The 139,374-nt window shown below is 36.8% G+C and overlaps 11 protein-coding genes across 18 annotated transcripts; 6 read left to right on the top strand and 5 right to left on the bottom strand.

Moving 5' to 3' along the window:
* The first annotated feature begins 10,654 nt into the window (after window positions 1-10,654).
* Window positions 10,655-14,833, top strand: LOC140887196 (BTB/POZ domain-containing protein At1g30440). 2 transcript variants are annotated; one of them, XM_073294286.1, is made up of 5 exons: window positions 10,655-11,310; window positions 11,575-11,642; window positions 12,347-12,416; window positions 12,735-13,958; window positions 14,057-14,833. In XM_073294286.1, the coding sequence occupies exons 2-5, from the start codon at window positions 11,584-11,586 to the stop codon at window positions 14,633-14,635; spliced, it is 1,932 nt and encodes a 643-aa protein (XP_073150387.1). In that variant the 5' UTR covers window positions 10,655-11,310; window positions 11,575-11,583; the 3' UTR covers window positions 14,636-14,833. The 2 variants fall into 2 exon arrangements, with proteins under 2 accessions (XP_073150387.1, XP_073150386.1); XM_073294285.1 differs by having other exon boundaries at window positions 10,656-11,310; window positions 11,416-11,642.
* A 2,217-nt stretch (window positions 14,834-17,050) lies between these two features.
* Window positions 17,051-20,895, top strand: LOC140890706 (cationic amino acid transporter 1-like). Of its 2 annotated transcripts, XM_073298699.1 has the most exons (3): window positions 17,051-17,238; window positions 17,342-17,768; window positions 19,330-20,895. In XM_073298699.1, exons 2-3 carry the CDS (start codon window positions 17,342-17,344, stop codon window positions 20,718-20,720), a joined length of 1,818 nt encoding a protein of 605 aa, XP_073154800.1. In that variant the 5' UTR covers window positions 17,051-17,238; the 3' UTR covers window positions 20,721-20,895. The 2 variants fall into 2 exon arrangements, with proteins under 2 accessions (XP_073154800.1, XP_073154801.1); XM_073298700.1 differs by lacking the exon at window positions 17,051-17,238 and having other exon boundaries at window positions 17,321-17,768.
* A 983-nt stretch (window positions 20,896-21,878) lies between these two features.
* On the top strand, window positions 21,879-28,595 carry LOC140891046 (30-kDa cleavage and polyadenylation specificity factor 30). Its single transcript, XM_073299284.1, has 7 exons — window positions 21,879-22,399; window positions 22,900-23,283; window positions 24,918-25,080; window positions 25,222-25,335; window positions 26,082-26,150; window positions 26,863-26,949; window positions 27,495-28,595. The coding sequence occupies exons 1-7, from the start codon at window positions 22,008-22,010 to the stop codon at window positions 28,308-28,310; spliced, it is 2,025 nt and encodes a 674-aa protein (XP_073155385.1). The 5' UTR covers window positions 21,879-22,007; the 3' UTR covers window positions 28,311-28,595.
* Window positions 28,596-28,753: 158 nt separating this feature from the next.
* On the bottom strand, window positions 28,754-38,832 carry LOC140892515 (uncharacterized). The gene is made up of 19 exons (XM_073301438.1): window positions 38,365-38,832; window positions 37,328-37,431; window positions 36,123-36,209; window positions 35,961-36,036; window positions 35,777-35,851; window positions 35,202-35,255; window positions 34,646-34,705; window positions 34,451-34,567; window positions 33,876-33,970; window positions 33,593-33,795; window positions 32,909-33,006; window positions 32,493-32,596; window positions 32,240-32,405; window positions 31,978-32,100; window positions 31,713-31,795; window positions 31,355-31,496; window positions 30,653-30,682; window positions 30,046-30,116; window positions 28,754-29,567 (listed from the first exon to the last, which is right to left on the bottom strand). The coding sequence occupies exons 1-19, from the start codon at window positions 38,401-38,403 to the stop codon at window positions 29,027-29,029; spliced, it is 2,268 nt and encodes a 755-aa protein (XP_073157539.1). The 5' UTR covers window positions 38,404-38,832; the 3' UTR covers window positions 28,754-29,026.
* Window positions 38,833-39,852: 1,020 nt separating this feature from the next.
* Window positions 39,853-44,886, bottom strand: LOC140891049 (U3 snoRNP-associated protein-like EMB2271). 2 transcript variants are annotated; one of them, XM_073299288.1, is made up of 7 exons: window positions 44,317-44,886; window positions 43,003-43,345; window positions 42,043-42,267; window positions 41,426-41,642; window positions 41,133-41,308; window positions 40,541-40,606; window positions 39,853-40,390 (listed from the first exon to the last, which is right to left on the bottom strand). In XM_073299288.1, exons 1-7 carry the CDS (start codon window positions 44,751-44,753, stop codon window positions 40,313-40,315), a joined length of 1,542 nt encoding a protein of 513 aa, XP_073155389.1. In that variant the 5' UTR covers window positions 44,754-44,886; the 3' UTR covers window positions 39,853-40,312. The 2 variants fall into 2 exon arrangements, 1 of the variants encoding a protein (XP_073155389.1); XR_012152409.1 differs by lacking the exon at window positions 39,853-40,390 and having other exon boundaries at window positions 40,540-40,606; window positions 41,133-41,235.
* A 9,794-nt stretch (window positions 44,887-54,680) lies between these two features.
* LOC140893047 (uncharacterized) lies at window positions 54,681-56,184 on the top strand. The gene is made up of 2 exons (XM_073302120.1): window positions 54,681-54,950; window positions 55,743-56,184. The coding sequence occupies exons 1-2, from the start codon at window positions 54,765-54,767 to the stop codon at window positions 55,929-55,931; spliced, it is 375 nt and encodes a 124-aa protein (XP_073158221.1). The 5' UTR covers window positions 54,681-54,764; the 3' UTR covers window positions 55,932-56,184.
* A 3,928-nt stretch (window positions 56,185-60,112) lies between these two features.
* Window positions 60,113-62,942, bottom strand: LOC140892356 (nuclear transcription factor Y subunit A-7). 2 transcript variants are annotated; one of them, XM_073301209.1, is made up of 6 exons: window positions 62,799-62,942; window positions 62,377-62,425; window positions 61,395-61,525; window positions 61,030-61,131; window positions 60,782-60,946; window positions 60,113-60,526 (listed from the first exon to the last, which is right to left on the bottom strand). In XM_073301209.1, exons 2-6 carry the CDS (start codon window positions 62,402-62,404, stop codon window positions 60,350-60,352), a joined length of 603 nt encoding a protein of 200 aa, XP_073157310.1. In that variant the 5' UTR covers window positions 62,405-62,425; window positions 62,799-62,942; the 3' UTR covers window positions 60,113-60,349. The 2 variants fall into 2 exon arrangements, with proteins under 2 accessions (XP_073157310.1, XP_073157309.1); XM_073301208.1 differs by having other exon boundaries at window positions 61,389-61,525.
* A 4,652-nt stretch (window positions 62,943-67,594) lies between these two features.
* On the top strand, window positions 67,595-82,109 carry LOC140892436 (ferredoxin--NADP reductase, root-type isozyme, chloroplastic). Its single transcript, XM_073301313.1, is given in 10 exon segments — window positions 67,595-67,699; window positions 67,953-67,969; window positions 67,971-68,007; window positions 68,604-68,863; window positions 70,097-70,100; window positions 76,298-76,372; window positions 76,784-76,888; window positions 76,890-76,998; window positions 81,609-82,018; window positions 82,020-82,109. Coding segments are annotated over 10 exon segments (1,131 nt in total). The 5' UTR covers window positions 67,595-67,675.
* A 2,565-nt stretch (window positions 82,110-84,674) lies between these two features.
* On the top strand, window positions 84,675-88,320 carry LOC140886655 (ADP-ribosylation factor GTPase-activating protein AGD12-like). Of its 3 annotated transcripts, none has more exons than XM_073293367.1 (9): window positions 84,675-84,809; window positions 85,410-85,491; window positions 85,875-85,956; window positions 86,288-86,363; window positions 86,476-86,639; window positions 86,811-86,949; window positions 87,065-87,181; window positions 87,289-87,384; window positions 87,906-88,320. In XM_073293367.1, the coding sequence occupies exons 2-9, from the start codon at window positions 85,452-85,454 to the stop codon at window positions 88,185-88,187; spliced, it is 996 nt and encodes a 331-aa protein (XP_073149468.1). In that variant the 5' UTR covers window positions 84,675-84,809; window positions 85,410-85,451; the 3' UTR covers window positions 88,188-88,320. The 3 variants fall into 3 exon arrangements, with proteins under 3 accessions (XP_073149468.1, XP_073149469.1, XP_073149467.1); XM_073293368.1 differs by having other exon boundaries at window positions 84,680-84,809; window positions 85,434-85,491; XM_073293366.1 differs by lacking the exon at window positions 84,675-84,809 and having other exon boundaries at window positions 84,827-85,491.
* Window positions 88,321-88,748: 428 nt separating this feature from the next.
* Window positions 88,749-89,801, bottom strand: LOC140890340 (caffeoylshikimate esterase-like). Its single transcript, XM_073298095.1, has 2 exons — window positions 88,866-89,801; window positions 88,749-88,766 (listed from the first exon to the last, which is right to left on the bottom strand). Exons 1-2 carry the CDS (start codon window positions 89,799-89,801, stop codon window positions 88,749-88,751), a joined length of 954 nt encoding a protein of 317 aa, XP_073154196.1.
* Window positions 89,802-92,506: 2,705 nt separating this feature from the next.
* LOC140887319 (uncharacterized) lies at window positions 92,507-97,800 on the bottom strand. Of its 2 annotated transcripts, none has more exons than XM_073294497.1 (7): window positions 97,503-97,800; window positions 96,665-96,812; window positions 95,864-96,055; window positions 95,287-95,415; window positions 94,502-94,671; window positions 93,800-93,930; window positions 92,507-92,826 (listed from the first exon to the last, which is right to left on the bottom strand). In XM_073294497.1, the coding sequence occupies exons 1-7, from the start codon at window positions 97,687-97,689 to the stop codon at window positions 92,695-92,697; spliced, it is 1,089 nt and encodes a 362-aa protein (XP_073150598.1). In that variant the 5' UTR covers window positions 97,690-97,800; the 3' UTR covers window positions 92,507-92,694. The 2 variants fall into 2 exon arrangements, with proteins under 2 accessions (XP_073150598.1, XP_073150599.1); XM_073294498.1 differs by lacking the exon at window positions 92,507-92,826 and adding an exon at window positions 92,942-93,416 and having other exon boundaries at window positions 97,503-97,793.
* Window positions 97,801-139,374: the final 41,574 nt, after the last annotated feature.

Consider the following 139,374-nt stretch of genomic DNA (forward strand, 5'->3'; position numbering starts at 1 on the left):
CTTTTTTTATTTTCACTTCCTAGTGGTCCCCATATTTGAATTAAAATATAATTAAAACTAATCCTTTGTACGTGGCTTTGTTATACATATCGAACCAATCTCGGTCATGCAAGAATATTAGTTACGCAAGGTTTCCAGCCGATATACTCCAGATTAGGGTCCAACATGCTTCCGTAAGATGAATTGAATTTAAATACCTCTTTGACCATAATGTCGTCGGGTCATACCTGCCGAGTTTTACGAAGTGCTCCTCACACTTTAACCACGCAGTAGCAACATATGGTTTTTGCACAAGTTCCTTCAACGACACCCAGCACAGCCTTAATTCGTTTTCTACCTTAAGGCGTATGGTATATAAATATAATTATAATATATGAGCATGAAAGAACGAGAGATTTAGAAAATTTATTCAGACATAATATTATTACATAAATCAACTCCTTTGAAGAGGAGAAGACAACTTGTTTAGCTACTCATAGTAGCCTTGTTCTTGAAATAAATAAGAAAACTTAATACAATAGAAAGAGAAATATTACAACAATTTATTTGTAAGAAAACTGAAGGGAATGATCGATGTCTTCAGCTTCCTCAAATGCCTGTATTTATAGCTGTAGTTCCACTCGTTTCACCGAAAAACTTCAGGGAATCTCATAGTTGTCTTGTATTTCTTTATGTCATTATTGATGGCATCTTTTACTAGTGGAGGACACAGCTGTCTTGTATTTTTTATGTCATTATTGATGGCATCTTTTACTAGTGGAAGAATCACATGTCTGCCACTTTCTTTTGGCTTTATTCTCCTCGCATGTCTGCTTTGTTGTTGTCGGGGCATCTTTTGCTTTTGAACTAGGCCCCTGTGAAAACGCATCTTCAGTGGTCCTTGTCCACCTTTGCTTGTCTCGAAAAAATCTTTTCGATCCGTTCGGGGTCTAAAAGTTTTTTCAAATTCTGGCTCCTTTTGATTTGGGCATTTTGGGCAGATATTCTCTGACCATCGTCCAATATGAGCCATGTTACAAAATTTTCGGCGAGTTTCTTTACTCCCCGGCAGCTTGTTGTTCCACAAAAGATTTCTCTTCTTTTCGAAGAGTTCTTCCGCAAAGGTTGTAATTTTCCCTGTATTTAACAGGAACGATCCATTCACAGAATTCTGATAAAATTTGAATGAAAACTTGACTTTGTCCATCTTCGTAAGACAGACCCAAATACCCTATGCCCTTCTGGTTGAGATTTCATTTTTCCCGAAAGTGGACATCAAGGGTATTTTTTCAGTTTTAGGATCCTTGATAAATTTATGACTATTTATATCAGGTCTCCTTAGCTTGATGAAATGAAAAGGTTCGTGTGATCCTTTCACTGTTGGTTCTGGAGCTGCACTGAAAAAGTATAACTCAAGCACATCCCCTCTGGACAAATGATCATTATTTGCCCATGTTTCCTGGAATGCTTCCTGGATCCATTTTGGTAACTGTGATATCTCCGAGAAGCTTGGTGGCGTTGTATAAATTGAAGTCAAAGCCCCAAATTCATACCAGAGTTTTACAACTTTAGGATTGACATTGTTTTTTTAGCCAAATCCTTGGATATATTCCTGCAACATCAACCCTGCAAGTCTTCGGGTAGATTTCACTTCTTGTATTCAATTTCTCCCACCTCTGTTGATAAACCTGGAATGGATAAATAATAGATGGATTAATATCAATCTTAGATTTGCCCTTGTCAGTGTTGGGCCTAAGATTGATCTCTTTCTCTTTTACCCCAGAGGCGGAGGGTTGACTTGATGAGTTTTTTTCATCAATTGTTGCTTCATCCAATTCATCAAAAAATGATGGTAGATTAGCACTTGTGTTTAGGGTATTAGAATTTCCAACATCTTGTTCTACAACCAGTGGCTGTATTTCTTCTTGTAAAACCAATGGTTTTATCATTTCTTGTTTATGAGAAACCAATGGCTTCTCTATAGCCCTCACAATTGGCCCTTGAATAGCAGCCCATAGTTGAGTTTGAGCTTGCAAACATCCTGTAATCCGATTGGATACTTTGATCCGATCAGCTTGTTGTAACCTGCCAGCCATTTCAGCATTAATGACTAACTGGTTGAACTCGGTTTGAAGTAACCCAAGGTGTTCTCTGAGGTGCCTCTGCATTTTCATGATGGAATCCACGTCACTACCTTCCATCTCTTGTTAAAAAATCTGCAAGAATATTTTCATGAGATTTAATAATAACAATATCAAAAATACAGTTCTGACATAAAGCTTGCCATCTTAATAATCTAGCCTTATCTGGTTTAGATTCAATTTTATTCTTTAAGAAAGCTTTAACCTGAGTATTATCAAATTTTAAGGTAAATTTTTTAGCAAGTAAAAATAATGGTCATTTTTCGAAAGCCCTTTTAACTGCATAAAATTCCTTCTCGTTGATATGCCATCTGATGGCCTTTGATTCTGAAAAAAGACCGCTACAGTATCTGCATGGTATTTCTCCATCCGGGGTGATTTTGGTAAGGACTGCTGCCCACCATTCGTCACTGGCATCCGTAAACAAAACCAGATCATCTTGATCTACGGGTATAGCCATTTTTGGGTTACATATCTCCTTTAATTGGTTTACTTCTTTAGTATGATCATCAGTCCATATAAACCTAGCATCATTTTTTAACAAAGGACTGAACAACTTTCTGTATATTGCTAGGTTGTTTATGAACATCCCTGCAAAATTAACTACTCCTCTGGAGTTGTTTTACATCTTTGAGTTTATCTGGAAAATTCTTTACCTTTCCTACAATATGGTGTTGTAGAATTATTCCAGTTCCATCAATCTCAATACCAAGAAATTCAATTTTCCTTGTTGCTATGACTGCTTTCTTTTCAGATAAAACCAGTCCTTCTTGTTCACAAATTTTAGAAAAAATCTCTAAGTGTTTAATGTGTTCGTCTATGTTTTTTGATGCTATAAGAATATCATCAATATAAACAAACATAAAGTTGAAATAATACTTTGGTAGTTAATAACTAACCTGAGTTTTCCTCTTTTTATTTCACCATGATTTCTGACCAGAAAACCTGGGCTGCTATATGGTGAAACTCCTTCTTTGATTAGACCAAGGTCCAAATGTTCCTTGATAATTATTCTCATATCCCTTTGATCTGTTATATTCATCGGGGTAAGCTTATATCGGACGAATTCATACTCTTTGCCTTCCTTTAGAGTAAGACTGGCTTTGAGTTGATTTCTATCCCACCATGCCAAAGGATGCTCGTTGTAACTTTCTTTGAGCCTCTTTTTGACATCTTCAAGGGATACATTATTTTCTAACTCTATATCTCTGTGATTTAGAGTTACCTTGAGAAGCTTCACATCTTCTGTTTGGAGTTCTTGTTCTGTTGTTATTTTTAACATGGTTTCTCCAAACCTTCTTGAATCTTTCATTTTTGGGTGAAAATATTGTCCTTTATCACCACGCTGGCTGCGAAATATTATCGGCAATTGTCAATAAAAAACAACCTTGAATCTTTGAACGATAATTTTATGATCACAAATTGTAGTTAACATAAGTCGTCTTAACTCATTGCCTTGTGTGTACTTCTTAAACATTTGTAAGAAGTTATTTCCTAACAGGACATCAGCTCCTGTATCATGGAAATAGATTGGTGGTGTCTTTACCTTATACCAAGGTGTTTGACCTGCTCCTCCCATAAGGATCTCTGCTTGTTTTATTCCTTTGCAAAGAATTAAAATTCTTCGAGAGAAATCTCATCCAGCAATTTTTGGCAATTCTTCTTCACATTCTTCAGGAAAGACTCCTTTTTTTGCTGTACAAATTCCTGCTCCCGAGTCAATATAAGCTGCAAAGTATTTAGCCTTATATTATTCATATAACATCCCTATCGAAATGTATATGGAGAAAGGACTTGTTGTCATTTTTTAAAGGGATTACTAAATGGCCCCGCCATTTTTAACAAACTGTGTTGTAACCCAGTAATCCGATTAAGACTATTCACCTTTAGCTTTCATAAGGCCTCAGAAGGTAGAGTATGGTTACTCCTTTCTACTTCTTCAATGCGTTCTAGTAAATCATGTTCATGACTTACTAATTTCAACAGTTGCTTCTTCCTCTGTTTGTAAACAGAGTTTTCGAATTTCATTAAGGGATTGTCCCTTATCCAATTCTCTTGGTTTTCCATCTCGTAGAATTCTTATCGAATCCTCCAAGTCTTTTCTTTTGCCATGAACTCTATTCCTTTTTCAAGGCGTTTTCATGGTTTATGGTCCTCCAGAAACTCTAGACCAAGAATGAGCTGATCCACTTATTTTCCTGGAATTCCACCGATTTGAACTTCCAATTCTCCAATATTTATTACTCATTGGTAAGTTCCTTTTTCCTGTTGTTCCAAATAGTTATCGAGTTACAAGGAAACTGGTTCCGATGACTTGTAATTTCGAATACTATTTTTACTTCTTTTCATCCTTCTGGAGATCTAAGTTTTCCTATTATAGAAAACTCCTTTTCTTCTGGTGGAATTTCTTGAATATGAGATTTGTCCCATCTCCTACTTGTCATTCGGTCTCCTTAGAAAGATAACCTTCAGGGTTTTTCATTTTAAGATCTCTGTATAGAACCGGTTTGTCTTGAATTTGAATGTTTGTTTTCTGAATTATTAAAGGAAACTCGATCCTTTCTGGGTATATTGCTTGAGCAACTTTCCCAAAGATCTCTGGAATTTCAATGAACTCATTTCTAATAAATAATTCAAAATGATTAGTATTAAAAAGAGCATATGAAATTTGATATGTAATAGAATATGACCTATTACCTTCCTTCATTAGTCTTTTTTTTTTGAAGTTTTGATGCAACGTCAAGGCTCGACTAAAATCTCTATCAGCTAAATTGTAGGTTATTCTTGAATAAATAACTCCCACAATTTTTCCTGCACACAAATTTCCCGAGATAGTTCCTAGAACCGCATCTTGTATATTCCCCATTCTTTTATCGCATACTCCGATATCTATGGGTGAATCTATTCCCTCTTTAAAAGTAGCTTTGATCATAATCTGGATTGCTCCAATATGAATCCAAGACATTGTCTTTGCTACTTCTGCTTTTAATTTTTGTAATTCCTCTCGAATTTATTCAAAGGGAATTAACTGCATCTCAATTTGATTACTGGTTAATTCCATAGGGATCTCCATTTCCCTTCTGGATACCTTATAAATCAAATTATGTCTTCTTGGTTTTAGCCCTAGGTTTCCTAAGACTCTTTCAACTTGTCCTGCCGAAAATCCTTGGTACTTCTGTAATGTTGGATTTTCTCTCATAATCCTTTGGACCATATTATGAGATATCGTGGTTTGACTAAAGAATCCAGCCAAACTTTCATGTGTTTCATGCCGAAACACTTCCTCTTTACTCTGATTCTGATTCTGATTCATCCTCAGAAACTTCTTGACTAAACAATATCTCTTATTCGTATATGTTTTCATCTGAGGGGATATCCTCAAATTGATATACTTGGACTAGATCTTGAAAGAAGACCGCATCATCCATACCTGGTGTTGCTTCAAAGAGTTTAACTCATTTTTTCTCGTTTTCTGGACAATTTGTAGATATATGTCCTCTAGCTCCACATGTCCAGCAGTTGCAATACTTGAAACTCACTTGCTCTTGTATGAGTTCTTCTGAAAGTTCTTCTTGATGGTGTTCTTCCCCTGCTTTGTGATGAGCCTGTTGTTGGGGATGTACTTGTTGGTCCACTTCTTCTACCCGATCTATAGGATCTGGCCTTTTGTTTGGACCAAAATGTTCTTGGTTTCCAATAACTTTTTATTCTTTTATTATAGGGATTATTTCTGAATTTTTTCCTTTTAAATCTCTGTGATCTGTTTTCAATTATCGTTGGAAGATCATTTTCTTTACAACATAAAGGTGTACGTTTATCTATACCCCTTATTTTTTTTGTAGTTCTTTTGTAATACTGCCATATGGAACCATTCTGCCAATTTTCCTTTCAAAAAGGAGGCGCGTCTTGCCAATGTATCAAGATTACCTGGAACATATTCTTTAATCAGCATTTCTCTCCAGGGACTTGGCATTTTTGCGAAAAATAGCTGAATAACTACATTTTTCTCGACTCCCGAATTCCATCTGTATTTAGTGAATCACATAATGTATTCATCAACTAAACATATATCATGTAACTCGAGGCTAAACAGAGCTTGAATATATCTTTTCTTTTTCTATGTATCTTGATTGTTGAAATAGTCTACCCCTATGAATTGTGCTTTAAATAGGGTGACCATTCTTCCTCCAATCTCACTGAGGGATTCTCCTGCTAAGATTGATTCCTTAGTTTCTGGCATAGTCATCTCTCAGGCGATCTTGACAGATCACATTAAAATCATTTCTAAAAGTTTAATGAATCTTTCTTTATTGAGATCTAATGTTCCTGCTGCTATTCTCATAGCTGATGTCCAATCATCTATGAGATCTTCTCTGTTTTTGAAGTCCAGAACATCAAGGTTTAACATAACCCCATAAGGATGTATTGGATCTAAAATAGTTTTTCCGTAAGAAGTTTGATGGAGTGGGATTTTACTCCTTCTTGATCTGGTTCCTGCTGGATGTGAATTTTCTCCAACCTGGAACTCACTATGTGGTTCTTCTGTTTTAACCACATATCTGGGGGGGATTCCCTATGGGTAGTTCACCCTCAGGAGAATTCATTTTTAGATCTACTACTTTGAGATTCACAAAGGAATCCGCAAGATCTTGTAGATCCTCGAGATTTAATCTTTCTAAAGTAGTCATCAGATAATGTTTTTCTTTGATACTGCTTTTATAAGATTAATCATCATTTCATCATCAGTTAAAGGTTTTTGAACCATTTTGATTTTACCTTTCTGATATAACAAAGGTTCGATACCAAATGAGAGTGGTAACCTTCCTCCTGTATTTCCTTTTCTAGAACTGGCAGTGGATTTATGATTTTATTTTGAAGATCCTTTAGAGTTCTAAGAATTTTTTCTTGTTTCTTAAGGATTTCTTCAATTTGCCGAGGTATTTCATACAGCTGTTTGCTGTAATATTGTACCGTCTTTTGAATTTCTCTAAGATCTCTGGAGAGTTTAGAGGAATCTGGGGTAATCTCTAAAAATTGAGAGTTAGAAATCATCTTTCTTTATCTCTTTAAAATTGAGAGCATCAATCACAACCTGTTGTAAGTAATCTATTGCAAATAGATTAACTTGTTTATATGATTTCATATGAATAACATCCTCTTGATTCAAACCTTCGTTTGAAGTCATTCTTTTGTAAAAATCTTCTTCTCAACAAAGAAAAATATGAATTAACGAATAATATTATGTCTGAATAATTAACCTAAAGCTCTGATACCATTTTTGTAGATAATTCTTTGTACTATGATTAAGCACAAAATCTTCAGATTTTAGCATAAAGTCTTTAGATTTTAAGCATAAAAAAGCATAAATCCAGTACAAGAATTAAACAATTAATTATTCAAGTTTGGTGGTCCTAGGGAGCTATTGCAAAGAATCTTATGGGTAGGGAGCTAGGGCAATGTCAAGTTTGGGGTTGGGAGCTATGACAACTACGTTATTTTCAATTTTTTTTTGACAGTATTTTAATCATTATTTCTTGTTTTATAAATTATTTTTTTGGAGTTGGCAATTAATATTTCTTCACAAAATAAGAGTGTAACAATTGAAATTTACTTATTTAAACTCTATATGCAATTATGCATCCATAAGTCCGATGATGACATTATTAATTGTTGTTGTTTTATTTAAGTTATTTATTGCATTATTTAAATTTTAAACAGACATTAATTTTTTTTTTTTCTTGTTTCGTTTGTCTCTTCCCTCGACAAAAATATAATCACGCAGTCATACTATTAATTATAATGTTTTTCATTAAACTTAGATTTATTTTATTGCTGTATTAAAGCAATAATATATTTTTGACTTAGGTAGATATATTAATGATTGTAAGCAAGGTCTTGCCAAAAAAATCATTCCTAGTATACATGTACACCATTTGTTTTTATTATTAATTTTAAAAATATAATTTAAATAAATCATGGATATATTCAGCCATGCATTATGGAGTACTTTTATTTTATATACAAAAAGTGACCCTAGCAATCATTCTGACCCAAAAATATGGAAGACAAATCATTTCATGCTAAATTAGGATTTCTTGTGTCATCTACATTACTTTAATCAAAATTAATTGCGTTTTTATGTCCAAGACGGATCCTTTAAGGAGAATAAATAACCTAAGACAAAAATAGTTCATTTGCTCCAATTATATAGACTTGTTTTTTTTAACTCACAAATTAAGAAAAATCATGGAAAAATAAATTTACATACAAAATTCATATTTTATCCCTACTTGATTCATTCAAAAAATGAAAATGGTTACATATTTTTTAAAACTTATTTAATAGTAGTATATTAGTAAAAGAGTTTTTTTAAAAAAATTACTATATATATATTATATAAGTTTAAATATTTGAGAAAAACAAAAAAAACGTACATATATAATCGAGTCACAAACAAACAAAAAAATATATCATTTTCAATACATGTAATTGAACTATCATTCAGATATTCATCTCTCATTGGATTACAAAAACGATTTTTAAATGACACACAAAGTGATAAACTTTGACTTCTAGATCATTGGTTTAATTTTATGAATATAATTTTAATTTTAAAATCTAAAAACATATTATAATACTTTTATATCAAAACTCAAGAGAACATCTGTCTATTGGGTCATTTGACCTGCAGAGGGGGTAATACCCCTCTGCAAATGAATGACCCGAATTGACAAAAACATAATTTCCATCCGGGCCCCACATGAAAATTGTGGGGCCCATATGAAAATTGGCCAATTCGGGCCATTCAAATACAGAGGGGTAATACCCCTCTGTAGGGTCGAAGGACCCCTGTCATTCATAGGGGTGGATTTTCGATATATTATAACACAAATATTGACATGAAAAAAATTCATACCGATATCGATATTAAATTTTTTGAAATTTTGGTATGGAAAAAATCTATACTAATACCGTATAAATATCAAAACAAAAATTCGATGTATCAAAAAAATGTATATATATCGAAAAAATTTCGGTACGATATCCCGAAAATTCGGTATTTTGGTTCAGTATCCCAACCCTAGTCATTCATTCCTTGCCCATTAATAGATCCGCCCCTATTATTTCTTTCTTTCAATATTTCTTATGTACAAAGGAGATATTTGTTACAATTAAGTTCGCAATTTAAGATTTTGTTTTGGTCTCGATATCTGCTTAATTGTAGAAACGATTGGTTTTTTTATTTAATTTTTTTGTCACGAATGTGAAAAAATTATACGGCACATGTGGTTTAATAGGGTTGATTCAATCCTAACCTCGCGGTCTATATCCAATGACAAAAAAATGTCTCATTAGAATCTAATTTATATCTACAAGGAATATTAATATTTTTGGTAGAAACATATTATTTTTTTATGGATCGGGTCAAATAAGAATACAAATAACAAAATCGACTTTAAAACTGTTTAATTAGAGTTTTTGAATTATATAATGCATCTATTGATACACATGAAAAGGGAAAAGTTACATTGCTTGTCCTGCGTATTGCAATTTTTTAATTGTGGATCATGTTAAAAATAAATTTGTATTTTAATCTTGACGATTGCATTTATTTTGCATTTTTTATCTTGTTAATGTGAATTTCTATTTTTAGTATAGTAACTTTTTTTTTTTTTCACTTTTATTCATTTTTTGACGGAAGCGTGTTGTGTGTCTAAGTGTAGGGGGGAAAAACCATAAGAAAACTCATCAAGCATGACCAAGATATCCAACCCGATACCCGATTATATATATATATATATATATATATACATATACATACATACACATATTAATTTATATTAAATAAATGCTAATTTAATTTTTTTTGTTGGATTATGTTAGTTGGATGAAATAATGAAAATTATTAATATAAAACTAATGCTATTTTTTAGAAGTTTTATTTTTTATATAAGTATTTGGTTGTAAATTTTTTTCGGTGTTTTATTTTTTTATTATCTTAAAAATTTTGATATAAAAATCTAGTAAATAAGTATAGTTTTATCAAATAATTAAAATTTTAAAAAAATTATTTTTATGGAGTATATACAATAAATGGGTCTATGGGTAGGGTATGGATATCCGATCATCCGATGGGTATGGGGATGGAGATGAAATTAAATATCCGATGGGTATGAGTATGAGTATGATGATTGATTTAATAAATGAGTATGAGGATGGAGGCACGATATCCTACCCATACCCGATCCATTGCCATTCCTAAATATAACTCTTTTCTTTTATCATATGAGATAATTTCGAGTTGCTCTCATTCTCATATATATATTCAAGAATATGTCCGATTGATGTGAAAAATGCAAAGCAAATGTTTCCCATCCAATCCAATCATATCATCCCTCGCATTGTCAATTTTTCCACATTCCCATCTGCTTCTAGGATCCACTCCCCACACACCATGCTATGAATTGCCTTTAATAAAGAATTAAAGCATTAAAGAAAGCAATGCGTCCACATGGTCTGGCTGGACGAACAGATATCGGTTGCTTTCAAAGATCGCAGATAATCCATAAAAAATAAATGAAAGGGTTTTTCAAGATTAACCATTGTCGGTAATTTCATTTGATTATTAATATAATCCATCGTTTCACCATCACTTTATTATATACAAAACCACAAATTTTAAATGGGTTTTAGCTTTTAATTTAGAATCTCTAAGCAATGAGTACGTTTCGAAGGAAAGGTCCCACTTTTATGAGGGAGTTGTTCGTGTTTCAGAGCAGCCATTAAATATGTTTTCCCAAGCTCTGTCGTGCAATATTATATTGAGAGATTTCTCCGGTTTTCCCTTAATTTATACTCAAAATTTTCTTTAATGGGAGCGAGGGTTTCGGTTGGTCATGTGGCACAAAGGGCTGAAATTTGGAATCTTCTTGGGCTTAAAGAATCAGTAGTTTGTGTCAGAACAATTGGGTTGTTTTTATTTTTCGGAGGGGTTGACCTAAATTTGGCGTCTGGTTCGAAAATTTTATAATTTCTTGAATACATTTCTATGCTCTGGAGTGAGATTTTGGGTTAGCTGGCGATTGGGTTTTCTTTTGGGACAGAGAAATGAATACAAATTACTCTATTGGGGTTTGCTTGTGGAGCAGCTTGCCGCATTTATAGCGTAAAAGCTGGAGTCTTTGTATTTGTGAGTGGGCTTCCGCAAGATTATAACTTTCTTCAGTGTTTTTTGCTTGTCAATACTTTTAAAATCTTGCTCTCGGTTTAAGTTTTTGTTAATTTGTTTTGTAAGTATTGAAGAGAAAGAAACTTGCTGTTGGTATGGGATTTGTTGCTGCTCAAAAAAATTAGAAGTGCCATTTTTTTGTTTGAAGAAATCTCGGGTTGGAGGAAGAGTATTCTCAGCCCTCCGAAAAGATTCAGAACTGAAGCATTTTCATCTGGTGTGCAGTTTCAAGAGATGGCATGCATGAAATTGGGATCTAAAACTGATGCATTTCAGAAGCAAGGGCAGGCTTGGTTCGTTCATTTGCTTTCCAACATTTGCCATTTAGCTATATTTTTGGAATTCTTATTTTGGGAAACTACTGATCTTTTAGTTTGGTTGATTTACTGAAAATTTCGAGTATAATTGTCCCGTGGTTTTACATTCCTCTTTATTTGAGTCTTTGAAGCCGATGTTGATTTCTGTTTTTGCTCCATCTTGAGAAGATCAATGTATAATGGTGTGATGAACTTGCTAATCGTCTGGAAGTTCCTTCCGACGAATTCTGGTCTGTTGAGTTAGATTGAAAGATTGTTTAAAGATTTGATTCGGATGAAAGAATGTGAAGCGCATCTTGTGATCAGGAATTTGAAATGCTTTTCTTTTTTCGTTAAAAAAAAAATCAAAATTAAAGTTGGAGGATTTGAAATTGATGGGTTTGAATATTATTCAAATGTTTAGAATGGATTTGAACTAAACAGTTGAAAATCCAGAGACAGTAACCATAACCACCAGTTGACCACTATGCTATTTCCTCTAGATCAAATTAGTCGATCTGAAAACTAAGCGATTCTTCTTCTAGCATTCTAACAGAGTAATTTGAAATCTATGTGTTTGTTTCACTGTCGTTTATCAGTTTATAGCACTGGATGATAAGCTTGGAAGTTACTAGAGTTGATTATTAAATGTAACAGTGATTTGTCTCTTGAACATGCCCATTTTCTTCTTTTAACTATAGGTTCTGCACGACCGGTCTCCCCAGTGATATACTCGTTGAAGTTGGGGAAATGTCCTTCCATCTTCACAAGGTATCTTTTTACTTTTCATGGATGATGCTAACCGACTCTCATCAGCTTAATGTTATGATTTACATATTCAGGCTTATTTCCACCTATTAGATCTTAATGTGGAAGGTATTTGTGACTTATTCAACATAGCAGTAATATTTGTTTCAAGACGGTAATAATCTTCTGGGAAGAGACATCTAAAAAAATACTGCTGGTTTGATATTGCACGTCTACTTGAGTGACTTCCCACTTGAACAAATTGTTTTGCTTGTTATATCTCCAAAAGAAAGCTTAATATAATTTGTTTTCATTTACTGAAGTCAAATTTACGTTTTGTAGTTTCCATTGCTCTCAAAAAGTGGGGTTATGGAAAGACTAATTGCTGAGGCGTCTGAAGGAGAAGGGGTATCTATCATTAAGCTTCCTGATGTTCCTGGAGGGACAAAATCTTTTGAGCTTGTAGCTAAATTCTGCTACGGGGTTAAACTCGAACTTACTGCTGCAAATGTGGTATACCTTCGGTGTGCTGCCGAACATCTTGAAATGACTGAAGAATATGGGGAGGGAAACCTCATTTCTCAGACTGAAATGTTTCTCAATCAAGTGGTTCTACGCAACTGGAAGGACTCTTTGAAAGCACTTCAAACCTGTGATGATATTCTCTCTTACGCTGAGGAACTCCAAGTCCCTAAAAGATGCATTGATTCTTTAGCTGCAAAGGCGTGTACTGACCCAAATTTGTTTGGGTGGCCAGTGATGGAGCATGGTGGCCCAATGCAAAGTCCTGGAGGAAGCGTTTTATGGAATGGGATAAGCACCGGCGCTAGGCCAAGACATTCGAATTCAGATTGGTGGTACGAGGATGCATCATCTCTAAGCTTATCTCTTTACAAAAAGTTAATCTCGGCCATGGAATCTCGGGGAGTAAAACACGAAATTATCGCCGGTTCCCTTAATTCTTATGCAAGAAAGTACCTGCCAGGACTAAACCGGCGCCAGGGTGCCAGTGAGTCCAGTAACCGGCTTGCACCGGTGGGATCGGTGGTCTCGTTACCTGAAGAGGATCAAAAGCTGCTTCTCGAAGAGATTGACCAATTACTCCCGATGCAGAAGGGTCTGGTCCCAACGAAATTTCTATTTGGTCTACTTAGAACAGCCAAGATTCTGCGAGTAAACTCCTCTTGCACATCGAACTTGGAGAAAAGGATAGGCATTCAGCTCGATCAAGCGACTCTAGAGGATCTATTGATGCCAAATTTTTCTTACTCCATGGAAACCCTGTATGATGTGGATTGTGTGTATCGGATTCTAGAGCATTTCTTGGCTGTGGATCAGGTACTCGGTGGCGCATCTCCAGGTTCTGATGATGAAGGTCATTTAATGGGATCACCATCTCTGACACCGATCACGATGGTTGCCAAACTGATTGATGGGTACCTTGCAGAGGTTGCACCAGACGTTAATCTGAAACTCCCCAAGTTTCAATCTCTAATCGCTGCTGTTCCTGAGTACGCACGTCCCTTGGACGACGGTCTTTATCGTTCCATAGATATTTATCTCAAGGTAACTTTTCCAACAGACTCAATTTTATGCAATACATGCGTCTTAGAGAAGAACTGCACGAAAGTTTCTTTATTCTTTGTTCGTTTTTCTGCAACCAGTCGCATCCGTGGCTAGCAGAATCAGACAGGGAGCAACTCTGCCGGCTTATGGACTGCCAGAAACTGTCATTGGAAGCTTGCACCCATGCGGCTCAGAACGAAAGGCTTCCTCTGAGAATAATAGTGCAAGTCCTCTTCTTTGAGCAGCTGCAACTGAGGACTTCAATAGCAGGCTGCTTCCTGGTCTCGGAAAATCTCGACGGGTCGAGACAATTGCGAAGCGGGTTGATGGGTCAAACCGACGGAGGCTGGGCCAGCGCAGTCCGTGAAAACCAGGTCTTGAAAGTAGGAATGGATAGCATGAGGATAAGAGTTTCCGAGCTTGAAAAAGAGTGCTCTAACATGCGGCAAGAAATCGAGAAACTAGGTCGGGTCAAAGGATCCGGCGCCTGGGGGAACGTTTCAAAGAAGCTTGGGTTCCGATTAAAGTCTCAAATGTGCAGTGCTCAGGAGGAATCTGTCAGCAAGCACAACAGCAATTCCAGCGTGAAAACGGACAAGGCGAAACATACCGTAAAGATCGAGAAGGCGAAAGATAAAAACGGGAAGGAGAAGAGGAGATTAACTAAAGATGAATGAATTTCTTGATTTGTTTCTGTTGCAGTTCATGCGTGTCATGTTCCATTATTTGTGCTTACTATTTCCTCGCCATTGTATTTGTTCGCAGGTAGAGTGGAAATTGTGATCATGTACTATTCTTAAGAATCATGAAACTCTTTTCTTCTGACAAATTACTTTTTATATTTTTCTCAGTCTAAATCTACAAATGTTTATGTCCCAGCATTGTAATCATCTTGAATATATTGACTGGAATTTTTTTTTTTTTTTTGGGCCAAACAAATCATCTTTCTCTCAAAACAATTCAATTATACAAATGTACTAAGATAGGCAAACTATTCTCAAATTTTGGCACTTTTTGGGGCCGTAATATGGGATGTTTTACGGATACAAGTGTACCCGAAACCTTTTATATCCCAATTTAGTCCCTTTTTTATATATAATATGCAATTGGTGCTAGATTTTTTTACAATATTCCCAAAAGACAAAACTCAGTTTAATCTTGTTTAACTTTAATGTTCTCAACTCGATTAAGTAAATGTTTTTTTTTATGACAGAAGATTTCATTTATGTTTTCGAATGAAATATTTTCATAAATATATATTTATTTATTGTTTAGAACTTAAAATATCTACTAAATCCTATATTTATGACAATTCTATCATTTTGCTTAATGTTTGATTTAAAATAATTATAATTATAATCAAAATTGAAAGACGAATTTTTTTAAGTTTAAGTTCGTACTCGTCTCTCTTAAAAAGCTTGAATCGCTTGATACCATAGCGGTACTTAAATTGCAAATCCCAAATATTGTGGCTTGACTTGAAATAATACATATTTTTTTAAGACAGATTAACTATAAAATATTGCCAGTCATTATCTTATGCAAAATTCTAACATCAAACGTAAGAATCGGAGTCACCAAACAGATTCTTGTGTAAAAGTCTCCAGCTTATTATTATTATCATATTAACATGACATGGGAAACATCGATAATATAAACTATAAAGTTCCAATTGCCGCCATGGAGATTCAGATCATGTCAAGTGGGCTCCTCGGAGAAGCAGCCGGCCGGCAGACGCAGAAAGAGGACAATCTTCTACCTCCAAGGCGATAAACTTTGATCGATGATGACAATTTAAGTCATTTTTATCATACAACCAAACTTAATTTTACGCGGATGACGCATCACTGCGTGGTTCGAGTTCTAAAATAATTGAATTGAAAAATAATTCTGTATCACATATCTATTAAATGTTAGTGAGTAATGCTACATGTATACGGTGAGTTACACAATGCACCTGAAATTAAATGATTATCCTACATGCATTTTTGAAATATTTTTTTTCCAAATTAAATAAAGTGCAAGGATATTCATGTAATTTCAAGTGCATTATGTAAGTTAATGTAACTCACCGTATACATGTAACATTACCCAATGTTATTTGCCTCACAATATAATTTTGTTGATTTTAATCATCTCTCACTAATCGGTCACCAAACCAACAACTTGTACAATTTGAATACTACAATAATTTTCATCTCCTTTCAGACAATAAGTATTATTTAGTTTGATGTATTATTAATCTATGTATAACTTATCATATTCAATCTCGCGTTATTTTTTTCATATTATTTATACATCTATTAATTGTTAATTTTACATCAATTAAATCAAATAAATTATAATATATCCATCAAATCAAATAATGTATTAACTATTATTTCTTATTTATTTTTAATTAATATTATATTTTTTATCTATATATTACTTATCCTATCATTTAAACCAAACTGTGCATAACATACACTTCATTTTTCTATATATTTTCAAAAAGATTAGGCTTTGTTTGGTTTGTTCCCATTTAGATGGAGAGTACTTTACCAACTCCAAGACCCAAAACCACATGTATTAATAATCTTATCTTCATTTTCTTTCTCAATTTTATTTCCATTTATTTTACATCTCTAAACATAATCATTACTTTTAATTATTTTATTTCTCATTTCCAGATAAATTATTCACAGTATATTTTATTTCGAAATTTTAATTATCATTACGAATCAAAAAAATATTAGATCACATTCCTCTAAAATTGTTTTTTAAAAAATCCAATTTTTTTTATTTATTTATAAAGCACTTTGAAGAAGACCGCTGCTATCATTCATTGCTTTCACACTATACGCGTATATTTAACTCTTATTAGTGATTAATTTTATGAGATGAATTTTGATTATTATTGAAAAATATCAAATATATTATATTTGATGACTATTCTGAACTCATCAAAATTCTAAGTTTGAGATTGAGACATTGATTCGTGCTATAATAATATCAAGTAAGTAAAAAAAAATAAAAATGGAAATATAAAAAAGAGTTGAATATGAAAAGTAAAAATCCGTCAAACTAAAATATATCCTACATAAAAAATTCAACCCATACTGACGAATCCATACTATTCTTATAAAACCAATGCTTATAACAGAGCGAAGTCATTAATAAATAGACTCCTCACAAATCCATGCTGTCTCCGATCACTGTTTCCGCCCATTCCCTCGGCGGCGATCTCTGAATTCAGACTCCTACACCGCCCCTCTCTCTCTCTCTCTCTCTCTCCACACAGGTACACACAAGCTCTATATATATATGTGTTGCCGGAATTCGAGTCCTGCGATTTTAATGTTTGAATTTTTGGTTCGCATGTACTGTAAATTGTAAAACCAAAGATGGGAGGAGGAGCGGAAATCAACGGCGGAGGGTCGTCGGCGATGAGGCGGAGGAGATTAGCGTGGTCGTTGACGAAAGACGACTTCTTCCCGGAGGAGTCGTTCAAGAGCATGAACAACTACGTGAGAGCGCTGGAGCAGATTCCGGGTCGATTAGCTAACCGGATCCTGACCCGGTCGAATGTTGAGACGGAGCTAGAGGTGAAGGCGCGGAGTGCGAACGAGATGAAGAAGACGCTTACGTGGTGGGATTTGATGTGGTTCGGCATGGGCGCCGTCATCGGCTCCGGAATATTCGTCCTCACCGGCCAGGAGGCGAACGAAAACGCCGGCCCCGCCGTCGTTCTGTCTTACGTCATCTCCGGCCTCTCTGCCTTGCTTTCTGTCTTTTGCTACACAGAGTTCGCCGTCGAAATCCCCGTTGCAGGTTGGTACACTTTTGATTCACGTTATACTAATTAGACAAAACTAGACAAACAAAAATACCTAATGAATGTGAAATATTGAGATTGTTAATTTTTAAAATATCTTATTATGAATATGAAAAAAAAACGATCTATTAGTTTATTGTGTTACTGAATTTTGAGCATATAGATAATTTTACAGGACAGTGTATGCAATTATTTCGAGAAAAATATTAGTTAGTTGCGGATATTTTTGTTCTTTTCTTTTTCCTTTTTTTTTTTAAAAATGTCATTTTAGTTATAAAAAAAAAAAAGAAATAAAATCTAATTCTGCCCTAAAAACTAATCATTGAACTAGTAGATTGAAACTTTTCTTTGACAGAAATTAAATACTGCTTTTTAAGTTTTTCACTGTCATGCATTTCTAATTTTCTATTTTATTCTAATCTGGAGATTATATTATTTTTATCATAATTTTTTTTCCCGGGAAAATACTTATTGCCGAATGCCGACATAAAATTGATGGCCAACGATATAATCAATAATAGCGTAATATGTATCTATTAGAAAAGTAAATTTCAGAAGAAATTTTTAAGTTTATTCTTATTCCATGAATGTTTCGATGGGATAAAAAAAATCGTCAAAAAATAGTTGATGTATTTAACTACGAAGATATAATGATAAAAAGATAGATTAAATAGTATTAAGTATTAACTATATATATATATGTCTGAGTTTATAAGACGGAGGAAGTATATATTTTGAGTATTTGTAAATGATATGTTATTTTGGATGAATATATAAAAAAATAAAACTTTTTACAATCCATATGGCTACGAGGTTATGAGTCATGACTTGAGAGAATGACGGGATGAAGCGATGTGGACCTTAACTGGGATATTTGGGAAACCGACTTGGTTAACATTTTTTTTTTTTTAAAAAATAATCTTTCTAATTGTATTTGAATACATTACATGTTATCTTTCCGGTATATAAAGAATCTGTCCCTTAGACACCATATTTTTTCTACCCAAATTGCTCTTATGTGATATTAAATTTTTGTTTCATTTTGTTTTTTTTTTTTTCGAATTTCGATATTTCAAATTGTAGTTTAATTCTTTGATAATTTTTACAACTATGATATTACTCTCATTAGAATATAAATCAAAATAATTATAAAAATATTATACAAGCACACGACGCCTATATGAATACACTGATTTTCTTAAAATACTTTGTTGAGTTGACCAATATTAGATAACAAAATAAGCCAATACATGATGGGCTCTTTTTCAACAAATTTTGTCCCCATCTGCAGCTTTTAAGTCAACAAAATCAAATGATTTGCCGTTTACGTGCCGCAGTTGGCCCAGATCCTTCATTCACATTTCGACTATTCAACAACCTCAAATCGCCGTTGCCTTATTTTTTGTCCTTATTCACTCCGAAAAATGTCGAACGAACTTGTCCCCAACTTTTACCTACATTTGGCCCATAAAGCATGCAGTTTAGTGGTAGATAATTTTTCACATGTCGTGTATTATTTTGCATACACCTCTCACCAGTCATCACCAAATCTTGCAGGTGGCTCATTTGCTTACTTGCGAGTGGAGCTTGGCGATTTCGTGGCGTTCATCGCGGCGGGGAACATCCTTTTCGAGTATGTCATCGGTGGTGCTGCCGTTGCACGTTCTTGGACTTCCTACTTCGCCACATTGTGCAACCATAAACCCGACGATTTTCGCCTACACCCCCACGGACTAACACATGGCTACGACAAGCTCGACCCCATAGCCGTCGGTGTCATCATAATCATCTGCATCATCGCGGTCGTCAGCATAAAGGGCTCCTCTCGACTCAACTACATCGCCTCCGTCGTCCACCTAGTCGTCATCATCTTCATCATCATATGCGGGTTTATCAAGGCAGACACCAAGAATTACAAGCCCTTCTCGCCCTACGGCCCCCATGGAATCTTCAAGGCCTCCGCGGTGCTGTTCTTCGCGTATGTTGGTTTTGATGCGGTCTCCACGATGGCCGAGGAGACGAAAAACCCCGCCCGAGATATCCCCATCGGTCTCGTCGGCTCCATGGTGATCACCACTTTCTTGTACTGCGTGTTGGCCGTAACTCTCTGCCTCATGCAACCGTACAAGGATATCGACGTTGATGCCCCTTTTTCGAGGGCGTTTGTGGCCGTCGGGTGGAGTTGGGCTCAGTATGTGGTTGCAGCAGGTGCACTAAAAGGCATGACATCAGTTCTACTAGTAGGGGCAGTGGGTCAGGCTCGTTACCTCACTCACATTGCACGTACTCACATGATGCCACCTTGGTTCGCCAAAGTCGACGAACGAACAGGGACACCCATCAACGCCACAGTTGTCATGCTTGTAGCCACAGCAGCCATTGCCTTCTTCACAGACCTCGGCATCCTATCCGAATTGCTTTCAATCTCCACTCTCTTCATCTTCATGCTCGTCGCCATCGCCCTCCTCGTCCGTAGATACTACGTCACCGGAGAAACCTCCACACACAACCGCAACAAACTAATACTCTTCCTCCTACTCATCCTCGCATCCTCCATCGCCACCGCCACTTACTGGGGCTTAAGCGAGAAAGGCTGGATCGCCTACTGCATCACGGTGCCTATACTGATCATTTCCACGGCGGGGATCTGGTATTTCGTCCCTCAAGCGCGTACGCCCAAGCATTGGGGAGTCCCATTGGTGCCTTGGTTACCATGTGCATCAATAGCTATTAACATCTTCCTTCTTGGATCTCTTAAAAGGGCTTCCTTCGAGAGGTTTGCAGGGTGGACTGTATTTCTATTGCTGTACTATTTCCTGTTCGGACTCCACGCATCTTACGACACCGCCATGGCCTCCCAAACGACGAAGATGGATGACGCGCCTTACAAGAAAATCGAAGCCGGAGAAAACACATCAACAGCTACTATGACACCAACTGGTTTTTAAAGAAATCATCTTTCAAAAGGACTATTATATTGCATGTGTTCATATTTTACATGCTTGCTTATAAAAATGTACGTACGTTTGTGTTTCTTCTCACTTCAGCAGAATCAATACGGCCCCGCACCTCAGTGAATTGTATTTGTATGTGGATGGATGAATGAATGAATGATAGATACATGAGATTTGATTCAATATTGGTACATGAATTACACCCACAAAACGTATTGTATGTATTCATTTTAAGAAGGGTGCGTATCAAAGTAGTGTTTGGGATTGCTTCTAAGAGCTTGAAATCAAGAGCACTTTTTAAAAAAACCATTTTAAAATTATAATAAGCTAGATGTTAATTTTGGGCATTTTAAAACTTCCCACCACTTCCTTCCCATTTATTTTTTATTTAGCCGCTCCCTCTCGGTGCGTATTGAATAAACCATTGGAAAAATAAGTTATACCGAACAAGCCTTCTACAACAGGTTAGTTCATGCTCAAGTTCCGTCGGTTGCGCGGACAAATTTCACTCAATAGTGTTGCAATATGATGTAATTTCGATATTCGATTCAATTTGTACTAAAAAAATATATATATGCATTGAGGGTTAAAATTACCGAATTATTTTAAATGCATTTTTGAAATATTTTTTTTTCAAATAATGTGCAACGATAATTTTATAATTTTAATGTGTAATATAATGTATCATTTTCCTTTCTTTTAATTATCGAAAGAACGGTCAAGTTCAAACTCATATAAGACTATAATTAATTGGGGTAATGCTATATGTATACTGAGGGTTACACGTTGGGTTACACATTGCACTTGAAATTACATGATTATCCTACATCATTTTTGAAAGATTTTTTTTCCAAATAAAGTGCAGGAATAATCATGTAATTTCAAGTGCAATGTGTAACTCAACGTGTAACCAAAGATGCATGAATAATCATGTAATTTCAAGTGCAATGTGTAACCCAACGTGTACATATAGCATTACCCATATTATAATATGTGATCTAATGATTCATGTTGTGACACATTAGCACTAACAGCATTAGTAATCCACCTAAGCGTACCTAAATAATTTATTTATTATATAATAAATAAATATAAGGTATAGACCGTTGAATAATGAATATATGATCGAAGTACCCAAATAATAGCCGAGGAGTGTACGTAGGTGTTCTGATAAATTTTCATTCTTAAAGCCCTAACAAGGTACAACAAGCGAAGCACAACGTGACATCGTTGGCCACTGCTCCGAAACCCAGCTCGACAGATACACAGAGTTGCATAGAAATGGATGATGCAGAAGGGGGTTTAAGCTTTGACTTCGAGGGCGGGTTGGACCCGGGGCCCACACACCCGACTGCATCCGTACCCGTTATCCAATCATTGCCGGACCCCGCGGCGGGTTCCGCCGCCGCCGCCGCGGCACTCAATGCCAGTAACCCTTCCAACGCACCCGTGCCGGCGGCGGAAGGAATTGGCGGTGGAAGACGTAGCTTCCGGCAGACGGTGTGCCGCCACTGGCTGCGATCGTTGTGCATGAAAGGCGATGCGTGTGGGTTCCTTCATCAGTACGATAAGTCGCGGATGCCAGTTTGCCGGTTCTTTCGTCTGTACGGAGAGTGCAGAGAGCAGGATTGCGTATATAAGCACACGAATGAGGATATCAAGGAATGCAATATGTATGTCTTTGGCTCCCTCTAGCTGCTATTCGTCATCAATTTTTTGTTTGTTGTATATCTCTTGCAATTGAACTGCTACCGCTGTAGACTTTGCGTATATATCTCTATTACTTTTAATTTTGATTTTGATCTACTTTATGACGTACCACACACCACATTACAATGAACATCACATTAACTGTGTATCAGTCTGAATTCCCTGCTGTGTAGACCAAGGCTAATGCCTATTGTTTCCAGGTGTGGGGGAGAGATCCTGGTAGAATTTTCACAAACAATGTCAATTTAGTTTTTATTGTTATTTTGTTTCTAGATACTTATCATATGCGGTTAAGCAAAGAAATTACTTGTTATTTTGTTTCTAGATACTTATCATCTGCGGTCAAGCAAAGAAATCACTACGATGTATTGGGAAAGAAAAAGTAACCTGTTTGGTTCTTCCTTTTCATGGTTTGCAGCATTACCACTTCATTATTTTGCTGACTGGCTATGGCATTTGACAGGTATAAATTGGGATTTTGTCCAAATGGCCCAGATTGTAGGTATAGGCATGCAAAGCTGCCTGGACCTCCGCCTCCTGTGGAAGAAGTTCTCCAGAAGATCCAGCAACTGGCTTCTCACAACTACGGAAACTCTAACAGATTTTTTCAAAATCGTAATACTAATTATGCCCAGCCAACAGATAAACCTCAGTTTCCACAAGGACCCAATGATACAAATCAATTGGAAAAAATTAACACGACAGGGGATGGTATTGTGCATCAACAACCACAGCTAGGACAACAGACTCAGCATCTGGGTGGACAAGCTCAAATACAGAATATTCCCAATGGCCAGCAAAATCAAGCTAATAGGACTGCTACACCCCTGCCCCAAGGAACATCTAGGTCTGTTCAGAACAAGGTCTTCATTTAGGTTACAAAACAGTTCATGTATTTATCTATGGTTGTTCGTTTAAGAGATCTTTACGACCACAGCTGTAATTACTTTCTTAAGATCATTGTCGTGGACCTTAACTGCTTTCACATACTCAATTTCTTCCTTTTACTCTGGTCGATGTATTTCTCAGTTTTGGTTATCTTTGTTTTTTTTGACTGATCTTTGTTACTATGCACTCTAAAGAGAATTAAATTGATGCACTAACCGGTGTTTATGTTCTTGAGCCCATGAAATGCTTTTGATCAATAAAAATAACTACTCTGTTTTGTGGTTACTGCAGTTTTTGGTAGAATTGCTTTGAATTTCTTGGAATGCAAGTATCCTGGTACATTACTCTAACAATAGAGGAAAGAAGCTCTCTATGACCATATATCTGTTCCTTTAGCCACCCGAATCACCTGGTCAGAGAAAAGAATGAAAGAATTAAGAAGTTTATTTTTTCAATCTCTTTAATGAGAACTTTCTTTTTCCATTTTATTACTTCTTAATTTATATTGAATGTCTATCCAAAGACATTTTTCTAAATCATGTAGTGGTTGGGTTTCTTCTTTTCAGAAGCTTCGATTCTGCGAAAAATTTGTAGAAAGCAAGATGCTGATAATAGCAAACAGAACAAAGATAAAAATATAACAATAGAAGACTTTCTAGGGTCCTCATCTCATTTTCTGTAGACAAATTGAGTGTCTCTAAGACTAGAGATGTATTTTGATTGAAAATAATTTCTTGTGTATGATATCTGATACTTTCTTATTCCGAAATGATTTTGTATTGAATTATGTATATGCCCTGTAATAGTTTATTGCCTTAGGCTTGGTTTGTGCATGTTTCATAAATAAATTGTAAGCGTTTTGGTTAGAGTAGAATATTTGAATTGATCAGTAGTGGATGGCTTGCATTGAAAATTAAAATTATGCCAGGATAATAGTGTTGTCACTCATTGAAACCTTGGTTGCTAGAAACTCCACAGGATAATCCTCATTTGAAAAACTCACGAGTTTTCAAGATTCATAGGAAAAAGATTTAGCTGCCCGCGATCACACATATGGGGATGCCTGTAGTTTCACTAATATAGAAAATCAAATACGGGGATGTCACACTTGAAGTCATTCAAATGTACCTCTGGAAGAAATGAATGACTGTTTTCAATCGTAAGTTCTATACAGACAGCGTCATGTAATGATCTGTATATTAGGTAAATATCTTTGTATAGGTTTTTAATCAGAAACTCGGGAGCTATGTGTTGGGAAAAGATCAAACTGAAGGTCTCTACGTGGATTAGGAATCATAAAGAGTTTGCTATGTTCTCAATTCTAGATTTACTCAGAGATTGGAGTGTTATATTTTGTTGATATTTAGTGGGTACTAAGGTTCCAAATGCGGATTTCTTATTCGCTTTTTGTGATTATCACATGATCCTTTTAGATATATATATATAATATGATTTCGTTTCTTATTAAAAAAAATCAGAACCTATTTCTCTTCTTTGTCCCTTGATCTCCCAACTATCAAACCACTCAAGATAGGGTTATTTAGTTGAGGCATTATGACTTCTAAACTCTCCGTGCTCATATGGTTATTATAGGTACTTTGTGGTCAAAAGTTGCAATGTTGAGAATCTGGAACTCTCTGCTCAACAAGGTGTATGGGCAACTCAGCGAAGCAATGAGGCTAAACTTAATGAAGCTTTTGACTCTGTTGAGAATGTCATTTTGATTTTTTCAGTCAATAAGACCAGACATTTTCAGGTGGGTTTTGCCTGTTACTGAAAATGGATGACCGGTGTACGTTTCTTTAATATGAAAACAAAAAACTAAGCTTCGGCTCATTCCATTATTTTAACGATTGCGTCGATTTGTTTATATAGTAGATATATTGTGGTTTACTAGGGCTGTGCAAAGATGACATCCAGAATTGGTGGCTCTGTCAGTGGAGGAAACTGGAAGCATGCACATGGAACAACTGCTCATTATGGACGGAATTTTTCTCTCAAATGGTTAAAGGTCCTAGTTGTTTGGCAATTCATTTAAAGTTCAATATATTCTCATTTTCCAATTGATCATAGTGTTCAGTGTACTTTTCTGAGATGAATGGATGAGATTCCTGCTGTTTGATTCTTATCAGCACCTTTCTGAGGCACACATTTGTCTGGTCAAGTAGCTTCAGTAACCAGTGATATAAAATTCCTTGGTTTGATTATTCATTTATTCTTATCAGATTGTGTCTGAGACTTGCATCCGAACTGATGTCTTTAGTTTATTATGACCAATTTCTAGTTCAATTTATGCCATTAGAGGCCAATTTTATGTTTAAAGTTTTCAAAGAGCGATATTGGATGTTAACAGATTCTTCATATTTTATGATTTTTTATATGCCCTGGTATTTCTGAGCACTATACTTCATTATGTCGACGTCTTATCCTAAAATGCACGAAGTAAAGTTAGCAATACCAGTTCTTCAGTCTTCATAACATTTAAATAATATCTGATATGGCTTTTTTTTGAAAATTATTTCCAATCCTATTTCTAGCCCCGAATATGTTCAAATATGGAAAATATCGTTGAATTCTACTCTGTATAATGATTATGGTACCACCTTCATTATCATTTTCATGTCTGCAAGTCCCATGGAGCCCTGTTTTTTTGCGTATGTACATTCAGGTCAACTATGTTTTACAATGTGATGAATTTATAAAATGCATTTTTGTAATTTTTTTAAGCAAGAACAAACCGTACCATGTTGCTTGCAGCTCTGTGAACTATCCTTCAACAAAACTCGGCATTTGAGAAACCCGTACAATGAGAACTTACCAGTGAAGGTACTTACTTTACATTCATCTGTCTTGCTTATTCATAAATATAATTTGAACTTTTGAAACAATACATTTTTCTTATTTCCAACCATTTGGTTAGGGAAATAAGTTGTCAACTTACAAGTATAGCTTATTGTTTCTAGGGGTTGATAAAACTCTTTGATCCCGTTAATTATGCTGCATTGCAGTTTAAGAATATTGCAAAGGGATTGGTTCTTGTTAATAGGGGACCCTGTGATGTGACAACTCACAATTGAAAAAATAGATAGCAGTTAAAGATTATCAGTTCAATATGTCTCTGGATTAATTCCTAAAGTACTAATTCTTGTTATTAGATCTTGAAAGCTTCCATTCCAACGTAGGTCAAGAAGTTTATCAATGTTTTGATTATATTGGTGCTTGGAACACAACTTATTCCTAAATTAGATTGATTGATAAATTGGACAACACTTGAATGTGTGACTATGTTGTGGACTTGTGGAATATTATGTAATGAAAGGGGCTGGTGAAGCCAAGACTCTTCTCTAAAACCTGTCCTAAGTTTGTTGTTCCCATGTTTATCTTAGTCCTAGTCACTGAGTGCTCATGCACACAATCACTCTCAATTTTCAGTTATTTTAGATGTTTCATACTTCATAGTATGTTATCATTTATTTCCTACCTCAGCTCTGTAGATTTACAGAGTGGTTTTGAGCATTGCTTTGTTATTTCATTGCAGATAAGTAGAGATTGCCAAGAACTGGAGCCCTCTATCGGTGAGCAGTTGGCATCCTTGCTCTACCTAGAGCCAGACAGTGATCTTATGGTATTTTTTTAATCCTTAGAATTAGTTTTAAAATATTTACAGAATCGTTACTACACTTTTTAGGATCAATCTGTAAACATTTTAGGCTTCCTATCCATCCTCGGGTCACTGGCTTCATCATTTAAATATAATATCTTGCTAATTTGATGAATGAATTTATCAATAATTCGAGTATATTTAAGCCAAATATATATTATTATATTATTTGGCTTCTTGCATTGACCATTTACGGTAATGTATCACTGTATTGAAGCGATAACCTCTAAAAATTTCAAATGCCCATCGTAGTGTAAATAATTAGTCCTCGGTTGGAAATTTCAGCTGATGCTTTCCTGTTATTATATTCCATCTATTACTTGTTTTTCGAGAATGTTTCAGTTGTTGGAAACTATGCTGATGCACAACCACCTTGTTCAGATTTGCATGTGTTTTGAGAAAGCAACATGATTTAATGAGCAATGCAATTGTAGAGTTTTTCTATGATAACTTGTGCTGTTTTAACTGTTTTGAGGCAGTACACCCTTGACTGAAATTTCTTTTCCCAGGCTGTCTCTCTTGCAGCAGAATCAAAACGAGAGGAGGAGATGGCAAAGGGAGTAAACCTTGAAAATGGGAACGAAAACCCAGATATTGTGCCGTTCGAAGATAATGAGGAAGAGGAAGAGGAAGAAAGTGAAGAAGAAGAAGAAAGCCCTGGACAGATCTTTGGAGGTCAAGGCAGGGGAAGGAGTAGAGGAATGATGTGGCCTTCTCAAATCCCTCTTGCACGTGGAGCTCGGCCTTTTGCAGGTGTTCGAGGTTTTCCTCCTAACATGATGGGAGGTGATGGATTTTCTTATCGAGCTATGAATCCTGATGGTTTTCCTGTACCTGATATGTTTGGTATGGCTCCACCCCGTGGGTTTGGACCATATGGTCCTAGGTTCTCTGGTGATTTTGTAGGTCCTGCCCCTGGTATGATGTTCCCTGGTCGACCTTCGGGTGGATTTGGGATGATTATGGGTCCAAGGGCTCCTTTCATGGGTATTGGAGCTGCTACCATGACTAGAGCCGGTAGGCCAGTTGGTATGCCTGCTTTTTATCCACCACCTCAATCACAACTTCCCCAAAATTCTTATCGGGTTAACAGAGATCAGAGGGCGCCAACTGGTTATAGGAGTGAAAATTCAGATCAAGTTAAGGGTCCAGAGATGGTAGGCTCTGGCGGTGGACCAGAAGATGAAGGACGATATCAGCAGAGTGGTAAAACTCAACAAGATGATCATTTCAGCGCTGGAAACTACAGGAATGATGAAAGTGGCAGCGAAGATGAGGCTCCAAGAAGGTCTAGACATGGGAGAAGGAAAGAAGAAGAGGCTTAGCTCGTAGGCAGATTCAGCCATCATCTCCGATGAACCCATCCATTGATAAAGTTGCCAAAATTAAGCAATCTGTATTTGTTTGCTGTGGGAAGATATTTCCTCCTAGCGTTCTAGGGAACATAAATTTTGCGAATGGTATGTAACTAGTAAAATGAATGTCAGCAGGCTTTCAAAATCTTCGTTTACAAGATTTTGCATCATTTAGAGATTTATTTGTAGATGAATTATACACAGTTATTATCATCACATTGATTCTATGGACTTATGTTAACATATCAAATATATGGTTTACCAGTCCTTAACTGTCAGAATGCTTGCAATTCTCAATAGCAGTACGCCATAAGCATAGATGAGTATAGTTAGCTCCAGAAGTCAACGCAGGTAAACAAGTTGGAGACTTTAGCATCTCCAATTTACAAATTCGACAACAGAAACTCACCGAATGAATAAAAGCGTTTTAACCAATTGCCTCGTCGAATTACAAGGTGTCATTAAATTCTGTAAAACATTGAACACTTGAGCAGCAAGTCTGGGTTTACCTAGCTAACAGTATCAATACTAAAAGGTTAGGCTAAGAGTGAACTGATAGGCAGCAGTCACCTAAGGCCAAAAGGAACATCTTCGCTCACTGTAAGAATCTACCATCTATTCTCATAAATCAATTCTAATCTCCACATCTACATGTCGAGAAGAGTCTTCTGTTCCAGCATGAGAATCTATTTTTCTAATGGTTTGTTCCCTTCAGCAATAACTGCAGATTGTGAAGGGTTAGCAACGGAGTTAATGTTCTTTGAATCAGGTGATCCTCCACCATCAGTTTTTGAAATATGTACCGGCCTGTCGGCATAAGACTCTGAAGCATCCATTTCATCTGGTCTATCATTGGCAGATTGAGCTTGTAATTCCACTGGAAGTTCGCCATTTGGCAATGGGGATTGACTTGAGTCAGATGTATCAGCAGAATTTGTGGGTTGCAGCGAATCAACCAAACTAGAACTTCCCCTGCACTCAGCCCACTCATGCAGTCTGTTAAACTCGATAGATTCGTTTTCTTTCAAGTCGGACTCATCCAGAGTTGGCTTGATTTCAGGATGTTCAGAATCGTCTTCCTCCACCATGACATCATCAGCTCTCATGTTTACAGCCTCGTGCCCCTCAGTGTTGGGGGATGTGGAAGCAATTGAACTGGTTGAATTATCATTATCCATTCTTTCACCCTCAAATGCAAACCAATTGGAGTTTGTGAAAATAGATCCACTATAAAGACAGCGAAAGTCGAGACATAAACACAAGATAAACAAAAGTAAAAGGGCATCACGCCATGAAAGAACTTGGAATAACATAAAATGACAAGAGGCCCCAAGAATAGAATTCACATAAAAGCTCAGACGCTGATTTGTAGCAACTATATCCTGTTGCTATTGATATGCCATATTTCATAAACTTACACCTAAAACAATCTTCTGTATCCAGGAAATATTAAAGGCTGTACTGAATTAAGTTAAATTTCGTTTATCTTGAAGAGTATTGGACATAGTTAACCAATTTTTTGTTTATAACATAACATTTGTCACAAACAAACTTCATCTACCACGAGATGACATACCCATTGACACAATTTTTTTGTGAGGCTGGAAGCAATCCGGAAATTAACAAACACCAAGCAACGTAAAGAGTGTATTTTCATTATTTCACAGGTATAAATGATATCAACCCAAATCAACTTTATTCATACCTTTCCCGGTCATTTCCCAAACGAAGAGAAGAAATGACAACGTCAGCAGATTCATCGTCGAAGTACACATCCTGCAAATGTTAAAATTGGCAACTTCATCAGTAAAATGCACGATGTTGTTGACAGCCATAAACTGCACAAACATGCGCATTTACAGGGTGCGCATATGATGATGAAGAAACACAGATCTAATGTTTACTCAAAATGAACTTTAAATAGTGTATAGCGGTCAGTTGGCCATCGATACAGCTTGCATTTGTACGCGTGAGAATGCATAAAGCACACAGCATTCTCAATCAGAGAAAGAAAACATGGTAAGCTAGGACCAAATATTTTTCCACCCACCCACCCATCCAGCCCCGCCATGTTCAACACACTATGCGACCATGACAAACAAATATCAGAAAATGCAGCGATCGACAGAAGCCTCGATACCAGATTTTAAGCTTGTATGTGCCTGAGAGAGAGCATAGATGACAATACAGAATCTTTATTAATAGTGGCAGCATATCACAAAATGAACTTGATATCAAAAAAGTCAATCTGTAGTCATAACAATAAATAATCTTTTCACTTGACTGTGAACTCATTTCTTCTTAGTGCATACCTCATCATCCCGTTCAAATGATCCATGAGCCTGCACAAAGGACGACATTGCTTTAAACATATAGAAATAAATGAACAGTAATTTACCAACGATGTTCTGTCGTCGAGGAGATAGGACTCCAAGCAACTGAATCATTAGCATTTTAAAATTGTGCGAGCATAGAAAGCTTTTGCAAACCCTTTCGTGTCAGAATAATTAAAAGGGGCTTCCCCTTGGAAGTAATAGTTTAACTTCGGTTGGTGAATGGCAACTTCTGTGCAACACTTTGAATTATACTGCTTTCAAGTCGTGTCACATTTAATACAATAAAAAATTCTGTCATACAAATCACTGCCAAATTCAGAATCATGGACCTTGAAGGAACCAAGCACAGCCAAACCGGTATCATTAAATGATCCATACCAAAAATTGTTCTTTAGGCAAAAAACCCAGTAATTCCATGGCATATCCGTACCACACAAAATATATGCAATGCACAAACTAATGTTACTATCCATTTCCAAGAACATATCCATTTCTAAGAACAAGCAAAGCAGGTAGGAATTCCAACAAAGAAAAGATCAGCTTAATATGTTGATCAGCTGCCACCTCAAAATAAAAAATTAGGAATTTAATCAACTCCCTCTTTGTTGAGTGCAGTAAGAAAATAACGAGCAAAAGAGATATATATGGAAAGAAATTTTTTTTTAAAAAAAAACAAACCCCATCAACTTCATTGTTATTATAAATTCCGTAACGGAAGGCTTGGCTCAAATTATTTGCCAAAGCTGCAACATCGTAATCCCTATCTTGGTAATCCTCATCATCACTATCTCTTGCACGATCATGCAGTGTGGTGGGCCTCCTGGAAAATAATAAGTAGTTTTAAGCTGGGAAAAAAGGCTCGAAAAAGGAAATGTATAAACAGACCACGCAGCCATATGCTGCATCTGGTCATAACACAGTGAAACTAGAATAACGAAAAAATTATTGAGGACAAGAGAATGCAATCATGCACATGAGATTTTATAAACATGTTCAAATGAAGGTACAAAATTCAAAAGCATTGAGAAACAGTCACCCGCATGTCCATTGGAAGATGTTTTCCACTGAATTGCGCTTAAGGAGTACATTGGTCTGCCAATCAACCCAATCACTATTTTCCTGCCATTTAAAAAATAACTCAAGGAACTTTAATGATGTTTATCAGACTAACGGGAGCTTTTCCGACTGCACCACATATTTGCCCATATACAAGTCAGCATTACTGTAAATTGATACAAGCAAACCAAGATGAATCAATAAACAGTGACTGGATTGACCAAACAGAAAGATGATCAAAAGACCTGCAGAATCATCTGTATATCACCGTTGTTATTTCCCATCTGAACAAGCTTGTTAGCGATACGGATGAGGTGTCCTATGTTCCCTACCCTGGGTGCTGGTCTACCCTCGGCTGGAACAGTTGGCTGTAGACATATTCAACAAAACTGAATTTAGCTGGTAATAAAACCATAAAACGTAGAACTTACACTGTTTCATGACAAGACAAAATACGTAAATTGCCAGAAACAATAAAGTTCCAACTTCCCTTGAACAAAACAATACCTGGTTTACATCAACGGCTAGAGTGAAGTTTTTTTCCACTTCAAGAATCTTCTCAATTAGATTACATTCACGAAGAATATGTTCAGAAAACTGGGGATTCTTGCTTTCCAAGCAAGATATTATAATGTGTTCTACATGATGATGTAAAAAATTATTGTACGGATACCTGCATTCATATGAAATGCGCGCTTTAGAGTTCTCATTTTTCCATATCAATACATGATATCAGAAGTTGGAACGAGCAAGAACTTACTCGAAAAACAAGCCAAAAATACGTTTCAAAGCGCCAAGCCGCATAAATTCTTTTTCTGCAACTTCACTACCAACAGCCAGTAAAACTGAGATGAATTCAATGATCTGAGAGGCCCATAAAAAACAACAATCACAATTAAGTTCCACAGAGTCGATCATTTTTATTCACACCGAAATAATTCTGAACATGACCAAAGTGAAGGGATAAGACGGGGATCAAAGCAGGAAAAAGAGCACTTAAATATAAGCAATCAATGCTTTTGCATAGTGGAAAAACATGCAAGTGTAAAAACAAATATATCTTTTTTCCAAAAAACTGTGCGAGCTTTTTTTCGAAAATAAACCATCCTCGAAAAAAGCAACTTTACTGAAAGTATATGGATCAATAAGAAATATGTAGTTGGCAACAGAAGACACCTTTAAACGGCATTTTCCTAGAGGGGGCTGCAATTTGCCATATGTAGTTGGCAAGATATGGTTCTCAGATGAGAAATCCAAAAGCTTGAGCAAATCACCTGTCCAATAATTCAGTTTATTGTGATGTTGTCGTTTATCAAATAAAGATTTGATCACTATAAAATAAAAAATATGGCATTTTTACTCACATGATTCTCACACACGTAAAACTGATGTATACATTCAGGACATCCATTGCTAATGTATACTATACATATTCATTTTTTTCCCTAATGTTCTAGATATCTCATCCAGATTTCTTTTTTCTCCATTTCTCCCTCAAGCTTATCATGAAATGCACGGCAGGCAACGATCAGAAAGTTTTAAGCCAAATAAGACAGGCAAAGTACATTTGCAGTAACAAATATTTAAAAAACAATGACTTATTTTATTATTTGTATAACTGGTAAAGGTGAACAGTTCTGATAGTTAGATTGAGCCTGCTTACATCTTATGACTTAACGAGCAACATAAAGCATGAGGCTCTCAATTATTCATGGCAACAGAAGTAATTTGGCAAATTATTTGACAACAATCAGGACAGGTCATGACTCACCATATTCTTCCTAACATTTGACTAAATAAATTATCTTCCGAGTACTAAATACTGCGGGTGCACTCGTAAGATATCTGTAATAACCATACCTATGTTCTCGAGCATGCCTTCCACAGTCTCAGAACTAGCAGCCCTTCCAGATTCACAAGTCATTTGACTGTTATACATGTAATACATTCCCGGTGCTAACCTCTTGGGGTCTAATAGCGACATACAGACTGATAACAAGTTGACCAACACAGAATTCGGTCTTGAGTCCTCCAGAGCATGACGAAACAACATTCCAACAAAACTATTACAGCAGCCACTTTTCAGTCAAGGTAAGAGAAAGCGGGAAGGAATACAAAGCGGAATCTTAAAGAAAAGCCCAACCTTGGGCTGGAGATTTTTGAAGCCAGCGCTGGAGGAGCGTGTCGAGTTATTGTACAAAGTGTTTCAGCAGCATTAGCATGTACTTCAGGGCAGTCCTGCAAATATAAACAGCAGCTCTAGATATTAAAAGAAGGATGAAAATGCATGCTCTCAAAACTTCAAGGAAATGCAAGAACCGAATTGCTTCTGAATCATTTATGCCTTGAAGAAGTAAAATTTCATTTCCAAATGGCATTCCCTATGGAACTTAATCTAGCATGGCATCATGACCATAACAATGTTACAGTATTGGCTGATTCAAAAAGAAAGATGCAACTTCGATGAAAACATAGGCAGCACATGCAGAGTCTGAAGACTTGCAGAGTGCATAGTCTTCCCCAGCATTAGGACCAATTGGCAAAAGCACAAAAGCGGCAATAAACTTAGTGACCTCAAGCATCGAAACCAAGAATTCAGGTTCTCATTCAGTCATTCTCCAACTCAGTAAGGAAAAATGTCATAAAAGAAGCAACAAAGGCTCGAGGAAGAAAAAATGGAACTGTTAAGTGAGATCATACATGCCTAAGGTAACTTACTGATGAACTGAATTTATCAACAATCATCTCCAGCACATTCATATTTTCCAACCACTGGATAAAGTCCACATAATTGGCATGAATATGTTCGTCAGCACCAATCAAACGAATTAACACCTGTTGGACAGAGAACTATTAAGATTTTCGCTCCAAGAACCATCGGCCCATGATCTGAAGAGGGGATGAACAACAAACCTCCATAATAGATGTTATTCCAATGTGGTCTACAAGCTTGTTAATGATATCATGATGAGCCTGTCCAAGCATTAGATGAGCATATAAGCTCCTTGATGGTAAACGCCAAAATGATAAGTAGGCAATAAAATAAATATCCAACTATTAAAACCAAAGATTTTCTGAGGTCGAACTTCATGCATTTGTAAAAACCATGAGTACCTATGTATTTCCCACTAAAATGTCTAGCACTGAAAAAACCATCTTTGCAGTTTTTTAATAAGCATCCGACTTGAATCGCTGCTACACTTATTAAGCAGTCAGCTTCTTTGACCTTCTCGTCATTAAGCATAATAAGCAATCGAGTGATTTAACTAACAATATCAAACACAAGACTAGCGCGAAAAAGTATGATGGCCAGTCAAATTAGATGCTGACCAAGTATTTGAATCCTAGAAACAAAAACACTGCTGAGTCAAAGTCCAGAAACCATGTATCAAGCACACATAAGCTGCAATAAGTCAATAACTAGATAGTAGCAAAATAGCAAACAGATCACTAAAATGTAGTGGCTTACTTGGATATAATTCATCAAAGGAGTTATCTTCCGTAGCAAGAGGCAAATGACAACCTAGAGCATATAAATCCAGTCATCAAATCACGCCAACCAAATAACATTGTCATACATTTGTTTGGTGCCGAAAAGCCAACATGGGATGATAATTCAATGCACTGTGCTAAAATTGATGACAACAGGTTCAAATAAAGACATTCGATCAACCATAGTTAGCAAGACAACTAAATGCCAAAGAATCTCTCACCCATCCATTCCCTGTGTCTTTTCTACATTTAAACCAAAAACAACTTTAGAATTCATATTCTCACCATCTCAAATCAGTAAATGACAGTATAAACATTAAACGCCATATGGTAGAGAAGGAGTGCAAAAATAGCAATAACTGGACAAATTCAAACGATAAAAATGTGGTATTTGACATCTAAAACTAATATTATAAATGAAATAAGAACAAGGGGATGTGCATCCAGTTAGGGCAAAAAACGAGATTCAGCAGATGAACTGCTGTTTAATAAAAAGGAAAGAAAAAAAAACCATTCGACACATTTCTCTCTCTACATCGTCATTGATCATACCTTGCTGAAATAACCCGCCAGTAAAGTACTATGAGGGCGCCCAGAATCCAAAAAAGAGAACAGCAGATCCATCAACTTTTTTGGAAACAAAAAAACAAAAACAAAAAAACAAGAGGAGAAAGATCATTGAAGACTATCACAGATAAATAATTAGAAAAATGAAAACATTCTCAAAGCTTCTTACCTCCTCGTCCTCTACCAAAACATTGAGTATTATATCAACCTCGCATGTGAAAATTTCGCAAGCAACAAAGGGAAACCTACAGTAATAAGGTTTATTCATCACACTATACTGAATACTGGCTACCTTTGTAGAAGACTGGAAGTTTTAATTAGACAAACTTACTTGAATGTCCACTCTTTATCAGCGTCCTCCGAAGCCTCTTCCACTACGTACTGAATGAGTTTTTTAACTTGAGTCCGCTCCCGCAAACTGTAAGCATTTTTTAAATGGAATCATATCATGAAATGTTTAATGGATCCTAAATAGTCTTAAAAATAAGAACTCGGAGCAAAACTACCTAAACCAGTTCAAACAAGAATTGGTTGGCCTATTATAAAATAGAACTAGAACACTCCACTTCAGGTAATTCATTAAGATTCACCGGAGAGCGGAGACAAAGCAACTATAAAAATTCACTTGAGACATAGCAAACAGTTGCAGTGGATTGCAGCCAAGCAACTAGTCTATCAAGATTGAAGTACTTTTATAGTTTTCTTTTCAACATTGACTGATTGAGGTGAGATTTCTTTATTATTATTATTATTATTATTATTATTATTTGCACAACTACTGCAAAGGGTATTCTTCGTTATTATGACGTATCTTTACCCAACTCTAGGCCTTTCTGAATCTGATTTATTTGGTCAGATAATGTACGGCTTTAAAATACATGTCTAATTTACACAAGTCTCGTCATTTCTTCAGAGTGGTTTCACCCACTTCCCTTCTGATCAAAATCGAAGCTAGTCTAACATGGAAGTGAAAAAATTCCATCATGTTTCATGGGTCCAATGACCTCTTCATATATTATTAAAAATAACCTCACTCTCTACAAAAAAAAAAACACTAAAAAAAAAAAAAATTTGTTAAGTCATTTAGTCATAGACACTTTAGCATTATTGCACAATATCAACCATAAAGATTTGTGATTGAGCGCTTATATTTCTTTTCTTGCATGTGTCATGCATCATGAGCCCAATCCGTCATCTAGTTCACCACAAACTTTTTAACTTTCATGTAATGCAAAACCCATGCCGAAATAGCTTTCCATCATACATTTTCAATTAAATTCATAATTAAATTTATGTCAAGTACCATTTTTTTTTTTTTGTGTTAAAGTTATTAAATATTTAAAAAACAAAAAAACAATACCCCTTAGTATGAAAAAACTGCAAGCTTTATAACAGTTAGGACCTGAACTAAAAATAACATGATTTCAATAAAATCATTACAACTCACATCGGAGTATAACATGCAAAACGAATATGAACAGATTCAAAAAGTAAATCGTACAACATTTTTAATGATGAGTGAAAACGGGAGCTTACAAATTGATTAGACGGGCATTGAGAGCTTTGCAATCTTGAATTATTTCATCCTCGTCCAATAACTCCTCGAGTGTAAAATTTTCTTTGTCTAAAATTGCTTCCACCTGAATGCATATCATGACAAAAAGAATAACTTGGTCAAAACATGGTGCTTTGTATTAAAAATAATGAAAGACAACATCGATTATTTTATGGCAATCAGAAAGGAAGTGAGGGTTCAAATTGCTGAAAGCATGAAATGAGAAGTGCTGGATCCTCAGGAAGGGAAAAAGGTGTAAACTAATTTACAGTCGGACAAAACCATGACATACCATACTCCAGTAAAGGAAATACAATCCACATTGCTAGTTAAACATGTGAACTCTTAGAAGTGCATCACCTGAAGTCCTGAATGATATGGCACATCACAACGCAGCTTATTATGGTATTTTGTGTTACTCCAGTAACCAGTTCAGTAATTAAAACAACACTGAATGGCGTCAAAATTCACTCAATCTTTGAAAGACTATATAACCTTTGACTATATGTGTTAATTCAATATGGTAAAACTTCCAGTAGCACGGTTTTCTAACGTCGTATGTCGAAAGAGCAATGTAGCTTGCTAAGAAAACTGCTGTAAGAGCTGTTGATATTACGACATGCGAAGGGGTAATTAACAGCCATCTTCCTCCACACTGTATTACCACGTGACGTGCTATATTTGGTTGGACTACAATAATATATTTGCCAACAGGTTCGGTCCAATCACGACTTGTGCATTAGCAAGAAAACAAATACAATTATTGTGCCACGTCACATTGAAGCACAAGCATACAATCCCATAAATTCCACATTTAGGACACAATTAAGAACCATAATCCCCGCCATACTACCAGCCAGGCAGTCAGTAAAATCTAAATTCCTCCAAGAAACGCACTCTTACCCAGATCATCGAATCCATCAACCAAGAAAAGCTTGCCAAGAGACAATTTGAATGCAATGAAACAATACAAGCAAAACACAAATTTATTTCCTCCTAAAAAATTATGGGCACTTACTGGAGATACGGCGGAGAGCCCAGCCACATGCCAAAACATGGTTAATTTTTTAAGCGTAGTAATAGAATTACAGATCTGTCAACTCAAAATCCTCGCTCACACTCTCTTGAGTCTCTCGCTAAAAGTTCTGCACAACAACTTTGACTCAAGAAAACATCCGAAATTCGAACGAAGATCAATTCAACCTTCACCTATCAGAAAAAAGCAAACCCTAAAGATTTGAAAATCGATCGTAATCGAGGACCAAACTTCACTCCATCAGAGGAGATGCAGGCGCACAAAAAAAAATTAAATAAATAAAAATTGATCATAATCTTAATCCTCAGCACTCTACATATAAATGGAAACAAAAATTCAAGCTATAAGCTTTCATATTAGATCATCATCGTCTTCATAATCTTTATTTATTTCTTTGTTTTCATCATTCATGCATTACTCAGATGTGTCGTTTGCATAATCTCAGTAGCTAAATTACTTATTAATTTATATGATTACTATTTTTAGTGGTTTAAACATTATAATTAATAGCTTCGCTAGTAGATAATGTGTAGCTCACCTCACACCAAAATTTCGAATGTGTAACGAGGTCTTAAGTTTGATACCAAACTCAAAAAAATTTACGATTGAATAATTGTGCGTATTATGTGTTTTTTTATTATAAAAAAAAAAAAATGAGAACTCGAATTCGAGTTTCTATCAATTGACGAATAAAATCAATTGAGCTACAAGCCCGATCGTATTATATATTTAGGTTGGTGAGATGGTAACATAAAGATAGTAATCCTTACAACATCACCTATCTATGTTCAATTTTTAGTGATGTATTAAGAAATAAAATTCTTGAAATAATTAATCTTATAATTTCTAAAATACATTTGTTTCTATCATAAAAAAACATTTGTTTCTAAATTCTACATCTCGTGGAGGAAGCTGGAACGGTTAATTTTGTAGTGTACAATGAGTAAATCATGTACTACTAGCAGAGTAGTATGCAAATCAAACTAGTCAAAAACCTTCTGCAAAAAAGTTGCTGACATTCTAAAAAAAATCGCTGGGAAATTATTTGTAAAAAAAAAAAAAAAAATCCTTGTCGTTATCAAACATCCACCTATTCTACAAACTCGATCACCTCTCATACTCATATAAAATAATTTTTATTCAACTGACGAGCTTCACTAGAAGTTGGTCACCAGAATAAAATTTTTGTAAAATGTTCTAAATCACATGTAACTCGAACAGAGAATTATGGCCGAACAAGATACCAAAATACAACAAAAAAATTGGGCTAGATCGAGAAGAAAAATTGCGTGAATTCGTTGGCTCTAACAATTTTCATTTCATCATTATAAAAACTACAATTTGTTGGCATTATTGTTTAAAACGACAAACCATTCATTTAACCATGTGATTAGGCTAAAATGGAAATGCTCCATGGCTAACTTCCAACGGTAACACATAAAACACAATGATTCAAAATAAGGACATATGTGATTTGAATCAACTTTTATCCTCGTATAAATTCGTGCATCAATTCAATACAATCTAGAAAAAATTAACGACGCAAAAATTTAAGTGCAGCTTCAAGCTACACTTGAGGTGGTTCAGTTCATATAGCCTCTTCCAAACTCTGATGCAAAATGTGAACTAAAACTACATCATTTGGGTGAAGAACTGCACCCTTTGGAGACGAATTCTCGAGCCGGGACTCGCCGACATGAACATGTTTCTACCAATACAAAATTGCCCAGTTGCTGTGATCAAGAGGCCTACTGTCACAAAGCCAATCACACTAGTTGTCATGACCTTTTCAGGGCCGATGCTGATAAGATGAAGATTGATGATTGGATAAATAACTCCCAAATACTTGGAACTCAACAAAGGGCAGAAGATGGCCTTTTTTCATATTATACTGCTTGTAACCAAGTCAGAATTCAAAATTTGTATTGCGTCATGAAAGCACAAGCGGGTGTACAGAAACTCCATTTCTAGCGGCAGAAATACGTCCCCACCTACCTAACCGTGGCTCCTGTCCAAAAGAAGACACTTCGATGTTAGCTTATTGGAGCAACTGTCAGCTATCATGATAAGTCAGATTATGGCCACGATTCAGGTTCGACTGTAGCTTTTTTAAGATAATTCTTATAGCTTTGATACATAAAAGAGGAGAATGAATCACCTGCCCAACTCCAGCAATGAGAAATTTTCCCGATTTCGCGAAAGCCAAAGAATTTACGAATCCAACCTGTCATACATTGAGATATAGGATCAACAGCTATAGAAACCAGATAATTGATGTTGGATAATCAAGCCCCAAGAAACCAACTCATGATACCAAAAATGGCGATGACGTTGCAATTTATTTTCATTAATTTGCTTCACCTGGACCAAGGCCCCAAGGGCTTTTTAATCATATGAAACCAGAAACTACTACTCCGAATAAAAGACAAATTCTACTCCTGAACACAAGGCAACGATTCTAGATATTCAAACACTAGTGACACCCTCCCATGCGGATGAATTATGCATCCTAAGCACACAACAAGAATAAAGCAATCAAATTAAACAATAGCACCAGACATATTAAATTTAAAGAGGTCCAAATCTGAAGATGGAAAGGAGAAGTGACTTTTAACAAGTTAACATAAGCTGTTTTAGTGATATCCATGTAAATCACATATTCACATTAAATCACGAAGCAAAAGTTGACAATGACAATTTAACAGAAATAAGATTACAATATAGTCACAATAGGAGACAATAACACGCACCAGGGGGAGCTCAAACAAAGGAGAGATGCCTCTGGACTCGTTCTCAATTTTCCAAAGCCGTATCAAACCATTTCCAGCACCTGAAGCAGCAAGATCACTGTTTCTGCATACAGTGATTGAGTTAACCCAAGAAAGAGCTGTGGAACCAAGTTTCTCTAAATCTAGGGCATTGTTTTCTGCAGAAAACCAATTGCAATGAGGAACTGTGTCAAAGTGTCTCATACTACCACTCAATTGACATAGAAACACGAAGTTTTGAACATTGAACTGAATAGTATTCAAAGATTTCTTACCTTTATGGCCATTGGATAGCCCATTATTTTCAAAACTGGGAACAGCAGCTGAGCTATGAGCATTTTTTACAATATGAACAGGCTTCTTGCGCAGAACATTCCAATGTGCGATGCTTCCATCATCGGAACCAGACAGGAATTCATCATTACTAATAAAGCAGCAGCATTCAAGGGAAGATGCAGAAGCCCGAAATATTAATTGTGACTCTTCCGGAACCTATTTTCCATATATCACAGTAAAGACAATCAAATGATAATAAGATTATAAGTGTCTGCTAAAAAGTCAAATGAACTTGAAAATAAACCTTGACCAGGTTTAAAGTGTAAGCAATGATTAAGGAAGCAATGGAAACATTCAAATTTTCTTGCAATTTCTGAATGAACACTATGGCTTCATGTCTGAAAGCAGGGAATAAATATTTGTTGCTAAATTGCATCTCTTAATATTTATTAACTAAGGTTTGTGTAGTTAATTTTGTCCCTTTTTATTCCAGTTGGGCAAAGTTTGCAAGGAAATGTCATCAGGAGAAAATAAAAATATACACACTCAATACTTTCCATAAGCCCAAACCATTCTCACAATTGTTTCAATCGCTTACCAAAAGACTTTATATTACCTTCCACAAGTGCATGGTTCGGTCACGTCCAACAGTCAGTACACGTTCTTTCCTCAAGCTGTCAATTGTTAACACGTCACTTTGGTGTCCAAACAACGTGTTTATGTAAGTTCTATCTTCTGCATTCCAAATCTTTATAGATCTATCAAATGAACCAGAAAATAGTTCTGAAGTCCCCTGTCTAAATGTTAAGCAAGAGACAGGTCCTTTGTGTCCCGGAAAAACCTGCAGATTATGAAATTGGTAAGACATGCCATTACATTACAAACTAAATATGTCAGTAAAATATAATGTTTAAAAATAGAAACAGAATAACATGTGTGTGAGCTACAATTATGGAGAATAATCAGAGCAACATTCATGACGTCCGTTGCTATGTTAAAAGATAGCCGTCTTTCAAAATGGAATAAGTAGCTATCGGGATGATCAAGTGGAAGAACTCTGAACGGAGAAAGTCAGTGTCTGCTGTGTACAAATCATGATTGTGGAAAAATATCTAGAGGTACTTTTTTGTTTCATTTTCCAGCCCCCCATTTTCCTTCTCCAATAATGGAAACCAAATATTATTCTCTTTTTCTCCCAAAACACAACTTCACACATTTCACATCTCCCAACATAATAATTACTTCTAATTTACATTGCACCAGCCCCTAGAAATATTCAATTACCATATTACTCTTCTGGTCTAATCTGATAAACAGTATTTAAAAGGATTAAAGACACCATACAACTTTAGAAAAACTATATACACTTGGAGTGGCATCATTAACTCCGTATAGTCTGTCATAAAATAGTGTCTACTAGAAATATAATTCTCTCTCAGACTCAAACCAAACATAGCCCAAATTTTTCATTGACAGAAGCCTGGCCTGGTAATAAATGAGTGCATGTGCTAAAACTTCAACATAAATTTTCAGACATGATTTGAACATTTAGGATTGGTAGCTCATTTAAAAACACCTGAATATGCTCTCGTGTCCTCACGTCCCACAAATGAACATGTCGATCTAAGCCTCCACTAGCCAAATACCGTCCATCAGAGCTAACAGCCAGTGCTAGAACATGCTTACTATGCTTAGTAGCTCGACCTTGTGGATCCTTTACACCATGAGACTTTAGAACTTCATCACTAGGCCATGTATACTTTTCGGTTTTCCCAACAGTGATATCCCAATGTACAATGGTACCATTTTTGGAAGCTGAAAATCCTCTCGAGTCATCCTCAGATAGAGCCACAGCGGTAACAGGTTGCTGGTGTTTTACAAGAATCCGGAATCCCTCACTTGGTTCTGGCTTTTGAACCCTGCAAATTAACATACAAATATGAATTCAATTTGGTAGATATGACATTAAAAGACTTAAATGGAAGTTCATCATAATGTGCACTTGTATATGAGCATATTTAGGCACTAGGCAGTACTTGTGGCTTTTGCATATGAGAGATGGCAAGCAAGCTAGTCATACAGTATGCTAGCCATGTGGATAGAACCAAATTGCCAAGATTTAAAAAAGAACACGCCATCGCAACTAACCTATTCAATTCTGAGACTATCTTATCACAGAGAGATTGGCCTAGAATACTGAAATCAAATTTAACCCAATGCTTCAAAACACTCAGCAACAGCATTCTCTCGCCAATAAAAGACATTGATCAAATGAAAAAATAATTTTCATTCCATTGGCTGCAGCATAGAAATTTCTATTAACCAAATCTATGTGATGATCCGTTAAGCAAAAGTACGTAGTTTGAATTGACACGCCAAGAGAAATGGGCTCCTGAGGGATAACTTTTGTAGCCAAACACAGATTTGAATGCATTTATAAATTTAGAAATCTGACAAGACACAAATTACAAATATAACCCTAATCAAACACAGATAAGCTATTGACTTTCACCGGTGCTTAAACTAATAGTGGCAAATGGCAAACACAAATATCTGAAACCAAAAATAAAAAAGAACAAAACAGAAAATAGAAATAGCTCAAACAAAGATATCTCCTGAAAAATTTATGTTTTAGGACCCCGTTGTCACTTGTCACAAATACACCAACATTTCACTCCAAAGATAAGAGAAAACATGCGATAACAAATTTAGTCAGAATACTCCGGGAGAAACTCGTGTGTTTAGCTGAATCATTAGAGGCAGAGTCCCAAACCTAATGCTAGAAATTAAATCTTCCAACAACCCAGCAACATCAATAATTGTGTCAACGTGCTACTTAGGAAAAAAAACCCAAACTTTCAGATGGTAAATGCACGATAACAAGAAATACCTGGCTGCAATAGCCCTACGGAGGCGGCCGCTATCTTCCAGCTGCTCTTGCTGCAAAAGCTTCGCAATAAGTGAATCCCTCTCTCCCTCCCTCTCCGTACGAGCTTCCTCCCCATCCTCCAATCCATCATTATCTTCTTCTTCTTTCCTCTTCTTCTGCAAGATTGCGTACGCCAACCGCTTCCTCTTCTCCGCCTGCGTCTCCTCTATCTCCTCTGTCACTTCCTCCTCTTGCCCCCTATCACCATCCGAATCAAATGCTTCATCATCGCTGCTTTCAATGTTTTCGTCGCCTCCCTTGCCAAACTTACGGCGCCGCTTCGGATCAGAATCTTCAAAAAATGGATCCCGTGCAACGGAGAACCGCTTCTTATTGATAATCTTGCCATTGGTCTGTTGTTCCGAAGGTTTCTTCTTCCTAAATTGCTTGCCCTTCATGCTCTCGTTCGTTGGTCCGAAAAAGTTATGCCTTTAGGGTTAGGGCAACAAATGAAGAAGAAGTTAGCTTACTGTTTAGAGCAAGACAGTGAAGAGAGAACGGAACTATGAACAGACGTGAGACGACAGAACGATGAAGATGTTAGGGCATGACATCGGGTTTCTTGTTGGGTTCGAAAATAGGGCTGTAATAAATTGGGTATTTGGGTGTTTGTTTAAAGCCCAATGTATTAATTGAAGTTGAAGTTGAAAGTAGGCCCAATATTAATTGGTTTTTTTAATAAGAATTTTTATATTCAAAACCGCAATCCAACTAATTAAACCGAATTCACCAATATTTTTAGAAAGTAAAACCAAACTACGATTAAGCACAACCGAATTTCTGATTTAATTCACGGTTATTTCGATTAAACTAATATTTTACACACCCGTAAAACATAAAATAAAAAAATAAAAAAAACACAATTGATAGTTGAATTTTGAAAGTGAAGTGGAATAATTATTTTTAATATATAAAGATGTAAGTCTTTTTTTATTGATTTTTAAATTTTAATTCAAAATCCAAACCAAACCGAATTGGCTGATACATTTGAAACCGAATTGATTCATATTTTTAAAAACAAAATTGAACAACCGATTAAACCAACCGAATTTGTGATTTAATCGATTCGGTCTGTTAATTAGATTAAATCGAAATTTTCCAGGTCATGATTAAGCACGTGAGTATGGTGTTGCAACGGCCAAAATATGGAATGCTCCTCCGTAAGTGGCTTTGTGTGAAGCAAAAAAATTATAGAGATTCACATAGGCGAGGTGTTTAAGCGGTAGGGTTTTGTGACTGTTGGTCCCAGTTGCGGCATCACGAGATAGAAACTATTGAAATTGAAGAATAACAGACATCAAGATTTACGTGGAAAACCCCCAAAAATTATTAGGGTAAAACCACGGACAAGACGAAAAGATTCCACTAGAAATGACAGCGGGTCGGGTTCGGGGCAGGTTTGGGCAAACCCGAGACCCGCCCCGCCTCCCCTTGGACTCGACCCGACCCGCCCCGTGAACCTGACGGGTCCAATCCGGGTTAGACCCGTTGGACCTGCCAAATTTTAGATAATTTATATTTTATTAAATAAAAAATTTAAATAAGTTAAAAAATTAATAAAAATCATTAAATTTATTTTTTAAATTTATATTAACAATATTTAGGACAAAAAATATTCTCACAAGTTAAAATGTATTATTTTTTATTTAATTAATAATTAAAAACTTAAAAAAAATTATAATAATATATTTTTATATTAAAAATATCATGATATATTAAAATTATTTCAATCCAAAAATATTATAAACTCAAATTATGAAATAAAGTATTGATTATTTAATATAAAAATATAATTTTATATTATTAATATATATATATAGAGTTCTTTTATGGTGCCCAACACTATATGCCCACTTCATGCCCACCATGTACAAGTCAACTCATCTATTGTACCGATCAACTCATCTATTGCACATGGTGGGCATGAAGTGGGCATATAGTGTTGGGCACCATAAAAAAATTCTATATATATATATACATATATATTTTATATTTATATATTAATATATATTTTTTGCGGGGCGGGTTCTGCCAAACCCGAGACCCGCCCCGAACCCGCATATGAACCCGCTTGGCCGGGTCTAGATCCTCCGCGCCGGGCCGGGTTCGATGCGGGCCCGGGTTTAGACCCGACCCATTGCCATCCCTAGATTCCACTATAATATTTGGAGAATTATAACATCTCTCTGTGTTTTCAAATAGACACCCACTTTCTTAATACAGGAAAAAACTTATCTCACAAATATATATAGAAACACACTCAAATGTATTGAATGTTATTTAAGAAAGAGAACTCATAATGGGATGATCTTCATTCCAAGAGAATGCACATATTTATAGGTGCAATCCCTCGATTATAATTTTTTGTACGCACAAGTGTAATGCATCAAACCACTTGCTGTCACATTCTGCCACATGCTGCCAACACTTCTTTTGTTTGTTATTTTATTAATTGTTGACATTTCTCCCACTTGGAGATTTGATTGAGAATCAAACACATCTCCACACATCCTTTCAATCTTGCCAATCCCGTTGCTTACGTTTCTGCTAGGACACTTGAGGATCTACACCATTCGAACTTGTCTGTACTCACTGGCTTAGTCAAAAAATCAGCAATGTTATCCTTCGTATGGATTTTCTGCATATCCACACTTCCTTCCTCGACTACTTCCCATACAAAGTGAAATTGAACTCCAATGTGTTTAGTCCTGGAATGAAAGGCTGGATTTCTTGCAATGTGCAAGGTACTCTGACTGTCACAAAATAGAGGAATCTTTTCTTGTTTGTGCTCAAGCTCCTCCAATAACCTTTTAATCCATATTGCCTCCTTTCAAGCTTGAGTAGCTGACATGTATTCTGCCTCCGTTGTAGATAATGCCACAACTTTTTGCAGTTTTGAAACTCAGCTGACTGCACCTCCTGCAACTGTAAACACATAACCAGTAGTAGATTTTCTGTTATCTGGATCACCTGCGTAATCTGAATCCACATAGCCACTGAGTGTAAAATCTGATCCTCCAAAACATAATACAGCATCCGAGGTACCTTTAATATATCTGTAGCGACCCTACCCGGATCCGTTACCTAATCAGAGTTAAGAGCATAATTAAACATGCATTTAAATAAATCGCTGCGGAAGACTTAAATAAAAACAGATCGACATAATACAATCGGTTAAACCAATTCGATTTATACAACCAAATCGAATAAATAGCCTAAAGGCAAAACCTACAGCTAATCCTGCTGTCTTCACTGGTCACTGGCTACTCCAAGCTCCGGGTGCTCAATCCTGCACCTACACCTACCCCGTCGAATGAGGTGTTCAAATACACAAAAAAATTGGACGTGAGCTCTAAGCTCAATACAAAAGCATTGGGTAAAACATACAAATATGATGCATGCAAATGATAGGGTATCCATATCTGGGATAACTGTATATAACTGCTCAGTAATGGCGCCTAGGACATGAGTGGTATAACCCGGGGAGCAAACCCTGTCGACACTGCTCATTCCTATAGGACGTGGACTGTGTCCCCCAGATGCTAATCACCCATGACCCGTCAGTCACTGGGCACTAGACATCACCCGTCCAGATAGGGCTGAGCGGCCCTACATGGCTCATCTCACAAGATGGACAGACACAATATGATATGCACATGCTGCATAATAATATGACACACAAATGCAACATATAAGCATGCAAAACCCGCTGGCTATCTCAGTCTGTACTTACGTACCTTACTACAGGCAGTTCCTAGCAGTCCCGCTCTAGGTTCCAAGCCTATATCAGCTCTACAATGCAAATACCCATGCATCAATAATTAAGCTCTAAAAGCCTTAACTAAGCTATTGCATACTCCTAAATAATTTAAGGAGACCATAGCTATACCTGCGTCCGTCGTCAGCCCGCTGATGACAATTGCCTCAAAACTTAAGCACATCTTCGCCTCGACGTCGGGATCGCTATGCCACTTCCGGATTCCCAATAGGATGCCTAGAACTCCCTAGATCTGAGTTAGAAAGCCTAGAAATTGAGAGAGGAAAAGGAGAGGTGCGAGTTGAAAATAAAATTTCGGACCTCTATTTATAGGCAAAGTTCGGACCGTTCGAACTCGACTTCGGATCCTCCAAACTGGTTCGGATCCCCCGTTCCTGACTTCGGAGCCTCCGTTCCTGTTCGGAGCCTCCGATCCTGACTTCGGATCCTCCGAAGTCCCATCAATGATGTCACTCATGATGCATTATCTTCGGAGCCTCCGATCCGAGCTCGGATCCTTCGAACCCGTTCGAATCCTCCGATCTTTGGTTCGGATCCTCCGATCCAGTTCCTGTTCGGAGCCTCCGAACCATCCGAACCCTCGGAACCTTCCCGACCATTTTCGAGTGTCTTGAATTCATTTCTGGACTCCGTTAACCCATTTGGAATTTTCTTAATCATGTTTTACTTAATCTAAACATGATTACACAATTAATTATTCATTAATCATTAATTCTGGATACGGGTCACTACAATATCTAAGGATCCTTTTAACCGTGCTCCAATGCTTTTGTCCAGGATTCGCCATATACCGACTGACTGCTCCCACTGCTTGTGCAATGTCTGGTCTTGTACAAATCATGGCGAACATCAAACTTCCCACTGCTGATGCATACGGTACTCGATACATCTCTATCTCATCTGTTTCACTGCTAGGACACATCTCAGAAGATAACTTGAAGTTAATAGAAAGAGAGGTTGAAACTGGCTTACTATCTTGCATGTTGAAGCGCTGCAAGACTTTCTTCAAATAATTTTTATGGGAAAGCCAAATCTTCTTATTGCTTCTGTCTCGGTGAACTTGCATCCCTATAATCTTGTTTGCTGGTCCCAAGTCCTTCATATCAAATTCTCTAGCCAACTGTGCCTTCAATTCTTGGACCCGATCTTTATTGGGGTCTGCTACCAACATGTCGTCCACATACAACAGTAAAATGATATAATCATCATTACCAGACCTCTTGAAATACATACAAGGGTCTGCACTGAGTCTGTTGTACCCAAGACTCATGATATAGGAATAAAATCTCTTGTACCAACACCTCGTCGCTTGTTTGAGACCATACAGAGATTTGTTCAACCTGCAAACCAAGTTCTCTTTGCCCTTTTCTGCAAAACCTTCTGGCTAGAGCATATAGATTTCTTCTTCAAGATCGTCATGAAGAAATGTTATTTTCACATCTAGTTGTTCTAGATGTAGGTCAAACACCGCACACATTGCCAATACTACTCTGATTGTTGAAAGTCGAACCACAAGAGAAAATATCTCATTGAAGTCAATACCTTCTTTCTGAGCGTACCCTTTGACAACCAATCTTGCACGATACCGCTCCACTTGGTTATTGCAATCACGTTTGATCTTATAGACCCATCTGTTACCGATAGCTTTTCTTCCTCGTGGTAGTGTAACAAGATTCCAAGTTTTGTTCCTGTCCAATGCTTCCAATTCTTCCTGCATCGCTGTCATCCATAGGGATACATCCGAGCTTTGAGTAGCCTCATGGAAACTCGATGGCTCACCATCCTCTATTAATAGACAATATACAATGTTTCTTTCAGTGACATAATCTGAAAGCCAACCTGGTGGTCTTCTCTCTCGAGTTGAATGCCTCACTTTGGAAACCTCTGACTTAACTGGTTCTTGTACCTCGTGCTCTGGTACTGCTTCACAAAAAACATGATATTCGTCTGTCTTATTTTGGATCTGAATGATAGTAGTTTCTGAATTATGTGTGTCTTTATCTCCCTTCACTTTATCTTTCTCGAAGATAACATCTTTGCTGATGATAAGCTTGTGGACAGTAGGATCCCACAAGCGAAACCCCTTTACTCCATCAGCATAACCCAAGAAGATACACTTTCGAGATTTAGAATCCAACTTTGATCTTTCTTGTTCATTGTACAACACGTACACCGGACATCCAAATGTATGTAACCGAGAATAATCAGCTGGTTTGCCAGTCCACACCTCCATCGGAGTCTTCAAATCAATTGCCAGTGAAGGATAACGATTGATAATGTAAGAAGCGGTTTTGACTACTTCTGCCCAAAGTGACTTGGCTAGACCCGCAGTACTCAACATGACCCTTGTTCTGTCCAACAAAGTTCTGTTCATCCACTCCGCCACTCCATTTTGCTGAGGCGTGTAAGCCGTCGTGAACTGTCCTTTGATGCCCTCATGCTGACAGAATGCATCAAATTCATCACTGGTATATTCTCATCCATTGTCAGTCCTCAAAGACTTGATTTTATTGTCAGAATCAAGTTCAACCCGCGCTTTAAAAACTTTGAAGACTTCGAAAATATCTGACTTTTTCTTGATTGGATACACCCAACATCTCCTAGAGAAATCAATAAACGAGACAAAGTATCTCGCTCCTCCTAGGGATACCACCGGTGCTTGCCAAACATCAGAATGAATCAGCTCCAATATTCCTTTGCTCTTGGCAGTAGACGTGCCAAAATTTAATTTGTGTTGTTTACTGGTAACACAATGCTCACAAAAGGGTAGATTCACTTTTGTAAGCCCCGACAACAGCTTCCGTTCTGAGAGAATCTTCATTCCTCGTTCTGACATATGCCCAAGCTTTCTATGCCATAACACTGTTGATTATTCTCCCGAACCAATTGATGCAACAGCTAGTTCCGCCTCTTTGTGTGTTTCCCCCAACAATACATATAGATTTGCAGCAATATTTTCTGCCTTCATAACCACAAGCGCGCCTTTCACAACCTTCATGATCCCTTTCTCGATACGAGTTTTGCACCCAATATCATCCAATTGCCCCAAAGACAAAAGATTTTTTGTCGGGCCCTTCACATGTCGTACCTCCTATATGGTGCGAATAGTACCATCAAACATTTTGATTTTAATGGTACCGACCCCAGCGATTTCCAAGGCATGTTCATTTTCCATGAATACAGATCCTCCTGAGACTTGTTTATGCTGCTCGAACCATTCTCTCCTTAACGTCATATGCCACGTCGCTCCTGAATCCATAATCCATGCATCACAAAATCTGTGTCTGCCTTCCGCAACTGTTGCTGCTTCGCTGAGTAATATTTCACCACTGCCTGAAGTACTGGCCACATTTCCTTGAGATCCCTTCTCGATGCTCTTCGTACACTCTCTCTTGAAGTGCCCTTTACCGCCATATTTAAAGCAGTAAATATTTTTCTTCTTACTTCTGGACTTGGATCTACCATATCTGTGGCTCCCACTGGAGTCACGCTCCGTCAATCTTTCTCTCGTCATCGGTAAAACCTCTGCTTGCTTCGACGTTGCCAACCTATCTTCCTTGTTCCTTCGACGAATCTCTTCTATAAGAACCGCAGTTAAGACGTCGTCAAAATTTAAATTATCCGAAAGAACATTGTTGGTAACGTTGATGATGAGCTGATCGTATGAATCCAGTAGACTTTGAAGTAGAAGCTCCGTACGTTCTTTTTTCTCTATTTTATGCCCCATAGACGTGAGCCGAGAAAATAGAGTATTAAATGTGTTGATATGATCGGTCATCGATGAGGATTCCGCCATCCGAAGAGTATAAACTTTCTCTTTAGGAAAATTTTGTTGTGCAGTGACTTGACCTCGTACAATTTTGTCAGAGTATCCCAAATAACTTTTGCGCTTTTTATTTCAGAGATACTTGACAAAACTTCATCCGCTATTGCCAAGTGCAAATTGGCAACATCATTGTGATTCATCTTATTCCACTTTTGATCGTCCGTGAGGTCCACTGGTCTATCTCCAATAGCTGTCAAGCAACGCTCCTTTGTCAGAATTGCTTGCACCTTCAATTTCCACAGCAAAAAATTGCTCCCATTGAAATTTTCTATCTCGTATTTTATCGTCATCTTGACTACAAGAATCCTGCCTTATAAAATCTTCAAAAAATCTTTTCTGATGTGGAAGATCAGTCAAAGCTGCAACCACAGAGCATACTCAGAATTTTAAGAAATTTTATGCCAAGGCTCTGATACCATTTGTTGGTCCTAGATGCAGCATCACGAGATAGAAACTATTGAAATTGAAGAATAATAGACACCAAGATTTATGTGGAAAACCCCCAAAAGTTATTAGGGTAAAAACCACGGGCAAGACCAAAAGATTCCATTATAATATTTGGAGAATTATAACCTCTCTCTGCGTTTCCAAAGAGACACTCACTCTCTTAATACAGGAGAAAATCTATCTCACAAATATATATAGAAACACACTCAAATGTATTGAATGTTATTTAAGGAAGAAAACTCAGAATGAGATGATCTTCATTCCAAGAGAATGCACATATTTATAGGTGCAATCCCTCGGTTATAAATGAGAAGGAAAATTCTACATTGAATTTTCCTTATTTTTTGTACGCACAAGTGTAATGCATCAAACCACTTGCTGCCAACACTTCTTTTGTTTATTATTTTATTAATTGCTGACAGTGACATCCCATCATATTTAGGTAGTGTTTGGCAAGATATAAATAAAATATAGATAACACATTTAGAGAGTGGTGTTTAATTGAATAGAAGTCCAACGAAAGAAAATAAATGTAAATTAATTTTAGAGACGTGACAATTTCGTACATAAATAGTCATTGAAAAAATAAATTTAAAAATGTAAATGAATAAATGCATACCAACCTACCAAAACTTTATTCAAACTTAATATAGTGTTGTAATTTGATCATATATAAAAACACTTATTACATATACAAGACGATGTAAAGTCCATAATGATGCACATTGATAAATAAAAAGTTTATAATAATCGATCATCTATATCATTTTTTTATTTATATTCAAAAATAAAAATGCATAAAAATATTTCCTGCAACGTTTGACGACGAACACAAACTTCAAGAACAATGTGTTGACCAATTTGATCTTGTTGATTTGGTTACAAGAGTTTTAACTTGAAACTTTGTTATTTTATTTTATATGATTGTATTAAAAAAAAATTTAGAGATGTCAAAATATAGTGCAAAAATAATTGTTTGATGGTTTGACGAATGCAACAAATCAAACTTTTTAATGGGTCAGTGCATATATGAATCATTCAAAAATTTTAACCAGCCAAAAAGAGTATTAACTTCAAGACAACGTGGTCGACTAACTAATTTGATCGAGTTGATTTGTAATAAGACTTATAACATAAACCACTCTACTTTTTTTTTTTTTTTTTTTTTGTTATAATTGTATTCAAGAAAAAATATAGATATAAAAAATCCAAGTTGTTAAACTTTATATATGAGTCAAGTCGGATATGTGTTAATATTTTAACAAGTCAGAATAAATATGTATCCAACATCTTACAAAATCTTAAGGCTCCGTTTGGTACTATTATTAATAATCTATGTATAAAATTATCCTATTTAATCATACGTTCTTCTCATCATATTATTTATCCATCTATTAATTATAAGTGTACATCAATCAAATCATTAATTATTTATCTTACATCAATCAAATCATTGAATTGAAATTGCTACATTACCCCTTATAAATAATATTATTTATATATTTTTATTATTAAAAAGATAATATGGTAATTTATAATTTTTATATAAAATTTAATCAATCAAATCAAATAAACTATAATATATCAATCAAATCAAATCAAATCAAATATTCATTATCCTTTCTTATTTATTTTTTATTATATTACATTACTTATCTATATATTATTTATCCCATCACCTGTACCAAACTGTAAGTCGTCATGTTGTATCCTATAGTATTACAGACCAAAATGATGTCATGTGAGACAAGTATAATATATTCATATTTATGAAACAAATCGACTCATTTCATATATATAATAAAAATTATACTAGATTCATAAACCTTAATACTTTTGATTGACATTGTCTTCTCACTTGAGTTTTTTTTAAGTAGATCGGACCATGGATTCCATCGTTTCGTTCCAACAAAACTGGATGGCCAGCTCGGGCTAATTGCATTCACACCCCCTGTGAAAATTTTAAAAGACATAAAACACCTTGTGTAAAATTAATAGCATGTTAGACCCTATGTTTTAAAAAAAATAGCATAAAAACCCCTATGAGAGGGTATAAATGTGCCCGAGTTTGTATAACATAGGGGTGAAATGTGCTACATTTTAAAAAATTGAGGGATGCATTAACCTATTAATATTTCTTAGAGGGTTTTATGACTTTTAGATTTTTCACAGAGTTGTGAATGCAATTAACCCGACCAGCCCATTAAGATTTTGTTGGGCCTCGTTGGGTCCATAGTTGGGCTCTCAAAAAATGAAAGCGTCCAATAACGGCAACCTGAAGGGTGGAAGTGTAACAGACATCATCGAGTGCTCGAAGAAGAAGGGGACACTGTAAATTCTCGAGGGCTGTACAGAAAAATGAACAAGAAGGAGGTTTTCAAATTGGCCAAGGGTTTTAGTGGAAGAGCGAAGAACTGTATAAGGATCGCAAGAGAAAGGGTGGAGAAGGCGCTTCAGTATTCGTACAGAGACCGCCGCAACAAGAAACGGGATATGCGCTCTCTCTGGATCCAGCGAATCAACGCTGGCACGAGACAGCACGGAGTGCGTCAATTTCTATGTTTTACCTATTTTTTTTAGTTTTAGTATTTACTGGTTTGAAGATTTGTCTTTTTCTTGATTCTTGTTCTGCTTTCATTGAGAAATGGTGGTATTGTTAATGGGAAATAGTGGTGAGTTTGGAAATCTTTTTTTTTTTCAAGGGGAAGAAAAATCATTTTCACCTTTAATACTCTGTGCTAAAAGCTTGATTCGGCCCTTAAGTTGTTGGGACTAGCTAGTGTTTGGGGAGTGTTTTAGGAATAACTTATCGGTCTTTTCTTAACAAAATTTTCAAAATTTTGTCAAGGAAAAGGTGAGAAGTTCTTTCTACAGAACACTACCTAAACTTTTGGGGATGAAAAATGGTGTTTTAACCATGGGCAATGGATGTATGATGGGAAAACACGAGGATTGTTAGAGATACTTGCAATTATTTTCCTTGCCACTGGGATGTTGAGATCTTTGCTCCTTGGTTCCTACTTTGTTTGGACATTGAAATTACATTTCATATTAATTTCGTTCGTTTTGACGTAGTTTTGAGCTTATGCGGCCAGCTATTCAATCTATGTATCTTCAAATATGTGAGGTTCTTCTACATGGAGAATGTATTTTATATCCATTACTAAAATGCAAGGGATGTAGTCTTGTTTTATTGAAAGTTATGATTGCACTTTCCATAGAACATGGTAATGTTGCAAGTCAAGTGGAGTCAAGTTCAGTTTTCGAGTTTGAGACCATTTCATATCATGTTCAGAAGTGATCTATCAGTTTGATCACCCCTCATTTGCTTGACAGGTGAACTACGGAAATTTCATTCACGGGCTGACGAAGGAGAATGTTCAACTGAACAGAAAAGTTTTGTCGGAGCTGTCGATGCACGAGCCCTACAGCTTCAAGGCCCTCGTAGACATTTCATGCAACGCCTTTCCGGGTAACAAGGCAGCTCTGCCTCCCAGAAAAGAGGGTCTTGCTATTCTTGTCTGAAGTTTCTTTTCTATTTTATTGGTCCTTTACTTGTTTTATCTCTTTGGTTGGCTGTTTCAACAGATTTGATTGCAAAACTAAAGCCAGTTATTTTTTTTGGAAACCAAGCTGCTTGTGATAATTGCAAATTACACAATCTTGTGCCAAAGCATACCCTCGAATGTAATTTCAGTGTGTGTTTTAGTTAGCTTTTATGTGCACTTGCGGCTGGATTTTCTTGGAGAAACGAAGAAACGGGCAGACCACCAGCTTAGGCCTGAACACTATTTTTTTTTGAAAAATCATTGTCATGTTCTCATATTCTATGAATGATCTGGTTCAATCTCAATCTCTTAAAGATGGGAGAGTATGAATTACAGAAGATTCGGGGACCCAAAGTATGTAGTGTTACCCCCTGCCTTGTTGGGGAGCAGGTTCAATCTCCATTGAACCCTTCCCAGCTGAAAAAGAGGAGACAGAAGGCTAGATTGGTTGGTTCAGAATATCTTCGATGCTGAGAATACAAGTGCAGGTTATAAACCCCAAATTGCAAATCTTATAATAAGTATCTCTGACTACCACTCTACAGAATTACACATTAGGTTACCACATAATACAGTCACTTTACAGAATTACACATTAGATTACGACATAATACAGGGACCGAGCCTCGCTATATTTTTCATATATTCTTGAAAAAATTTTGGAGTCATTGTGCGCCATAGAATTTATGCTATATTCAGTGTTGTAAATGACGATAGACGGTGACGAGACAGTCACTGCTTATCTCCTAGTCGGTTTACTTTTTTTTTTATTTTTTATACACAATTAAAAAAACAACAAATAAGATAATTAATAAAGATTGGATGTTCTAAGAGAGTGTTTGGGAGAGCTTATAAGAAGTACTTCTCAACTTTTCGTTAACAAAATTTCACAAAATTTCAAATTTTTGTTAACGAAAAAGCTGAGAAGTACTTCTAAGAAGCTTTCTCAAACACTATCTAAATAGCAGTGGACGGTTCACCGCGGCAATAGTGTGGGCGATTTTTAAAATTTTGTTAGTTTTTGAAGGTCTCCGCTAGCTCCAGATCACCTTCAACCGATACAAAATCGCCTAAGACAAAGGTGGTGCTAGACCTGACCACGGGCTGGGTCAAGTCCAGTTTCGGGTTGGTATTTTACCAACCCTTAACTGGCCCGCCCATGGCCGGATTCGGTCTGAGTCCGATTAACCGTCGGTTTCGGATTCGGGCCAACCCTTAAAATTTAAATTTTTTTTTTTTAAAAAAAGAAAGAAAATTCTGGGCAGGTGTTCAGCACCTAGGTGCTTTCTTCTTATTCAAAATTTTTTTCTATAAGACAACTTATTTAAATAAACTCAATCAAATATTTCATATCTCAAAAAAAAAAAAAATCTATTACAAATCTATTACATTTTATTCTATTCAATCACATTCACTCGCATTTCCTCCCGTCGTAGTTCCGGATGTTCCTTCGGTATCATCTTTGTCTTCTTCATCACTTTCAATATGTTGTGTTCGACTAGCGGCTTTTGACCAATCATTGAGCAAACATTGGACTTTCAAATTTTCCGGTCTTAAGCTAGAACGTCTCTCGTTCAATATATTTACTTCAATACTAAATGTTTGCTCCACTGCAACTGTTGAAACCGGACAAGCTAAAATCTCTTTTATCATTATAGACAAAATTGGATATATTTGTGTTTTTTGCGACCACTATCTCAAAATGTCGAAGTTTTTCACATCTGTATCACTAAAATCAAAAGTAGTGGTAAAATAATTTTCAAGTTCCTGATTGGAACTTGAGGATCCTCGTGGACGTTTCGTCTGTTTCCTTAATAAAAGTTGTGTTTTAGTAAGTTTAGAACTAACATTACAAATTGCAGCGGATTGTGTTTCATTCGAAATAATTTGTCCACCATATTTGATGTTATATTCATTATAAAAATCAAATAAATGAGTTTTAATATTAAACAAAATCAATGAGATCGTAGGAATCGTTTCCGTTATAGGCTCCAAAGATTCATAATATAATAGTAACATGTCGCTTAAACCATCTGGTTTAAGTTTAGGATCTAAAACAAAAGCAGATAAAAAAATTTCAGCAATGAGAATTTTTTTTTTCCCATTTTGCTTTCATGACTATAATACATTGAGATAAAACGCTATCATTATAACATGTTCATGAAAAATACAAGCAATGTTGCAACAATGTGTTAAAACTAACTGAGAAGTATAATAAACACCGGATAATTGGTCACTAGCATCATTAAAACTTTTAAAATTTCACAAATACTAGTGCATATGTTCTATTGATTTGAAAACAAATAAATATCACGAGTTTGAACATATTGATGAAAAAATGTACATAATAAATCTTTATATTGAAAATACGACAATAACAATTTATATGTTGAATTCCAACGAGTTGGAACGTTTCGTGCAAACCGCTTAAGCTCCAGACAATTTATCTACAATATTTCCTAATTGTTTCATAACTTAAGGATGTGTCCATACATAATGAATTGCGTTCCTAATTGGTTGAATATGTGTGCCTAAATTTTTTAGCTCATTTTGAACACACATTTAAAATATGACATGTGCACCTAATATGAAAAAAAAAAAATCACATTGTGATGATTTACATATTTCAATAAGCTCACTAATACTAGAAGTATTTGCAGTAGCATTATCAAAAGACATTGAAAAATTTTTAGTAGTTAGACTATATTCTTCTAAAATAACAAATATAAGTTGAGAAATATTATGTGTCGTGTGTGCTTCGTTAAAAAATATCTATATGCAAGCAACCTTTTTTTAATGTTCCAATCATTATCAATTCAATGACATGTAATACCTATATATGAACAACTATGCCAATGATCACTCCAAATATCGGAATACAAAGAGACATTATTATTTAAACTAGAAAATTCTTTAATTAATTATTTCTTTTGATCAACAACTAATATTTTCATTATGCGTTTGAGACTATTTCTTGGGATACGTCTAATAGAAGGATTTGTAGTTGTAGAAAATCAATTTTCAAAAGATAATTTATCACTAAAACTAAAAGAAAGTTGTTCAACTGCACAAAATTTAGCCGTTTATTCTCTAAATATAGCTTCGTTATATTTAAATAGTTAAGATTCATTACCCGATTGAGAAGAAAATGCCGGAATTTGAATTTGAGCACGATCAATCCCAATTTCCACCGGATGATTTTTCTCGATATACCACGTCAAAGTTCCATAAGCGTCTCTTTGTTTAAATTTGTAACATTTCGAACAATATTTGCATTTGACTTGCAAATCACCGAAGGGAAGCGTCACATTCTCGAAATGTTTAGTGAAAATATCGATGTCGGGCGAGGCACCGCTCGAGTTTATCTTTGAGAGATCATCGGATCGTTCATACTTTCTTGACTTGCATGATGATGTTGTTGTTCAACTTGTTGTCTTGGTTGAGCCTTTTGTCGAAGTTCTTAAATTTTCTCATCGGAATATTCAATATCAAAGTCAATCTCTTTTCCTTTCATTTTCCTTTGTTATCCCTACGACTTGATCCGGCTCCGGACATTTGTATACATATGAAATTGGAGTAATTATTAAAATAAATCAACAATTGACAATAAACCAATAATCGAGACTTGATATTTTTTATAATCAATAAATTAAAAGGAATTGAGAATTGTGAGAATGAAGAGAAAATTGTGTAAAAAAAAAAGAAAGAAGTTGGAGGTATTTATAAATAAAAAAAAATCAGATTTTAAAAAAATAAAAATAAAAAAACAATTTTCGACTGACCTATCGGATCGACCGGATCTCAACGGCCACGAAATCATGATCGTTCATCTCTGGCCGTTGATCTCAATCTCAACGACCACAAAATCGTGGCCATTGAGAGATCCAACGTCCACTTGATCGTGGCCGTTGGATCATCTGGGTGTCCAACCCGCCGGGTTGGCGGTTTTCCAAAGCGAAATGGTCCCGTTCCGGGTCAAACCCGTTGACCCGATTAACCGACCCGTTGACCGCGTGCCGGTTCCGGGTCGGGTCCGGGCCCAACCTGGCCCTTGGCCTGGTCTAGGTGGTGCAGTCAATCGCTGCCTCCTGCCTTGGGGCCACCATTTATAGAACACTGGCTATATTCTAAAGCTAGATTCAATTGTAAAAGTAATCAACAATGGCAAATGTTTCATAAAACGAGGGAAAGAACTCAAGTTACACCATTACTTGAAAAGGTAACAATGCAATTCTGAAATGCTTGATACGTTCCAATCCCAAAGTTCCCTACAAAAACCTATTACTTGATTTACACACACACATCTAACCGCTGCCATCAAATGCAACCAAAGAGGAAGTAGCAGAACCCACTAAGCGAAATCTTTGGGTGACTGACCCTCCTTGTACTTCATCTTCAAGAAGCACTTTCTGAAGAATTTGGGGCTTCCTTTTCACAGTTGAGATTGATGTCGTTCTTTGATTTATCGCTTGATTCCTCGTTTTGCTGGTTATCATTCTTCTTCTGGAAACGACCTCCTGTTCCTCTGTTTCTCCTCAGTGCATGCAAATGCCTAGATTCATGCAAGTATGGCTGCAATATTGTTCGAATGGGTAAATCTTGAGTTCATATTTTTCAGAGAGCACCTTACGAGCAAAAAGAAACTGTTTATTTGCACCCGGTTCAGTGAAATGATGCCTGGTTTTAAAGATCTAAAATCTAAAATAACTCACTTAGAATTGATACGAGTTTAGTTCATTAAATCAATCAAAAACATAAATGATGAAACCAATAACAAATTGACAATGATTTTTGAGATGAGAACGACGTACAATGCCCACAAAATACCTTCCTAGATTTCAAAAGTTTATTTTCTGACTCAGCCTTTGCACGAGATTGTCTACGTCGCATGATGCCATGGTATTGCTTGGCATTGACAAAGACAGGCTCCTCAACTGTGCCTGTTGGCAAAGGAACACCACCCTGCTGAATTCCCATCAACTGAAGGTGGACCTTAATTGAGAGGAACGGATTTAAAACATTGAGAAACATCTGCCAATGTTACGATAAAACGTGGGCACTAGAGTAAAAAGTACCATAGGCTGTGAAGGATAAGGCTGTGCTGGATAAGGTTGTGTCTCATAGGGAGCAAATATACTTCTGTAGTAAGGATCTGGATATGGGTAAGCTGTCTGTGCCTGCAAGATTAAATTCATCAGGTGAACTAATGAAATAATAGAACAGGAAGTACCAGCCAGCCTGCAAACTCAGTAACATAATTCCAGGAAAAAATTAACTAGTTGGGCAAAAAAAGCACCAGCTGTATGAATGAGAACTGACAGCATCTGACATCTAAGAAAGGAGATGAAAACAGAGGACTGTAAATGAAATTCGAACTTGACACTAAAGTTTCAGTTTACAACCTAACATGAAAACGACCAACGTTAAATAATACCATTACATTTCCAACTCCAATTTGACCAGCAGCCGCGTAGTGCATTGTTGGTGATATACTAGGATGTTCATTGGCCATGGAAGAAGACTGGGTTTGGGATTCCGTGAGCTTTTGTTGCTCATCAGCCTCACCATTCTCTGAAACCAATATGCTAATTAGGCAACCCAAACATAGATAGTTATATAAAACAAATTAGTGCATAAATTGGAAATAAAAGAGACTCAAGCACGAGAAGAAACAACCCAGGCTTATCCTTCCAATTGTCTGAACGAAAAGAATGTATTTAGGAAACCATATACAAAGACATACTGATTTTATCATCCCAATTTCAAATGAAGAACAAAGTGACATAAAATTCATCACCAAAACATCAGCAGAAATCTGTAGGTTCCTGAGTTTCAGCGGTTTCACATATTTTGATCCAAAAAGTAACCTTTGATTGTTAAATACCACGGATGAAACATTCTAATATTTCATACTATACGAGAATAATAAACCATCTCAATAGCCCATATCAAATCCATCTTTTTGTTCTGAGTTTACAGAAAATAAAGCATAAACGTCAGATCTGGAAGCTGTGTTCATTTGTTTCTTTTTTAAAATCCATGTGACCCATAACTCAGTGCACAGCATCGTGGAGGAAAGTTGTTAAATAACTTAGTACTCGCGTATGGTATAGGAAAGAAGACACGGTATTACCACAAATGTAATTCTATCAATGAACTTATGTAACAAAGTGCTAAGGGTTCCTTGAAACAAAATGATTGGACATATTCAGAAGCATTGAAAATGTATTTAGGAATTCCATTTGTTGCACATGATAACACTAGCCTCATACGAGCATTGACAAATGAGCATAGAGATCTTTTCAAGACAAACCAAAGTTCATACCGTGGCTTCCCATTTTCAAGCAATTCACCAGTTTCGTATAACCTTATACACAAAATCTACAGTACGATAAAACGAGAAAAACTACATTGCAACTTACCAGCAAGGTTGTGAACAGAGGAGGTCATAATGCAGCTCGTCTCAGCGACCTACATCCAGGAACCAGAAAATTTTCAGTAAACTGTATTGCACACCCAAAAATAATAATTCTTCTTCACACGCACACACCAAAAAACTATTAATCTGACATGCATCTGTATTTTAAGAATGTTCATGCCGATAATCATCCCCAACAGACTTTTCCATCACAATGGATCGGCTCACTTAAGCACGCAATTTTTCAAGAAAAAATCTACAGACTTCATCCAAACATTACATGCGGAAACAGCGAAGATTCAAACACAGTAAATTACTGAATTCAGTATCCGATTTCCATTCATCGCCATTATAATTCTTTAAAAAATATATATAGCAATACATTGAAAATTCAGCTAATTAGGGTTCGGAATTAGAAAATTTTACCTGGATGAGATGAATTCAATTCCACGAATCGCCAAACCGCCAATAATTCTCTGGTGCCTCCCTGGATCTTGCCCAGTGTGGCTCGAGGTTTTATTCTGTGTGGTTGGATGCAGGTTGAGATTGGCTGTGTGGTAGTGTGGAGCTTGAAAAGGGCAGGCTAAAATGTTGATGGAAAAAGGGTAAATTCTATTTTTACTTGATTTGTACTTTCACCGCGGCGCAGGTTATTCTTCTAATCTCTTCTTTTTACCATTTTTAGTCGCGGTAACTTCGAGAAAAAGCACAATAATAAAAGCATGTATTAAATTTTAATGAAAAGGAATATTGTCCCGTATTAAATCGAAACTTTTGTTAATTCAGTTTTTAAATTATCTAGTCAATCATAATTTCATCGTTGTCCATAACCATTTTTTTTAAAAAAAAACTCCCATATATATGAGACGGATATCTTATCTGATCAAATTCATAAACAAAATTACTTTTATTTAAAACGCATTTTCTTGAGTTCTTTGAAGCAAGTCATCAAATTTTTATTTTTTTTAGAACGCAAGTCATCAATTATGTATATCTTTTAATATGTATTTTTCGATGCAAATCGCTAAATCATTCAATCTATTTTTGACTCATTGTAGTTCTGAAATAATATTTTAATAATTTTAACTTGAAAAAACTCATCTCAGTTAATGCTACAATCACATGAATATATAATCAATAAATTTGATACACAACCACGATCATAGGAAAAACATCTATTTTCAATGCGTACTCTAAATATTTTAATGGTTATCCATTATTTATTTGTAGCATATTTTTTCAAAAGTAGCATCTCTTTCAAAATTTGTAATTCTTAATCGATTATGCAGGAGTGTTTCATTTTTCTTGTGCGAGTGTTTCAATTTTATTTTTTATAATAATAATATAATATTTTTTTAATAATTAGTTAACCCCATTAATATATAATAATTATAATATATATAATAAATTTTTTAAAATAAATTGGGACCCCACCCAATGCATGGGCCCTTTCGGAGGGCAGGGCTGCCCCGGTTAACTGTATATACAAATTGGATCGAATATCTATGACATCGTTCCACAAAAAACTTACAATTTTTTTTTCACTTTTTTTAAACGGGAATGGGAGCTTCACTGGTGTACTAAGCTTGGAAGTTATATGAATATATGTATGGTGTAGGTAGGCAAATGTGCAGCATAACAAAATCGCAGCATAATGTAACGAGTGGCTGGGAGGGTTGTGGTCCAGGAGGCTTCCCTGTTTTCATCACACCCAATGTCAGCCACAACTGCCCTTGTTTCAAAATATAATAAAATTTGATTAAATATATATAATAAAATAATTTATATTATTATGAACTATAAAATATTATATCAATATATACTACATATAATATTTGAAAAATATATCTCAATTTTTTTTATTTGAACAGTAATAAAGACGAAATAACCCAAAATACTCATCTTTTTTCTAATAAGTCCCAAACTTCTTTTATTATTATTATTTTTGAAAAATGTAAAATAAATCTTAAAAAATTATTAAAAACAGTAAATTTTAATTTTTTTGCTATAATTTGAGTTCAACACTTTAGTTTAAATGACATCCTTATATTTCAACTATCATCTCATCCTTAATCGTCAAGAATCAAACAATTAAATCATAGAATTCATAACGAGTGATTTATATACTAAGTAAAAAAAAAATTGCATCTTTTACTTATCACACGAATGTGATCTACGACAACATCTTTCTTATATTCATATGTCCAAAATCATACAATTACAAATAACACAAGCGTAATAGATATCTTAACAATCTACCTTGGAGTATCTGATCGAAAGATGAATGATGTGATAATAATAAATTAGTGACTATTGAGAATTGACGCATGTGTTGAAAAATAATGAATGAATTATGGGCTTGAAATAGGCTTGAGCTTGAAATGGCTTGATATGGCTTTGTCCCACATTGAAAGATTTCCAATGAGTTTTTTTACTTAAATAACCTAAATTTGATTTATGGGATTGAGCCTTTAGGGCACTGAATGTTTTGTAAAGGGGCAAAACGTTAGTCGATGCAAATAACACTCGCGCGGCCGACGTGACAGGGTCTTATGATCCAATTACTCTTTTTGGATAAATTTTAGTTAAAATAATCTATTTTTTTGGATAAATTTTAGTTAAAATAATAAATATTATTTTATTATGCTCGAACTGACAAATATTACCGCTCGAGTGCAGTACTCCACCTCCGAGACAGAAGAATGGCCGCCCGAGTGGTAAAATATTACCGCTCGAGCAAAAGCACTCCACCCGTGGGACAGAAAGATTGGCTAAGGTTGGCCGCCCGAGCGGTAAAATTTTACAGCTTGAGCGCAACGTAAAACAAAATGCCCGTCAGAGCGTTTGGCGCTCGAGCGGTAAAAACTTACCGCTCGAGCGCTCGTCTGTATTCCAAAAAATTATGTCTCTTTATGGAATTTTTCTGTCATGGGTTGCATCCTTAGGCCATAAGACGTGTTATTTGGAGTCTCAGTTTATATATATGATTTATATAACGCAGAAAGAAAATATATCAAAAACATCTGATAACGTATATACATCAGATTTCTGTTTTTTTGCTAATTCTCTCTCACTCTCTCAAAAGAAAGTTTCGCTTATTTTCGTTCGCTGAAGTTCGTGATATTTGTAGTACTGCTATATCACGATTGTAAGTCGTTTTAACTTAGAGACGATTGTCGTCAACGTTGAGCACTGTTAACGGGCAATTTCGTCTTGCGTATAGAGAGAATCTCTCGTCTCGACTTGTTCGTTGATGTTGTTGTTGACTTGTTCAAAATTCAGAATACATATCAAATAATAGTATATTGCATGCTTATGCAGTCTTTTTTATAATTAATTAAATCGATTTATATATAAAGTTAATATCATAATAGTAAAAAAATAGTGAAGAATCATGATGCAACTTGAAATTATTATATTTAAATGAGTTCATATCATAATTGTAAAATTTTTAAAAAAATTAAACTACAAAAAGAATGAGACAAAAAAAAAAAGACAAATATACTGAAGTGAAATTTAAAGCGATGGTTAAAAAAAAAGAAAAAAAAAACGGGTCATGACACCAAACATTGGTCTTAGTGTGCTTAAACGTAATGAGCAATGTTAAAGGTTTAATGAAACTTGTACAACAATACTTACACCATTTACAAAAAATATATTTATCAATTCATGATAAATTGATAAAAATCTCACGATAAATTGAATACAAAATCTCATGATATAATAACAAAAATATCATGATATAATTGTTATAAATATCATTGTACGATATATTGATTGTACGTACTTTTAGCAGTATTCAAAAAAATAATAATAATAGCTTTTAAAGAACGGAATGAAAAAGTAAAAAAAAAAAAAAAAAACCAAAATTAAAACCATGGGTAAAAGTAATAAAAACCAAACCATGACCACAATTTTGTCTTTATTATGCTTAAACTTAATAACAGTAATAGATTTTAAAGAATTGAATAAAAAAAATACAAAAATACAAAATGACTAAATTGGAATTTAAAATGATGGGTAAAAACGAGAAAAATAACAAAGATTATATCATGACACCACATTTGTCTGTATTATGCCTAAATTTAATAATAATAACAACAGACTTTTAAGAATATAATAAAAAATTAAAACGACAAAAGAACTAAATTACATTTTAAAATTATAGATAAAAGAAAAAGAAAAAAAGAAAAAAACAAGAAATCGGACCATGATACCAAATATTTGTCTCTATATACTTAAACTTAAACTTAATAATAACTATTAAAATGATGCACACACAACAATAATAATCAACGTGATTTTATGAGAGAAGCTATATTTTAGATAAGAGAAATTATATTTAATGGGGGAGTGCACAATAACAATCAACACGATTTTATGAGAGAATTTATATTTTAGATGAAAAAATTATATTTAGTGGGGGGGAGTGGATAGTTAGCCTACATGTGAAAAAAAAACGAGAAAATAGGGATAAAATGGAAAAGAAAAATACTGTCCTCAAGAAACGATTTTTCTAGCATGCTCAACTATTATAAAATAGTAGAGATAATAATAATAATAATAATAATAATAATAATAATAATAATAATAATAATAATAATAATAATAATAATAATAATCTTACTCTCTCATAATGCATCCACTCCTTAAAATAACAACTTTTGGTCATAAACAAGCATAGACATAAATATCTTTGATATTTTAAAATAATATACATTTTTAACTAAAAAAATATAAACTTTACACACATACAATACGTGTAACGCGTGTACTTCGGTAGCTAATAATAATAATAGATGCAGGTGATTATTGATCATTTAAAGAAATTTATTATTTAACGGGTCTGGGCCACATAATAAGGTGAAAAATATTTGGGGAAAAGTCATGTATTTGTTAAAACACTGGATCAATGACAGTTACACACTTGCACGGTGCACCATTTAAGAAACGACATATATAATGTATCAAGAAGTTTTATTTTTTTCTACAAGGAAAGTGAAGGAAATATAGTGAATTTATAATTCGCCATCACAATGAAAACACATCCTTGCTCAGATAATAATCAAAACAATCTATATATTAGTTAAGTCGACTTTACCTTTCGGATACGGCCCGAAAAATAGACGCATCAATTATTATTCACTCTACTTGATTCTTAGCTAAGTTAGGTATTGTTTGGGTGAACTCTAGTAACCATTTTCCGGCTTTTCCTACTAAAACTACCTTAATCGACACAATTGTCAAATATACCTTCGGAGAGTATCGAAACACAACACACCCTCACTTTGTTTGATCTGATCATGGCTCATTCGGTTGTCTATCAGGTAAAGAGTTGGCATGATTCAATTGTTATTTTTCTTTCTGGGATTTTATTTTTCTTGTTTTTGGCAGCTGTTTGAATGCTTTTTTTGGTTTATAAGACGTTTGAATGGTCATTCTAAGTGTAAAATAATTTTTAAGTCAAATTTAAAGTTTTCTCAAAAGTCCAAAATTAGAGCTTAAAAAAATACTTTTTTTAAAAAAAAGTATATAAAATTCGAACGGCCTCTTATAAAAGGATTTTTTCTTTTCTTGCAGGTCCCAGTTGCTGTCTCTCAGTAGTGATTCGAATTTCCCAAGATCCGTCTTTAAGGTTCTTGTTTTTATTTATGCAGTCCTTTGTTTTCATTGTGCTTTTCATGTAAAGATTTTATCTTGAAAGTGTTTTCGTGTGGTGTAAAATGTCTCGTTTTTTTGGCCATTTGTGTAGATTCATTTGTCTGGCCGCGTCAAGTATGATATCCTACAAACTTGATGTCTTTTTTTTAGTGAAATCTTGGTTCCAAGTATTTTATTGTTTTTATGAACATTCGAGAATATAGAGCAGAGTTTTAGCATGGCCCCTGAAGTATCTGGAAATTGAACTTATTTTTCTTGTACAGTCAACATATCTAGTGTCCGCTACCGTAGTTCCTGTGTCTCGCGGATGTAGAACAAATGTACAATATCCAATGACAATCCTGTGCCTTGTTCCACTAAGCTAGTGAGGAAACATATATATGATAAATTCTGCTGCCAGTGATATCAGTTTCGTGTTGTCTACTTGTTCGAAATCACATTCTTAAGGGAGCTTTTTCAAAGAATCTACATATTCTATGGGATCTTCTAGGAAATCAATTTATGACGTGTTTGAGTTTTGAAAGCATCGATGGCTTGATGGGGATTCTGATTAATCTCGTTACGTTGCAGAGGAATAATTTATAATTCCATGCTAAATCACAGACCTCTATCATGTTTTCGGATTTCAAATACGCAAACTCAAGACCTCATACTAGGTCTCAATTTGTTGTTCGCATTTCAGTTAAACAAGTTAGCAAACCCAAGGTGGCAATTTCACCTCAAAGTTTATGAGATGCAAAAGAACCGCCGCTTCACGTGTACAAGAGCAAGAATCCATATACCGCAGCAATTGTCTATGTCAAAAGGCTTGTTGGCCCCCAAGCTTCTGGGTATACCTGTCACGCTCCGACATCAAGTCGTGCCACCGGCGTTGTTTTAAATTCACATAAATTATAAAACAACAAGCCTCGTAGTACAGTATACGCAAATCAGTCTTTTCTCATAAATAAAAGTTCCAAAAATATTGTCTTTACAACTCGACAATCCAAAAACTAATAAATAATTGCGGAAACTACTAAAAACTTAAATACAAAATATTAATGTATCAATCCCAAAAACAAACAACAAAATAAACTCTTAAAATTCTTCTATCACCATCCCCAAAACATATCTTGTTCACGTTCTTCTACATCATCATCTTCATCATCTGGGAGAGAAAAAGTAAGGGGAGTGAGTGTTTTGGAAAACACTCAGCAAGTGGGGGTCGATCGATCATATCAAATATATACATATATATTTATCTCAAAACTTGTAATATATTCCATAACACAAACATTTCTTTCATGTCCCAACAAAGCATAACATCATCATCATAATAAAATATACATGATTTCCATATTTTGGTCAGACACTAAAATTCCTCTCATTATTCGTGGCTAACTGATCAGTCCCTTATATGTAATCCCTCTAAGAGGTGAGGTCATGGAACGGTTAACATAACATGGTTCGGAAATTTTCTCTCCACTCTTAATTTGAGTCATAACAGTGTCAAAACAGTTTTTTAATCAAATTATCATGAATAAAAATTACATAGCAAAATTCGAAAAAATATCATGAACGATCGAAATTTTAAATCATATATAATATTTTAAAACATAAGCCCACTTATAGTAGATGTGTACAAAAATCAATAACTTTGAAAGGCTGAACGGAAACTTCAATGAAACCTCGAAGGCACTCTCGAGACTCCTATTCCTTTAACCAATAAGAGCAAGCCTTTTCTTCATTTAATCTATTCTCCTCTCACCAAAGCCTCTGACACTAATTGAATCAATTCTTTTCCTCTCCAAATTCCAAGGTCACCCACGTGAGATTGAGAAACTAATGAACAACCCTTTTCTTTTGATCTTGTTGGCTTCGAGAATAATAAAGAAAAGGAAATAAATTTAGGATGAAAGTTTGGATCAAAGTTGCTAGGCTATCTAACGCAAACCAGAGGGAAGAAAAGTAGGTCAACTTGCTGACTCAATTTGCAGCCTTTTTCCTCAACAATATGGAGAGAAAGTGGCCAAAAATTTAACCTATAAACTAACTGGGTTACACAAAAATAAGGAGAGAAAAAGAGAGGTTTCTGAACGTGAATATTATGAAGGCTGAGTTTGTATTTATGGGCACACAAAATAGATAATGATAGACTAGGATCATGACTTTCAAAATTTGAACAGAAATCTATCTCCCAAGATTTGACTGCATCTAAATCTTGATCATCTATCTCAACAATATTTGTAAACTAATTATCAAGATACCCAAAATATATATTATATTTTCAACACTATCTCGATGACATAAAATATACTAATACTAATTATCATAAACAAAATAATAATTAAACAATTAAATATCTTAACCTTAACTTAGGAAAATTTACGGTCTTCACATCCTCCCCACCTTATGGGAAGTTTCTTCCTCGAAACTTGAATAAACTTACTATTAAGGGTCGCTAAGCTAAATGGTTTGGTCGGGTACCCAGGTACAAGCCCTAACATCTTCTGAACCTCTTAGATGTAAACGAATGGGTAGCGCCAAAATCGAACGAAACAGATAAAGAAACATTGTTGATTAGAATGGTACCTCCCACGACTTTGTTTGCACCGCCTGCTTCTTCTTGAGTAATTGCATAGACACGAGCATTGGGTTTAGCTTCCTTTGGTTGACCTTGAGTAGTACTACTAGGATTTGGTTCTGTTCGTGCCTTCATGGTTTCGGGACATTGAGCAATTTGGTGTCCGAATTTTCCACAGTTGAAACATGCGCAATTGTGTTGGAACACAGTCGTTCTCTGGATCGAAAAAGAAAGTGATATCCGGTGCAGCGGAAGTTTTAAAATTTTATATGGAACGATTCCATATGGGTATCAAATTCCTACGATTAAAATTGATAATATAAAATTTAAACAATATAAATTTTACCTTAAAATCTCGAAACGAGATTATGGACACCAACAGATTAAACTGCTCTTGTTGTATATCCCAGGAACTGATGAACGAACAATTCTTCAATCAGGTCCACGAACAGAAGTTTAATCCCTCTGATAGACTGCACTAGAAAGTCTATCAGAAGTTTCTACGAAGAGATAGAACAGATATGATCTGTTAAATCAGTCTGCAAATTCAAAAATTCACAGACTGAATTTTCGAGCACAGTAGGGGAGGGGGGCGGCCGAATTCTCTAGAGAGAGAGCTCTAGGGTTTTCGAAAATTATGACCTGTGTTTTCTAATTTCTGTACTGCAATAACTTATTTATAATGTGGGCTGCTAACAGCTTAGGGCCCATTAGTCATAAGTTCAAGCCTGATAAGCAAAGCCCGCATGTTCAGAAATTAATATAAAATTCATCATGACTCAGATTGATAAACCAATTTCACCAATGTGCACAGAAACCATTTCTGCATTTTTCAAAGTCAAGATAAATTTTCTGAATCCGAATTCAGTGGTTTCCAAAAATGTCCATCACTATGTCATTTTAGGAAATCTTACTCCCTCTACTTTTAAATAAGAAGTCTCACTTCTTTATTCAATAAATTTAACTCTTTAAATTTAATTATCTCAACGGGGATTAGAAATCCATTACTTGTGTGACCCTCAATGGTTCAGGGATACAGCTAGCCGTGGGCTCATAACTCCTTGTGACTCGGAACAACAATTTCCGACTTGCCCATCGAATCATGGTAAGAGCGCCTAGCAACATCGCCCCATGATTCCCTAGGTATCACTGATAGTTCCTGCAAGAACCAATAGATTTTGGTTAGCGTACAGTACAGTCCCTTCATCCATATATCCCGATCGAATCAACAACCATTGGTAAATCGAGAGTCGTTCGAGATTCGATAACTATGCAATACATCTTGAAGATCAAATAGTGACATCGCATGTGCTACTAGGAAACCAAGTAACCTAAAACACATCATGTACTCTGGCCAGAGATTCGTCACACTAATATCTCCTCAGATTGCATAGGATATCCACACTCGCAAGTATGTGGTGAATCCTTGACAACAAAGCATCGACTCCTATATGTGTCGTAACTGTACTCAATCCCGACACCTGATGACCCCAATAGAGTCGGTAAACGAGTCAAAGTACAGTACTAGCATATAGAGTCTCAATGATGTTTCAAGTAGTAAGGACTAATGATGTACAACCAAAACCGCGGACTTTATCCATTCGATAAGTGATAACCACTTGGAAAGTCCGGATAGGGTAGTTCAATCATTCAGCATATGAATATCCATTTGCATGCTTTGAACATCTCTATGTTCCATACCAATGAAACGTGGTACTCGGCATCGCAAACGCTAGTCTCAATCTCGAGCGATCCTTATCCTTATTAACGGACGGCTCAATCGACTAGGAACTGTTTAGAATATACAGTGACTTTAAGATGTGTTTCATGATAGTCATCCCCATGTGCTACCACATCTTACATACACTATAGTATATTCAAGGTCTTCATCTAAACATCTTATAGTATGTCACAACATAATAATATGATAAAAGATAAAGTAAATGCCATTATAAAAGTGTAAATTATATTAAACAAAAGATTGTTTATACATAGAGTCATAAAAGCCCTTAGCCACAAGTTGGCTCACCGGGCACCCACTCTTTCAAATTGTTCCGACGAAATTCCCCTTTATGTCGGAGGTTGCAGGTGGGGCATAACTTGATCTGTGTATGACTTGGAGCATAATAAGTTTCCTTGAACGAATCACCAGACTAGTTGGGATGCTTGGACACTTGCCCGTTTGAAGAAGATTGGCCAAAAAGAGGTCGTTTGTTGTGGAAGTCATTCTCACGACATTTGATATCTGATTCAGCTCGAATGGCCGCTCCCATCAAGTCTGCAAAGTTGGCAGGCTGATAAACTGCTAATGCCAACTGGATTCGGCTGTTCAACCCCTTCTTGAAACGGTGCAACTTCAGATCATCATCTCCCATAATTGTTGGGGCGTAAGATCCAAGCTCGTTGAACTTGGAAGTATATTCCACCACTGTCATGTCCGATGTTTGCATGAGATTCTCAAAATCGCTCAACTTCTGCATTTTAACTTCCGCTGGAAAGTACTGCTTTAGAAACGCGATACGGAACTGCTGCCATGTGATCGGTCCCGCAACTAGCATATCAGGTGAAATGGCATCCCACAATTTCCTTGCTTTGTCCTCTAGGAAAGGATTTGTCACATCTACTTTAAGTGCCTCAGGAACCTCTAGTAACCGTAGTTGGTCCTCCATCTTCTTCATCCAGTTTCGTCCTACTTCAGGGTTGGCGTCTCCTTGAACATTTCAGTTCGATTCTTGGGAATAGACTCATAATGGAATTTGACTCCATTCTGGGCAGGTGGTGGAGGTGGCGGATTGCCATTGTCATTTTCGTTATTGTTTCCCATCCCTTGGATAGTTGTTGCAACTATTGCTGCAATAGCCGCAAGGTCTTCTCTACTAAGGTTTACTCTTGGAGGTGGAGTCGCATTATCCCCCTGGTTGTTGTTGTTGTTGTTGTTGTTGCGAGTGTTTCTAGGGGGTGCTCCGACCATTTTTTACGGTAAAGGAGTTCTAAGAGTTTGTCGAAACATGATACTTTAAAAAAAAAATAGCGGAATAAATGAATTAATAAATAATCCAAAGGATAAAATTATTTATTGATTCCCAAAATGTCATGAAGGAAAAAAAAAACAAGTCAAGTTTCAAAACACCAAGATATCAGAACCATGCTGAATAAAAACAGTGTTGAATAAAAGGACTAAGCTAGGTGATAGTCTAATCTATTATTTCTCCATCGCTCGCGTCTTCATCTTCTGTCGGAACGTATTTGGGGTCCGCAAATCCCGCAAAGGCTGCCATATGGAGCTGATCAATGTACTCGCGTGCGGCTAAGTTCTGCGCCTCAAGGTTTTGCACAGTGTGTTGCAGCTCTTGCACTTGATTTTGTAAACCTTGGATACGGATTCCCGACTCTTGACGCCTTAGTGCCTCTTTGCGTGCCTCCTCAAGGAGTATGGCTTGAAGTTCCTTCACGTTAGCTAGGGAAGATGCTAGTCCCTTCTTTGTTTCCTCGTGTTCCTTCTCCTCCTTATTGAGGTAATATGCAAACCTTTCCACATCGGATTCAAGGTGGTCCTGATGCTCCTCCATCTCGCTCTTGTTAGACTTTAGCGTCTTCATGTTTTCAATAATTTCCTCTTTCTCGTATTGCTCCACGTATAGCGAAGACCTCAATGATTCGATAACTTGATCCTTGATTTGCACAACATTTTTGCGAGCCGTAACTTTGGTGCGAGCCATCTTCGTAGAATAAAGAGGAATGTGGAATGGGTTCAAAGTTAGAATTCAAAGTGATGAAACTTCAGGCAGAATTGATATAGAACAAGATTTTTAGGCAAATTTTCCAAAAAGAAAATTTTGAGATATTTCTAAGGACTGAAACTACTGATCACAAGGAGTATGAGACAATCGACGGAATCAAATTTCGAGTTTCCCACGAAAAATTATAGACAAAACAAACATTTCCAAAAAAACGCGAATTAGAGGTTTCAAACGACCGATTTAGGGCTAAAAGCGTCACTGCTCATACAGAGTATGAGTTTAACTCATAGGGTCGGTTCGGGTCTGGATACGCTAGGCTTGGGTCAAAATTTGAAAACGTCAAATTTTTCGATACGGAATCCCATCCGGATTTATGAACCTGGCGGCTCTGATACCACTAAAATGCCACGCCCCGAGATCGAGTCGTGCCACCGGCGTTGTTTCAAATTTACACAAAAGCCTCGTAGTACAGTATACGTAAACCAGTCTTTTCTCATAAATAAAAGCTCCAAAAATATTATCTTTACAACTCGACAATCCAAAAACTAATAAATAATTGCGGAAGCGACTAAAAACTTAAATACAAAATATTAATGTATCAATCCCAAAAACAAACAACAAAATAAACTCTTAAAATTCTTCTATCACCATCCCCAAAACATATCTTGTTCACGTTCTTCTACATCATCATCTTCATCATCTGGGAGAGAAAAAGTAAGGGGAGTGAGTGTTTTGAAAAAACACTCAGCAAGTGGGGGCCGATCGATCATATCAAATATATACATATATATTTATCTCAAAACTTGTAATATATTCCATAACACAAACATTTCTTTCATGTTCCAACAAAGCATAACATCATCATCATAACAAAATATACATGATTTTCATATTTTGGCCAGACACTAAAATTTCTCTCATTATTCGTGGCTAACTGATCAATCCCCTATATGTAATCCCTCTAAGAGGTGAGGTCATGGAACAGTTATTATTACCCACCGCATCAGGGCCATATCATAACATGGTTCGGAAATTTCCTTTCCACTCTTAATTTGAGTCATAACAGTGTCAAAACATTCTTTTAACCAAATTATCATGAATAAAAATTACATAGCAAAATTCGAAAGAATATCATGAACGATCGAAATTTTAAATCATATATAATATTTTAAAACATAAGCCCACTTATAGTAGATGTGTACAAAAATCAATAACTTTGAAAGGCTGAACGGAAACTTCAATGAAACCTCGAAGGCACTCTCGAGACCCCTATTCCTTTAACCAATAAGAGCAAGCCTTTTCTTCATTTAATCTATTCTCCTCTCACCAAAGACTCTAACACTAATTGAATCAATTCTTTTTCCTCCCCAAATTCCAAGGCCACCCACGTGAGATTGAGAACTAATGAACAACCTTTTTTCTTTTGACCTTGTTGGCTTCGAGAATAATAAATAAAAGGGAATAAATTTAGGATAAAAGTTTGGATCAAATTTGCTAGGCTATCTGACGCAAACCAGAGGGAAGAAAAGTAGGTCAACTTGCTGACTCAATTTTCAGCCTTTTTCCTCAACAATATGGAGAGAAAGTGGCCGAAAATTTAACCTATAAACTAACTGGGTTACACGAAAATAAGGAGAGAAAAAGAGAGGTTTCTGAACGTGAATATTGTGAAGGCTGAGTCGGTATTTATAGGCATACAAAATAGATAATGATAGACTAGGATCATGGCTTTCAAAATTTGAATAGAAATCTATCTCCCAAGATTTGACTGCATCTAAATCTTGATCATCTATCTCAACAATATTTGTAAACTAATTATCAAGATACTCAAAATATATATTCTATTTCCAACACTATCTCGATGACATAAAATATACTAATACTAATTATCATAAACAAAATAATAATTAAACAATTAAAAATCTTAACCTTAACTTAGGAAAATTTACGGTTTTCACAAGACCTGTCACATTGTGATTGACCATGGTGGCAATGTTCCCTGTTGGGAAGGACAAAGTTATGGAGTTATTCCTCCTGTATGTTTTCTAAACCATTTTTTCCTCTGCCAGAAAGAATAGACCACAAAATCATTATCACAACAAAACTTAAATCTTTGAATCGTGCTGTTGAGAAAATATTGGTTTTCACTAAACCGGATTAGTTGAAATAATATAGTACCACTAGAGAAAAGTAAAATATTGGCAAGTTTATTTCATTTTTGAAGTAAAACTAGTTTGTGGGAAAAGAAAGGGTAAATCATGTTGTGTATCAAGAGCACTACCTTCATTGTTATGACAAATGAAAAAAAAAGATCTTGTCTTATTATCATCTATAATGTTTTACATAGTTTCCATTCCAATTCTAATACTGGCGGTTTCTCTTCATTTCATTGGCTTGACTTTGTTCGTGGTACATAAATTTCATTGTGATTTTATTTTTTCATTCAGGCTGAGAACCCTAAAAATCCAGGTAATCCCCACAATGTTCGATTATATTCAATAGCGTCTACATGGTATGGCGACTCTTTTGATGGTAAGAAAAGAAGTTTGTGTGGTTAGATGCGCTGTCTATTATGTATGACCCTGAGAAGACCCTTCAAAAAATAGTGTGTGCAGCAACTTTTTATGCGATTAAAAGTCCGACGACAAGGTTTTAATCACTTGTAAGATTTAAATTCATATGTTTTATGTGATACTAGTTCTAGATATATTGCCAGTTTTTACTCCATGAATGTCTACATTTCGCGCTTGCGTGACATGTTATCTATAGTAATCTTGTCCTTGTGAAATGAACTTTTATTTTTCTTCGTCTTGCTTTCTTATTCCCTGAACAACTACTCTTCAAATGAGGAAAACCGAAGGCTATTTAGTTTCCTATTAATTTGAAAGAGGATAATCTCCGGTATCATCAATCGTAATGTGAAAAGTTAGTTTGCTATTTAATTTGAAAGAGGATAATCTCAGGTATCATCAACCGTATTGAAAAGTTGAATCAACATGTTGTAAATGTTAGAGTAAATGCACAACAAGCCAACTTGTGGTTGTGGGTTTTATTTATTTTGACATGTAAACACTCTTTATTCAATTTATTGATTATCTTAATGGTATACCTTTATATTTATATCCATGTAACAACATTAATATAAAGACCTTGAGATTACTATAGTCCATGAGAAATGAGATTACGCAATTGTTGGTAATCATGAAACACATTTCTCAGTGACTGTAGTATCTGAATTAGTTCTTGGTCGATGAGATTTCAAGAAGAAGGATATTGACAAGCTCGATTGAGACCAGTATTCGAGACATGTTGATGCTACATTTCATTAGCATGGATGTGGAGACATCCGCATACTCGAATAGGTGCTTATTGGATAAGTACACTGAACAACCCTCACCCTAAATTCTCTAAGTGGTTACCACTGGTCGGGTAGAGAATTTATAGTTACAGTTGTGCACCATTAATCCTCACGACCCAATACACCACTGTAGCTCTATGTAATGAGCACTGCATTGTGACTTGTTTTCCGACTCCTTGAGGGTCATAAGGTGGCAAGTTCGGTGCATTGTAAATTGTATAGGAGCTTGTGCATTGTAGTTGGGAATTCAGTTGCTCACTTTTAATAGTGGATGTTCTATGCGTTCTATCAAATGAATATCTCAAAGAATCTCTGGCCAGAGTAGGATGTATGTTTTAGAGAAAAGAGTTTCTCTAGTTACATGCAAATGAGATATGACATATTGGAACATACACATAGTTATTGAAATCAATTGGGGTCTCGACATACCAATGCCCCAGATTCAATCAGGACATATGAACTGAAAGGATCATAATGCACGTTAACTATAACCGAAGGTTCTTGCAGACACTATCAGTTTGTATCTAGGGGATCGTGACGCAACGTTGCTAGGCGCTAATCATGATTCAATGGGTTAAGCCGAAATGAGTTCGGTCATCGATAATTAAAAGAGTTTAATTAATCAATGAGGACAATTAGGGTATGTCCACAAAAGATTAAATATGTTTAATCTAAAATCGCAAAGAGTTGTGATCCCATGACTAGCATACACCTGAACCATTGAGGGTCACACAAATACTAATTGTGATCTACTCGAACAAGATAATTAAATTCAATGAGTTGAATTTAATAGTTATAAATTTAATAGTTAATATGATTAAATTCATAAGCTTATAATTTAGATTTTGAGCTAATTTTAAGTTATCACGAAAAATCAAGAAAGTTTTACTTTTGAATTGCTTCCATGAAAATAGCGATATGCATATATATGTAAAAGATAATGAGATATTTGATTTATGAAAATCAAATAATTATCTGAATTGATATCTAATAATTAATGATAATATGATTATCATTAACTTATTATATTTATATATATATATATATGGTTTACGTGAAATCATTATATTAATCAATAATTGATAATTAATAATAATTTGTTAATGATAATATGATTATCATTAAATTATTATAATTATTGATTAATCTACCTATCTATATATATATATATATATATATATATATATATATATATATATATATATATATACACACGTATGTTTCTCAGAATGGTAAAATATATTTGATTTGTGAAATCAAATATTTTATCATAAGTAATAATTAATGATAATGAGATTATTATTATATTATTACTAATAATAAGTTAATATATATATATATACACGTATGGAGGCTTTAAAAGTCAAAGGATGTTTGGGAGAGCTTTTAAACTTTTAAAAATAGCTTTAAGTTGTTTTAGAACTTAAAAGCTCTCTGATCTGTTTGGTAAATTTTTTTAGAAACAGCTTATAAGCTGTCAAAATAAGCTGTTTGACAGCTTATAAGCTCTTTTTAAAAAAGTAAGGGGGGAGGTACTTTTTTCAAAAAGATCTTATTTTAACATTCTATGTCTCTAAAATATCCTTAAATATTTTAATAAATCTCCATCATATCCTCCACCAATTAAATATTAAATATTAGTTTTTTTAAAAAAATTCCAAATCACATAATTTTTTCTAAAATAAAATATTATAACAATTTTATTTTTTAATATATGTTTATTCTAAAACTATTTTCATATATGTATAACTCGAAACATTATTTTCATATAATTATACCCTTTTTGGTAATTTCGACGATAAAAAGATCTTATAATACCAAACACATCAATATCTTTAAGTTATTTAAAATAAGTTTATCCAAACATTTTAACAGCTTATTTTTAAAATAAGTTCTAACAGCTTATAAGCTCGTAAAACAGCTTTTAAGCTCTAGGAGCTTATAAGCTCTTTTTAATAAGCTTAGTCAAACACCCTCTAAGTCAGACTTTCACAATTGAAAAATCGAGAATTGCATTCTGAATTCGAATCTCGGTTGGAAAACTAAAGGGGGTGTATTCAATGTGGAGAATTAATGACTTTTTTGGATTTTAGAAGTATGGTGGTATTCAATTATGACTTTTATATACTCTATAGAAATCTAGTGGTATTCAAAATAGACTTTTTTAGAGTTTTAAAAGTCAAGTGGTATTCAACCTTGACTTTTAAAAACTCTACAAAAGTTTATTGTTATTCAAAATGTCAATGAACTTTTAATAACTCCTTGAAAATCATGGACATACAAACATTAATGCTTAAGGTACAACTATAATTTGTAAAAAATGTTTTGGTCTAACCCAAAGATTTAGATGGATTTTTAAAATTATAAAACTCATAATTTCTCTCTCTTTCTCACATCTCCTTCCTCCTCTCTATCTCACTCTCTCCCATATTCAAAATGAATTAATATATATATATATATATATATATATATATATATATATATATATATATATATATATATCAATGTATTTTTTCGTTCTTTTCCTAAAATAAAAATAAAAATATTATTCAAAATATTTTGGGATAGTTTAAAATAAAAATATATATTATTCAAAATTTTTTGGGATAGTTTAAAATCAAAATAAAAAATATTATTCAAAAATTTGAAATTTTTGAAATATTTTGTGCTTTTTAATTTATGATTAATACCAATAATTATAATATTTAATGATAATAATATATGATTCAAAAAATTATAACATGATTTAATTTAATTCAAATATTTGAATAGCGGATAACATACATGATAAAAACTAGAATTGACAAAAAAATATTTATGATATAATTGATAAAATAATTTATAAGTTATCATATATTTTTTTTAAAAAAATTAACTTTACACAATCGCAAATTTTTAAGTTTTTAATTTTGTTACATTCATATATATATATTTAAAATAAATGAAATCCATTTTCATCAATAAATTAAAAAAATATTTCAAATAAAATTATTATTTATGTCAAATAATAATTACTTCAAAGAAAAAAAAAGATATATTAAAGATACAAATTCATGTAATTGTATGAAAAGTTTACAAATCTCTATAAAAGTCCTGCAAAAGTCTACAAATAATCCATGGAAATCTGTTTGTAAATCCGTGAGATTCTATAAAAGTTAATAAAAATCCATCAACTCCACAAAAGTTTATCATTTTAAAATGTCACTAAAAGTCTGGATTGAATACACCCACAGATTTTAATTTTTTCGTGTTCTTGATACAATCTATATATCGTATCGACCGTGGTTTCGATACGGTATTTGATTTCTTGTTCGTATAATTCGAATAGTTGTCTAGTGCCAATTATTCGTGGTAGATCCAATTGGTGGTGGACCGGATTTTTGGCGGCTGCGGCAAAGTCTACAGTTGAGGTCAGATTGGGACAAGACAGGAGTAACCATCCACACGACTGAAGGTCGTGTGGTAATCTCTTTTCATGTGTTTAATATTTTATGCATGTTTTTTATGGATCAAAGACAACCCACAATTGTCTCCGAGATCGATAGATCGAAAAATTTTATAATTCCGCTGCGTTTTCGATGCGGGTTCCGGATAAATCCCAACAGTAAGATCATTTATCCATGAAACTACTTGTTGGTTGTGTCGCTGTGAATCTTTTAGATGTCTTAATTTTGTTCTGGAATGTTGTAACATATTAGATGTAATCTCATCAGGGAGTTGTGCGCTTTGTTCTGAACTTTATTTAAACACGGAACACTAACACTCTTGTTTCATCTGCTGAGTTTATAGTCAATTGTTCTAATAGAATTACTCTAGAATATGAAGTATGCGTGCAGCCCATCTTTAATATAATATATATATCTGAGTTGATTTTTAGTTTTCAGTCTTTTTTGTAAACTTGTAATTCTTCACAGGTCCTTCTGGCTAGATAATGCTTCTTCGTGAAGATGATCCAAATGCAACTCATATCGTGTTTGCTACTGGCACTGGTGTGGCCCCTTATATAGACTATCTTCGACGAATGTTAATGAAGAACGTTCCCACATTCAAGTTCAATGGCCATGTGTGACTTTTTCTTGGGGTGGCTAATAGCGACAACCTTCTTTACGATGGCGAATTCATCAAGTATCTCCAATAACACCCTGACAATTTCAGGTACGACCGTGCCCTTAGTTGTGAACAAAAGAACAGAAGTGGAGATAAGATGTAAGTCCAGGATAAAATTGAAGAGTACAATGATGAAGTTTTCAAGCTATTGGATAACTGGAAAAACATTTACTTTTGTGGGCTTAAAGGGATGATATCTGGGATTCAAGACACTTTGAAAAAAGGTCGCGGAAAACTGAGGAGAAAGTTGGGATTAGAAGCTATCAAAACTGAAAAAGAACAAACAATAGCATGTTGAATTCTACTAAGAATTGAGTTACTTTGGCCCTGAGGAAGGGACGCTGAGTTACTTTTCCTTTTTTTCTTGTAAGTTGTCTAAGAATTTGTTCGGGGTGGAGCAAACTTTTTTGAATTTTCCATATTCACCTGTCCATTTCTTGATGATTTTTTTAAAAATCAATATACACCAGAAAAATGCTAAATAACCTCTTTGGGTAACTTGTGAAGATGAATGTGAGGTTTTCTACAAATGCTACCTTCATATGTTTGGTTATTTCACGCAATAGAGGATTCCATGGGATGGGATTCCCTTTGTTATCTCCCAAATTTCGTGTTGCAACATTCAGTAGTGCTACAGCATTATAAGGACCTTTCTATGTTGGGAGACAACCACCACTACGAGGACCATCCCATGTTGTAAGACACCACAAGTAAATGCACTTTTTTTTGTTCATGGGATGGAATAATGAATTATGTATGATGTATAGATGATAACTAGATATCTATAGATACCATAACTATTTATATAACTTTAAGTATATATGTTTTTTGTGAAACGGACTCAGGATTATATATCACTAAGACGGGTCGACTCGATTCATATATGCAGTGAAAAGTAATATTATTCACATAAAAAGTAATATTTTTTTATGAGTCTGATCGGGTGGAAGATTCGTCTCATGAAATTGATTCATGAGACGACCTCATAAGAATTTTGACGTAAATTTAATCATTTCAAGAATTTGAATTAATTGTTTTCTTGGATGAAACATGAACATACAATTATTTAATGCATTATTATTATTATCAATATCAAATGGGATAGTTAGAAAAATAATTTTGATCAATTTATTTATTTTTTAAATAACCGTTCCTAAATATATTCGGCCATGGTTTAGAATCCGTTTGAAAATAACGAGGCTTGAGCCTTGAGCGATCCCACCACTTTTCCATTAAATTAAAAGTCAACTCTCCGAGTAGTAATTGGTTGCTCGGAGCATTGTGTGTTCATGAAATTGGTCAACATTATTTTCCTTTGATGAATCTTTTTATTAATCACACTTTGATCCCATTGTCATTCTGCTCCGATGATGCAAAGGTGGATCCAACTTGAAGTTGAAAGCTTCTATTGTTCCGGTGGTATGCATTATTTTCATGTATCGGGAAGTGGGAACTTGGAACAATTTATTATAAAATTCTTTGATACATGATTCCTGAATAAAGGGCTTGTTCTTTTTTTTTTTTTTTTTAGAGGAAAGGGCTTGTTGTTTTATTATGTTGTTGTTTTTTTTTGGCTAATTTAGTGCTGAATAAATATTGTTGTTAAATAAATATTATATATATATATATATATATAGAGTAATGATCACCTGCACCTTAGGGTGCAAGATTAGTCGGGTTTTAGTAGTCGCACACGAAAAATCCTGTATCCTAGGATCGGGTTTTAGTGGTCGCACACGAAAAATCATGCACCCTAGGATGCAGGTGATCAAAATTATATATATATATATATATATATATATATATATATATATATATATAGAGAGTTCTTTTATGGTGCCCAACTCATATGCCCAACTCCATGCCCACCATGTACAATATGTGAGTTGACCAACACAATTGATGAGTTGACTTATCACATATTGTACATGGTGGGCATGGAGTTGGGTATATAGAGTTGGGCACAATAAAAGAACTCTATATATATATATATATATATATATATATGGTTTTATATCATAAATTATTCCAAAAAAATGTAAAAACATTATATTTGTTACATAACATGATATAATGATGAATATGTCTTTTATAAGACTGACATCACGAATTTTTACTTACCCATGAATATTTATAATAAATAATAATATTTTTTCATGAGTCTCAAAATAGGAGATTGACATATGAAACTGTTTCACATTAGTTTTTGCATATGATTAATTAAGTATTTCTTTGAGTTACAAAAATTGAGTTAAAAGTATAATCATATTGCCATGTGAAAAAGAAAAATGAAAAATTATTATGTTTTTCAGTACAATTGCAACTCTATGATGTCATGGTAATTTTGTGAGACAATTACTCTCTCCGTCCCAATTATATTGTCCACGTTTTTTTTTTGTCCCAAATATATAGTCATATATCATATTTAGTAATATTTTTTTTACATTATTTTACTAATATACTTCTATTAACTACACCTTAAAAATTATGCAATCATTTTTTAATACATTAAATAGGGATAAAATAGAAAATCTATATAAAATTTACTTTTTCAATAACTTTTTCTTAATCTGTGTGAAAAATAAAAAAGGACAATATATATGATACACATGGAGTATCATATTTAATTCGACTTTTTTTGTCAAAGGTATACAATTTCATTTTAAATATATACCAAGTCATTCATCTCATTTTTCAGAAATAAGAAACAAGAATATATACATTTTTAAAAAAAATAAATTCAATTTGCAAGAAATAGTGATTTTTTAAAGAAAAATAAAAAAATGAAAACCGAGGATAATAAAATAGAAAGCCGCTGTTAAATCAATAAATAAATACACACATGGCCGAGGGAGAGAGAGCTGTAATAATAATGACAATTAAAACGGCCACCATTGTTGGTTCCATTTTTCACCAACAATAAACCTGTATTTATCATCCTATCCTCTCTCCTTTTCTTTCCAAGGATTCCAACTGAGTTTAAGCAATTGTTGTTGCGGATATAAAAGGTAAATGATTCCGAATCCTTTTTTGGATCCTTTTTTTCTTTCTTTCTTTTCAATGTCTTGCTAAGGAATAAATGGTACAAATAGAGCTGTTCGTTTCGGTTTGAACGAGATCAAAAGCGAAGATATAGTATATATCTGCGTTATGAGCGCTTACATGAGTAAAGATTCGATCTTTATCCCGCAACATTATCTGGGCCTATCTCAAGATCGATTATTTTTCCTTTTGAATTCATTCATGTGATAAATTTCCAGTTTCTTGCGATGGGTTTGTGCTGTGGATCCGAGGTTTTATTTCTGTTTTTGGAATCCAATCGTCGATTTAATGGGTTCTGATTCATGAATCACGTTTACAATGTTTGTTTATGGATTGCTTGTTGCCATTTCATGGACGTTTTCCCATCTTGCTACCATGGATTCACGTGTTCTTTTTTTGACCCTGCTAATTTGCTCGTTTATTTTGGAAGTCGGTCTGTTCATTAGGAAATGATGGATTTTTATCGTTTGGTATATGCTGCTTGTGTCTACTTTGCAAATGTTTGGACTTACAAATTGGATTAAATCTCGATCTTCTGTGCTATTTATGTGCTGGTTCTTATTCAGAGATTACTTGAATTGAATAAATAGTATTGTTGCAAGAAAGCTATGAACAGCCATCCATCTTCCTTGGGACGACCATCTTCAGGTATGGTTTCTGTGCCTCGTTGCAATTCCAAGAAAATATTTGTAGTCTATAGCTAGAGTCTGTAGAAAAGAGAGGAAAAGGTAAAAGAGGAAAAACAAAGTTGATTTCATCGACCCCTTTAATTTGTCTACCGTGCATTGCACTTGCTGCATTTTTGTTAGATTACAAATAGTGTCCACCAATTGCACGGGTATGTGAGGAGACGATGCAGTCTTGTGGTTCACATTGTAATCAATATTTGGCATGGGAATGCTGATTTTTAAATATTAAAGCTTTGTTCTTTGATTTCTCACATACATTTAGATCACACTGCTTTCATGGCCGTGGTTTTAATCACATACTTCAGATTATCCATGCTACTCTGGTTACTGGAATTTGTATAGGTAAACGAAGATTGAAAGATCTTCTGAGTCAACGTGATAACCGCGTATGTGCAGATTGTGGTGCACCAGACCCAAAATGGGCGTAAGTTCCCAAAACTTCGAAATTACTGATATTGATTTTCTTAAAAAATATGTAGTTATTGGCCTCCCCATAGATGTGGCCTTACAGATTCAAGTTTCTCGCGTTTGCCCTTTATCAGCGATCACAGACACCAGATTAAGTGGTTTCTTCCCTGTATTTGTTGTGATAGCTTGTTTTAAACAAAAATAAAACAAAAAGTTCTGGCCAGAAAGGATCGTCGATGCTTTTAAAAGAGTGATGATGGAATGGAGACGAAGATATCTAAAACTTTCGAAAAGAATTCATTTGTTCCTGGTTATGGTCCGATCAATTATTCCTTTTCCCCCTTCAGGTCCGCAAATATTGGAGTGTTTATATGCTTGAAGTGCTGCGGAGTTCACAGAAGCCTTGGCACTCATATTTCTAAGGTGATTGACACTCCTTTACGAGCTTTTTACCCTAACCTCTGAAGGGTCCCATTCAGTCTCTGCTAATGTCTTTGATTCCTTCTGTTTTCACCTCGCAATTTCTATCCTACAGGTTTTGTCCGTGACATTAGATGAATGGTCTGATGACGAAATTGATGCGATGATGGAGGTTGGTGGAAATGCGTCGGCAAATTCTATTTACGAGGCTTATATTCCTGAAGGAGTGTCAAAACCTGGACCAGACGCTGCCCATGAAGAGCGTTCAAGATTTATCAGGTGGGTTTAATTGTTAATTGGTGAACTTTTTTTTTATTGAGATGAAGACCAATTGTTGTTTCTTTTGTAGTTTTGTTATTTATAGAACTTGTCACTTTACCCCACCTGTAAGACCAAAAATTAACACGAGGCTAAACACTTGCTTTACAATTCTTGACTTGTATGTTGTAGGTCTAAATATGAGCTTCAAGAATTTCTGAAACCAAGCCTGCGTATAATGTCAGGTGCTTCAAAAAAGCATTCTTTGCAAGCAAGTTTATCCAGGAAGATCATGGATAGTTTTCGATCATCAGCTTCGTCACAAAAATCAGTATGTTAGATCGACTATCTTGGTTTTGTGAGGAGGTGATATATGATTATGCACCAGGGTTTTGGGGTTCTCGTGATTATTACTTATTTAGAGATTATTTCAAAATTGATCGCAGGAAGGCATGGTGGAATTTATTGGAATGTTGAAAATTATTGTGCTTAAAGGAACAAATTTAGCCATCCGAGATATGCTTTCAAGTGATCCGTATGTTGTCTTGACTCTTGGGCAGCAGGTTAATATATCATTTCAATTTCTAAACAACATACAATTTTTCAGTCAATTTAATTCCATGTATTTGTGAGTTTCTTTCACCTTTCAGCATGCTTTCCTTGTTATCAGAAAGCACAAACAACTGTGGTTAAAAGCAATTTGAATCCTATCTGGAACGAGGAACTCATGCTTTCTGTCCCACAAGACTATGGTTCCATCAAGCTGGTAATCCTTTATTTGTTGTTAAGTCTATCAAATCCAAAAATTCATTGACAGACCAATTTAGCATACTGAAGAGGAACAAAACTTACGGTATGACCGAGCATCTCCCACTGTAGCAATAGCTATAGTTGGTGGCAATTGTATACTTTTCTTTTAAAACATATAGCAATCCACAAACTACATTTAAATCAATACGCCACAAAGCACACGTGAAATTGTGTATGCTTACCCATTGCATGCTTGAGTATTTATAGCTATACTACAAGCTATGGTTGATAATAGTGGTACAACTTAAATATTTCCATTGTAAAGCAATCCAAATGCCATGATTTGATTGTTGTACCAGCTTGATGGTCACGCAGAGCAACAGGAGGCAATCGTTGCGCTCTTGACAGTAGCACTTTCAAAATTATTATTCATGTAGTTTAGAGATTTTTCTCGTGTTGCCGACCCATTTTTAGTACATGATTGAGCCTTGTACAATGATGATGACGATGATTGTTTTTGCTCCATAAATTTAACAGCAAGTTTACGATCATGATACGTTTTCTGCGGATGATATCATGGGAGAAGCAGAGATAGATATTCAACCAATGATAACTTCTGCAACTGCATTTGGAGATGCTGGAATGTTTGGAAACATGCAAATCGGGAAATGGCTGAAATCGCACGACAATGCTTTGTTAGAAGACAGCACTGTTAATATTATTGATGGGAAAGTGAAACAGGCTGTTTCCCTCAAGCTACAAAATGTAGAATCTGGAGAATTAGAACTTGAACTTGAGTGGATTTCTCTTGACCAATAGATGTATATATTACTACTTACTATCATCTTTTCCGACACTCTGGTTACTGAAGATAAATTTTATGAAGTTTTGATTGGGAAAATCATGCATTTTTTTTTGTTACCATTTTCTCATCTGAGTGTTTTGTTTTTATACTGTGTACCATCCGGAAAAATCTTCCTTTAAACTTGAGATGAACCCAAATGTGACTAGGGATGTATAGGAGCTGAAATACTTGATACAAGCATTTATATTTAGCTCTTAATTTGAGCTCAACTAGTTTTCAGTTTCTTTCTTTCTTTCTTATTCTTCCTCTTTTTTCTTTCTTTTTTTTTTTGGTAATTTATCCGTATCAAGAATAAATATCTAAAATTCAAAAAAATAAAAGCTCAACTTCAAGTGCTTACCACAACTAAGTGGCTACTCGACCTGGCCAATTTGAGCTCGATTTTCAAACGTGCTCAAGTTGATTTTTGACCGAGCTACTAACAAATGATTCACTCGGAAGAAGAGTTCATTCAATTTGACCATGAAACCATCGGTTTACTAGTAATATACGAATTAAAATTAGCGTAATATGGCTCAATTTGCAGCGTTTCTCTGCATGCAGAGACTGCATTTCAAAGTTAATGATAAGAAACTTCAATGTTCTGCCACTTTTTTGCCTACTTAATTAGTTATTGTTGAATCAGCTCTTACTTGTATCCATGACATCATAGTGTTAAATATATTTTCTGCACTTTCATTTGGTTCGCCAATCAACTGATGCCACACGCCCCCGAAGATCTTCAAACTCTTGTCCTTGCTACTTGCTGTTTCATACAGGTACTTGGCCCCTTCAGGATCGCATATCACATCGTCTCCGCCATGCATAATCAGCAATGGAACTTCCAATAAATGGCAGCTTCTTTTAATGTTTTCACAGGTTTTCAAGAACTGCAGTGCAGATGCTGCTGTTGGCTTCCCGGAAGTCCGTCGATTCGGGCTATTCTCCGCCAGCTTCCTCTTCCAATCTTCCTTGTAAGCTTTACTCAAGGGGGCGCTGGTGATCACAATTCTCCAAGATGGAGCAACATATGCAGCTAAAGGTAGCAACTTCTCCAAAGGCCACACGGGTTTAAACTTCCTCGAAACCTCGCACATTGCACCGCTCAAGATCAAGCCTTTCCATTCTTTTTCTTGCTTCAAGCATATGAGTATGGCAATGGCACCACCTAAAGATTCCCCGTAGAGAAAGCGTGAAAGATTCGGGTGAAGGTAGTGGATCAAATCGAAATAATGCACGCAGTCATCGACCAATGGGTGGATATCTGGGATATGATCGCATGGCCCTTCTGAGAAGCCATGGCCTTGTAAATCGATGGCGCAGCACAAAAAACCAGCTTTCGCAATGGCTACTGCGTTTAGTTCGAAGAGCCAACTGCTTTCTGAGGTGTAGCCATGAATCATGGCTACTATCCCTTTTAGCTTGGAGTTTGGATCTTCAGGTTGCCAAGTTTGGGTGAATGTTTTCATGTTTTGATGGTTTTTCATGTAGGTTTCTTGGTGGAGTATCTCATGTTTCTTGTAAAAATCCTCCTTTTTCAGGGATCCATAAGGGCTATTCTCATTGGCTTCATGGATTGGATGAGCCATTTTCTCTGTTTTCTTGATTAAATTTTGGGTGGAAGTTTTAACATTGTTACTATTAACATTCAATATATAAAGGAGGGAAGGGTGGGTGGGGATGCTGATTTTCTTTACCATTAGTTGGAAATTTCTTTTTCCCACCTGTCAACATAAATGATCCTCAAAATAATTACCCATCTTGTTATTTTTTTAACATAAAATTAGAAAAATAAATATAAGCTTGATATGATCAAGTGCATAATGACATCATTATTGCAAAAAAAAAAATATAATAATAATAATCAAATTTTACAATCAAACATAAATGTATCATAGGGAATCCATCTACAACCCGTTGGACTAATGGCCACATGGGGTGGGACTGAAATTTAATGAAAGCCGATGAGTAGGGTAGCTAGTTTAGGCTAAGGCAAGTTTAGATATATAACTATTCCCCTATTATAACTATTTAACCTTTTTAGAAATATATATATATGCACACACATAGATATATAATATTTAACTTTTAGAAATATATATATATATATATATGAGGAATTTTCAGCTGCCCAACCATGTTTCCCTACTTGGTCCGCGACCACTAAAACCCGATAGTGGGTTTGAGGCCACGATATGTGTGTGTGTCTATATATATATATATATATATATATATATATATATACGAAAAATTTTCAACTGTCCAACCATGTTTTCCTACTTGGTTCGCGACCACTAAAACCCGTGATGCGAGAAAAAAAAAAAACAAAAACCACTAAAATTCACTACCGAATTTTAGTGGTCGCGAACCAAATGGGAAAACATGGTTGGATAGTTGAAAATTTCTCATATATATATATATATACACACGCATATCGTGGCCTCAAACATAGACCTCCCGTATTCTAATGATTTCTGAGTGAGGTCAATCAAGCCCAATAAATTTAAGACAAATTTTTGAAAATGATTTAACATAAGGCGATGTCATACTAGTTGAAGAAATGTGATTGATATACACTTCTGATACTGGTTCAATCCAAATAACGAAAAATTTTGAACCATTACAGAAAACATGATCGATGTTAGGATTAGACGTTTTTTTTCGATGCCAGATAGTGTCTGTGAGAGTTTCTAGGAAGCACTTCTCAGCTTTTCGTTAACAAAATTTTAATTTTTGTTAACGGAAAAGCTGAGAATTGCTTCTAAGAAGCTATCTCAATTACTACCTAAGTGGGATTATTCTATGCTATACCTGGAGTACTTCTCCCCCATAATATGGTCAAATATCAACCATTGGATCATCAACACATATGTCAATTTTCATAAAAATATAGGAGTTCCACGTGATCTAATGGTATTGAAATAGGGGGAGAAACATTCCCGATATAACATAGACTAACTCACCTAAATGAATGTTTCATCCCTTATTTGAGAGAGCCATCAGCCACCTACCCCTAGGACTTTTGGCGGCCCCCTTCTTCTATAAATGTCATGTTTGGATTTCAATTTGTGGGTAATCTATCTTGTGTTCATTTTTTTTAGCATATATTTGATACAAAATTTGACTTGGATGTCACATGAGATATGTCAGAGCACATTTCCGGCCCCTCTCGAACGTTCATTTATTTGGTTTCAAGTGAGTGGTTTGTCCAAGCTTCTGAAGTCCCACGACCATTTATTTAACTCACAATAACCTTATTTTGATCAGTAATAATTAGAAAATACATACCCATATTTCCCCGAGCATCAACTCCTATGAGTGGTAATTGAGCAAAAGGATTCAATTGAGTTGGTGTAACTTTCGATTTCAAGTGTTGTCTTATGGAGCTATGCACTAAATTTGAAGGCCCCATTGGCAATCAATGCCGCTTCTACCTACTTTTGAAACTTGACAGATTACGAAACTATTAATTTTACTAAATTTTCTTGTTTCTTAGCTTTCATTGTACAAAACAGGAAGTTGGGTGCAAAGATGTAGCATGTGATATTTAATAATTAGTTACCCTTTTCATTGTCCTTTATTTTTTCTTGTTCACCTTTTCCTCGTAAAGTTGTCTCTCCTTGCTTGTGACTGCATGCATACTATATTTTGGATAGCAGGAAAAATACTACATGTTTTGGTCTACCTATTTTTCGGTAAAGAAACAAATAAACAGACCATTCATCATGCTTGGAATTGCTTTTTCAAACATAAAATAAAAAGGAATAAAAAGATATCAAGACATTGTTTCATGAACTTGTTACTAATTTTGTGCTTTATTTATCAACGAGCAGGTTACTGGTTCAATTAATTTACAAGATATTCTTAACATATGTTGTTTTAGGATGTTATTAATTTTCACCATTTTTTTAAAATATGCTATGAGATGGAATCAAAATCAAATTTACAAAATGAGTGTTTGCAATAGATTGTGATTTTGTTGAAGTGATTAATTTATAAATTATAAAAAAGTTAAGAAAAATCAAAAGTTGGTAGTGTTTGAAAACAAATGTGAAAATCTAAAAATCAAAGTTGGGTAATGTTTGATAAATAAGTGATTAGAGTAATTTTAGCAATGACCTTTTTATTAGAATCACTTTTGGAAAATCATAATCACCACATGACTAGCTTTTGGATTTCAATTAAGTTAAGCATAAGCTAACACATAATCTAAGTTTAAGAAACACACAAAAATGATTTTTTTAAGCCAAAAGCTAACAATCAATTTTTTTTAGTGATTGCAAACACTCCCTAAAAGATGAAACAGAATCCTTCATACTCTCACAAGTAAATCCAATATTTTACATGTATCGTTTTTACGTGGTCCCATGTGGATTGTATGTGGCTCTCTCTTATGAGTCGTAGGATATACAATCAGGGTAATACTCGCACCGTAGGTGAAACTAACCCGTGAAATAATAGTTCAAGTCATGCGAGCAAAAATCAGGAGCTGAATAACTTGAGATCTAAGAATCCCTCGTCTAGCTCTAATGTTTGGTGTGACAATGCATCAAAACTCCCAAGGATATGCTGGTGCAGAATATATCTCCAAATAATAAATTGAATCACTGTCAACTAGAAAGATACTGGCAGATTAGTTAGATATCAAATTTAAGTTACAAGTTGATATCAAATTTAAGGGGAAAATAACAGAACTTGGATGCTAAGATGTTACATTTGAGACACTATCTGACCTTTTCCATGCAATGAAAATCTGGGGATTTGACTCAAAAGGCAAATATTTGTACACTTAGAGAGAAATATATCATTTTTCTTGTGCGGTTTTGAACCAAATCTTTACAAGCAATTCATATAAAAGAAAAGCTACAAATTGTATTCAAACACTCTGTACTTGAATAATATTTTCAAGAAACCAGAAGGCGTCACTTCACCTCCGATCTCTAAACAGAAACTAAAATCATTCCCACTCTAGCCATTAGCCTAGTAACAACAGAAAGTCAAAAAGAATTTTGACCATCTAAATTTCCCAAATCCCATCCCAAACAATATTAAATGTATCAGACAATACCGGCATTATCTGATGATAACTCGTGACTTCGGCATAGTTATTATATATATATACAATGTCATCTGTGGCCGGTTGAGTTAGTTTCTACTGCTACGGAGTTCCAGGCAAATAAAGCAGCTCCAGCGGCAGGCTCCACCTGAGGAACCAAATTAAGGACAACTATCGACATTTTCGAACTGAGATGCGAAGAAAATGAAATGTACAGATATTTTTAGAAAATTTGATCACGATAAATGATATGGCCTGTGCATCCAGTAATAAGATAAAATTATAGTAGGCAACCATTTTCCAAGGAAATAAATAACCCAAATTAATCAGTCTCAGCAGCATGTTACTAGAAATACTATTATCTGCATTCAATCAAAGATACTTGAGTAATATATAGCACTCTGGCAGGATAAGAACAATGAGCTTAGAACCAAAAAAAAAAAAAGTAACTGAAGGGAGTATTAAATCAAGTAAATGCACTAAAGGCAAACGGCATTCCAGGATTGCTAGCCATGAATGAATATAGCTAACCTTCGGTCTAATAGGACAAGCCCCAGGGTAAGCCTCCACAATAGAATTAGTAACTTCTCTTCCTACGTCCCATCTCCTGTTCGCTTCAAGCACTCCACCAACAATGACAACAGGGAAAGAACCCTTCCCATCTGCAGAGAAAAAAAAATTACATCTTCGGTCTTTATGTTTTGAGAATGAAAGTGGGTGAGGTCCGTGCAACTTGTGCAGAAGGTGGTTTGAGGAAAACACGAGTCCTATAATTGCATATGTAGTCGTAAAAACTCAATCCAGAAGTGAGAACATCGTTGGCATTTGATAATTTTGTGGGTGCATTGAAGCAACAAAGACAGTCAGGTTACGTTTGGATGAAAGAATTTCAAATGTAAATTGTTGTTTAGACAAGTAATACCATAAACGTGAAATCGTCCTCTTACATGTTTATAGTATCTCTATTTCATGTTAATCATGATGGATCGATAATAGTGCCATTTGAAATTCATTCTACTGTATTACTATTACTACTGCGTAAATAAGGTATGTATTTAAGATTTGATTTATTGTTCCATTGTTAACAATAAATTATAATCGAAATTCATTGATCCATCTCCCCAAACGCAACCTTACTTCAAGATTACTACAACTAAAGCTGTTTCTGTCTCTGCCTGTGGGGTGACCCGTGACCCATTCTTGATAAACAATCAGGTTCCTTGAGAAACTAACCTTTACCAGCCAACTGCAGTCTTTGAACCACGGCCTTTACACTTAAAACCAATTCTTCAACAGCGTAACTCAAAATCTCCTCCGCAACTTGATCGCCTGCTTCAGCACAGGATACCACAACAGGAACAAGTGCCGCAATTCGAGCCCATGATGAATCTGCATAGGTCCACCTAATTTCCAATAAGCAAGAAAATAAAACTGGCAGAATTTCAATAGGTCCACCTAAATTCTAATGAACAAGAATCAATATTGGTGAGGAAATTAAATGAAATAACATATTTCAGCACCATGGAATAAACATCGAATCCAAATAGTTGCTACTTCACTTAAAATTTCTGTAGCCAGGGATCGATTAGTTAGCTTTTTCAAGTGAATAGTTCCATGGAATAACTTTTCAGAGTAGAAAATCAAGAGAGATCACCTTGTAGACAAGTTAAAAAATCTGTCAGCAACTGATGAACGAAAAAAAAGAGTTATAGGTACATCGTAGTTCAACTATCCTGGAAAAAGTGAATGCATGTGTAAACCACCTTATTACCAGTGTACTATCTCCATACACTTGTTGTCTACATAGATGTAGATTACTCAGTGCAAGCAAAAATCTGTCATGCCAATCAGCCAATCAATATCAACAACTTGTAAGTGCGTGAAACAATTTATTACTTGCCGTGCAAAGCTGGGCCAATACTAATTACCACTAAAAACAAGCCTAACCCACTTATTCGTTGCTCACCAGCACTGAATGAATAATTTTTTATGAGTCACAAGTTCATTCAGAGAGATACCCAATTATTTCATCTGGAGAAGAAAGACTAAGTGACCGTAGAATATAATTTGTAAGCATGGTTGCTGGACCACGACCATCATGAGCCTTCACCACCGCGGTTAATCCCTTAGCAGCAATTCCATAACCACTGAAGACCAAAAAAAAAAAAGTCAATCAAAACATCAATTGCAACATGGATGTGCATGGACAACATAAAACTCTTACTCTACAATTAACGTTTAATGCTTTGGCCCCTAAAACGTGGATATAAATATTGCTCGTTTTTTTTTTACCACAAATGTTAGAAATCTTATGAGTTCAAAAAAGGCACATTTAATATAAAACTGACTAGAAAGGACGTGAGCGACGAAGAACTTACCTAGAAACTATATCCTTATTAGGGAAAAGAATGCAGAAATATCATACTCATGAATTCAACTTTTCTGACTCTAGAAGAAGAGAGAATTGTATTAAAACATATTATCAATTCATAGATGTATAATATAATAAATATATGTACTTTGTTCACAACCCAGCACATTGTTTCTCCAAGAGACATGTATCCAATTTCGGTTAATAATTCATGCTTATTTCACCTGCCCCAATCACCTAATACAGGTCCTGCACCAGCAGCACGAGCTTCTCTTCCATCCTCGGTAAATCCATAAGCAATGCATCCAGTTCCGGCAATCAGCACACAGCCATGAAGTTTCCCCATCGTCCCACTAGCAAGGGCTGCTACTGCATCATTCTGAACGTATATCTTTACATTAGGTGAGAATATAGGCCTGAAACAATCGATGAGCAATTTTAAATGTTACAGGCTAAATATCAAAATCAGCAGATGTATTATGATACATGTTATATAGCATAATCCTGACCATAAATCTGTGATTATCCTTATCAAGCCGCATGTTCCCTTGGGTGCAATGTGAAATGCTTTAGTAGAAATGTAGAATAGACTTGCTGAGGCATTTTAACTCAAAACCATTTCGCTACTGGCACAAGATTTCCCAAATAAATCAACCAATTAAATTTAGCCACCATTGGATCTTGAAACTTTGGGTAATGTGAAATAGGTAATTAAATTATCTTTTTGCCCTCTACTCTTTGACAAGATAAATATCTTAATTATTATATAAATGTTCCACTTTTTGTGAAGTGCTGATTTTTGAACCCCAACGCTTGCGCTTAGTTTGATTTGATATAGACTTATAGCTCAGCATCTACTTTTTTTTATACACCACTTGTTAGCTCCGCATGTAGAACCATTAGACATGTAAACTATGCAGGACACAAATTTTTGAGCAGCCAAAGGAAAATGAGATGAAAGATCTTTGCAAGATGACTACACTTGTATAACTGAATATTCCAAAATCTACACAGAAGCACAGTACCTCATCCAACTCAATATCCTTTCCTGATCCAACGGATGGTTCACACCAGAAATTCCCAAGCAAACAGCAACTACAAGTGAATGGCTTGTGCCTGCACTGGTTAGAGCTTCCGCTATAACTTGTTCAAGTGTTTCTCTGGCAGCATTTTCTACAAACCCAATTCACAACTTAACAAATTACAAACACAAAACATTTCCCCTCTTCCCTGATTAAAGAACTAAACAATATAAATTTCCAAAACTGTTCATGTTCATAAAAGAGTGATAGATTCACATAACCTCTTTCTGGATTCATGGTTAAAGTTCCTTATGATTATTTCTCCTTGTCACGTCGCACATCATGGAACTTTTTTTCTTTTGGCGTTAAGATTTCTTAAAGCTGGTCCAATTTTTTTGAATGACAGATATATAAAGGTTTTTAAGAAAAAAAACTGCTAAATTTCTTGAGTTTTTAAATTTTTTCTACAAAAAACCGCCTTGGACAAGCAATGACTGTAGATTGATCTGGAACCACAACCTCCGCAACCGTGCCGGCTAACCATGATCGTTATGACTTAGGTACAACGAGATATAGTCAAATTGTGCTATTTTGATTTCTAGCATGTAAAAAAAATCCCAAAGGTTGCACGGAAAACAGGGGTTACTGCGAACCTCGCTGTTTGGCATATGAAAAATTGGGGGATAAATGTCAACAAACAAGAACGATTACAAATAGAAACACGGAGGGAATTGCAAAATGATACAGTATAACTGACTGAGAATATCAATCGTCGATAAACCAAAAGGACGGTGAATCGTTTCTGTTACGAATGTCGAAGGGAAATCATAAACCCAATTACCTCCAACGCTGTTGTAATTGGAGCAACCCCCAGCGGCACGGCCAAGAATTGGGAGAGGATCGGGCAATTGGGCGATGTCGGAAACGGGGAGAAAAGGCAGGCAGACGCAGACGGTGGAAGTGGTGCCGCCATCCACGCCCAAGATTACCCCTTCCTCACGGCGGCGATCATCAAACTCAGATCCCATCAAAAAAAAATCGAACACTAAATCGCTCTCTGGACGGACTCTGTGGAAAAATTGCTGACTTTTTCGTTTGTCCTACTCACCCGGAATATCAATGAAATAAAATAAAATAATTCCAGATCAACCTATGAGATTATTTTATTTTACTTCATTTCTATAAACGTCCACTTCAAAAGTTTCGGATGAAAAATAAAAAATATATCTATACGTCTATACAATCTATACATTTATACAATACAATAATATACGGATACCTAAAAATAATTATTTTGGTCAAATTAATTGATAGACAAAAATATTGTTTACTATTTATAACTATTATCTTTCAATTTTATTTTTTAATTTACAAATATAAAAAAATGTTTATTACTTTTAGATGTAATATATATATCGTGGTTACCCAGTGATATTAATTATGTGTAGATAAATAATATGGAGGTTGTTAAATTAATTTTTATAAGATGTGGGATAATGATGGATAATTGATAAGCACGAATCCTATAACATATTTGGCACTATATTTTGTCTTATTCATGCTTATTTGGCGTTTTTGTATCGAATTTTGCGCATAAACCTTCATAATTTCATTGTTTGTAGGTTTGATTGAAATTGGCAAAAAGCTTGATATTAAAGAGGAAGTTAAACATTACGTTGTCACGTTAGAATTCGACTGAAAGACAAGGAAAAATCATAAAAACCCAAGAAAAGTTGGGAAGATTAAATGCATGGACCTTGTAGATGGTCTGAAAAGGGGTCTGTGCATCATCGAAGCGAGATCGACATGGAATTTAAATGCACGGACCCAGGTCTGTACCACCTTCGGACCTAGCATGGACCACTCTCCAGAATGTGTATGGGGTCCATGCATATCGCATAAAATAATTCCCACTCCGTGCAGAATTTTGCAATTTAAGGAAACTTCGGATTTTAATTGTTTTGGGCACTCTTGGACGAAGAAAATAAGGTTTTTTTAAGGAAGAATATAAAAGAAAACCAGGGCCCAACTTGGGATGACTTTTTGCCAAATTTTCGGAACAACGGCTAGAACTTGAGAGAGAGAAAAGAAGCGAACGGCACAAGCAAAATCCACACACCATCGCCCAGATTTTCTTATTCTTCTTCACTTATTTTATTCATCATGAATTCAAACATTATTTTTGTCTTTTTTTTTTGTTTTTATGGAGTATTCGTATTTTGACCGAGGCCACGATAGGGCCAAATTATTGATTTTTTCTCGTGTTTGGGATTGATTGATGTTTTGATTTATTTTATGTTTATTGATTAATATTCACAAAGATTTCTTGCTTTTAATCTGGCCAATTAATTGCATGTTTGTTGTTCGATCTTGACTTGAAAGAGAAGAGATCGAAAATAGCTTAAAAACAATGATCAACACATGGTTAAACCGACTAAAAATAGTATTCGGTTTCAGTGTGCGATTTTAGGCAAAAGATGAAATTTCATAATTGTGAATGCGTTTTTTTTTTAATTAAATTCAATTATAAATATAATTGGACTGTTGAATAAAAAAAATGATTGTTCATTCTAGAAATAGATTAATAACCAGAATATGAATTTTCATGTGAATGTAAGTAATTCTTACTTGATTAAATCTAATACGTGGCAATAATTGATGTTTGATACCGTTGTGCGTTCCTGGTTGTTGAAACATTCGAGATTTTGATACTTGACAAAACTAAGTGAACATCGTAGGTCAACTGATCTAATCCGGCATTCAAAATGAAAGACATAAAGTAGACGAGATAAAACTGCATACATCAACTGAGTTGATCATTGACCAAAGTTCAACTGCAAATATGAAGTAAATTGCATTCAATGTATGGAGCTAAACTGAATCATTTTCTCTGAGCTAAACTGATCCTGGAAAACTTAACTATCCACTAGACTGCCGATCAACTCACCAGTTTAACTTTTATGGATAAGATCAACCATACAGATCTGACCCAGCAAAAGCAGAGCACCAACAATGTACTATCTTGTCAAAGAATGTTGCGGAAAAGACAAGCTTACGGCTTTGCTTTGAATTTGAAAGAGTCGTTGTCCGCAAAGTAAAAATAGACCTCAAAGAGCATTGAAAAACCATCCGGCTACTTAGAAAAACACTCACGGTTATCAGAGGTAAACTGGACCTATTCATTTTACCCACAGACAATCAGTCGAGTAACAAAAAGCTTACTTCAAAGATTATCAAAAAGAGCCGAAGAATACAAGCAAGCACATCAGTGAATCAGATTAATTAGGATCATATTTTGCTCTCAAGTGTTGAGTTGTAACTCATGTGTTGTAATACAGTATTATCAGTTGAAGAACTGCAAACCTCGTTGTAACAATAATCGGGTCTAAGAGTTATGGGTAGGGGTGTCAATTTGGGTGGGTCGTGTGGGTTCGGGTCGGGTTGAAAAAAATAATTTTGAAAAATTTCTCAACTCGAACCCGACCCGAACCCGGCTAACCCGACTAACCCGATCAACCCGAACCAACCCGATTTTTTTTAACAAAATGATTAAATAAAAATTCAAAAACACACAATAATAATAATAATATTTAATTTAATCACATAATAACAAAATATAATTATATATAATTTATTTAAAAGTATAGTTGTAGAATATTTAAAGTATACTTACTAAAAAAATAAAAATTGTACAAAATAAACATTAAATGACTAAAATCTATTATATTAATACACAATAAAAAAATTTCAAACATACAATATATAAAAATGTAGCAAAAAATTCTTACTTTTATATAAAAATAATAATATTAAAATTATTCGGGTCATCTCGGCTCGAACCCAACCCTAATCTGATTAATTTTTTCGGGTTAGCTTACGGGTCAACCCGATTTGACCCGAACCCAAAAACCTCCAACCCTAACCCGATATTTTTCGGGTATACTCGTGTCAGGTTGGCGGGTTGGGTTGAGTTTCGACACCCCTAGTTATGGTATAGACGATTGTTTGTAAGTCCTATTCTTATAGTAGGACGTTGCAAAGTATTGTAATAGTCAAAGTCTTCTAGAGTGAATCTTTTCGAGGTGGAAGCAGGGGTGACGTATGAGTATTTGTAATCTCCGGCATCCAGAAACAAAAACTTGCGCATTTACTTTCAGTCGATCACTCTCACCCAATCACTAAGTCATTTTGATCTCAGTTCTAATCTGTTAGTTGGCATTTTTCCTCACATTGTATGTAGTGACCCTTACCGAGATCACCTACTAAACAGAACTTAGACATGAAATTAACTTAATCAAACAGTAAACCAAAAATAAGCTGCGGAAACCATAAACAATAATACAATCCCAAGAAAAGGAATCTGTAAATATCCGAATAGTTTATATATCCAAATCGAAAGTTGTATCAACCCAATACAACAGAAATAAAAATCTAGACAAAGCTTCAGCTGGCTAACCACTGCCTAGCCCCTCTTGGATCCACCCGTCTCATCCAATACCTGCCCCCAAGGAATAGGGTAACCAGAAATACAGAGTACGAGACGTGAGCATAAAACGCTCAGCACGAGAGTATGAGTATACATGCATGCAAGTGTACCGTCTACTGACTGGAGGTCAAGAATCAGATAACAAAGATAGACCGGGCCCTGGTATATAGCACACTGTGCCGTCGCTTCAGGAGGTGACTCACATACCGAAATACCAGTGGATACGCGGGACCCAAATCGATGGAAGTCCATCCACTAACAGGATAGGATAAACCCTACTAACAGACATCTCAATAGAGATAGCTCAAGATGTAAATGTATGCAGCATAAAATTATGACATATAAAACTTGCAGTCACATAATACATGTATACTCAGTCAGGACATCTCGAACAGTACTTTCGTACCTCAAATACTAAGCGCGCTCTACCAGCTCTAGGTCTACGCCTATAATCTGCGCTACGCTGCCAAATGATACTAATATCATTAAAGAGCTCTAAAAGCTTAACTAGGCTATTGCATACTCCTAAATATTTTTAGGAAGCAAAACTATACCTTCGTCCGTTGTTAGCACTTTGCTGTCGATTGCCTCAAAACTAGGCCACAGCTCCGCTATGACGCCTGGATCGCTATACCACATCCGGATTCCAAATGGGACGCCTATAATTCCCTAGATCTGAGCTAGAAGACTAAGGAATCGAGAGAGAAGAGGTGAATGATGTGCTTTGAAATGAATCTCAACACCTCTATTTATAGACCACGAACGGAACGTCCGTTCCTCATCGTTGCGTCCGTTCTGCCTGACGAACGTTGCGTCCGTTCACCATCGTTGCTTCCAATGGTGCCAATGTCACATCAAGTACGTACAGTGACGCATTTCTGATGGCACGAACGTTGCATCCGTTCCTATAACGTTGCTTCCATTCTGCCTGACCCTCCGGACCATTTCTGATCATTCTGGGTCTAATCCCGGGCTCCGCTAATCCATTAGAAGTCTTATTAATCCTGTTTAACTCAACTAACATGATTTGCTTAACACTTAATTTTCAATTTTGGGTACGAGCTACTACATTCTCCTCCACTTAAGATATTTCGTCCCCGAAATCAGATCTTAAGTACTGAATGTAAAACAAGGTGCATAAATATTTTTTATTCAAATCAAATGTTTACAGAGTTTACAACTGAATATAACTTGAAAAGGAAATCAAAATAACTCAGGATGTTCTATACGCATCCTGTTTTCAAGTTTCCAAGTAGCTTTTTCAGTGCCTTGGCGCTGCCACTGAACTAAAATCAGAGGAATGACTTTATTCCGTAAGACCTTATCCTTATGATCCAGGATACGAATAGGTCTCTCAACATAGGTCAAATCCTTATCCACCTGAACCTCAGACCGCTGTAGAATATGAGACGGATCTGCCACATACCGTCGCAACAGAGATACCTGGAACACGTTGTGAATACTAGACAGATACGGTGGCAAAGCCAAACGATAAGCCAAATTGCCAATGCTCTCCAAGATCTCAAACGGACCGATAAATCTGGGAGACAACTTGCCCTTAAGGCCAAATCTGAGAATCCTACGGAAAGGTGACACCCTCAGAAACACTTTCTCCCCAACATCAAACTGCAGAGGCCTACGCTTAGTGTTAGCATAGCTGGTCTGACGATCCTGTGCAGTCTTAATTCGTTTCTTGATCTGATCAAGAACATCTACTGCCTGCTGCATAAACTCCGGTCCCTCAGCTTGTCTTCCCCCCACTTCTTCCCAGAAGAGTGGAGTACGACAACGTCGCCCGTACAACGCCTCAAAAGGTGACATCCCAATGCTAGTATGATAGTTGTTGTTGTACACGAACTCGATCAATGGCAAATGATCCTGCCAGGCTGTACCAAAGTTCATAGTGCAAGCTCGAAGCATATCCTCCAAAGTACGGATAGTGCGTTCTGACTAACCATCTATCTTCGGATGATAGGCAGTACTCAAGCTGCGAGTAGTGCCCATCGCACGCTGAACACTCCCCCAGAACCTAGAAGTGAACCTGGGGTCTCGATCGCTGACAATGCTCACAGGCACTCCATGAAGTCGAACGATCTCCTGAACATATAAACGGGTCATACGATCCACAGTGTACTCTCGGCTATAGGCAATGAAATGCGCTGACTTGGTGAGTCGGTCCACCACAACCCAGATAACATAACAATTCCTCGAGGACATCGGCAAATGGGTCACAAAATCCATCGTGATAAACTCCCATTTTCACTCCGGAATAGGCAGACTGTGAAGCAAACCTCCAGGTCATCGGTGCTCTGCCTTGACCTGCTGACACACCAAATATCTCGAAACATATTGATACACGCTGCGTTTCATCCCCTTCCACCAAAACCGAGTACGTAGATCCTTGTACATCTTGTTGCTCCCCGGATGAATACTCAACTTGGTGCGATGTGCCTGAAACAAGATCTCCTCTCGCAACTCTTTATCCTGCGGAATCACAAGTCTACCAGACAAACACAGAAAACCATCTAACTGATAGTGAAATCTAGACGTACTACCATCGTTGGCTAGACGAGCCAAACGCTGGGTCTTTGAATCCGACATCTGAGCATCTCGAATTCGCGAATACAAAGCTGGCTTGGATAATATTGCAAACATCTGGATACTCTGCATATCTTTCTTGTGCTTGAAGGTATACCCTGAAGAACAACAATCACCGATCGCACTAGACATAGAACAAGTCTGAAGTGCGGACAGTCGCACCTTGCAACTCAAGGCATCAGCAGTGAGATTAACAGCTCCCGGATGGTATTTAATCTCGCAATCATAGTCCTTAAGCAAATCCATCCAACGCCTCTGCCTCATGTTCAACTCCGCCTGAGTGAACAAATACTTGAGACTCTTGTGGTCGGTGAAGATCTCAAATTTCTCACCATACAGATAATGACGCCAGATCTTCAAAGCAAACACAATGGCTGGCAACTCCAAATCATGAACTGGATAATTGTCTTTGTGCAACTTCAACTGTCTAGAAGCGTACGCGATCACATGCCCATTTTGAATCAGGACACAACCCAACCCCTGAAGAGAAGCATCTGTGTAAACCACATACCCTCCAGATCCTGATGGTAATGCCAACATTGGCGCAGAAGTCAACCGTCGTCGAAGTTCACAAAAATTCTCCTCGCACTCAGAGGACCCCTCGAAATCAACACCCTTGCGGGTAAGCTGCATCACGGTCGAGCTAGCTGAGAGAAGTTTAGAATGAAACGACGATAATAACCTGCTAGACCCAGAAAACTACGGATTTCAGCGACCGTCGTTGGACGCGAACAATTAAGCACAACTTCAATCTTGCTCGGATCAACAGAAATCTCATCCATGGATATGATATGGCCAAGAAAAACCACTCGATCAATCCAGAACTCACACTTGCTCAGTTTGGCGTACAACTGCTCATCCCGAAGAGTCTGCAGTACCACTCACAAGTGAGAAACATGTTCTTCCGCATTACGCGAATACACCAAGATGTCGTCAATGAAGACCACGAAAAACTTGTCTAAATACTCCCTGAAGACACGGTTCATCAGATCCATAAATATAACCGGCGCATTAGTCAATTCAAATGGCATCACTAGAAACTCATAATGCCCATAGCGAGTATGGAATGCAGTCTTGGCTATGTCATGATCTCGGACTCTCATCTGATGATACCCAGATCTCAAGTCAATCTTGGAGTAAACTGAAGTATCCTGCAGGTGATCAAACAAGTCATCAATACGAGGCAAAGGATACTTGTTCTTCACGGTAACTCGATTCAGCTGACAGTAGTCAATGCACAACTGCATAGACCCATCCTTCTTCTTCACAAAGAGAACATGAGCTCTCCAAGGAGATACACTAGGACGAATGTACCCCTTGTCCAAAAGATCTTGTAACTGATTCTTCAACTCTCGCATCTCTGACGGAGCCAGACGATACGGTGCTCGAGAAATAGGCGAAGTACCCGGCATCAACTCTATGCCAAACTCGACTTCCCTAGCAGGAGGAAAACCCGGAATCTCATCTGGAAATACATCTGGAAATTCATCCACAACAGGAATGCTCTCTATCCCAACGCTCTCAGCGAACAAATCAATTGCATAGATAAGGTAACCTTCCCCGCCAGACTCTAGAGCTCGACAGGCTCTCAAAGCTGATACCAAAGGCATCGGAGGTCGCGCTCCCTCACCATAGAAAAATCAGCTATCACTCTCATCCGGATGAAAGCGTACTAATCTTTGATAGCAGTCCATTGAAGCTTGATAGGTAGTCAGCATGTCTATCCCCAAAATACAATCGAAGTCATCCATCGCAAGAACCATGAGATGCACCAGTGTCAATAAGTACGATAGCAGGTATACCATAAAAAAGAAATGTACCTGCGATGACCTTCTCATTCTCCTCCACAGCCTGATCATGCCTCAAGGCGAACACCTGGCTAGAAGCCCGCGATTTCAAATGAGAACTCCCAGCAGGCTGTCCCTGCGACCTCTGCTGAATGGTGGCCTGAGAACCCAATCCCGAACCATAACCGTCTCCCCTAGACAATGGACAATCCCTCCAAAAATGACCAACCTCTCCACATCAGAAACAAGCTCTAGAAGCTTTGCGGCATCGGTCGGTCGGATGGTTCTTTCCACAATGATCACACTTGTCCTTCTTCCCAAAACGGACAACACCAGCAGAACCAGAGGAAGAAGAAGTAGATCCGAACTTCTTGAAAGTCTGAGCACGGGGACCCAAAGAACTCGCAGGCCTAGACTGAGAAAAACACCTGTTCCGCCGAATGCTATCCTCCGCCTGGTGACAACGGCTCACCAAATCCTCGTAGGTCATGTCATCACCAACCGCCACGCGGTCATGAATCTCAGGGTTAAGGCCCTGAAGGAACATATTATACTTCATCTCAGAGCTGCCAGCAATCTTGGGGCAATAGGATAACAGATCGAAGAACTTCTGCTGATACTCGTCAATAGACATGACTCTCTGTCGTAGACTCAGTAGCTCGCCCGCCTTCGACTGACGGAGTGCAGGAGGAAAATACAGCTTCTGAAAAGCTGTGCGGAACTCGGCCCAGGTGGCCACTCCTCTCGCCATAACAAAGGACGCAGAAGTAAACCTCCACCACCTACGGGCTCGCCCATCCAGAAGGTAACCTAGTGTCTACATCTTATGCTCCTCAGTGCAGTTGAAAGTTTGAAAAGTCATCTCCATGCGGTCTAACCATTTTTCCGCATCCTCTGGAGACTCGCCTCCAACCAAGGGCTTAGGACCCATATGTAGGAATCGACGCACACTGAAATGATCCTCATCACGACGACGATGATGGCGTTCCCGACGACGCTCCCGGTCGGCATCGCCCCAACGTCCACCAATACTGCCGTGACTTCTCTGATCATCACGATCCGCCATCTACAAAAATTACCTCACGGTTATCTTATGCAGAATCTAAATCCCAAGAATACTATGCATGCTCTGATACCATAAATGTAGTGACCCTTACCGAGATCACCTACTAAACAGAACTTAGGCATGCAATTAACTTAATCAAACAGTAAACCAGAAATAAGCTGCGGAAACCATAAACAATAATACAATCCCAAGAAAAGAAATCTGTAAATATCTGAATAGTTTATACATCCAAATCGAAAGCTGTATCAACCCAATACAACAGAAATAAAAACCTAGACGAAGCTCCAGCTGGCTAACCACTGCATAGCCCCTCTTGGATCCACCCGCCTCGTCCAATCGCAAACCTGCCCCCAAGGAATAGGGTAACCAGAAACACAGAGTACGAGACGTGAGCATAAAACGCTCAGCACGAGAGTATGAGTATACATGCATGCAAGTGTACCGTCTACTGACTGGAGGTCAAGAATCAGATAACAAAGATAGACCGGTCCCTGGTATGTAGCACGCTGTGCCGTCGCTTCAGGAGGTGGCTCACATACCGAAATACCAGTGGATACGCGGGACCCAAATCGATGGAAGTCCATCCACTAACAGGATAGGGTAAACCCTACTAACAGAAATCTCAATAGAGATAGCTCAAGATGCAAATGTATGCAGCATAAAATTATGGCATATAAATCATGCAGTCACATAATACATGCATACTCAGTCAGGACATCTCGAACAGTACTTTCGTACCTCAAATACTAGGCACGCTCTACCAGCTCTAGGTCTACGCCTATAATCTGCGCTACGCTGCCAAATGATACTAATATCATTAAAGAGCTCTAAAAGCCTTAACTAGGCTATTGCATACTCATAAATATTTTTAGGAAGCAAAACTATACCTTCGTCCGTTGTTAGCCCTTTGCTGTCGATTGCCTCAAAACTAGGCCACAGCTCCGCTATGACGCCTGGATCGCTATACCACATCCAGATTCCCAATGGGACGCCTATAATTCCCTAGATATGAGCTAGAAGACTAAGGAATCGAGAGAGAAGAGGTGAATGGTGTGCTTTGAAATGAATCTCGGCACCTCTATTTATAGACCACGAACGAAACGTCCGTTCCTCATCGTTGCATCCGTTCTGCCTGATGAACGTTGCGTCCGTTCACCATCGTTGCTTTCGATGGTGCCAATGTCACATCAAGTACGTAAGCAGTGGCGCATTTCTTATGACACGAACGTTGCATCCGTTCCTAGAACGTTGCTTCCGTTCTGCCTGACCCTCCGGATCATTTTTGATCATTCTGGGTCTAATCCCGGGCTCCGCTAATCCATTAGAAGTCTTCTTAATCCTGTTTAACTCAACTAACATGATTTGCTTAACACTTAATTTTCAATTTTGGGTACGGGCTACTACATTGTATTTATTTGTCAATTAACATCGACATACGAGAAGGAAATAGTTCAGTTGACTAACCTCATCTGAACATAATCTTGAAGAAACAGGGGTCAACTGCTACCGTACACACTTTTCTAATATATTGTAAAAGCAGTCGACTACCAGAACCCCCCGCCAAACCGATCTCATCACTGGTCATTTTTCCTGAAAATTCACCTTGAGTTTATTTTTCTCTTTAATTTAATTAAGATATTTGATTTAGAATAATTTAGTTTATTTTAATTAGTTGACTAATTCATAAAAATCACTTCATTTATTTAGCCCAGATTAAATTGAATAAGTTATATCCTACTAGTTAGACAATAGTCTCTGTGGGATCGACTTTGACTCAATCCAAATATATTATAAGTTTACCTAGTGCGCTTGCTAGAATTTCTAACTGAAACCGTCAATCAATAATCAATAATGTGTTTACTTTGATTAATTAATTTTGTGATATAAATTATGATCAAGTGATGAGTTATAATTTTGCCTTTTGCTTATAATATACAATTTTATTTTAAGTTTGTATTTGAAAAATTGAGATTGTGATTTTTATTGAATAATTTAAATTATTATTAATCGATGTGTAAATTATTTAACCGGCCAAAATTATTGATTATAAATATTATTTTTTTTAAAAAAAACAAAATTAAATAAATTGAGTAAAAAAAGGTTTTCCATGAATAGGGTTTATTATTAGAATTTTTATTCATGTTTTATAATTTTTAAATTGATTTTTCATGTATTAAAATCAAATGAAATGTATTAAATATATCTTCAAGTGTTTGAAATTTCTATTCATATTTTGTAATTTTTGAAATGGGGTTTTCATATAATTATTTTTCTGGAAAGCAAATGATATTAATGTAATTTTTCTTAATTGCAAAGATAATTAGTTAACAATGATTATTTATCACACCTTTTATTTATGATAAATTGTCAAGGTTTGAAGTTTTAATTAGGTAAATAAGGATGAACGTTAAGAGTTAACATGACCCTAAAAAAACAAGTGAACATAAGATTGATAAGATTAGTAATATAATCATATGCATTGAAAAATGAAATATAATTCTAATCTCTTTTAGAGTTTCTATGGGATCCCAGTAAGAGTGCTTCTTCCCACTCTCGTGTAGGATATTCGTTCGATCGGCGTCGTTCATTGATCTGAACAGGGTGTGACTGATTCGTCTCTTATCTCATTCATGGATCTGGACGAGATTGTGAGGCTCTTCCATGAAATCAAACTATCTAACTTGGAAGACCATAAAATAACCATTATGGATACTGATTTGAAACTCGAGGAAGAACGAGTGGCAAATTTTCTAGCCGCTAGAGTCATTTTGGTAAAAGCCGTGAACAAGGAGATTTTTCGTACCCAGATTCCTCGAATCATGCAGTTGAAGGGTAATGTGAAAATTGAATTTGTTGAAAACAACACGTTCATCTTTGATTTCACAATGAAAGTGGACATGATCAGGGCACTACGTGAGGGACCTTGGAGTTTCTTCCAAGACGTAATTGTTTTCAAGGAAATAACTGGATTGGAGGGACCACAGTCAGTTAACTATGAATAAATATCAATATTGGCGCAGTGTCACAATATTCTATTTGCATTCCTGAACAAGAATACACTGAAAAGAATTGAAGCACATACTGAAGTGATCGAAGAAATGGAGGGGGGCTGTTTCTTATGCCGATTTGCGCGCATGAGGGTACGCATAAATATCTCAAAACCATTGAAAAAAATTATTTGTGTGGGTACTGAGAAAAGTGATGAAGATGTTATCATATTAATTACTGGTACCGCTTAGTCGTGTCGCGCCCAAATTAACCCAACTCATATTAACTAAATAAACATGTAGTAGCGAGAGTAGGGATCGTTTCCACGAGATAAGTGAAATTTATTTGCGTTCTTAAAAATACTGAAATAAAATAAAAGGGGTTTTGGAGTTGAAATTAACTAACATGCAAGAATTAAAATTACGAAAAAAACAATTAATTAACAAGCCTTGGTATCAGTCGACTACACCCTTGAAATTATTCATTCGATCATCGATTCCCTAAAAATAATTAATTATGTGAGACCTCGGTTCTAAACAACTAATCTCGGCTTAAACAACAATTAAGCATACAAGATCCAAGACCAAAGTAAGAAAGAATTTTTATTTTTTTTTTAAAAGGGGGATGCGCTCGGGCGGGCAAAAACTGCCGCTCGAGCGCGTCCTAAACTCCAGCGCTGCTGGACAATAAAAAGGGGGGTGCGCTCGGGCTGCTAAAAACTGCAGCTCGGGCGCCCCCTGCAGCAGAAACAGAACAGAGCAGAAAAAGCTTGGCAACTCAAACTAAAAGTTATTCCATACATCAAACTCAAATTCATGCATTAAAAACATAACTTCTCCAGTTATTACATGAAATGCTAATGTTGATCAACTACGCACCAGTCTATAACATGCAACATAATACTCGCATAATCGATACAACATAAACAACGAAGTTCGAGGTCTAAACATGTTCCAAAACAACTAGGTAGACATGCTGACACGACTTATAAACCTAGTCTCACTACTAGCTCTCCCTCTTGTTGCTAACCAGGCCTTCGCCGACTTGGTCCTGCCCCACCTGTTGCCAAGTACACATACAAAACAAAGCAACAGCCGGATAACCGGTAAGAATGATAATCCCAGTAAAAACAACATATCAAGTAATACAACAATAAACATGCTTTCAAGACAACAACGAAATCAATAACGATGTAATGAAATGCATGTCTTTAAACCGGGATATCAAATCTGATAACGAGGGATTGTTGCTGTGCTTTTGGGATCCCGAGGGTGAGATTACGCAACTACTCACCGACTCACCCAATCGAGGTGGTGCCACGTATCTCACTCCTCTAGACTTTGAGCAACTATAATGAGTATGCTAGCACTAGGCGAAACGACTACGACCTAGGCCACTCAATCATAGTTCCCAAACGTCTAAACAAAAAGGGCGGTTCTGCCCGCTGAAGACAAGATTGGCTCAAGATGAATGCATAACAGAAACATAAAACATAGCCATATAACAAAAGATCAATCAAAACAACAAAACACAAGTTCCTCATGCTAGAACGAGTGTAGATGCAAATATGTGATTTTAAGGGAAACTCGAGAACCAACTATCTCGAGTATGCTATCCCGCTATCGATGTCTGCTTTTACCTTTCAATGCAGTAGTTCCAACTCTGGATAAGATACAACAAAAGGTTTAATCAACAACTAAACAATCCAACAACAAAGACAACGGTTCAAGGTAATCTCTTTACCGTTCTTCGTCCAATTCTCGACGACCAAATGCTGCTAACACAGGGCTTGACAACTCCAAACGAATCTGTTCAGATACAATCAAAGATCAAATACCATGATCGACTTACAAGCCAAGTTCAACAACTTCAAAAACGGTTCAAATCTCCAAAACTCAAACCGACGGCATAACGGCTATAACTGAACAAAGTGACAACGCAGACAGCAGTTCAATAGCGATATAACCTCATAAAAATTCTAAGACAACCAAAACAAGGCAATCCCAACAAATCTCAAATCACAATTTTCGAAAATGGATTCCAAAAATCATAACAATTCCGAACGTCGCTCAAATTCAAAACCGACAGATAATAGACGATCAGAACTCTATAGAGAACAACATACTCGAATCTAAAACGACTCTAACAACATCCAAAAACTAGAATGTATCTGATCGTAGAAAAACTTACGATATAACAGAGCTCTCACTGCAGTGATCGATAATCTGCCTTTAGAAATAATTTCTAACGGACGGATCGAGCTCGGACTGAAATCTAGAAGCTTGAAAAGGTGATGGGGCGTTTCAATGGAGGAGGAGCCGGCTAAGGAAGGAGAAGGATTAAAGAGAAAAGTCAAAAGTTGAGTAGATAATATATAAAATCCACTATTTGCGTTTTAGTCCCTGAAAAATCCAAATTTTGCAAAAAGGACCCTGATCAAAATCAAGTCGGCTCGTGAACTCTGTAATCTCCGATTAACTCAAATAAACTCATTTAAGATAAAAATGGGACGTTACAATTCTCCCCCACTAAGAAGAGATTTCGTCCTCGAAATCAACAAGAACCACAACTCATAAGATAGAATAAAGAACTAAAAACAGTAAGAAGAACTCACGTCATCCGGATAACTCTGGAAATCGCTGTCTCGTGTCAGATTCTGTCTCCCAAGTTGCTTCCTCGACTCCGTGATGGCTCCACTGCACTTTCACTAATGGAATCAACTTGGTTCTGAGTTGCTTTTCTTTCCGATCAAGGATCTGAATCGGTCGTTCAAAATAGCTCAGAGTCTCGTCTAACTCGACTTCTTCAGGCTGAAGGATATGAGAAGGATCTGGATGATACTTTCGCAGCATAGAGACGTGAAAAACGTCGTGAATACCAGACAAAGACGGAGGAAGTGCAAGTCTGTAGGCAAGATCGCCTATCTTTTCGAGAATCTCGTACGGCCCGATGAATCTCGGAGATAACTTCCCTCTCTTACCGAATCTGACAGTGCCTCTGAAAGGAGAAATATTAAGGAAAACACGGTCTCCCTGCTCGAAACTCAGAGGTCTACGTCTGAAGTTCGCATACTTTGCCTATCTATCTTGAGCTGACTTCATTCTGGTCTGAATGATCTTAACCTGCTCTGCCATATCTCTAAGCATCTCCGGTCCCAAATCTGGTGACTCGGACAATTCATCCCAAAACAACGGAGATCGGCACTTCTTACCATACAAAGCCTCAAAAGGCGCCATACCGATACTCGCTTGGAAGCTGTTGTTGTAAGAAAACTCGACAAGAGGCAAAGAATCCTGCCAACTAGTGCCAAAGTCTAGCACTACCGCTCGCAGCATATCCTCTAACGTCTGGATAGTCCGCTCTGACTATCCATCGGTCTGAGGATGATAAGTTGTACTCAGATGCAATCGAGTACCAAGTGCTCCCTGAAGACTGTGCCAAAAGGGAGAAGTGAATCTAGGATCTCTGTCTGAAACGATCGACTTCGGCACACCATGCAATCTCACAACATTGCTAACATACAACTCAGCCATCTGATCGTGACGATACGTCATCCTGTACGGAATAAAACAAGCAGACTTCGTCAATCGGTCTATCACTACCCAAATGGCATCGCATCCTCGAACGGATCGTGGTAGCTTCGTGATGAAATCCATGGAAATGTGATCCCACTTCCATTCAGGAACAGATAGACTGTGCAACAGACCTCCTGGTCGCTTTCGTTCTGCTTTCACCTGCTGACAATTCAAACACCGAGATACAAACCTCGCTACGTCGCTCTTCATTCTCTTCCACCAAAACTGAATCTTCAGATCGTTGTACATCTTACGACCTCCAGGATGAATACTAAATCGACTACAATGAGCCTCTCGGAGAATACGCTGTCTCAATTCCGAAATATCAGGCACAACAATACGGTTATTCACATACAGTACATCATCTCTAGCCTGGAATTCAGACTGATGCCCAGATCTAACTTTCTCTACTGAAACCTGAATGCTCGGCTCAGACTTCTGTGCTTCTCTGATTGCAACAAACAACTCCGGCTCGGCTTGAATGGCAAGCACTCTGATAGTCTCCCTATCTGTTTCAAACTCTAAACCAGAAGTGCAACAATCATCGATCAACTGAGAAACACCAATAGTAGAAAGAGATAAAGAACAAAGCTTTCGGCTCAAGGCATCTGCAACTGCATTCGACTTTCCCGGATAATACTTGATTTCGCAGTCAAAATCCTTCAACAGATCTAACCATATTCTCTATCTCATATTCAGCTCTGCCTGTGAAAACAAGTACTTAAAACTCTTATGATTAGAAAAGATCTCGAAAGACTCACCATAAAGATAGTGACGCCAGATCTTCAAAACAAATACAATCGCAGCTAGTTCAAGGTCATGAACCGGATAACGAGTCTCGTGCGGTTTCAGCTGCCTCGATGCATACGCTATCACATGCTTATGCTGCATAAGAACACAACCCAAGCCTCGGTTAGAAGCATCACAATAGACTCTGAAACCTCCAGTACCCTTCGGAATAGAAAGAATCGGAGTACTGGTCAGTCTCCTCTTTAGATCAACAAAGCTAGCCTCACAATCTGCAGTCCAGACAAAAGGCGCATTCTTCTGAGTCAGCTGGGTAATAGGCTTGGCAATAGACGAGAAACCCTCGATGAATCTGCGATAATAACCAGCTAAACCCATGAAGCTTCGGATCTCAGGTACTGATGTAGGTCTAGGCCAATTCATAACCGCTTCAATCTTGCTGGGATCGACAGAAATCCCATCTTCAAAAATAATATGACCGAGAAAGACAACTCGATCTAGCCAGAATTCACATTTCGACAGCTTGGCAAACAACTGCTCCACTCGTAAGATCTGCAAGATGATCCTCAAGTGCTCTGCATGGTCAGTATGTTTCTTTGAATAGATAAGAATATCATCGATGAAGATAATGACGAACTCATCTAGATAGCGCTGAAAGATATGGTTCATCAATCCCATAAAAACCGCGGAGCGTTAGTCAAACCGAATGACATGACTATAAACTCAAAGTGACCATACCTCGTTCTGAATGCGGTCTTAGGAACATCTTCCTCTCGCACTCTCAACTGGTGATAACCTGACCTCAAATCAATCTTAGAATAGACAGAAGAACCCTGCAGCTGATCAAAAAGGTCATCTATTCGGGGTAAAGGATACTTGTTCTTAACTGTAGCCTGATTCAATTGGCGGTAGTCAATACAGAGCCGCATAGAACCATCCTTCTTCCGCACAAATAGAACAGGAGCACCCCAAGGCGATACACTAGGTCTGATATATCCCTTGGCAATCAAATCCTCAAGCTGCTCCTTCAACTCTCTCAATTCAACAAGTGTCATATGATAAGGAGCTTTTGAAATAGGTTGAGTACCTGGCACTAAGTCAATACTGAATTCGATTTCTCGAATAGGTGGCAAACCAGGAACCTCTTTCGGGAACACATCAGCAAATTCTCTAACCACCGGTAAATCTACCAAAGCTGGGCTAGATTTCAGTACATCAACTGCATACACCAAAAATCCTTCTGCACCTTTCTGTAGCAAACGAGTCATAGATAACACTGAAATCAAAGGAATTCTAGATCGAGAACCCTTACCAAAGAATTTCCACTCGTCTGCCATTTCAGGTCTGAACCTGACAACCTTCAGAAAACAATCAACTGTTGCACTGTACTTGGTTAAAGCATCTATACCGACAATACAATCAAAATCTGACAGTCCAAGTACGATACAGTCGAATTCTAACAAATTTCCTTCAAAACACAGTTCACAGTTCCTGACTAATCTGACAGAAACAATTCCTCCACCCAAAGGTGAAGTAACAGCTACTACTGTAGGCAACAACTCAGTAGGCAAAGCATGCAATAACACAAATTTCTCAGAGATAAAGGAATGGGAAGCACCTGTATCTATCAAAACATGAGCAGAATGACCAAAAATCGAACAGTTACCTGCTATAACATCATCAGGTGCCGCCTGAGCCTGATCCTCTGTCAAGGCAAAAACTCGTGCCTGCTGTCTCGGAGGCTGGTTCGCACTAGAATTACCTCCATGTCTGTTCTGCTGCTGAGTCTGGAAAGAGTGCACTGCAGACGACTGCCTCTCCGATTGAACTGCAGGTCTAGACGAACTCCCACTCTGAGCTCTATATCTGTTACGCTGAGGGCACACCTTAGAGAAGTGTCCCGGTTGCTGACATGTGTTATAATTACCGAAGACTTCCACACACTGATCCGGTGAGTGTCTTCCCCCACACTTGCTGCAGTACAAGGATGATGATACAGAACTCTGTCCTGAACCGAATTGCTTCGAACCACTGGAACTAGAAGAATTGTTCCCCTGCCTCTTGAACTATTTACCTCTTGCTTTGTACTGATCTTTTCTGTTTCCCCCACTACTACCACCTTCATACCTCTGCTGCTGGTTCTGATGCTGAGGTGGCTGATTCTGATACTGAGATGGTAGGTTCTGATACTGCCTCTGTTGCTGAGGTGCTACCTGGTTACCTCTTTGCCTCCACAAGCCTGCTTCTGCTCCCTTTGCATGATTCATGGCATCCGCAAAGTTGTTAGGCCTGTTGGTGTTTACCAACGTGAAGACGTCGGGGTTCAAACCATTGATGAACTGATCTGCCTTAGCTTCTTCATCTCCGGCAATTAGCGGTGCAAAACGCAACAGACTATCGAACTTAGCCACGTACTCTTCAATGTTCAGATTCCCTTGCCTCAGATTGGCAAACTCTGCTCCCTTGTCTTTGCGATACGAGATAGGGAAAAACCGCTTATAAAACTCAGATTTAAAAAGAGTCCAAGTAACTTCCGTACCTCTACTCTCAAATGTTTTCTTTGTCATGATCCACCAGCTCTTAGCACCACCACGCAGCTGATGAATTACTAACCTGATTCGGCGGTCATCTGTGTAGTCAATGGAATCAAACAACTGATCCATATCATCCAACCAACTCTCACAGTCAACTGGATTTTCTGAACCCATCAACAACGGCGGATTGAATGACTGAAACCTCTTCAGCAAGGTTTCCATAGGAGTCGCTGAAGCATCCAACTGATCAATTTCAGTGCTAGCTTGCTCAGTCATAGGAATAACTGGCGGTGTGTTTCTGTTTATCACTCGACGAGGACCCATCTGATAATTAAAGGTTAGGACACGAGATATCTCAATCGCTACAATCAGTGCCCTTACAACCGCTTGGAATACCGGATACCAGTCGATAACAGAAACAGTTATATCTCAAGTAGATCATGCTTTATAAATTAAATCACATAACCATGTAATTCAATAATTCTCAATAATAAAGCATGCTCGCATGCAATTAAGTACACAGTTAAAATAATTCAAACACATGCGAGGAGCCAATACACGCAGACTCGATCTACCCGCTCACTCTAGTTCGACCAAGAATCTTATCGCTCTGATACCACTTAATGTGAGACCTCGGTTCTAAACAACTAATCTCGGCTTAAACAACAATTAAGCATACAAGATCCAAGACCAAAGTAAGAAAGAATTTTTTTTTTTTAAAGGGGGATGCACTCGGGCGGGCAAAAAGCTGCCACTCGAGCGCGTCCTAAACTCCAGCGCTGCTGGACAATAAAAAGGGGGGTGCGCTCGGGCTGCTAAAAACTGCAGCTCGGGCGCCCCCTGCAGTAGAAACAGAATAGAGCAGAAAAATCTTGGCAACTAAAACTAAAAGTTATTCCATACATCAAACTCAAATTCATGCATTAAAAACATAACTTCTCCAGTTATTACATGAAATGCTAGTGTTGATCAACTACGCACCAGTCTATAACATGCAACATAATACTCGCATAATCAATACAACATAAACAACGAAGTTCGAGGTATAAACATGTTCCAAAACAACTAGGTAGACATGCTGACACGACTTCTAAACCGAGTCTCACTACTAGCTCTCCCTCTTGTTGCTAACCAGGCCTTCGCCGACTTGGTCCTGCCCCACCTGTTGCCAAGTACACATACAAAACAAAGCAACAGCCGGATAACCGGTGAGAATGATAATCCCAGTAAAAACAACATATCAAGTAATACAACAATAAACATGCTTTCAAGACAACAACGAAATCAATAACGATGTAATGAAATGCATGTCTTTAAACCGGGATATCAAATCTGATAACGAGGGATTGCTGCTGTGCTTTTGGGATCCCGAGGGTGAGATTACGCAACTACTCACCGACTCACCCAATCGAGGTGGTGCCACGTATCCCACTCCTTTAGACTTTGAGCAACTATAATGAGTATGCTAGCACTAGGCGAAACGACTACGACCTAGTCCACTCAATCATAGTTTCCAAACGTCTAAACAAAAAGGGCGGTTCTGCCCGCTGAAAACAAGATTGGCTCAAGATGAATGCATAACAGAAACATAAAACATAGCCATATAACAAAAGCTCAATCAAAACAACAAAACACAAGTTCCTCATGCTAGAACGAGTGTAGATGCAAGTATGTGATTTTAAGGGAAACTCGAGAACCAACTGTCCCGAGTATGCTATCCCGCTATCGATGTCTGCTTTTACCTTTCAATGCAGTAGTTCCAACTCTGGATAAGCTACAACAAAAGGTTTAATCAACAACTAAACAATCCAACAACAAAGGCAACGGTTCAAGGTAATCTTTTTACCGTTCTTTGTCCAATTCTCGACGACCAAATGCTGCTAACACAGGGCTTGACAACTCCAAACGAATCTGTTCAGATACAATCAAAGATCAAATACCATGATCGACTTACAAGCCAAGTTCAACAACTTCAAAAACGGTTCAAATCTCCAAAACTCAAACCGACGGCATAACGGCTATAACTGAACAAACTGACAATGCAGACAGCAGTTCAATAGCGATATAACCTCATAAAAATTCTAAGACAACCAAAACAAGGCAATCCCAACAAATCTCAAATCACAATTTTCGAAAATGGATTCCAAAAATCATAACAATTCCGAACGTCGCTCAAATTCAAAACCGACAGATAATAGACGATCAGAACTCTGTAGAGAACATATTCGAATCTAGAACGATTCTAACAACATCCAAAAACTAGAATGTATCTGATCGTAGAAAAACTTACGATATAACAGAGCTCTCACTGCAGTGATCGATAATCTGCCTTCAGAAATAATTTCTAACGGACGGATCGAGCTCGGACTGAAATCTAGAAGCTTGAAAAGGTGATGGGGCGTTTCAATGGAGGAGGAGCCGGCTAAGGAAGGAGAAGGATTAAAGAGAAAAGTCAAAAGTTGAGTAGATAATATATAAAATCCACTATTTGCGTTTTAGTCCCTGAAAAATCCAAATTTTGCAAAAAGGACCCTGATCAAAATCAAGTCGGCTCGTGAACTCTGTAATCTCCGATTAACTCAAATAAACTCATTTAAGATAAAAACGGGGCGTTACAAATTATCATTGAATATTCATCATTGGAAATTTAATTCATGTTCCACCTTAATCTTAGTTAATTAGACACCAGCGTTCTAGATTAACCCTTACCAATAAATCAACCCAAATACCAGCGATCTAGATTTAAATTTAAGATAACATTCAAATGAGTGAAACTGATGAAGCTAGACAACACAAACACCAGCGATTGTATTTAATCTAGTCAATCGTTATTCCAACGAATTAACAAATTCACCAGCGGAAAATATTAAACGCAGTTGCTTCACAAATTAGATTAATCAAACAATTACGGATTTGAGTTCTAATTTAGCAGTAGATTGTATAGCAAAATCACAGGCCTATAATCTCACACACAAGCATGTCAATCAATTCAGAATAACTCTTGATACTCAATAAAAATCAAACAATCAAAATCTAAATCTCACAAATTAAATAAATCAAGGGTTCGTCTTCCTCAACCAAGAACAAAAACTAAAAGATTAAAATATAAGAAAAAGAAAAGAACTTAGCCGCCCAGATGAATTTCCTCTGCTTCAGCCGTCTCTCTCCCTGTGTTCCCTTCGATATGATGATCCCTCTTTTGCGTCTAAATATTTGTATTTATATTGCTTTGAAAATCCCACAAAATAAAGCCCGCAAAATAGGATTTTAAAATTCCAAAATTCTATTTTTTTAAATCTGCGCAGCACCCGCTCGATCGGACGAATTGTGCGGATCGAGCGAGTGAAATTCCCAAACTATCTGCCTCGATTCCATCAAGTGGCCCGCTCAATCGGACAAAGTTGTTGTAACACATTTTCAGATCAGTCAGATCTGATACCCGGAGCAGCGGAAGTTTAAAAAAAAAATTATTTTTTGATCTGGAACGATTTCAGATCATGGGCATCAAATCCTTACGATTAAAATTAAACAAGTAAAATAATAATAACAATTAATATTTTACCTCTTCAAGCTATGGCTTGAACTATGGACTCCAACAAATTAAATCTGCTCTTGTTGTAAATCCCAGGAACCGATGACTCGCTCGATCAACTCCTGAATTAGGTCCACGAATAGAAAACTGAAACCCTCTGATTGATTGCACTAGAAATCAATCAGATGTTTATCGAAGAGATTTACAGTTTTGATCTGTCAATTCAGAATGTAATTTTCGAAAAATCACAGACTGAATTCTCTCACAAAAGGGAGACAGAGTTCGAAAATTCTCCTTAGAATTAATCTAGGATTTTCGAAAACTGTAGATGTGTGTTTTTCGAAAATCCCATCAACTCCTATATATAATTTCTGTACTGGACTAATTATATGTCTAATAGGACACTAACACCTTAGGGCCCATTAGTCATAACTTAAGCCCAACAAGCCAAGCCTGTTATTATAGAAATTAATATAAAATTCATCATGACTCCGATTGATAACCTGATTTCACCAATATGCACAGAAACCATTTCTGCACCTTTTAAAGTCAAGATAATTTTTCTGAATCCGAATTCAGTGATTTCCAAAAATGCTCATCCCTATGTCATTTTAGGAAATTCCACTCCCTTTAGTTAAGAAGTCCAACTTCTCTTTCGCCAAATTTAACTCTTTAAATTCAACTATCTCAACGTGGATTAGAAATCCATTACTTGTGTAACCCTCAATGGTTCAGGGATACAGCTAGCCGTGGGCTCACAACTCCTTGTGACTCGGAACAACAATTTCCGACTTACCCATCGAATCATGGTAAGAGCGCCTAGCAACATCGCCCCATGATTTCCTAGGTATCACTGACAGTGTCTGCAAGAACCAGTAGGTTTTGGTTAGCGTACAGTACGGTCTCTTCAATCATATATCCCGATCGAATCAACAACCATTGGTACATCGAGAGTCGTTCGAGATTCGATAACTATGCAATACATCTTGAAGATCAAATAGTGACATCGCATGTGCTACTAGGAAACCAAGTAACCTAAAGAACATCATGTACTCTGGCCAGAGATTTGTCACACTAATATCTCCTCAGATCGCATAGGATATCCACACTCGCAAGCGTGTGGTGAATCCTTGACAACAAAGCATTGACTTCTATATGTGTCGTAACTGTACCCAATCTCGACACCTAATGACCCTCATAGAGTCGGTAAACGAGTCAAAGTACAGTACTAACATATAGAGTCTCCATGATGTTTCAAGTAGTAAGGACTAATGGTGTACAACCAAAACCGCGGACTTATCCACTCAATTAATGATAACCACTTGGAAAGTCCGAATATGGTAGTTCGATCATCCATCATATGAATATCCATTTGCATGCTTCGAACATCTCTATGTTCTATACCAATGAAACATGGTACTAGGCATCGCAAATGCTAGTCTCAATCTCGAGCGATCCTTATCCTTATTTGCGGACGGCTCAATTGACTCGGAACTGTTTAGAATATACAGTGATTATAAGATGTGTTTCATGATAGTCATTCAATTCTACTATCACATTTTACATGCACTCTAGTATATTCAAGGTCTTTATCTAAACATCGTATAGTACGTCACAACATAATAATATGATAAAAGATAAAGTAAATGCCAATATAAAAGTGTAAATTATATTAAACAAAGATTGTTTACACATAGAGTCACAAAAGTCCTTAGCCACAAGTTGGCTAACCGGACACCCACTCTTTCAAAAGTACGCGGATCGAGCGGTGTTTTTTCTTCTCTCGCAAACACAGCTGCGCAGACTTGCTTAAACATGCGCAGACCATTCCCAGCCTCAAGCGCAATAGCACTCCTCCTAGTGCCCTTCCCATGCGCCATTCTTGATTCCCTTGCACGATAGCGCCTTAGCTCCAACAACTTGAACTCTTCATCGCATCTTATGCGCGATAGCGCCCAACAGCTGTGCTCTTCCCTATTCTTCACTGCTGCGCACTAATCTATTCTTTTGTTCTTCGTTTCTTGCCAATGCGCATCATCAATTCCAGCTCCTCCATTGAATCATCATTTCCTCATTTTCACGGCTTGCAGCTCCCTGCACAGTTCGAGTTCCATTTTCCTTCTTAGCCTCACTCGATCGGTTCAAAACCACGGATCGAGCTAGCCTAATTCCGATTCCTTTTCCTCGATAAAATGTTACGTCCTACACAATAAACACGGAAGTATGTAATGTAGACAAGATAAATGAAATACACATAAAAACTTAATTAAAACAAATGAATGCATGCAAAAACGACAATAAAACGATATGAAAATATGCAACACGAACACGCCTGTCAAATACCCCCACACTTAATCCTTGCTCGCCCTCGAGCAAGTCATGCAAAAACAAAATGCCAACAAAACAAAACACAACATAAGCAAGGATGGATTATGACATCGGCCTCAGAAAAATCCAATATTCAAAACAACTACGAACACTCTTGATTTTCTAGAATTCACCTTCAGTTAAGCGCAAACGTGTGTGTGTGTCATATTTTTCCAGCTAGTGCAACTTCAAAAGACAAAGTTTTAAGACTGTTTGCCGACCTAAGACACTTCAGTGTACGTTTCACCATCAAGAATCCCTCCTCTCAACAGCCCCTTAACACAACACAACACAACTCTCTTGAGATAGAATTACGCACCTCCGGATTTTTCACCCGATATTTCTTAGCCCCAGTAATTACCCGCAAACTTAGATATAACTGGCTAGGATATGAAATTTTTTTTCTTTTCTAATCCCCTCGTCTATAGTCCGGATGGAGCATCAACCCCATTTATCCCGCATACTTAGCCTTGATCTTGCTCTTTTAGGATTTCAATCCTGTCAAGGCCCGGATGGAGTTGTAAATTTTTTTTTTCTAGGTACGCCCAAGATCGTTTATGCCAAGTCAAAAAAAAATTTATCAAGGTTCAAGAAACTATCAAGTTCCACAGACACCTATTGTCGTGCAATGGTCCAACAGACACCAACTCATCTAATACATCGCTACAGTTCACTGGTTTAACATGTGTGCTTAAGATTATTCACAACTCAACCTATGGTGTCTCATATCCAACCAAGAGCAAATTTTTCACAAAAAACCATTTTCTTACAACCTCTTCATAAGCTATCAATTTCCATCCTACTTATGTAGCACGACAAACACTAACAAATTAACAAATGATACGGAACGAACTATATGCATATACTCAACAAACGAATGCAAACAAAATGACAAACCATCGAATGAAACTCCCCCCACACTTACCCAAAGCATTTCCCTCAATGCTCTAGCACTAACAACACAAACACAAAATGAAAATGCAAGTGAAAAAAGCAAAACAGCACTCCCCTGGTTTAAGTGTCGGCGTTTTTCTCTTCGATATCTGGCTAAATAACGGAAGATTCATATTGAAAATTGGACTGCAGAAGGGCGGTACTCGGTTCTGAAAACAAAGAAAAATAAAACACATAACTAAATTAAAGGAAAAGATACTGGGTTGCCTCCCAGCCAGCGCCTGATTTTCGGTCTTCAGCTTGACCCTCAGAAGCACTCCTCAAAGAGCGGCTGACGCCCAAAGTAAGTGTCATATGACACCACAAATGGGTCTTTGTTCCATATGCCCTCAAGCTTGGCTAGATGTAAACAGATCAAGCTTGTCACCTCAACAACACTCCATAGTTGGTAAACATGGGAAGAGAACATCTCTACGGGCTCTCGGAAACCAAAATCTTTTGAAACTGGTATTGATGGAAGGGAAAGATCTTGAGGATGTGTGTATGATAATACTATCTGTGGGGACCTCAGGTTGCTAATCATATTTTAGAGCAATTAATGAACAATTAACATTTATTAAACATCAATTAAATAAACCAAGAGCAAAGTAAATTTTTTTTTTTTTTATAAAAACAGTGTCTCGCTCGATCGGGGAAAAACACCCGATCGAGCGGGCTTCAACACCCTGCTCTCGGTCTGGAAACATTTTGGCCTCGCTCGATCGGGTAACTTCCTCCGATCGAGCGAGCCAAATTGCCCGATTCTCTGTTTTGAACAAAATAGGGCCGCGCTCGATCAGGGATAATCACCCGATCAATCAGGCCTGTTTTCCAAAAAATTTCAGCAGCTACATTTTTCTGTCAAGAATTGGTGTCATCCATTCCAATCACCAAACTCAATCCAAAACATGATATATAAGTTCCAAATCATGCATATAAACATAACCAAGGTCTCAAGCATCTATACATGCATTTATTACATTGATCAAGTCGCTAAAGAATGATAAACGACATAACCTATCTCAAGTTTCATACATGTATTTTAAAACCAACAAGTTCTAAGGTTCTATGCTTCTAAAGTTCACAAGACTTCATCTACAACCCGAGTCCTCACGTGCTAGACTCTCTCCCAGCTGTCAATGACGTCGATGATCAGCTCCTGCCCTCTCTGTTGTCATGCACACATACAAAATAAGACAACAACCGGATATACTCCGGTGAGAAACGATTCTCAGTATAACCAACATATATAGAAAGCGCTAAATAAATCACATCGTCTCAATTTAAACTTGACTCAACAATTAGAGTAATTTAACGCTTCAAATACGAATTGATTCACATAACTTCGAGGCCATCAAGATTCATAACTGATCTTGACATGGATATCTATCTAACGAGTTCGTAACCGACTCGCAAATAAGGTTAACAACAACCTTGGCATAGAATCAATTCAATATAGCATCATATCAACTCAAATTTAAAGATCCACTACCTGAGATGGATCGACAACATCACAATCAATTCAAAAACATAAACAAGTATGTGGTTTTTGCGGGCCAACTCAATAATAGTCATTCTTGAGTTTCAAAGTCCCTACATCGCGATATCGTCATTATACCTTCGTTTATCTCGATTCTGAACTCTTCAAATCTGAAAGATACAATAAAAATATATATATCAAACTTCATTCCAAACTATCGTATCAAAATCGAGGCGAAAACATCATAAGATCATCAATCAATCTCATTTCAAACCTCAATCAACCTTCTTCGGTACAAAGTCGACGTCTTGATTCGTTGGCCTTCCAAACTCAAGCTATAACATTCACAACATCTAGATAACACCTTCAGCTCAGATATAAACCATCAAAACAGTCTAAAAACTCGATTCGACGGCGTAGCGATTGAAAATCGATAACCGACGTAATCCCGAAATCATTTCTAACTTCACTTCAATCATTCATACAATATATCAGCTACCATATCATCAAACTCTTCATAATATCAGCTATAAACAACAATCATAAGCTGGAAATCATGCTTGGACACGTTTAATACAAACTCCTCAATCTGGTTTCGAGATAGAATCACATAAACGTCGATAAACATAATCAAAAGCTTAAAATTTGATCTCTACCACAAACTGATTTCGAAATCCATATAAAACATCATAAAACTTACACAAGATCGAAGCCCTTGTTGCAAGGATTCCAGAACAATTTACGGAATCGAAATCAGATAACCGAAGCAAAAGTTACGAGGATTTAAAGATCAAAATTTCAAAGGAAAATGAAGAAAATGGCTTTCGGCTTTGCTCTCTTCGAAAAATTCTGAAAGCTTATGCTTATCACACGTATGCATGCTGATGAAGCAAATAACATTTGATAACTTTCAACCAAATTTGCAATTTAGCCCCTCAAGTCTTCAATATTTGCAATTTGGTCATCGGCCCTTAATTTAATTCAATTTCAATCCTAAATAATTTAAGAATATTAGAAGTTAAATCGAAACTCTAAATATTCCCAAATTAAATATACTCGGATTAAAATCAAATTAAGTTCAGATTAATATTAATTAATCCCGGGCCTTACATTTCTCCCCCACTAAGACATGAGTTCGTCCTCGAATTCATAAACAGTATAGATATGCAACTGCATGCTCATAAGAATAAAGAATAACTGAAAACTGAATAAGAACTCATATCAGTGAAATAGATAAGGAAATCGTTGCTTCATATCTTCTTCGACTTCCCACGTCGTCTCTCCAACTCCGTGTCGACTCCATTGAATCTTCATCAATGGAATAGTCTTCATTCGGAGTTGTTTTGTCTTCCTATCGAGAATTTGAATAGGTTGTTCAAAATAACTAAGAGTGTCATCCAACTCAGCTTCATCAGATCGAATCACATGAGACACATCAGATATATACTTCATCAACATCGATACATGAAAAACATCATGTATTCCAGATAAAGACATAGGAAGAGCGAGTCGATAAGCTAGATTGCCTATCTTCTCGAGAATCTCGTATGGCCCAATATACCTCGGAGATAATTTTCCTCGTTTGCCAAATCGAACGGTGCCTCTGAACGGTGAAATCTTCAGAAACACTCTATCTCCCTGATCAAAAGATAACGGTCGTCGTCGCACATTCGCATATCTGGCTTGTCTATGCTGCGCTGTTCTCATTCTCTGCTGTATTAGCTTCACTTTCTCAGTCATTTGTCTAATCATATCTGGTCCTAACTCAGGTACTTCAGAAACATCATCCTAATACAAAAGCGATCGACACTTCTTCCCATATAACGCTTCGAATGGTGTCATCTCTATACTCGTCTGATAACTGTTGTTATAAGAAAATTCCACGAGTGGTATAGAATTTTGCCATGTAACACCAAAATCAAGTACTAAAGCTCAAAGCATATCCTCAAGCATCTGAATAGTTTGTTCATATTGACCGTCAGTTTGAGGATGATAAGCAGTACTCAAATGTAAGCGCGTACCAAGAGCTTCCTGTAGGCTATGCCAAAAGTGAAAAGTGAATCTCAGATCTCGGTCAGAAACTATTGAATTTGGCACACCGTGTAATCTTACCACTTCACGAATATAAAGATCTGCCATTTGATCATGACGATAAGTCATTCGATAGGGAATAAAGCATGCAGATTTCGTCAATTTGTCGATGATCACCCAAACAGCATCGTATCCTCGAGATGATCGTGGCAACTTCGTGAAAAAGTCCATGGAAATGTGATCCCATTTCCATTTAGGAATCGATAAACTCTGTAATAAGCCCCCTGGTTTCTTTCTTTTAGCCTTCACCTGTTGGCAATTCAAACATTTAGATACAAATTCAGTCACATCAGACTTCATTTGTTTCCACCAGTAATGATTCTTCAAATCGTTGTACATCTTTCTGCCTCCAGGGTGAACACTAAAGCGACTGCAATGAGCTTCTTTTAAAATATTCTGTCTCAAGTCTGCAATATTGGGAACAACTATTCGGTTATTCACATACAAGATATCATCGTCACTAACCTTGTACTCAGGCTGATGTCCTAATCTGATCATTTCAATTGATTTCTGCACATTCTGATCGACTTTCTGTGCTTCTTTGATACGAATCAGTAATTCTGGATCAGCACTGATTGCATAAACTCGCATCGGCCTTCTATCTGTCTCAAATACATACCCAAAAATACAACAATCTTCAATCAAATTAGATACACCTACAGTAGACAAAGACAAAGCACAAACCTTTCTACTCAGGACATCCGCTGCTGCATTTGATTTTCTCGGATAATATTTGATTTCACAATCAAAATCCTTCAGTAAATCAAGCCATCGTCGTTGTCTCATATTCAATTCGGATTGTGAGAACAGATACTTCAGACTTTTGTGATCAGAAAAGATTTCAAATTTTTTGCCGTATAAGTAATGTCTTCAGATCTTTAATGCAAAGACGATTGCAGCCAATTCAAGATCATGAATCGGATACCTGACTTCATGTGGTTTCAGTTGTCGAGAAGCATAAGCGACAACATGTCCTTTCTGCATTAAAATACATCCCAAATCCTGATGAGAAGCATCACAATAAACAACAAAATCACCAGTACCTGTAGGGATTATTAAAATCGGCGCTGTAGTCAATCTCTTCTTTAGTTCGATAAAACTTCTTTCACACGCCTCAGACCAAATAAATGGGGCATTCTTCTGTGTAAGCTGTGTAATAGGCTTCGTTATCGATGAAAAATCTCGAATGAATCGACGGTAATAACCAGCTAAGCCCATAAAACTTCGAATTTCTGGCACAGATGTCGGTCTCTGCCAACTAATCACAGCTTCAACCTTACTCGGATCAACAGAAATGCCATCTCCTGAAATTATATGACCAAGAAAAACAACTTTCTGCAACCAAAACTCATATTTGGATAACTTGGCATACAATTTCTCTTCTCTTAATGTTCTCAATACAGTTCAGAGATGATCCGCATGTTCACACAGATTCTTAGAGTATATCAAAATATCATCAATAAAGATAATCACAAAGTCATCTAAATATCTTTGAAATACTCTATTCATCAATCCCATAAAAATTGTTGGTGCATTCGTTAGACCAAAAGGCATGACTATGAATTCATAATGGCCATACCTGGTTCTAAATACACTCTTAGAAATGTCTTCGTCTCTAACCCTCAGTTGATGATATCCGGATCGTAGATCAATCTTCGAATATACTGACGATCCCTGCAATTGATCAAATAAATCATCGATATGAGGTAAAGGATAGCGATTCTTTATCGTTGTTTTGTTCAATTGCCGGTAGTCAATACATAATCTCATCGATCCGTCTTTCTTTCTAACAAATAATACCGGAGCACCCCATGGGGATACACTCGGTCTGATATATCCTTTGGCCAACAAATCTTCGAGTTGGTCTTTCAGTTCTTTCAGTTCAATCGGTGCCATTCGGTAAGGTGCTTTAGATATCGGTTGTGTACCTGGCATCAATTCAATATCGAAGTCTACCTCTCTGTACGGTGGCAATCCCGGAATCTCGTCAGGGAATACATCCACAAACTCATTCACCACTGGTAGATCAGTCAATTTTGGACTAGTCTTCAGTACATCAACTGCATAGATCAGAAATCCCTCGGCTCCTTTCTGTAACAAATCAGTCATAGCAATAACAGATATCAAAGGAATTCTGGCTCGTGATCCCTTACCATAGAATTTCCATTCATCAGTCATATCAGGTTTGAACTTCACAATCTTCTGAAAACAGTCCACTGTTGCTCTGTACTTGGTTAACATATCGATACCGATTATACAGTCAAAATCAGACAAACCAAGAACGATACAGTCAAGCTCAACTTCATTACCTTCGTACTGTAGTACACAGTTTCTAACAGACTTCACTGATACTATACCTTTCCCCAACGGTGAAGATATAGACACTACAGTAGTTAATGACTCAACAGGCAATGAATACAATGTAACAAAGTGTTCAGATATGAAGGTATGCGATGCTTCCGTATCGAATAAGACATAGGCAGAATAACCATAAAGAGAACAGTTACCTGCAATCACATCGTCTGGTGCCGCTTGTGCTTGCTCTTCAGTCAATGCAAACACTCTTGCTTGTTTGCCTCGTAGGTTGATTCACTGACTAACCTCCTCCTCCTCCTCCTGCTCTACCCTGTACAGCTGGTTGTGGTTAAAATGAATGAACAGAAGATGCAGATTGACCCACCGGTCTCGATGATCCAGTACCCTGTGCACCTTCAAAACCTCGTTGTGGACACACCCTTGCAAAATGTCCCATCTTGTTGCAAATGTGGCAGCTTCCAAATACACCTCGACATTGTTCATTGGTATGGCGACCACCACACTTGGTGCAATATACATTGGACCTCTGTCCAGCTCGAGACTGTCGAGATCCACTGAAACTAGAAGAGCTACCACCAGGACGTTTAAACTGTTTTCCTTTGCCCTTGAAGAAATTTTTCCTTCCACTAATACTACCTCCAGCTTCAAATCGAGGTGGTGGTGGAATCTGTGGCTGCTCTTGCGGTTGTCTCACTGGCTGTGGCACAAACTGTGCTCCTCTTTGTCTCAGTATCCCTGCTTCAGCTCCCTTTGCACGATTCAGAGCATCGGCAAAGGTATTCGGTCTTCCCGAATTTACAAGTGTGAACACATCGGGATTCAAGCCATTGATAAATTGATCGGCTTGAGCTTCATCACTAACAGCAATATGTGGAGCAAACTTCAACAGGCTAGTGAACTTTGCAACATATTCCTCGATATTTAACTGTCCCTGTTGCAAACTCGCAAACTCTGCTCCTTTGTCCTTCCGATAAGAAACAGGAAAGAATCGCTGATAGAAAGCAGTTCGAAATACAGACCAGGTAATAACAGCACCTTGATTTTCCAACGCTCTCTTCGTCGCTATCCACCAACTTTTGGCAAGGCCATGTAGTTGATGAATCACAAGTCTGACACGACGATCATCTATATAGTCGAGGGACTCGAATAACTGCTCAATATCTTCCAACCAATTCTCACATTCCACAGCATTCTCAGTTCCTTGCAATTTCGGTGGTTTGAATGATTGGAATCGTTTCAGAAGTTTCTCCATCGGATTAGCATCACTGAACTCATCAGTAGAAGTACTACCCTGTCCATGTTCAGACACTGCCACTGGGACCTGTGCAGCATTCGTCTGTTCAGGCTGATTCATGGCCAATGTCTGTCTAACTCTTGGTGCTGGTCGGGGAGGCATATCTGATAATCAAACAGATTATTGTACAGTTCAATCTCAATTAGAACAAGTCTGTTGCAGTCCACAATGCCTTCTCAAAAAATCGAGTTCTGATTCATGCTCATTCAGTACATGCTATTACTTCAATCAAATAACCAGATAGCATGTAATTCAAAACATTGTATAATATATTCTTCGCAAATTATCACAGTATCACGTGACAATTTAACATCTGTAATCATATACCATACAAATATGAATGCAATAAATAAATCAGATTAGAAGACTCGATCTACCCCGCTCATCTATTCTCAGTCCAAGAAACTTATGCTCTGATACCACCTGTTGTGGGGACCTTGGGTTGCTAATCACATTTTAGAGAAATTAATGAATAATTAACATCATTAAACATCAATTAAATAAACCAAGAGCAAAGTAAAAAAATTTTTTTTATATAAAAACAGTGCCTCGCTCGATCGGGGAAAAACACCCGATCGAGCGGGCTTCAACAACCTGCTCTCGGTCTGGAAACATTTTGGCCTCGCTCGATCGGGTAACTTCCTCCGATCGAGCGAGCCAAATTGCCTGATTCTCTGTTTTGAACAAAATAGGGCCGCGCTCGATCGGAGATAATCACCGGATTGATCGGGCCTGTTTTCCAGAAAAATTCAGCAGCTACATTTTTTTGTCTAGAATTGGTGTCATCCATTCCAATCACCAAACTCGATCCAAAACATGATATATAAGTTCCAAATCATGCATATAAACATAACCAAGGTCTCTAGCATCTATACATGCATTTATTACATCGATCAAGTCACTAAAGAACGATAAACGACATAACCTATCTCAAGTTTCATACATGTATTTTAAAAGCAACAAGTTCTAAGGTTCTATGCTTCTAAAGTTCACAAGACTTCATCTACAACCCGAGTCCTCACGTGCTAGACTCTCTCCCAGCTGTCAATGACGTCGATGATCAGCTCCTGCCCTCTCTGTTGTCATGCACACATACAAAACAAGACAACAGCCGGATATACTCCGGTGAGAAACGATTCTCAGTATAACCAACATATATAGAAAGCGCTAAATAAATCACATCGTCTCAATTTAAACTCGACTCAACAATTAGAGTAATTTAACGCTTCAAATACGAATTGATTCACATAACTTCGAGGCCATCAAGATTCATAACTGATCTTGACATGGATATCCATCTAACGAGTTCGTAACCGACTCGCAAATAAGGTTAACAGTAACCTTGGCATAGAATCAATTCAATATAGCATCATATCAACTCAAATTTAAAGATCCACTACCTGAGATGGATCGACAACATCACAATCAATTCAAAAACATAAACAAGTATGTGGTTTTTGCGGGCCAACTCAATAATAGTCATTCTTGAGTTTCAAAGTCCTTACTTCGCGATGACGTCATTATACCTTCGTTTATCTCGATTCTGAACTCTTCAAATCTGAAAGATACAATCAAAATATATATATCAAACTTCATTCCAAACTATCGTATCAAAATCGAGGCGAAAACATCATAAGATCATCAATCAATCTCATTTCAAACCTTAATCAACCTTCTTTGGTATAAAGTCGACGTCTTGATTCGTTGGCCTTCCAAACTCAACTGAAACTGAAGAATAAAAATGCTATAACATTCACAACATCTAGATAACAACTTCAGCTCAGATATAAACCATCAAAACAGTCTAAAAACTCGATTCGACGGCGTAGCGATTGAAAATCGATAACCGACGTAATCCCGAAATCATTTCTAACTTCACTTCAATCATTCGTACAACATATATCAGCTACCATATCAACAAAATCTTCATAATATCAGCTATAAACAACAATCATAAGCTGGAAATCATGCTTGGACACGTTTAATACAAACTCCTCAATCCGGTTTCGAGATAGAATCACATAAACGTCGATAAACATAATCAAAAGCTTAAAATCTGATCTCTGCCACAAACTGATTTTGAAATCCATATAAAACATCATAAAACTTACACGAGATCGAAACCCTCGTTGCAAGGATTCCAGAACAATTTACGGAATCGAAATAGGATAACCGGAGCAAAAGTTACGAGGATTTAAAGATCAAAATTTCAAAGGAAAATGAAGAAAATGGCTTTCGGCTTTGCTCTCTTCGGAAAATTCTGAAAGCTTATGCTTATCACACGTATGCATGCTGATGAAGCAAATAACATCTGATAGCTTTCAACCAAATTTGCAATTTAGCCCCTCAAGTCTTCAATATTTGCAATTTGGTCCTCGGCCCTTAATCTAATTCAATTTCAATCCTAAGTAATTTAAGAATATTAGAAGTTAAATCGAAACTCTAAATATTCCCAAATTAAATATACTCGGATTAAAATCAAATTAATTTCAGATTAATATTAATTAATCCCGGGCCTTACACTATCGATGAGCTCATATCGATAGACTCTTGAACTCCGTCATCCTCAAACTCAAATGGAAACAGATATCCATCATACTCCATTTCTTCCAGAACATCTTCCGGCTGAGGTTCAATAAGAAGATAAGACTCAAACACCTCTAAATCTTCAGTAGGAATTGATTCGCTCTCCCAATCCTGGTTTTCTGAATCATCATCGAACCAAATTGGGTTGGTCACTGCTTGAGTATCTTGCTTCACCTCTTGTTCTCGGTATTCATGGAGGATTGGTTTCTTCATATTCTCAATGTGCTCCACAAGTTTGCATCTAGACTTGATTAGATCTTCTATAAATGTCTCCGTCGATGCCACAAGCTTGCTCATGATATCCTCCAGCGAATGTAAGATCCTTTGAGAACAACTTCCCTCCTCCTTTTGAAGCGCAAATGGTTGGTCTGTAAAATCCGGATATTGAGAGTGTGAATACCGGTAATAGTCAAACTCTGCCATATCATCCAACAGGTGCATCAAACTATCATCATCTCGGCAAAATAATGAACTACCGGCTGCGAAAGCTCCATCAATTACCCATCTTCTTGTCACTGCATCAAAACCATCAAGAAAAAATGTAAGGAGAGAATAGTTAGAAAACTCATGATACCGGAAGATGGTTGCCAATTCATTGAATATCTCTCATGCTGCGTAGAATGGCTCTCCGTGTTGCTGGATAAAACTTGGGAATACTTGTCGATTTAACATCTCGAAGTATTACACCATAAAAATCCTCCTTCGCCTATGCAAAATTCTTTCTATCTCTGGGTCGTATGGAAATTCTTCTTCTTCCGAAGATTCAACTGCACGCACGAACAAACCAGAGTAGCACTAGGAGGAAAAATTAAAATAAAAAAAACAAAAACACAAATAAATTAAACGCCTTCCCCGGCAACGGCGCCAAAAATTGGTATCGCTTAGTCGTGTCGCGCCCAAATTAACCCAACTCAGATTAACTAAATAAACATGTAGTAGCGAGAGTAGGGATCGTTCCCACGAGAAAAGTGAAATTTATTTGCGTTCTCAAAAATACTGAAATAAAATAAAAGGGGTTTTGGAGTTGAAATTAACTAACATGCAAGAATTAAAATTACGAAAAAAAAACAATTAATTAACAAGCCTTGGTATCAGTCGACTACACCCTTGAAATTATTCATTCGATCATCGATTCCCTAAAAATAATTAATTATCATTGAATATTCATCATTGGAAATTTAATTCATGTCCACCTTAATCTTAGTTAATTAGACACCAGCGTTCTAGATTAACCCTTACCAATAAATCAACCCAAATACTAGCGATCTAGATTTAAATCTAAGGTAGCATTCAAATGAATGAAACTGATGAAGCTAGACAATACAAACACCAGCGGTTGTATTTAATCTAGTCAATTGTTATTCCTACGAATTAACAAATTCACCAGCGGAAAATATTAAACGCAGTTGCTTCACAAATTAGATTAATCAAACAATTACGGATTTGAGTTCTAATTTAGCAGTAGATTGTATAGCAAAATCACAGGCCTATAATCTCACACACAAGCATGTCAATCAATTCAGAATAACTCTTGATACTCAATAAAAATCAAACAATCAAAATCTGAATCTCACAAATTAAATAAATCAAGGGTTCGTCTTCCTCAACCAAGAACAAAAACTAAAAGATTAAAATATAAGAAAAAGAAAAGAACTTAGCCGCCCAGATGAATTTCCTCTGCTTCAGCCGTCTCTCTCCCTATGTTCCCTTCGATATGATGATCCCTCTTTTGCTTCTGAATATTTGTATTTATATTGCTTTGAAAAGCCCACGAAATAAATCCCGCAAAATAGGATTTTAAAATTCCGAAATTCTATTTTTTTTAAATCTGCGCAGCACCCGCTCGATCGGACGAATTGCGCGGATCGAGAGAGTGAATTTCCCAAACTCTCCGCCCCGATTCCATCAAGTGGCCCGCTCGATCGGACAAAGTACGCGGATCGAGCGGTGTTTTTTCTTCTCTCGCAAACACAGCTGCGCAGACTTGCTTAAACATGCGCAGACCATTCCCAGCCTCAAGCGCGATAGCACTCCTCCTAGTGCCCTTCCCATGCGCCATTCTTGATTCCCTTGCGTGATAGAGCCTACCAATAGCGCTTTATGCGTTGTTCCTTAGCGCCAACAACTTGCACTCTTCATCGCATCTTATGCGCGATAGCGCCCAACAGCTGCGCTCTTCCCTATTCTTCACTGCCGCACACTAATCTATTCTTTTGTTCTTCGTTTCTTGCCAATGCGCAGCAACTCCATCTTCCTTGCAACAGCGCAGCAGCAAGCCGAAACGGGGCTCCAATTTCATGCGCGATTGCGCATCATCAATTCCAGCTCCTCCATTGAATTATCATTTGCTCATTTTCACGGCTTGCAGCTCCCTGCATAGTTCGAGTTCCATTTTCCTTCTTAGCCACACTCGATCGGTTCAAAACCACGGATCGAGCTAGCCTAATTCCGATTCCTTTTCCTCGATAAAATGTTACGTCCTACACAATAAACACTTCCAGTATGTAATGTAGACAAGATAAATGAAATACACATAAAAACTTAATTAAAACAAATGAATGCATGCAAAAACGACAATAAAACGATATGAAAATATGCAACACAAACACGCCTGTTAATTACCTACGAACGATTGCCCAATTTTTATTATGTAGATCCTTGTTATGGAGCCACAAACTATTAGAAAAAAGAATATGTTGGCATATCGGTGTAGGTGAAAAGATCAACACGTTCCAGGATTGTTGGGTACCTGAGCTACGATGTTATATTCCGAACCCAAGGGGGCTGGAAAATTTGAACATTGTCAGTAATCTTGTGATACATGGGAGATGGAACAAACCTTTGATTCACGCTTCGTTAGATCCGTATATTGCGCAAGCGATCATAGCCATTCCACTGTTTCCTTCACCACAAGAAGACTTGAGATTTTGGTCATTTGATCCTGAAGGCATATACTCAGTACGAGAGGTATATAGAGTAGACAATGGCTTGTATGATCCTCCAAGCCATTGTTTGACATTCCACGCCACTAATTGGTGGAAATAAAGTTTGAGCTTATCTATCCCTCCCAAAGTCCGTATTTTCCAGTGGAGAGTTCTGTAGAATATTATCCCAACCACACGTAATTTGCTTGCCCATCAAGTTCTTGTATTAGAAGCCTACCCATTATGTGATTCATGAACTGATTCAACTACACATGTGTTGTTCTGGTGTCCAAGGGTTAAATGTTGCTGGAAGGAGACTATATATTGGCCTATCATCAATAAAACTAAGAACCCGAAAATCGTAGATATTCTCCTCTGTATGAAAGAGGCAATTGATAGGAAGGCTTTTGAATTATTTTCAATGAGGTTCTGGGCCATTTGGTGTAGCAATCCAACCTGGATCCACTACCTAATCAGAGTTAGGAGCATAATTAAGCATGCATTAAAATAAATCGCTGCGAAAGACTTAAATTAAAGCAGATCGGCAGAATACAACCGGTTAAACAAATTCGATTATACAACCCAATCGAATGAATATGCCTAAAGGGCAAAACCTACAGCTAATCTTGTTGTCTTCACTGGCCACTGGCCACTCCAAGCTCCTGGTGCTCAATCCTGCACCTACACCTGCCCCGTCGAATGGGGTGTCCATATACACAGGAAAGACTGGACGTGAGCTCTAAGCTCAATACGAAAGCACGGGTAAAACATACAAATATGATGCATGCAAATGACAGGGTATTCATATCTGGAATAACTCTATACAACTGCTCAGTAATGGCGGCTAGGACATGAGTGGTACAACCCGGGGAGCAAACCCTGCGTACACTGCTCATTCCTAACGGACGTGGACCGTGTCCCCTAGATGCTAATACCAAAAGCACTAGATATCAACCGTCCAAACGGGGCTGAGCGACCCTACATGGCTCATCTCAAAAGATGGACAGAAACAATATGATATGCACATGCTGCATAATAATATGACACACAAATGCAACATATAAGAATGCAAAACCCACTGGCTATCTCAGTCAGTACTTACGTACCTTACTACAGGCAGTCCTAGCAGTCCCACTCTAGGTTCCAAGCCTATCATCAACTCTACAATACAATTACTCATGCATCATTAATTAAGCTCTAAAAGCTTTAACTAAGCTATTGCATACTCCTAAATAATTTAAGGAGACCATAGCTATACCTGCGTCCGTCGTCAGCCCTCTGATGGAGACTATCCTACAACTAGGGCACACCCCTGCTGCAGCTCCACAGCCTCGAGCACGGCTCCACTACACGAGCACTGCTCTGCTACTATGTCAGACACTGTCTGACTATGCTAGAATATATTCCCTACTCCAACTCTAAAATAAGAGTACCCAAAGCCCTAAAATAGATCCACGTGGGCGAAAGAGAGGAAGTTGGTGCGAGTCTCAAATGAGCTCCTCGGCTCTCTATATATAAGCGAGGATTCGGGTCGTCCATTCACGCCTTCGGAGCGTTCGAACTGCTTCGGGCCGTCCGATCGTCTCATCGGATCGTCCGATCTCCGCCACATGTCAATCCAATCGCATGCAACCATGCACCTGTCCCGAACACTATTCGGATGGTCCGAACTGCCTCTTCGGATCGTCCGAAGTCACCCCTATAATGTCACCAATGACATAATATTTCAGGAAAGCTGGCTGGGCTACTCTTCGGATCGTCCGAACGATCTTCGGATCGTCTGAAGCCTTCAGAGCCTCCGAAGCCTGGCTCCGTCCATGTTCGGATCCTCCGAACTCAGGTTCGGAACGTCCGATCCCTTCGAACCTTCCCCACCATTTCCGAGTGTCCTGAATCCATTTCTGGATTTCATTAATCCATTTGAAATTTCCTTAATCATGTTTTACTTAACCTAAACATGATTACACGATTAATTACGCATTAGTCGTTAATTTCGGATACGGGTTACTACATTCTCCCCCCCCCCCCCCCCTTAAAATATTTCGTCCTCGAAATCTAGAGTAAAACCTCGAGAACGTACTAAAAACACCTGCCTGAGTGTCTGGTCAAAATAGCTTCCGACAAACTCAGACTCTTGTCAAATTCCCTGTAAGCATCCATTAATGATGCACCGCATTAATATCTTCCAACTGAAGATTACTGCGCTACTGGTCGACAGTCGAACTCCTCTAGCGCTAGCGTGTCACAACACTGATACATCTTCCATCCTGACTATGATCTCTGTAGTAGCCCGTACCCTAATTGAGTAATTAAAGGATTAATGCTAATTAATTGAATTAGGTATCGGACGGATCGGAAGCTCCGAAGGCACGATCGGAAGCTCCGAACAGGATCGGAAGCTCCGATGAGCAATCGGAAGCACCGATGTTATTACGTCAGGCATGACGTGTGGTTGGATTGGAAGCTCCGATCAGGACCGGAAGCTCCGATCACCCCTATCCGGAGTCAACAAGTGATATTTTGACGCGTGGCAGATCAGGATCTTCGGAAGCTCCAATGGCAGGATCGGACGTTCCGATCGGGGTTCGGACATTCCGATCAAGGATCGGAAGTTCCGATCGTTGTCTATAAATAGAAGCCCGAGACTTCACTTTCATTTGCCAATTCCGAGTTCTCCTTTCCTTTCTAGTCCTTTTGGAGCTGTTCTAGTCTTCTTAGGCTTGGTCCGGAGGTCGGAGAGGCGTTCGGTAGTCGTAGCGGAGTCGTGCCCAAGTTCTGGAGGCATCGACATCAAGGGGCTAACGACGGACGAAGGTATAGCTTTTGCTCCCTATAAATATTTAGGAGTATGCAATAGCTTAGTTAAGGCTTTTAGAGCACTTTAATGATAGTAGTATCATTTGGCAGTGTAGAGCAGACTATAGGCGTGGACCTAGAGTTGGTAGAGCTTTCACTGTTTTGAGGTACGAAAGTACTGTTCGAGATATCCTGACTGAGTATGCATGTATTATGTGACTGCATGAATTATATGCCATGATATTATGCTGCATTCATTTGCATCTTGCTGTATCTCCTTCGAGATGTCTGTAGTAGGGTTGTACCCTATCCTGTTAGTGGATGGACTTCCATCGATTTGGGTCCGGCGTTTCCACGGTTATCTCGGTATGGGAGCCACCTCCTGAAGCGACGGCACAGCGTGCTACATACCAGGGCCCGGTCTGTCTCTGTTATCTAATCCTTGACCTCGAGTCTATAGGAAGTTCACTTTGCATGCATGTATACTCATACTCTCGCACTGAGCATTTTATGCTCACGTCTCGTACTCTGTGTTTTCTGGACACCCTATTTCATGGGGCAGGTTTGCGATTGGACGAGGAGGGTGGATCCAGGAGGGGCTAGTCAGTGGTTG

This window comes from Henckelia pumila, chromosome 3, assembly GCF_033568475.1.
Source record: "Henckelia pumila isolate YLH828 chromosome 3, ASM3356847v2, whole genome shotgun sequence".
Taxonomy (NCBI): Eukaryota; Viridiplantae; Streptophyta; class Magnoliopsida; order Lamiales; family Gesneriaceae; genus Henckelia; species Henckelia pumila.

Coding starts and splice junctions, on each gene's coding strand:
- LOC140887196 (XM_073294286.1), top strand. CDS start 11,584: ATGGCATGCATGAAATTGGGATCTAAAACTGATGCATTTCAGAAGCAA. Junction 11,643..12,346: donor CAGAAGCAAGGGCAGGCTTG/GTTCGTTCATTT, acceptor TTTTAACTATAG/GTTCTGCACGACCGGTCTCC. Junction 13,959..14,056: donor CCATAGATATTTATCTCAAG/GTAACTTTTCCA, acceptor TTCTGCAACCAG/TCGCATCCGTGGCTAGCAGA.
- LOC140890706 (XM_073298699.1), top strand. CDS start 17,342: ATGGGAGGAGGAGCGGAAATCAACGGCGGAGGGTCGTCGGCGATGAGG. Junction 17,769..19,329: donor CGTCGAAATCCCCGTTGCAG/GTTGGTACACTT, acceptor CAAATCTTGCAG/GTGGCTCATTTGCTTACTTG.
- LOC140891046 (XM_073299284.1), top strand. CDS start 22,008: ATGGATGATGCAGAAGGGGGTTTAAGCTTTGACTTCGAGGGCGGGTTG. Junction 26,151..26,862: donor ATGAGAACTTACCAGTGAAG/GTACTTACTTTA, acceptor ATTTCATTGCAG/ATAAGTAGAGATTGCCAAGA. Junction 26,950..27,494: donor AGCCAGACAGTGATCTTATG/GTATTTTTTTAA, acceptor TTCTTTTCCCAG/GCTGTCTCTCTTGCAGCAGA.
- LOC140892515 (XM_073301438.1), bottom strand. CDS start 38,403: ATGTTTTGGCATGTGGCTGGGCTCTCCGCCGTATCTCCA. Junction 32,101..32,239: donor TAGCCGTTGATGTAAACCAG/GTATTGTTTTGT, acceptor ATATGTCTACAG/CCAACTGTTCCAGCCGAGGG. Junction 30,683..31,354: donor ATAACAATGAAGTTGATGGG/GTTTGTTTTTTT, acceptor TCCTTTGTGCAG/GCTCATGGATCATTTGAACG.
- LOC140891049 (XM_073299288.1), bottom strand. CDS start 44,753: ATGAAGGGCAAGCAATTTAGGAAGAAGAAACCTTCGGAACAACAGACC. Junction 43,346..44,316: donor CGTAGGGCTATTGCAGCCAG/GTATTTCTTGTT, acceptor GTTAATTTGCAG/GGTTCAAAAGCCAGAACCAA. Junction 41,309..41,425: donor GCTATCCAATGGCCATAAAG/GTAAGAAATCTT, acceptor GGTTTTCTGCAG/AAAACAATGCCCTAGATTTA.
- LOC140893047 (XM_073302120.1), top strand. CDS start 54,765: ATGAACAAGAAGGAGGTTTTCAAATTGGCCAAGGGTTTTAGTGGAAGA. Junction 54,951..55,742: donor CTGGCACGAGACAGCACGGA/GTGCGTCAATTT, acceptor TTTGCTTGACAG/GTGAACTACGGAAATTTCAT.
- LOC140892356 (XM_073301208.1), bottom strand. CDS start 62,404: ATGACCTCCTCTGTTCACAACCTTGCTG. Junction 61,132..61,388: donor TTGGAGTTGGAAATGTAATG/GTATTATTTAAC, acceptor TTAATCTTGCAG/GCACAGACAGCTTACCCATA. Junction 60,947..61,029: donor CTTATCCTTCACAGCCTATG/GTACTTTTTACT, acceptor CTCTCAATTAAG/GTCCACCTTCAGTTGATGGG.
- LOC140886655 (XM_073293367.1), top strand. CDS start 85,452: ATGAACAGCCATCCATCTTCCTTGGGACGACCATCTTCAG. Junction 86,364..86,475: donor TTGGCACTCATATTTCTAAG/GTGATTGACACT, acceptor TCTATCCTACAG/GTTTTGTCCGTGACATTAGA. Junction 86,950..87,064: donor CAGCTTCGTCACAAAAATCA/GTATGTTAGATC, acceptor AATTGATCGCAG/GAAGGCATGGTGGAATTTAT.
- LOC140890340 (XM_073298095.1), bottom strand. CDS start 89,801: ATGGCTCATCCAATCCATGAAGCCAATGAGAATAGCCCTTATGGATCC.
- LOC140887319 (XM_073294497.1), bottom strand. CDS start 97,689: ATGGGATCTGAGTTTGATGATCGCCGCCGTGAGGAAGGGGTAATCTTG. Junction 96,813..97,502: donor CAATTACAACAGCGTTGGAG/GTAATTGGGTTT, acceptor TTGGGTTTGTAG/AAAATGCTGCCAGAGAAACA. Junction 92,827..93,799: donor CTTGTCCTATTAGACCGAAG/GTTAGCTATATT, acceptor GTATCTTTCTAG/TTGACAGTGATTCAATTTAT.